Source organism: Pelmatolapia mariae, linkage group LG10_11 (genome assembly GCF_036321145.2).
Source record: "Pelmatolapia mariae isolate MD_Pm_ZW linkage group LG10_11, Pm_UMD_F_2, whole genome shotgun sequence".
Lineage (NCBI taxonomy): Eukaryota > Metazoa > Chordata > Actinopteri > Cichliformes > Cichlidae > Pelmatolapia > Pelmatolapia mariae.
In genome coordinates, this window is record NC_086236.1 from 72,519,771 (window position 1) to 72,659,517 (window position 139,747).

A 139,747-nucleotide genomic window follows, 5' to 3' on the forward strand; every position below is an offset into this window, starting at 1 on the left:
ATCATTTGTAGAGTGAAAGAATGTCTCATCCTAGGAGGTCTGTAACAACTCTGTGTAGCATGAAGAGGGGAGTGCGTCCACTCCTCTTTAGAGTGTTCTGGTATAGATCACACTCCTCCTAGGAGAGGGGTATCTTCTCTTGCTGATATATGGTATAGCAAACACACGTATATCTGTTTGAGTCTAAGAGCCTTTTGTTTAGATGGACAGCTAGACTCCTGGCACCAGCTTTGGGGAGTCACATTACACACACACACACACACACACACACACACACACACACACACACACAGGGTATTCTTTGTTCACATGTATACCTATATAAGATGTCATATGTTAATGACCCTATGTATATTCATGGAACCACAATAAAAGAGCAGTGTTACGGGGGAGCGGACGAGAGCAACTGGGGTCAAGCGAAGGAACGGCGCCTGTCCAGTTCTCTCCCGTGCACGTGAAACATAAAGAACTTGCCTACTCGTGTCTTGCTTGCTGTGTAATTACATTGCCTTCAACGTTCCAGCGAATGGGTTCAAGCTACGAACCTATCAGCTTCCTTGGTGTACATCTGGCTGAGGATCTTACGTGGTCAGTACACATAAACAAAACAGTGAAGAAGGCGCAGCAGCGCCTCTTCTTTCTCAGGAGACTGAAAAGATTCGGCATGAGCCCCCGCATCCTCAGGACCTTCTATCGCTGTGCCATTGAGAGCATCCTCACTGGATGCATCACCACCTGGTACGGCAACAGCACCGCTTACAACCGCAAAGCTCTCCAGAGAGTAGTGCGGTGTGCTGAACGGATAATTGGAGGTGAGCTTCCCTCCCCCCAAGACATCTACAGGAAGCGGTGCCTGAGGAAAGCGGGGAGGATCATCAAGGACTCCAGTCACCCCAGCCATAAACTGTTCAGACTACTTCCATCAGGAAGGAGGTTCTGCAGCATCCGGTCCCGTACCAGCAGACTGAGAGACAGCTTTTTCCATCAGGCCATCAGACTGCTGAACACGTCATAGACACCTCACCCTCACTACTGGAACTTCAACGTTATGCACTCCATACTGTACATTAATGCCACTGTTTTGCACATGTCAACTACCAACCTCTGTATATTTTATATATCTTATTTTATTGTTTATTCTATTTCATTTGTAAAATATGTATATACACACTCACACACACACACACGTAGAAAAACATATTTAGTATACACATCCAGTAATGCATATACTCTTATATATTGTACATATATTTATTACTTTCAGATTTAGCCATTCTTATATTTTGCTTGTTTTACGTTATTGTTTTTTTTTGCACAACTCTGTTGCTTGTGAAGCTCGCACACAAGAATTTCACTCACATGTACTGTACCAGTGTACCTGCACATGTGACGTGACAATAAAAGTGATTTGATTTGATTTTGAGATGCAATGAGCTTGAACTTGCAGGCGACCATCTTCACTGACCACACCATCTGTGACGGAGGACTCATCTCTCCTGGTGTCCTGCAAGCAAACAATCATATTTTTTGGAACATGAACTTAATTGCTTTCTTAAAACAATTTGTCTGCATTTGGTATAGAACAGACTCCAATTTAGACAATCTCAGGCTCCCTCCCCACCAGAGAGGTGACATTCAATGTCCCACTTGTCAGTCTAGATAGCCCTGACTACCACCCAACATACAATAATGTCATGAAAGCATCATTTTAAAAAGGGCTATGCAAACATGGCCAATAACTTTCATTCTAATGATGTGCAAAATGATTTTGAGCACAAAACAAATTTTGCTGTTAGAAAACTTGCAGACTTCACTATATACAGTGTAGATCCTCTAAACTAAGTTTGGGGGATGTGATCTTTCAAGAAATGCAGACCAAACTGTTGTTGTTTGTTGACTTACACAGCATGTCTTGTAGAATTAACTGGAGTCACAGCAACAGCATAGTGCAGTCATATCTCAAGTCTAATAACAGAAGATAGGAAAAGATCAGTGAAGAAACAACTTCCCCAAACCAAAGCACAAATAAAACAATAAGTAAAACAGGCTGATCTAAAGTATGATTAAAAGTTTAGCCTGATTAATATAAATGTCACTGAAAATTGCTAATATATTGGAAAACCAAAATACTTACCACTGAGTTGATGTCTTTCTGTCCAACAGCAGGAGTGCTGGTCCCGATCGGCCTCAAAGACAGTAAGAAGCAAGCAGAGGGAGAAAAAACAGAACATTTTTCAGAAACTGATTTGATCCTTAATGTCTGTGCAATCATTATAACTTACAACACAGAAGGTCAATGTAGACCCCATACAACCAAATTAGACTAACACATATAGTATTAAAAACACCACCTACTACTGTGTCTGAATGTGTAGTATTGGCACTGTCAGTTTAGGCCTAAAGAGATATGTGTTTAAAAATATATAAAGTTTCTAATAAGCAAAATGACCAGATCTAACATATGGCAGGGTTTATATGTAACATAATGTTTCTTATGATTCAACTGTGGAATTTAACTTAATTCTTTAGAAGGACAAGCCATATTACTTTATTCTCAGTTATAAAGCCAACCTAGACGTTAACCATTTAACAGGCCACTTATCTGGATTATAGCTTTCACAACAAAACTTGTTTTTAAACACATGTTTTAACAAAACAAATACTATTGTTAATATTATTATTTAAAATGTAATTAAACAGAAAAGTGGTTAAATATAAAAGCAGTTTGCTTATGTTGTTAAATAAAGGCTAGATTTGACATTAATAGATGCCACAGATGTTCAAAAGCTACCACAAAGCATTAAAAAAAATAGACTTCTCCGAAAAAGTCGGAGCATTTTTGCAAATATGTGATGTCTTGATAAATCGAGCAGATACTTGAACGTTACACAGCTACATTCTCGCCTGAAAATATCTTAAAAGTTTATTTTGTCATTTTTTGTGACCACGTTAACGGCGTCCAGTGGACGGTCTGTGTATTCAACCCTACCTCTGGCGCCGGTGCCCACCTCTCAATTTTAAATCCATGTAGACATTGAGGGTTCTCAGGAGGGGCCGTGCTAACACCTGCTGCTCTCTGGCAGCAGCACCATGCCCTCCCTTGTTTTAAATGCACTTTAGAACAACACGCAGCAACACTACACATGAGCGGGAGGAGGGAGGTATGGGGTCTTCACACACCCCCGTTCTCTACTAGCCATCGGGGCAGGGGGCTGGGAGGAGGTGTTGGCTGTCCGATTGGCCTCCCTGCTGCTGTGGAGCCTGGGGCGGTCTGCTTGCCTCCGCCCCGTGGGAAAGGGTCACATCTCTTGGGTCTGGGTGCCGTTTCCCCCTCTGGGGGCGAGGGTACCTGGACCTGGGGTATAGAGTATGTTTGGGGAGTGCGATTGTGTGTACATGTCCATGTATGTTTATCCCTACGTTAGGTGAGTGCTGAGTGTTTGTATATGTGTGCATGAGGGTGGGAAAGCATGTTTGTGTCTGTGTGTGCCTGTTTGTCTGTGTCTATATGTCAGTTCGGGTCTTAGACTCCACCTCCCTGGGAACACCCAGGCCCTCCAAAGTGTGGAGGCCTATCTCCCCTCACCACACTCCCTGCCGGTAACTGATGCCCTCAGGGGTTGGTGCATTGGTGGTTCTTGGTGTCCGGGGCTGGGCGCTCAGGTATGCACCAGCTCACTCCCGGTGGCTACTTGGCGGGGCCTGGTGCCTGTCGCTCGGTCAGGCCTCTTCCGGGGCAAAGGGGGCCCTCGGGCCTCCAGTCTCGGGGCCTGCAGCTCGGTTCACTCTGGCACAGCTGACTGCCGGTAGAGCCGGCGGGCACGCCAGTGCAGCCCCCTCTGGCTTCTGCTCCGTGGCTACTGGGTGACCCCTCGTCTGGGGATCTCCTCAGCCCTTCCCAGGAGGGTGGCACGGATGCCCCTCCGGTGGTACTCCTTGGGCTCTCGCACTCTGGGGCCTCTGGATGTCTGGAGCCTGGATCTCCTCCATGCCTGCTTCATGCCCTGGGGGACGGGGCTATGGCCCCCCACACCCTCTGGCAGACCGTTACATGGAGAAACCTTTTGTATACAAAAGTGCTGATCCACACGGGTGTGCACACGGGTGTTCACTGTTCGTAGACATAAACTACACCTTTCTTAGCTGCTACTTCAAAGCACATTGTGCGCTGTCTGTCCTGCGTGCTGCACAACAACATTCAATATTTAGTATTTACTGCTGTTTACACTTAGCTAGATTAACGTGATGGTGTTGTGTTTAGTATGTTGCTTTGGTTTTTTTTGCTTGTTTTCTCTTCTTTTTCTCTCAACAGGTGATCCAGGAGATTTTTTTCCTTTGTCTTTGTAAGTGCCCTTTCTCACTGTCCCTCTTCCCTTCTGTTTTTCTTTTCCTTCCTCTCTTTCTTTCTCCCTTTCCTATCCCCCAGTCATGTCTGTCCCATCTGTAACAACTGAAAATAAAATAAATAATAACAACAAAGCTTGATCAAATGGACCAATACGGCAATGCCATGATGATCCATTTGGCAAAATAAATCCATTTGGTATCCTTGTTGGTCTTCAGACAACAATTCTGACGGCTAAAGAACCAAATGGGACAGACAAAAAAAAAAAAAAGTTTATTTTGTGACCCAGAAAATGTAATATTTAATGGTTTTTTAGCTGTGCTTCTCCGCCATTGCCGCGCTTACAAGGGTGCACAGGCTCCGACAACTGCGGCTAGGGATGGGTACCGGTGTCCGGTGCCATGATGGCACCGGTTCTGACATAAACGGTAGTAACCAGACCGAAAAGCAGCGCACATTTCGGTGCTTTATTTCGGTGCTTTATTTCGGTGCTTTTTTTTTTCCTGAGCCAATTCTAGCCAATCATTTTACGTTTCCGAGGATAGTAGGTGGGCCCAGGTACGTACGTTCTTTTAGAGCAGAGCTACAGATTAAAAATGCCCAAGGCGAAGCGGTCAAAAGTCTGGCTGTACTTCACAGCAAAAGATGCAAACTCAGCAGCCTGCAGCAAGTGCTTTAAGCTGATACTGTCAAAGGAGGTAACACCTCGAATCCGATGAAACACCTGGCGACGCATAGCATTTTTTTAAAAGCCGAGAAATGTGCCGTGTTTGATAGCTTGCTACGAGACCTCACACCAGCACATCTACTGTGAGTGCGGTGCCTGTTATCGGACCCGGAGTTAGCAACATCCCCCAAAAACCCGAAGAGTAGAGTCCTGGTCCTAGCCCTGCCAGTGTAGCAGAAATGATGACGGATGATGATGACAGCAGCAGCTGTTCTTCTCTGCGTGAGTAGCTTAATGTTGTTCGTGTGTAATTTACGTTGAGTAGGCTAACCACGTTATTACATTAATGCATGTAAGATGAACTAGCAAACACCGTTGTAGTTACATGCGGCTGTCTTCTTGTTTGACGGCAGATACTCCCTTCGCCCTGGCCAAAAAGGCTAAAATGACCAAAGAAAAATTGGAAAACAGCTAAACATGAGAGGTTTTTGGACAAAGTTTGTGTTTTTTCCATTGTTTAAGCACTGCTTCCAGCCAAGAGTGATACCATATATGCCCTATAGCTGCAGAAAAGGCTAACATTGTTATCTTTTTACAAAAAAAACAGCTGAACATGAGAGGTTTTTGGACCAATTTTGTGTTCTCCATTCTTTAAGCACCGGTTTGAGCACCGTTTAAGCACCGGCACCGTTTCAAAAGTACCGGTTTGGCACCGGTATCGGATAAAACCTAAACGATACCCATCCCTAACTGCGGCCGACAAATGCGATCCTCCTTTTCCCCAGATTACCCTTTCTGGGTCACCAAATAAACTTTTAAGATATTTTCAGGCGAGAATGTAGCTGTGCAATGCTCAAATATCTACTTAATTTAACAAAATATCACATATTTGCAAAAGTGCTTCGACGTTTTCGGAGAGCTCTGTTATCCACCAGCGCGATAGCTGACCGGGAGGACAAGGCTCAATAGGGCGGGCGAGCACAGGTAACTCCTGGTGTGTCGTTTTCAACCCCCCTGTGGTCTTTTGCTACTTAGGTTAAACATGATATATATAGTTAGTTAGGGCTATGGATTGAAAATACCCCCCACACCCCACCCCTAACGGTTGTACCTCCCGAAAACTTTTGTCTGGGCTCTTATCTCATTTTTTTGTTTCAAACAATCAACAGAAAGTTTCACGGACATATTTTTATAAGGTTTTTAAGGCTGTGGTGTTAATTTTTAAGTAACATGAGCCCAGCGGCAGCAGCAACACTAGGCTAACACTAACTAGCTAGCAAGATCTGGTGCTAAACTAAGAGAAGCCACAAAATCAGTTTGAATAAGAGTAAACATTTACTCACCAAGTCAGTGTATCAGGTAAAGATCCTCAGCAATGACAACAATAATATCTTGAGCTGACGCTTCTCCAGGTTTGCTCAACATATTCCATAAAGAATGCACCGTGAACATGCGGACTGATCCGTGCGAGGGAGGAGGACGGTAGTGACGTGGCATTTCAAACTACATCGTTTCATCCTTCCGCACTGAGAAGCAACATTTCCAGCTTACTTAGCTTTTCTAAGTAAAGAAAACTCAAATAAATTGAGTTGATCAGCATTTTTGCATAAAAAGTACTGGTAAGTTACAGTTAAATTGAGTTCTAATAACAAATTGCTAAAAATTGAGTTCTGCCTACTTAATATTTTTAATTAAACACAATATTACATTTTACAGTGTATGGGAGTGAGTTTACTGTCATTACAGATAGTAATCCTCTTACATATATGTTGACAACTGCAAAATTAGACGTCACCAGTTGCAGATGGCTGGCAGCACCGTCTAACTATTCTTTTAACCCTTTAAGACCTACCATAGAACCAAGTCCGCCAGAGCTTCTATTTTTACATGCTGTAGTGCCATTTTTGGGAGCATTTCAAGTTGCTATACATCAATACAACCATTATAGCCCAAATTTTAATAATATCTATGCATTTAGTGCATAGTAATTGCATAAATTGCAAAAAATTTAGTAGAAATGATGACTGATGATGATGGCAGCAGCAGCAGCCGTTCTTCTCTGCGTGAGTAGCTTAATGTTGTTCGTGTGTAATTTACGTTGAGTAGGCTAACCACGTTATTAAATTAAGGTGAACTAGCAAACACCGTCGTAGTTACATGCGGCTGTCTTCTTGTTTGATAAAGTGATAACATATATGCCCTATAGCTGCAGAAAAGCCTAACATTGTTATATTTTTACAAAAAAAAAACTGCTAAACATGAGAGGTTTTAGGACAAAGTTTGTGTTTTCCATTGTTTAAGTACTGGTTCCAACCAAAGGAGGTATGTTGTATCAACAGAAAAGGCTAACTTGGTTATCATTTTGCAGAAAAAAAAGAGACTGCTAAAAATAAAAACATAACAGGTTTTTTGAATAAAGTTTTTGTTCTCCATTCTTTAAGCACTGGTTCAAGCACCTTTTAAGCACCAGCACCATTTCAAAAGTACCGGTTTGGCACTGGTATCGGATAAAACCTAAACGATACGCATCCCTACTTATATCTCATATCTGGCCTTGGGACTGTGTGTTTTTACTTGATCCGCAAATGGTCTCATATGAAAACTTGACTCCATCAGGACTAAAAACTAAATGTTCTCATTTCTCTGACTGAATTTTTGTGTTATGATTTTTCAAATTAAAAATCAAATTAAGGTGAGTGCATGAACTGCAGTAATAAATATTTAATGACTTTTGATGTTGAAGAATTTTAAAGACAAAGAAAAATCTAAAGATGTCATTTCCTGGTTTTATCTTCAGTAGTAGATCCTTCACTCTGTCATCAGTGGAAACATTATTGCTGCAGAGCTCCACAATAACACTGTGAGAAGCATCCAGTTTAAAGATGCTTTGTCTGTTTCATCATGTATAATGTTCAAGATGAGGATGATTTACAGCCTGAATCTACTGAATGAAAGCTGAGTTAAAGTCACACTCACTCTCTTCAACAGTGCAGCTCCATGTTCATCCACAGAGTGTTTCTCTGAGGAGGAAAGACATTTACAATCAACTCTGAGGATTCAAACATCATCACACATCCAAGTAGAATCAGCCTTCAGACGACACAGATGATTTAAAAGAGAAAATCATGTGAAACTAAATAAACAGAAATAAGAACCCAACAAAGAAACCCTCCATCCAGTCCAACCAAAGTAACTGGAGGTTCCCAGCTGTGATAATGAGAGAGAGGGTACACCTGTCTACCTCAGGTTTTAAACAGACAGACAACCTTTCACAGCCACATTTAATTTAGAACCAGCAATAAATTCAATGATCGTCTGATGATATCAGTAAGTCACATTATTTAAATTAGAGTACCGATCTGGTTTTCTTTAGATTTTACATTTTTGATGACACAGAGTTTACACTCATGCATGTTGGTCTTACCTCTGGATGCTGAGCTGCTCTCTGATAACTTCTGCACCAGATCAGTTCTGTTCATGTACATGAAAACTTCTCTGGTCACCTCCACAGACTGCTGACCAAGTTCATCCATCATCAGATTCACTACATCTGCTCTGGTTGATGGTTGATTGAAACTCCGTGAGGAATATGACAAGTTCTTTAAATGAAAAATGCACCGTAGGAATCTCTGAAATTTCTGAAGCTCCTTGTTGTTCAAATAATGTAAAGTTGGTAAAAGCAGATGTTTAACAGCTGCCATTGTTGCCACCTGGAACAATAAACACAATAAACATTTTTTACTGATCCACTTATCCAAATAGGAACTGCTCTATTGATTATAGTATGTTTATCAAAAAATGTGAAGAAACTATAAAAAGGTGATCATGGTTTATGGTTTTGAATAGTTTTTCTTTACAGGCTGCAGTTCTTCTCTCATACTGTGCAGATAAAAACTGAAAAATATCTATTAAGAATATTTCCCTGATTTCAGATTAACTTAGAATAAAGTTTCCTGTTTAATCTGAAAGTGTTTGATGTTTGCAGATTTCTCTGTCCCGTTGAAGAGTCAGGACAAATGTACATGCTGACATTTCCTCAGCTCATCCTCAGTGGTAAAGACATCCTGACATTAGTGTTGGAGAAAATTACTGCTGAAGAAGTCAAACTGAATGAAGCTTCAGTTTGTCACAAACATCCAGCAGAAATCATGAGAAAAATGACTCAACATGAGAACTGATGATACTTTAGTACTCTGACTTTCAGCCTGCTGTCTTGTACTGAATCAGAGAGATGTGACATGACTCACTTTGTGGATCAGTGCAGAGCGTTGTTCATCCACAGAGTGTTTCTCTGAGGAGAAAAGTGCTCAAAGTCACTCATGACAAACACATTTAACAACTAACTGACAATTATTCAGGAAATATGACTTTGGAAAAATGGACAATATGCAGAATGACACTGAAACCTCCTCAGCAATAATAAACAGTATGAAGGAGTCATTTTTACTCCTCCTCACAAAGTATTTTTATTTAATATGGTCTCATTTTTATGTATTTATTTATATTTTTCTTCCAGAACAGTCATAAAAATATTTTAAAGATGTTTTCTTTTGTCTTTATTACAAATAATATTATTTATAAAGTCAAAGAAAACTTTACTTAGAAGTTTATGAGACATAAAAAATCAGTTTTATGATTTTAATGAGTTTTGATTTTGTTGTCTTACTTCTAGGCAGTGAGCTGCAGTCTGACAGCCTCTGAGCCAGATCAGTCCTCTCCATCTCCTTTAAGACCTCCATGGTCTTCTCCACTGACTGTTGGCCGTAAGTCTGCACCATCAGAAACACTGTGTCCTGCAGGCCTGTCCTCATGTACCACATCCATGAGAAGACTGAGTAATATTTGTGATGAGTTTGTGGCAAGTTCTGCTTGAACTCCTCTAACTCCCGGTAATTCAGAGCATCCAGAGTTTCCAGCAGCAGCTCAATATCAGACTCCATCGTTTCTACCTGGAAAATTCAAAGAAAATGTTCATGAGATAAATGTGACATTTCTCACTTTCAGCTTTGTTTGTTTTCTCATCAACACTTTAGAAATGTAGATGTGTTTAGATGACATCATCCATCACATAAGGTGATGATGTCATTGGTCATATTTGTCACAATGATCACAAACAGCTGATTAACAATTATTCTGCTTCTGTTAACAAGTTCAGGACTTTTCTGACCTGCTGCAGACCTACCTCACTGCACACGCTCAACTTATCAAACTTTGACTTTTCCAATCAAAATCAAATCATTTTTTTCTATTGAAGATTTCTATCCTGTATTTATGAAATGAAAGCTGGATGATCTGAAGTCAGACAGATGTGACATGACTCACTTTGTGGATCAGTGCAGGCCAACGTTCATCCTCAGAGTGTTTCTCTGACAGAAAAGAAATATTAAAAGGTTCATTCATGACTAGGGATGGGTATCGAAAACCGGTTCTTGTTGAGAACCGGTTCCCACTGTTTCAATTCCTTGGAATCGTTTGCCATTTTTGCAAACGATTCCCTTATCCATTCCAGTCGCCCCGAATGACGTCACCACGTTGCGGAGCGTCATTTACCTGGCAGGAAACACGGCGGCTCAAACGCTCAAAAGTTTGGTCATACTTTACGAGAACGGATGACAACAGGGCAACTTGCAATACTTGCAAAGTAGATATTTCATTTAAGGGAGGAAACACTACGAATATGCAAAAGCATTTGCTCACAAAACACGCGATGACCTTAAATGAATGTCCTGTTTTTAATTCCGCTCCAGACTCGTGAATCTCAACCCAGCAGCAGCGGTAACGTTTGCACGTCCTCTCCCGTTAATGCGGCAGGTAAATAATCAACTAACAGTGCATATTATGTTAGCGCGATCTGCCTTATTACAAAACCTGCCATTACTGTGCATTTAGGTGACCATGATGAGAGAGACAGACAGAGTCTGGCTGGCTCAGATGCTGGCAGTTCTCGCTGCAGTCTACCGGTAGCGTCTCCTTTCAGGCCAGAATGTCACTGAGCAGTGACTAAGTTTGTGGTAAAAGGCTTGCACCCATTTGCCACAGCAGATGCCCCCGATTTTCGGTAAGTGAATGTGTTTAATTGTAGGCAGGGACATTACTATTCTGTAGCAATTACAATTCTTGTGTAATTGCTACAGAATAATCTATGTTATACTTTGTTATTGCTACAGAAGAATATTTATTTTATTATTTTACATTTACAATTTTTTTCCCCGGGGACCCTGTGACACCCCATTGAAGAGCCGTAGGCTGTGGATCTCTTAAGATCTCACTGTTGGGTTTGTAAGGCCATGTTACTCCTAAATTTCTATCTTGTTCAAAGAGAAGATATAAAACAAAGTTCTAAGCTAATCGACCTTAGTGTTCTCCTTTTTTAAAAAGAATCGAATCGTTAAACAGAATCGAAAATGGAATCGGAAATCGGAAAATCTTATCAATACCCATCCCTATTCATGACTGATTTAACATCAGTGTTAATAATCAGACACTTTGAAATAACTGATACTTTGATTTCATTCTGATGATCCTTGTAAGTTGGATTAATAACAACATTAAACTTGTTAACATGAAGTCATATTTGATGGAAAACTATCAAAGTGTGAGGAAATGATCCAGTTCTGTTTCATTCAGTAATTCTTCTTCTTCATCTTCTTCATCTTCATATCAATGAGTGTATTTATTGATTGATGTGTTTTCTGGACACTGACCTTTCTCTGTTTCCTCCACATCAAATCCTTCAGCTGATGATCCTGCAGCTGCAACACATTGAATACAAACTGTAACTACATCATACAGACACTGTGTGTGTCCTTTATGTGTGCTCATCCTGAGTATAACACTGAGTCCTGACAATAAAAAGCTTTAATATTTCACTTTCAGCTGTGCTGACTGAAGGCAGGAGGAGGCCATAGTTACACAATCACAGAGAAATCAATGAAAAGACTTTGAATCATTTACCTCATACAGCTCATCTGTCTCCATAGTGGAGTTTAAATCAAAGCTAACATAAAGATCGATTTACAATACAAGACTGATATTAATCAGCTCAAAATGCAAAAATTCAATGAAACAAAACAAAGAAAAATATTTTCAAAGGAAAGAAGTTCAAAGAGCTTTAAAACAACATTTACTAAAGAAAGTCACTGATTCAATAACCTGAATATTTTTACTTTAAAACATTGAAATATGAAAACAAATCTGTTTAATTGTGTTTGTACAACCTGAATGTGTTAATTTATCAACGTCTGTCCAAAAACATTCAAAGAAAACAAATTCTTTCATTTTAAGAGAATAAAGTTTATATTATGCAGTTCTTGTTGTGAGTTTCTCTGATTTAATTATTTTAATTTTGTTGTCAGTTTGAGCTGTAATATTATGTTTTTAATACTTTTACACTCAGTTAAAAATAATCCCACCATATTTATTGACATTATTACAGAAACTCTGACAGATTATTTCCTCTTACCTTTGAGTCCTGAGCTGCTCTCTGACAGCCTCTGCACCAGATCAGTTCTCTGCATGTCTGTTAAAACCTCCCTGATCACCTCCACAGACTGATGACCAAGTTCATCCACCATCAGATTCACTATTTCTCTTCTGTCATTACTCAGTTTGATTTGTGGAAGACTCTTCTGAAAACGAGTGAACTGCAGGAACCTCCTGAACTCCATGAGATCCTGATCACTCAAATCCTCCAGTGTTTCTAGAAGCAGATCTGTAACAGCTGCCATTGTTGCAACCTGGAAAATTCAAAGCAAACATTCATAAAGAAAAAATGTTTCCTCACTGAGAAAATTACAGATTTATGTTTTTGTAGCTGTTTTAAACTTTGAATGTTTTCAATGTTTTCTCTGAAACACTTTGTTTTCTTTTATTATTTTATTTATTAAGATTTATTTATGTAAACACACTTTTTAATAATGTTTGATTTTAAATCTAAAAACATTTCTGTGACAACTGTTTAATCTAAATGATGAAAGGATGATTTTCAAACTGCATCTTATTGAATCAAAGCTGAACTCTGCAGAGTCAGACAGATGAGACGTTACTCACTTTATGGATCAGTGCAGACAGATGTTCATCCAGGTGTTTGTCTGAAAAAAAGAGAAAATAACAGAAATAGAAATAAGTGTTTAATAAAAGTTAATCGAGCTTTAAAAAAAAATACACAGAGAACAAAAAAATTACATTTAAACCTGCTGAACATCATTTTTTGCCCCTCGTCAACAATGCTCTCTTTTCTCTGTAAATCTGACTGTTTCTAATATGAACTGAAGCAGAAACACTTTAAGAACCACTTTTATCATTTTAACATGTTTTGTCTTTATTATCTTACTTTGAGCTTCTGAGCTGCTGTCTGTCAGCCTCTGAGCCAGATCAGTCCTCTCCATCTCCTTTAAAACCTCCACGATCTTCTCCAATGACTGTTGGCCAAAAGTCCTCACCATCAAAAACACCACGTCCTGCACGTCTGTCTCTGTCTCCATAAACAGGAACATTAAGACAGGTTTCCTCCTGAAGACCTGCTCAAAGTTCTCAAGCTTGCTGCGACTCAGATCAGCCAGTGTTTCCAAAAGCAGCTCAATAAGAGACTCCATCGTTTCTACCTGGTAAAAACAGAGGTCACATGACAGCGATGCACAATTCAAAAAGTCTGTTTGACTTTTAATCAACAGAAACATTTTAGTGTGCTAAAAATAAATTCATGTTTGAATCCAATTCTTTCTAAAAACCTGAAAAGATGACCTTTGACCTTCAGACATAAAGCTGCGTCTTTTTTAAGGTCATGACCTTCGACCAGATTTAGAGCAGAAAATAACATCCATGAACATCTGGTGCTCGGTGGGTACCTGCTTGGATTAGTTTTTTAATTCTTGGCTCATTTTTTCCTCTTTTTGAAGGATTTAATTTTCATGAACAGGTTTGTGACTCTGTTTTACTGCCTGACTGTAACTCTGTCAAAGACTGAGCTACAAAAACTGCAGTGAGTCTCCTGATTTTACAAACAGAGGGGAGCTTTAACTGCTCACATCTTTACTGATAAACAGAAAGACTTGAATTTAATCTGCTTTAAAATGTAAATAAGGTTTAATATTTCTTTTGTAATTGAAGTCTTTGTTTTTAACATTTAACCAAACGAAAACAAAACCAAACCAAACCAAACAAACAAACAAAAAAAAAGGACAGCTTCCAATCCCATGGTTAATTCACCTTTGCATTTTGGGTCTATTTTCAATAGTTACTAACTATCATTACACCAAAAAAAGGGACAATAAAATCAAATTCTTAAGTTATTCCGTTACTGAGTGCCTAAACAAACATACAACACAGCAAGCATAAAATTTAACAGAAGATAATCTCCCTGCCAAAATAAAATCCATCAATCTCAGCCAAAAACATGTCCCCATGATTTGTCAAAACCCTTCATATAATCATTAATCTTAGCCAAGAATTTTTCGTACGACACCATTTTCAGCAGATTTTCTTCCCACCTATTATATTCTGGAGGAGATGGTTCCTCCCACACACTGAGAATAACTTGGGCCGCTGCGATCACCCCCACCTTTATAAGCACAAAATCATATTTTGAAACCCCAGGTAACACAGACCGATCCCCTAATAAGCACAGTCTTGGTGACAAGGGTATTATCAAACCAATCCACCTTCCTATTTTGTCCAATAATTTTTGCGATAAGATAAGATAAGATAAGATAAGATAAGATAAGATAAGATAAGATAAGATAAGATAAGATAAGATAAGATAAGATAAGATAAGATAAGATAAGATAAGATAACTTTATTAGTCCCACAAGGGGAAATTTCATGTTAAGGCTGCCGACCTATTGCACGCAATGGTGGCGCCATCTTACCCTCCGACCATATATACATTACACAAAAACATCACATGGGGAAGACAGGTCAGAGAGGTATAACAATGGAAAATGCACCACATGACGAAAGATAAGGAGAAAAAAAATAACTCCCCCCAGACTGAGCTCCAACAGGGAGATCAGTTTGAGAACATTAAAAAAACACCTCTGCACATAGCACATGAAAAAACTCTTAATACACCAAAGAAACACATGACAAGCAAGAGGGATGGGTAAAGGGTGAGAGACAGCCGACGTAGACAGTACATCCGGGCCTGCAGCCTATGCTATGGTCTCCTTGATCCACCGTCAGCATCGGAAGGGAATAAGCGTCGAAGGCATTTGGAGGGGGAGGGGGGATGAGTGTACATCTGCATGTGTATATATGTCTGTGTGTGTTTGTGTCCAGAGTTCAGCTGAGACAGTGTCCTTCGCCCTGCCAGGCTAAGTAAACAGTCTTCCAGCCAACCCAGGTGGCCTTGCATAGAATGGGAAGAACAGTCTAAACACAGTCGTTATCAGGGTGTTGTTGTTCAGCTCCAGCCTTGAGACCGCAGCTGGCGCCGAAGGGGTCTCCGCATGAAGTGATGGTGGTTTTTACTTTAGTGCGAACAACTGATGTGAATTTCAAAGCTGTTCTAACAGTCCGATACTGGTCTCTCAATCTCCCGTTGGAGAGCTGTGAGCTTCTCCATGATCAATACTTTTGGGAGGAGGAGTGGATGCTGGCGCGTTTGGCTACCGCGTTTGGCTGCCACTGCTCCCCTCTGTATACAGTCTATACTTACTGCTTAGTATAGTTACAAAAGTTTGTTTGTTTTTATTCTCTGAACCTACTGTCTGCCAGGTAAAGTGCTTCCCTGCCTGACCTATTTGGCCGGTGTGCTTTGGACACATATACTGTCAGCTGTTAGCATCAGCTGTTAACACCAGCTGTTAGCACCAGCTGTCAGCATCAGCTGCTAGCCGCTGCGCTGTCTTCGGATAGGCGGTATTGCATCATGACTACTGCTAAGGTGCTGCTCTTCCGGGCTCTTCTTGCTGGGTTTGTTCTGCAGTCCATACTCCGGCCCGTCTCCTCCACGCTGAGGTACTCGACATCAGAGCTACTCTTCTGCGCTTCCAGCACCTCTCGACCTTTCCGCCGGCTTCACTGCTACACCCTGGGATCGCCTGGCGCCCGCGTCGACAGTATGTCCACTGCGGATCCAGACGGAATTACAGGATCGACAGCAGGAATTCGATACCATCCCTGTGGTCATCTCACCGCCGCTCCGCTAGGAAGCCTGGTGGACGGACTGCTGACCCTAGTGTGCTTCCTAGTGTGGCGATTATCCCGTTTCCGTCGGATTGCTTAATGTCCGATCCCTCTCCAGCAAGGGACCTCTTGTTTATGATCTTCTTAATGATCATAACCTGGACTTTCTATGTCTGACGGAGACCTGGCAGCGTCCAAATGATTTCGCCGATCTCAACCTGACCACTCCGCCTGGATTTGTTTACACCTGCCAGCCCCGTGTGTCGGGACGTGGTGGTGGCCTTGCGATCCTGTACAACAGCAAGTATAAGGTATCCTCTCTTTCTGCTCCTGCCTACTCCTCGTTTGAATCCATGCTGATTCAAATTAATGGACCAACCCCCACAGTATTAGTTGCTGGTTACCGTCCACCTAAAATCAACTCTGACTTTTTAACTGATTTTTCTAACTTTCTCGCTGAAACCCTACTCTTATCTCCAAATATACTACTGCTGGGCGATTTTAACATCCACATGGACAACACACCAAATTCAGCCACAAGAGATTTTATATCCTGTCTGGACAATTTTGGCTTACATCAATATATGGACGTGCCCACACACTCTAAAGGACACATTTTGGATCTTGTTTGCTGTACTGGTGTCACCCCAAAGAACTGTGCTGTATTGGACATGCCTTTTTCAGACCATAAATTAGTTTTATTCAATACTAGTCTCCCACTATACAAAAATAAACAAAACCGCTCAATTACTTTTAGAAATATTAGGGGCATTGATCTGTCAGCTCTTTCCCATGGCATTAATAATTTACCTACCATTGATGCCTCTGCTTCCATAGACGACCTGGTATCTCACTATAACAATGAACTTATCAACCTCTTAGATACCTTGGCTCCCCAAAAAACTCGAACTGTTTCTTTCGCTCGCTCTGCGCCATGGTACTCATCTGAACTTCGCCTACTTAAAGCTACTGGACGCCGCCTGGAACGTCTCTCCAGGAAAACAGGACTTACTCTTCACAAGGACACGTATCTCAGTCATATACAACACTATAAAGAAGCTATTCGTCATGCTAAATCTGTTTACTACACCTCTGTTATTGAATCCGCTGAAGGAAACACTCGCACTTTGTTTTCTACATTGCATAATATTGTTAAACCCCCAGATACCTTTGCCATACATACACACTCTGCCACAGTTTGCAATGAATTTATGGACTTTTTTTACACCAAGATTGAGAATCTTCATCAACAATTGCCCTCGTCCTGTGAAATGGTCAATTGTTCTATCTGCATTTTTTGTCCTTCTCCGCTGTCATCCTCTCTATCCAATTTTCAACTTCCCACAATAACTCAGCTATCTTCCATAATTACTAACTTAAAGTCATCATCATGTAAACTTGATCCACTACCAACAAATCTTGTTAAACTCTGATTCCCATCTCTTGCCCCACTGATTGCTAATATCGTACACTCCTCTCTTATATCTGGTTCTGTTCCTTCTTCTCTTAAAACTGCAATAATAACTTCAATACTGAAAAAAATGGTTCAGATCCATCCAATCTAAATAATTTCAGGCCAATTTCAAATCTCCCTTTCCTAGCAGAAATTCTTGAAAAGATAGTGGCTGCACAGATTCATCATCAACTCATTGGAAATAACTTGTACGAACAGTTTCAGTCCGCCTTCCGTTCTTGTCACAGTACAGAAACATCCCTAGTAAAAATCACCAATGATCTTTTGCTTGCAGCTGATTCTGGACTTATATCCATCCTCATTCTCCTTGACCTTACAGCAGCTTTTGACACTATCTCCCACCGCATCCTCCTTCACAGATTAGCATCTATTGGCATCAGTAGTACAGCACTCGCCTGGTTTACTTCTTATCTCTCTGGCTGCTCACAGTTTGTTCAATTACTCCCTCACAGATCAGTATCTACTCCAGTTAATTCCGGTGTACCCCAAGGCTCTGTCCTGGGTCCTTTACTTTTTATCATCTATCTCCTACCCCTAGGTAATATTTTTAGGAAGCATAACATCCAGTTTCACTGCTACGCAGATGACACCCAGCTCTACCTATCCTCCAAACCCACAGCTACTCTCCCACCCACATCCATTTCTGACTGTTTAAGTGAAATCAAGGTCTGGTTTACTCACAACTTTCTTAAACTTAATGGCAATAAAACAGAATTCATTTTAATAGGCACCAGATCAAAACTGACTACAGTTCCAACCAGTCTTTTGTTATCCATTGATAACTCTGTTGTCACACCCTCCCCTCAGGTTAAGAGTCTTGGTGTCATCCTCAATAGCACTCTGTCCTTCACAGCACATATAAATAATATCACTCGGTCTTCCTACTTTCATCTCCTTGATATTAACCATCTTCGTCCCTCACTCACACCACACAGTACCGCCATACTTGTCAATGCTCTTGTCACATCTCGTCTGGATTACTGTAATTCTCTTCTCTATGGTTTACCTCATAAATCCCTCCATAAACTGCAGTTGGTACAAAATACAGCTGCTGCTTATTTCCAGAACTAGATCCACTGAACATATAACACCTGTTCTTAAACAGGTCCACTGTCACCTCCGTGTCAATTTCAAGATCCTGCCTCTCACTTTCAAAGCGCTTCATAACCTCACTCCTCCATATCTATCCGATCTTCTCCATATATACTCACCCCTTCGTACACTCCGCTCTTCTTCAGCTTCCCTTCTGTCAGTTCCACCTGCTCGCCTGACTACCATGGGACTCAGAGCCTTTAGTTGTTCTGCCCCGAGACTTTGGAATGCACTTCCACTTGCTCTACGGACCACACACTGTCTCACCACTTTTAAATCACTACTCAAAACTCATCTGTTTAGAATTGCATACACTTGATCTGTCTTAGGCCATTTTTACCTTGCTCAGTTTTTATACTTTTATGACTGTTTATGTCTAAATTATATCTTACCATGTTTGCTATATATACATTTTTCTTATGTTTTTATGGTATTCTTTACGTGACCTTGAGGGTCTGAAAGGCGCCTATAAATAAAATGTATTATTATTATTATTATTATTATTATTATTATTATTATTATTATGTTATCAAGCTCCGTGATGTTGTCATTCTTGTGCTCAAAGAGCTGATTCTGAGAACTCACGACCGCAGTGAGCTTCTCCAAGATGTGATCCAATTTGCGCTCAGAGGTGTTATTCCAAGCGAGCCCCTCCAAGATGTAATCCAGTTTGCACTCAGAGGTCTTATTCTGAGTATTCACGGCAGCCGTGAATAGGTTCCGAATAGGTAGATATCTTCAGCACTCAGGCTCACCCAAGCCCAGACTGCTCATTGAGAAAGGGGTGTCAATTGCATTCAGGGACCAGTTGATCAAATCCATAATTCTCTTTTAGGTTTTAGAGAACAGACTGTGAGAGAGTGTTCCAGGGAAAAGTAATACAAAAAACATGAGACTAGACAAGGACACAAGAGGCTGTGCAGGGAAGCTAAGGGAGAGGAGGAGAGGGGAAAAGTGCGACCGCCTTCGTCAAGAGCAAGAGCAGCAAAAGGGATAAACTTTCTCAGATTCCCAAATAGCATGCATAAATGTCCCTGGATCTGAGCTACATTTCCAGCATATATTATTGGGACAGATTCCCATTCTAGAAAGTTTAGAAGGAGTGAAGTACCAGCTGTGTATTAATTTGTACTGAGTAAATTTACCCCTGGCCTCTCTTATATATTTATCGGAGAATGACAAAATTCTACACCAATCTTCTTTAGAAATTACACAACTCAAATCTCTCTGCCATATAATGCTCAAGTTTTCACATATCTCTTTTTTTAGATTGTTAAACAGTTTGTAGAAAACAGCTGCTCTATGTGCTGTACCGGACAATTCTAAAAACTTCACCACCGTATTTGTGCTTTGAGTAAATTTTCCTTTGGTAATACAATCCCTTATTTGTAAATATTTCCAAAAATTATTTTCTCTTATCAAACCATATTTTAGGTTATTTCAGCGAATGACATAAATACTCCCCCTGAGTAAAGATCACTTATCCTGTGTATCCCTTTGACAAGCCATTCCTTCCAGAACACCGTTTTTTTCTCCCAATCTGTACAGCAGTGTTGTTCCATAGCGAGGTATAAGGTTGTCTTAAATGAGATGCTCCACACATCTTGTGCACCTCTACCCAGACAGCCTTAGAGTACCCGAGCACTGGGTTATCATGAAAGTCTTGTCCATTAATAGCTGAGCCCTGTGAGAGAACATCCAAGGGTGTAACAGGGCTCACTAGTTCCTGTTCGATCTTCATCCAGCTCAGCTCCATCCGATCCTGGCCAGTGCTTGACCAATCTTGACATTTCAAATGCTAAATTATAGAATAGAATAGAATAGAATAGAATAGAATAGAATAGAATAGAATAATCCTTTAATTGTCCCACAAGGGGAAATTTGGTTGTAACAGCAGCCAAAAAGACACATATACAAACAAACAGTACACAGGACACAGAACAGAAACATACACAATTTTTCTTACATATTTACATTAAGGACAAAATTACTATAAACAGAGTACTGTACAGTTATTAAATTAAATAAAAATAACTACAGATAAGAGGCAAACCAGGTTGTAGTGCGAATCGGTTGATTAACTTATTGCAGTTACAGTGCTGATGTAAACATCTATGTTTGTTGGGAGCAGTTCTGATTGTACAGTCTGACAGCTGCAGGGAGGAAGGACCTGCGGAAATGCTCCTTCATGCATCTAGGATGCAGCAGTCTGTCACTGAAGGAGCTCTGCAGTTCAGCAACATTTACATGCATGGGGTGGGAGACTCTGTCCATCAGAGATGTTATTTTGGCCAGAGTCCTTCTGTCTCCCACCACCTGCACTGGGTCCAGGGTGCATCCCAGAACAGAGCTGGCCTTCCTGATGAGTTTATCCAATCTCTTCCTCTCAGCTGCCGATAAACCGCTGCTCAAACATACAACAGTGTAAAAAATGACAGATGCCACCACAGAGTCATAGAAGGTCTTTAAAAGCGCTCCCTGTACTCCAAATGACCTCAGCCGCCTCAGCAGGTAGAGTCTGCTCTGACCCTTCCTGTAAAGAGCATCAGTGTTGTGGCTCCAGTCCAGTTTATTATTCAGGTGAACACCCAGGTACCTATAAGAGTCCACTATCTCAATGTCCACTCCCTGGATGTTCACCGGTGTCAGTGTGGTGGGTCTGCGTCTCCGGAAGTCCACCACCAACTCCTTGGTTTTCCCGGCGTTGATCAGCAGGTGTTTCTGCTGACACCAGTCCACAAAGTCCAGAGTCCACTGTCTGTACTCTGAGTTGTCCTCACCTGTGATGAGGCCGACTATGGCAGAGTCATCAGAGAACTTCTGTAGGTGGCAGCGTGGAAAGTTGATGGAGAAGTCTGCAGTGTAGAGGGTGAAGAGGAACGGTGCCAGCACAGTTCCCTGTGGGGACCCCGTACTGCAGACCAGCGTGTCAGAGACACAGCCCTGCGTCCTCACATACTGTGGACGTTCTGTGAGGTAGTCCAGTATCCACTGGGACATGTGGTGGTCCACTCCCGATAGCTCCAGCTTGTCTCTCAGAAGTCGTGGCTGGATGGTGTTGAAAGCACTGGAGAAATCAAAGAACATGATCCTCACAGTGCTTCCAGGCTTCTCCAGGTGAGTCAGAGCTCGGTGCAGGAGGTAGATGATGGCGTCCTCCACCCCGATGCCAGGCTGGTAGGCAAACTGCAGTGGATCCAATGAAGACCTTACCAGGGGGCGCAGATGGTTTAGAACCAACCTCTCGAGGGTCTTCATCAGATGCGATGTCAGGGCTACCGGCCTGTAGCTGCTGAGGTCCTTGGGATGGGAGGTCTTTGGTACCGGTACCACACAGGAGGTCTTCCACAGCTGTGGTACTTTCCCCAGTGACAGGCTCAGGTTGAACAGATGACCTAGGATGCCACACAGTTCATGTGCACAGCATCTCAGGAGCCTGGAGCTGATGCCATCTGGACCTGCAGCCTTCCGCACCTTGATCTTGCGAAGCTCATTCATACAACTTCACATTTGGAAGGGCCTTTCCCTGAATGTCTTTAGAGGCCCACATTTTCTTTATATTCACTCTTGGCTTCTTGTTATTCCACAACAAATCTTTAATTAGCTTCTCAAATTGACTAAATATGTGTAAAGGAATTCTTACAGGTAACATCATGGAAACATAATTGAACTGCGGGGCCACCACCATTTTAATCACATTAAACTTACCCCATAGCGTAAGAGTCAATTTACCCCATTTATCCAGATTTGTTTTTATCTTTAGGAGGAGAGGTTCAATATTTGAAAGCATAATATCCTCCAATTTTGGGTTTAATAATATTCATAAATACTTCATACCTGAAGGTAAATACAGTGGGATGCAAAAGTTTAGGCAACCTTGTTAATAGTCATTATTTTCCTGTATAAATCGTTGGTTGTTACAATAAAAAATGTCAGGTAAATATATCATATAGGAGACACACACAGTGATATTTGAGAAGTGAAATGAAGTTGATTGGATTTACAGAAAGTGTGCAATAATTGTTTAAACAACAGGTGCATAGATTTGGGTACCACAAAAAAAGAAATGAAATCAATATTTAGTAGATCCACCTTTTGCAGAAATTACAGTCTCTAAACGCTTCCTGTAGGTTCCAATGAAAGTCTGGATTGTGGTTGAAGGTATTTTGGACCATTCCTATTTACAAAACATCTCTAGTTCATTCAGGTTTGATGGCTTCCGAGCATGGACAGCTCTCTTTAACTCACACGACAGATTCTCAATAATATTCAGGTCTGGGACTGAGATGGCCGTTCCAGGACGTTGTACTTGTTCCTCTGCATGAATGCCTTAGTGGATTTTGAGCAGTGTTTCGGGTCGTTGTCTTGTTGAAAGATCCAGCCCCGGCGCAGCTTCAGCTTTGTCACTGATTCCTGGACATTGGTCTCCAGAATCTGCTGATACTGAGTGGAATCCATGTGTCCTTCAACTTTGACAAGATTCCCAGTCCCTGCATTGGCCACACAGCCCCACAGCATGATGGAACCACCACCATATTTTACTGTAGGTAGCAGGTGTTTTTCTTGGAATGCTGTGTTCTTTTTCCTCTCTGCATAACGCCCCTTGTTATGCCCAAATAACTCAATGTTAGTTTCATCAGTCCACAGCACTTTATTCCAGAGTGAAGCTGGCTTGTCCAAATGTGCTTTAGCAAACCTCAAGCGACTCTGTTTGTGCTGTGGGCGGAGAAAAGGCTTCCTCTGCATCACTCTCGCATACAGCATCTCCTTGTGTAAAGTGTGCCGAATGGTTGAACGATGCACAGTGACTCCATCTGCTGCAACATGATGTTGTAGGTCTTTGGTGCTGGTCTGTGGGTTGACTCTGACTGTTCTCACCATTCGTCGCTTTTGTCTATCAGAGGTTTTTCTTGGTCTGCCACTTCGAGCCTTAACTTGAACTGAGCCTGTGGTCTTCCATTTTCTCAATATGTTCCTAACTGTGGAAACAGACAACTTAAATCTCTGAGACAGCTTTCTGTATCCTTCCCCTAAACCATGATGGTGAACAATCTTTGTCTTCAGGTCATTTGAGAGTTGTTTTGAGACCCCCTGTTAAGTCTAATTGTTGAATGTTGTCATTGTGGTTCTTAAATTTGTAAGTCTTAGTTCAAACTATAGGATCAATACATTCCTTTGATCCTGACCACCTCTCCAGCCACTCTGTGCTGGGGGAGGTTTTATTGCAGATACATTCTATCTGAAAGATCTGTTTCTTGTGTTGTAAGCTTCCTGCTTTTATGGTCCTTTTGGTGAGCAGGAGGTCACACACACACACACACACACACACACACACACACACACACACACACACACACACACACACGTTCTTGCACATGTATACAGGTGTTTACGCATACACACACATAGTGTCTTGTCTTAGAACCATTTGGGGGTTTTACGGTGGGAGGTGCTTTTTTTGTGATGTGTATTGTGTGAACTGTTTTTCCCAATAAAAGGCAGCAAGCGGAGGCCGGAGTCGGGGTCATTTTGTGGTAGGATTCGAAGTGCGTTCCTGTGATACCGACGAGGCCTCCCTTGCACAAGTAAATCGATCGACCGCTGTTGCTTTGTTTTTCCTTCACGAGAATAAGTCTCTAAACTAGCGGGGCATGTGGAAACACAGACCCAACACCCCCGTGTTGCTACTCTTCAGAGAAAATTTAAAGAGGAGGGAAACTTACAATTGACCCCCTTAAATACTCTTTCTCATTATTGGATTCACCTGTGTATGTAGGTCAGGGGTCACTGAGCTTACCAAGCCAATTTGAGTTCCAATAATTAGTTCTAAAGGTTTTGGAATCAATAAAATAACAAAAGTGCCCAAATTTATGCACCTGCCTGATTTTGTTTAAACAATTATTGCACACTTTCTGTAAATCCAATAAACTTCATTTCACTTCTCAAATATCACTGTGTGTGTCTCCTATATGATATATTTAACTGACATTTTTTATTGTAACAACCAATGATTTATACAGGAAAATAATGACTATTAACAAGGTTGCCTAAACTTTTGCATCCCACTGTACATAAAACTGAATGGAGTAATGCATCTAGAATGACATGATGCTGATAGTTGCATTCCTTCCGATTTGTACCAATTTATCTCATAACCTGACAACCTTGAAAATGACTCAACGCATGGTAGAGACTGCATGGGATCCATTAATACTGCTAAGATGTCGTCAGCATATAGAAATAACTTATGCTTCATACCCCCTGCGTGAACACCTCTGATATCCCTGTTAGCTCAAATAGCTAAGGCCAGTGGTTCCAGAAATATTGTGAAGAGCAGCAGGGACAAAGAACACCCCTGCTGGGTCCCGCGAGTGAGATGGAAAAACTCTGACAACAATCCATTTGTCAAAACTGCTGCCTTGGACTTGAATATACAGTTTTGACCCAGTTACAAAATCCAGGCCCAAACCCAAACCTTGCAAGGGTTGTCATAAGGAAGCTCCAAGGTTTAATATTTCTATACCAATCATGTATAAGAGCTCATGTGTACATGACATAGCTGCAGCTTGAATTTCATGTGTATGATTTCTGTTTAAGACAAAGATCATTTTCAGTCTTCATCTTGTGAATCAAAGCTGAACTGTGTGAAGTCGACTGATGTAACGTTACTCACTCTCTGGCTCAGTGGAGGAAACTGTTTGTCTGAGGAGAAAACAAAGAGACAAAGTCAGATTAGAAACTGTTTTATCATCGGGCTTTATGAGGATTTAGAACATACAAGATTTCACATCAAAGTGACACTTAAACCTCGTTAAAATGACAATTATAATCTGTAGAGCTTATTGAAGACATTACAACCACAGTGAATGGTATTGGATGTCTTTGTTCTGATCTAATCAAGATACAGTAACTTGGATCATGTATCTTCCCATTTTCACATTAACATAATAAAGTAAATGCAGTATTTTCACAAATGTATTTCTTTGTTGTCATTCATTTGGTTCCTGAGGTGATACCTGATAATCTCTGCACCAGATCAGTCCTGTTCATCTTCATTAAAGCCTTTCTGGTCTCCTCCACACACTCTCCCCTGTACGCCTCGTCCATCAGCTCCACTACATCCTGTGTGTTTGCTGTTTTCAGTCGACTCTTTGAGATGAGTTGGAGATCTTTCTTCACATCAATGTGTGACTTGAACTCAGCAAAGTCCTCTGGACTCAACTGGTTCAGTGTTTCAATGAGCAGCTTCTTAGTCGTCATTGTTACCACCTGGGAAATGAAGAAATCATATTATGTCACCTTCTTGGACACAGAGAAGGTATAGTGGTTCTTTCTTTCCTATAAAAATGGTAACATGAGACCTCTGTGCTTTGTCCTGTGTTGCTTTCAGAGAGAATATGAGGTCAGTATAACAATGAACAATTCTCAACTACTGCTATTACTATTCCTGGGTTATTAAATTGAGAATGAGCTGGGATGTGATAGGTTGTCAGTGGAGTGTGTGTGGAGGACCCAGGTGCGGACACAGGCGAGACGGAATTAACTCTAACTAAAGTGAACCTTTATTTTGGGCTGATACACATGAAACAACTAATCAAGGCAAGAAAACAAACTTGAGCAACAAATAGACTGTAAAGGCTATGACTTAACAATGAAAACTATGACTAAGACACTGTGACTAGACTATGACGACTATGAGCTAACTATGATTACTATGACGACGTGGGGTGAGATACACAGACGACGTAATGAGGAATGAATGGAGACACAGACTAAATACACAGGAGGTGACGAGGGGAAGGGAAACACATGGGGACACAGCTGATACAGATTAGCGTGACGACACCACAGGAGAAAGTGATAATAACATAAAAATACTGAAGAAATCTAAAATAAGAATAATGAATAAGTCGAGCTTTGTTACACAAGACAGAACACAAGACCTCTTCAAAGTAAAACAGGAACAATAATAAGACGCAGACACAACATCAACTTGACAACAAGAAAACGCACGACAATCATGAAACATGACTGACAGTATTGCACTGTGTTTTCTATCTACCTATACTTTTAGTGCATTTTATCACTGTCAGTGCAACAGTAACAGTGCAAATGCAAATTCCTTGCTGACAGTTTAACCAAAAGGCATTTCCAGTGGAAACTGGCTGAAATATTCTCAGCATAACCATGTATAATAGCCACAAAACTTAAAGAGGTTATACACACACAATACGGTAATATTATGTTGAAGCACAGTACGTATCACTCCGCGAGGCTCCTGTCTACGATAGCCGTAATGCTCCGACAATCCATCAAGCGGTGCGGCTTCGTAGCTTAGCAAAGTCGTACTGAAACATTTGACAGATTTTCGAGCGCCGTGTACCACAAAAAATTGTTTCGAGGTCAGTAAACACAACCAGAATTCATACATAAGGCACACGGGATTATAAGGGGCGCTGTCGATTTTCAGAAAAATCAAAGGATTGATTTTAAGTGTGCCGTATTTTCCAAAAAACGCGGTAATAACGACGGCCCGCTAGCATGCGCTACCAAAAATAGTGCTTTGTTGTGTATCTGACGGACGAAAGCTAAACCAGTTCCACACCACTGAAGTTGCAGCATTTTTACAAACCAGTTCTGGTTCATCCGTTTCATTCAACGATCCACTTTCACCCTTCTCATTCTCTGTCGCCGCCATGCTTTTTCGCCATTTCCATATGAAAACAAAAGCGCTGCGCATGCGCGTTTCACCCATATTCTATTGCGATATTTCATTTTCTTATCATTGGCCAACATTATACTGGTATTACCGTGAACGGTATGATATGGCAAAGCCCTAATAATGACTGACTAACAGCAGACACTATAATACACTGTGTCGGGGGACGCGATCCTTGAGGTGGACCAATTGTTGGCGCAGCGTATTTTGGGGTTTAAAAGCCACAGAGACGCGGTGTTTAGAAAAAAATTGTCTCCACTGTTCTGATATTCTTGACACGTACAGGATGACTAAAGGTTTTCGCTTAGGCAGCATTTGTCCTTCTCTCCTGGATCGACTGGAGCTTTCTTTAGGCGCCTTCCCAGCTTTGACAAACATGCAGCTGGGATAACCACATTTACTCAGGGCCTTCTTGATGTGCTGTTCTTCTGCCTCCCTGGCCGCTGTGTCTGTGGGGATGGTGTTCGCTCTGTGTTGTAGCGTCCCGATGACACCCAGTTTATGCTCCAGTGGATGATGGGAGTCAAACCTTAAATACTGAACCGTACGCGTAGGTTTACAGGACACATCAGCTTTTAGATGTCCCCCATAACTGATGAAAATCAGTAATGGCTAACCAGCCACTTTTCATATCCTCCCTGGTGAATTTGATGTGTTGGTCCATCAAGTTAATGTGATTAGTGAAGCGTCCTGAGATTTGATTTTCACCCAGATAACTCACAGCCCATTGTTCCTTCACTGGACTAATTTCAGTCATTATGCAAATGTACCGTTTATAAGGTTGGGGAGACCTGCAGTCAGCTGAGACTGAAGAAGTCACCTGGGTGAGTGACAAAATGTTTCCCCCACTAAAAACGCTATGACAACAGAGAATCCTGTTAAAACGGAATATAAATTAAAAAAATATATACATTTTAAAAACAAAACAAAAACATAAGCATGTCAGCAGAGGGCATGCATAAAGAGAAAAGTTTTAACTGTTTTTTGAAAGGCTCCACAGTCAGCTAAATGGAGCTGGAGTGCTAAACTGTTCCACTGCCACAAACTCAAAGGCTTTGTCTCTGCTAGTCTTCTGTTACACCCCAGCCCAGGGGAAACCGGTGTGCAACACAAGGAAAATAAAAAAGAAAAGGGAGGATGCCCCCACACTCCCTGCTCTCAACGGACCAAAAACTGCCACAGATTTACAACAGCTAGTTAGTTTATTAAATCCCAAAAGGCAACGGGAGTCAGAGTGAGCATATCCAAAACAACAAACAAAACTCTCTAGAAATGAAAAGAAACTAGCTTACCTACACAGTGAAAACCCAAAAGGAAATACAGGTCTCTTACCTGCCTCCCTAACCAAAAACAGGAGAAAAGGTTCCAAAAGAAAATGGCTTGTCACCCCCACGTACCCATATTTAGAACAAAACTATTTACAACACAGCAAAAGCTTCTCATCACAGATTCACATGCAGAGTTCGTTGGAAACAGGAAGTAGGCGGGGGGGGGGGGGGGGGGGGGGTGTGTGGTTCAGAAGGTTCCTCATTTATAGCCGGCCTCTCCCAGTCCTCCCCCAATGGTCAGCCTCCACCTGGAACTCACATAACATGACTAATACAGGACAAACTACGCCACGCTCTGGTGTGGCACACAAAAACACAGTGCAAAACATCCATAACACTGAATCAAAGCACTTCAGTGTTTTTAAGGGCCTAGGTGCACAAGCCAACCTCAGTTCCGGTTTCCCATAACCCAGTTACCTGGTCAGCACATCTGCCATGCGTGGAGTAGGCGCACAATTCGCATGTTTCTGCATCCACTGGTCTCTCTCCATTTGAGGTGTCCCTAGGCTATCAGCCTCCCCATTTCCCCGAGGAAGAGGCTGATTTGGCTGTGCCTTCCGTCCAGCACCATCTCCAGCGCTGCCGCCACGTCTGGACTCAGACTCAAGGGGGCACTGCAGAAAGCTGCTGCCCGCCACCGCCACTATGCAGACCGTCTACAATCACCAGCTCCTCAGTACACTCCAGGGCAGAAGGTGTGGCTGTCGGCTAAAGACGTTCCCCTTAAGGTTTCCTCCCGCAAGCTGGCTCCTCAGTTTATTGGGCCGTATGTCATCCACTTGGTTATCTCGCCCTCTGCTGTGAAACTCAAGCTTCCTCCCAGTCTACGGATTCACCTGGTTTTTCATGTTTCCCAAGTCAGACCAGTGTGCTGTGCCCGCCTTCAGACCCCCCTCCACCCGCAGGGCTCATCAATGGTCATCCAGCCTATACAGTGCGGCACAGGAGGCGTCTCTTGAAAGGGGGGGGGATACTGTCATGGTCTGCGATGGGTGGCTGGAGTTTCCATAAGGCTCCTGAACCTACCTGGGATCCGCCCCTGGGCAGGGCCACCTCCTCCAGCTCCTGCACACCTGGAGCCAATTGCAGGCAATAAAGCCAGAGGGATTTAAGCCACATGTTGATGTTCATTCACCGCCAGTTTGTCATCAACCCATTTGCTGGATTCATCTTGACCAGGGGTGCCCAATCCCAGTCCTCGAGAGCTACCGTCCTGCAGCTTTTAGATGGATCCTTGTTCCGACACACCTGAATCAAATGAATGGCTTGTTATCAGGCATTTGCCAAACTTGATGGCATGCTGAAGAGGCAATCAAACCATTTGATTCAGCTGTGTTGGAGTAGGGATGCATCTAAAAGCTGCAGGACAGTAGCTCTCGAGGACTGGGATTGGGCACCCCTGATCTTGACTCACGCTCTACCTCCGGACTCAGGATACCAAGCAATTATCTTGAAAATCACTCTGTGCCTCACCTGCCTGCCCTCCTGCCATCACACTGAAGACCCCGGATCTTAGGTCAGCCTTGCCACGCCACTCAGCTCCCCTAGATTCTCATCACTCCCCTCTCAACACTCCTTGCTACGTTTCTAGTGCTTAAGCCTAATAAAATATTGTTAAACCATCTGCTGTCTCTGCTCTGGGTTTCTGCGCCTGAGTTCAGTTCAGTACAGACCACTCGGTCCCGTGACAGCAGCGAGTGTTGAGATTAGTAGTCTGGAGCTTGTCCATTTAGCACCAATGAGCTCAAGTCTCAGAGTGTGTCAGGAGTCAGACTGCAGCATTTTGTAATGCTTGGAGGCGCTGAAGAGATGATTAGTCTAAGCCGGTAAAAAGTGCATTACAACAATTAAGTGCAATGATACAAAAAACACGAAGAATTGTCTCTATTATAGAGGAGAAGACTTTAGCACGCAATTAACAAATGTTCCTTAAATGAAAGATACGTGAATATGAGGGAGATTTTATATGTGAATTAAAGCCCAGACAGGAATCACATACTCCACCAAGATTATGAACACTGGTCTCTGCAGATGAGCAAAAAGAAGCAATCACCTGACTGATTCTTAAATGTATTTCAGGAGGAGCTATAATCATCACCTCACTCTTGTTTGAAACAAGGCAACTTTTGAAGAACTAGTGATTAATCGAGGATAAACAAACAGTGTAAGAGGAAAACTTGCATTCAGTCTTACACGCCTCTCTGCAGCTTCTCTCCTCCTTTTATCCCCCAAAAACCATCTCCACAGAGACTGTGTCAGCTCCCAAACAGTCAAAAAACTAAAAACCAGCAAAGGACTTCAAGATAAATAATAATAATAATTAAAAAAAACAAAACAAAGAAAGAACAATACAGTATCCTCAATAGCACCATAGAGTAAAACAGTGAACTTTGGATTATTAAACATTAGATTTCTCTGTTATAATTCCCTGTTAGTCTAAGTTACTCAGCCTTACAGAAATCTGGTCACAGCAGGACGATTATGTGTAAACATAACGATTACGATTATGTAGATGCTTATGCTTCTAGAAGCTTTTAAGATGAGAGGTGAAACGTCTTTTTAAAAAAAAATTAAAGAAGTCAAATTTCTCTCTTTCCAAGCTCCTTGGATTACCATAACCATATTAACTGAGAACCTACACTGACATAAGTGTATACTGTGGATACTGTAGCTCCTGTGAAAAAGGGAGCCTCAAATCAAAAGTACTTTCCTTCTAACTCTCAAACAGTAGTTTGCTGCTAGAACATCTAAAATAAGAACAACCCTTGGTTTCCCTTCAGCACTGTAGCCAGGCAGAGCTCTGTTGAGCCAAGCATTCCTTGAATGTTAAATAGTAATGACTAAAATTGTAACCATTAGAGGATTGATCCATTTGATCCTTATACAACTGTTGCAAGAGCTTGGTCCGCATAGCCAGCAATAAGTCGGACTCGTTCCCGGTGGGTGATGGGTCCTGCCAGGGCTGCCCTTTGTCACCGATTGTGTTCATAATTTTTATGGACAGAATTTCTAGGTGTAGCCAAGTGGCAGAAGGCTTTCACTTGGGTGGTCTCAGAATCTCATCTCTGCTTTTAGCGGATGATGTGGTCCTGTTGGCTTCATCGGGTGATGGCCTCCAGCTCACACTGGAACGGTTCACAGCCGAATGAGAATCAGCACCTGCAAATCTGAGGCCATGGTCCTCAGCTGGAAAACGGTGGAGTGCCCACTCTGGTTCAGGGATGAGTTACTGCCCCAAGTGGAAGAGTTTAAGTATCGACAGACGGATTGGTGCACCGGCTGCAGCGATCTGGATGCTGTACCGGTGTGTTGTTGTGAAGAGAGAACTGAGTGTAAAAGCGAAGCTCTCAATTTACCGGTCGATCTACGTCCCTACCCTCACCTATGGCCACGAGCTGTGGGTAGTGACTGAAAGAACGAGATTGCAGATACGAGTGGTGAAAATGGGTTTACTCCGAAGGGTGGCTGGCCTCTCCCTGAGAGATAGGGTGAGAAGGTTTTCACCTTACAGTCTAAAGCACCTTGAGGCAACTGTTGTTGTGATTTGTTGCTATATGAATTAAATTTTATTAAAATGAAAAACCAGTCTAGTGCTCCACCAGAGATACCAGCCAAAACCTTGAGCCTATTAAATAAAATATCATGACCAACAGTATCCGAGGAAGCAGTGAGGTTTGTTCCAGCCTTTGTCAGCTCTGAAAGATAACTGCTCAAATGAAAAAAAAAAAGAAGACTGATATAGAATATAGAATCTTTTAACAACACACGATCTTCTGAGTATTCATGTCCTCAAGGCAGAGATGAAGCCATGTTTTGAGTTTGTTGACAGTAGAGTGATGAGTTTAAGGATTACAGACTGAATCATCATTATGAGATTAAACGCACAAAGAAAAACTTGACTGATGCAGAACAGGAACAAACATCTGAACTTTTTCTAGCAAAGCTGCAAAAGCAACAAGGACGTTTTACCAAGTAATTAAACTAAACGCAAATCAGCAACAGCACTTTGTATGAAGTTAAAAGGTTGGAAATTTTGCAGAAACAAATATTGATAAAATAACACAATCACAAATTGATCATGGCATTTTTTCGAGCAAACCCTAACCCTAAACTTACCATCAGCAGTTTGTGAAGGAATCAACTTAATATTGAGCAGAATAAAGTTCAGCTCATTTTATTATTATTATTATTATTATTATTATTATATTAACACATCGGCCCACCGGGAAAATGCCAGCAATGAGGATTACCAGTACTACTCTGCGCAAATATGAAAACTACTCCAACAAGGAAGCAGAACTTAATGCCGCGCTTACCTTCAATAATTCATGTAAAATCTGAACACCTGGAATCACCGCTGATGGAAAATCATTCTTCAGTGTTTGTGAAGCAGCTTAGTGTGAGGCACTGTTCTCCTGCTGCTTTCTCTCACTTTCTCTTAACGCTGAAGCTGAAAAACTTCCGCGTTTCTGCGTCTCTCTCCTCCCAGCTGTCAGCCCGCCTTCGCTTCGCAGGGCTGCACATCAATCTGGCACCAGGCACACGATTAAAGAATTCGGAATTTATTAACAAGAAAAAGCTGCAATCCGAAGTAAGGATTACATTCACATACCAGTAGTATTTAGCTACTTATTTCTGACAGGATACTCGGGTTTCTGCCTGTAATTTACCACAGACAATATAAATCTTTAATATTGTGAGTTTCAGTTATTCACTAAACGTGTGTCAGCAGAGAGGAAGACCTGCGGTTTCCTGGAGGGCCGACAGAAGGCGGAAATACAAGCAGAAGAACAGCCAGTTTGAGGAGAGGACTTTTGAGCTCAGAAATTTAAATTTGCCGGAATTAACTTTATTCTTGTGCCGGTTTTCATCATGTTTTTGACAGAAAACCAAAGAGTTAATAGTTTCAAAGACCAAAACTAACACTGAAATTCATAAAAAGTACAACAAAACGTTTACAAACACTAAACTCTAAACTGAAATGAGAACACGCTCTCTGGAAACTAACTGAACTAAACTGAATTTAAAGAAAATGTCAAAATAAAAATAGAAAAACTGTAAAAGTCTGATAACTCTGATCACCACAAACAGCTGCTTCTTCTACACACGTGGAAGTTTCTGTTGTACTTTAATGAAACTTTAGTGTCTAATTATCATTTGAAACAGATGTTATTAAAGGAGTGATCCTGTCGTAAACGCAGCAGCAGAATGTGTTTATGGGCAAAATCAGCTCACCGTAAGAAAACCAAACAAGATTATAGAAAGGCATTTTATTTCAATTCTGAACATTATACTGTCTATAAAACTTTTAGATGGACGAATATTATGATTTTTTTATTTGAATTTGTGAGGAAGATTTGAAAATATTAAATATGCAAAAGCCAAAGTGAGAAGTGGGATGAAAGCTCAGCTGCGACTCGTCTCCCAGTCTCATCATTTCTTTCCTGTTTTCAGGATTCATGTACAGCAACCAGCACCTGTAATTATTAACAACAGATTAAACATTCGTAGCCTGTATGATGTCACCAGGTCCAAATTATAACCAGTGTTATAAATCCGCCCACTGTCATATTTAAGCATAAAACAAAGAGTCAGATATTTCTTATGTTTATATCAGAAACCCACAGAGACATAATGTCAGCATTTCCCTTTTGTAAATACTTTAACTGTAGAACACAAAATGGATTTCAGCAAACGTTCTTTCAGCAGAGGTCGTTAACAAGGAGTCTCTCGTGTGTCTGAAGGATTTGGTAGAAGACATCTTTGGAGGCACTGCCAGCTTTCAGGGGACCGCTGTAGAGTTCCCTCATCTTTTCCTGAGAAGTCTGCAGAGCTCTGATTCTGTCATAACTTTCCTGCTGGATAACTTTTCCTTTCAGGAGCTCGTCCAGAATCGGCTCGATGTTGCTCACTCTCTGGATCAGCTCCACTCTGTGTTTATCCACAAAGTGGTTTTCTGAGGAAAGATTACAGAGATTCATCACATATGTTGATAATCAAAGACTAAATCCATCCATAGCTTACATCCTCTGTTACTTATTTCCAAACAGAACTTGAAGATGGACAGATTTATTAATTGGCAATTAGATTACACACACACCAGAAATGTAAGAAACTATCTCAGCAGGCTGTTTGTAAAGATGACTGGCAAACTCATAGACAGGGAGAAGTTAGAGGACAACACCACCATCATCACTCTGTTGGAGGAAATCTGCCGTGCACAGCTGTGCAGTTTGGTGCAAAGACAACAACTCACTGCTCAGTGTCAACACATGTTTGGAGCTAATGGTCAGACAGCAGGAGAGTTTACTTCACGGTGGGAATACATTATTTACATCCATCACCATGAACAGATATTTATTTTATATCTCAATTATTTCTTCATTCACATTTTTGTTACCAGCATAAAGAGATCACAGGAACATTTGCCATCTGTGTTGCATCATCATCCTCATCATCATAATATAATACTTTGTGGGGATAGGTTAACTGAAAAATCTAAATTGCCCATATGTGTGAATGGTTGTCTGTCTCTGTGTGTTGGCCCTGCGACAGGCTTTTGACCTGTCCGGGGTGTACCCCGCCTCTCGCCCTATGACAGCTGGGATAGGCTCCAGTGACCCCCGCAACCGTATAAAGGATAAGCGGAAGTGGATGGATGGATGGAATAATACATTTTATTTGAGGGTGCCTTTCTAAAACCCAATTTTACCTTACAAAGAGAAAAAGACATCAAAACAAAACAGTAGGTTAAAATAGAGTCTAATAAATTAAAATACAGGAACCAGCAAAATACAACCACAAACAACAAATTAAAAACAAAATAAACAAACAAAAAAACATGATTTGACAGCAAGTAAAATGTGTATTAAAGCGAGTAAGCCAGTTTAAACAAGTAGGTTTTGAGTTGTGATTTAAATAAGGGAACCTATATTTCTTAAGGCTGAAGGAAGTGAGTTCCAGAGCCGAGGAGCAGAGCGACTGAAAGCTCTGTGCCCCATAGTTGTAAGGCGAGCAGAAGGAACAACAAGATGAGTGGCAGATGAAGATCTGAGAGAGCGGGAAACTGTGGTGATATGAAGCAGATCACAGAGATAAGGAGGGGCAAGGTTATGAATACACTTAAACATGAGAACTAAGATTTTAAAGTTTATCCTGGCTTCCATGGGCAACCAGTGAGGCTGTTGAAGAATGGGGGTGATATGGTCTCTTATGGGAGTACGAGTTATGACCTGGGCTGCAAAATTCATGAAAAAGTTTAAGTTTATGGAGGGACTTATTGGGGAGACCAAATAAGAGGGAGTTGCAATAATTGATCCGGGAAGTAATAAGACTATGGACAAGGATGGCAGCAGCGTGGGGAGTAAGGAAGAGACGAAGTCGGTTAATGTTACGTAAGTGAAAGTATGCAGACCGGGTTATGTAATTAATGTGAGACTGAAATGAGAGAGTACTGTCAAGTATGACACCCAAGCTCTTTACCTGCGGGGAAGGAAGGATGGGGGAATTTTCAATATTAATGGAGAAACTGTGAGATTTGGTTAAGGTAGAGGCCGTGCCAACAAGTAAAACTTCTGTTTTATTACTGTAAAGTTTGAGAAAATTGGAGGAGAACCAAGATCTGACCTCCATAAGACAGTTCGAGAGGGAGGTAGGTGGAAGGGATGAATTAGGTTTGGAGGAAATGTAGAGCTGGGTGTCATCAGCATAACAGTGAAAATTGATATTACACTTTTGGAATATTTGGCCAAGAGGGAGCATGTAGACAACGAATAAATGAGGGCCTAAGACTGAACCCTGGGGCACACCAGCAGAAACAGGATAGAGACTTGAAGAGTGTGATTTAAGTTGGATAAACTGAGTGTGGTCTGAGAGATATGAGGTGAACCAGGCAAGGGGGGTGTGACTGATGCCAATGGATGCTAATCTGCTGAGGATATTATGAAAAATTGTGTCAAATGCCGCATTAAGATCCAGAAGGATGAGAATGGTTAAAGGATCAGAATCAGCTGCCATCAGAAGGTCATTAGTAATCTATAAAAGCAGTTTCTGTACCATGATTGGGGTGGAAACCAGAGTTACTTTCACTAGAACTGATTAAACCAGAATAGTTTGCAGATTTGGCTGAAGCAATGCAGTCCTTATACAACAAGATATGATCGTTATACATTTCTTTGTGTATGGTAAGTCTGGTTTTCTTGAACAGACATTCCAGTTGGCGTCCTTTAGCTTTGAGATAGCGCAAGTTAAGAGTAAACCATGGTGCTGAACAGGAAAATGAGACAGTTCAGTGTTTAAGTGGAGCAAATATGTTAAGAAGGTTGTGGAGGTTGACATTATAGTGAGAAACAAGTTAATCTGGGGATGAGGAGCTGTGGATAAATGGAAGGTCATAAATGGCAGATGAAAGATCAGCAGGGTTAATATTACTAATTTTCCTAAATGTGATGTCACGGGGAGTACAGGTTTTGGAGGCTGTTGTATTTACAGTAAAGGAAATAAAGTTATGATCAGATTGGGGAAACAAATGAGCTTCACAGTGAGTGGGGGTAACGCCAGAACAGCAGACCAAACCCAAGATGTGACCTTTAGAATGAGTAGAAAATTTTATGTATTGTAGGAGTCCAAAACTTTCCAGACAAGAAGTAAAATCTCTGGAAAGAAGGATTTTATCATTGTCCATATGGATATTGAAGTCACCAACAATTATCAAATTTGGGGAAAGTACCGAGAAATGAGTAAGAAGAGCAGCAAAGTCAATTAAAAAAATCCTTATTTGGCTTAGGTGGCAGGTACACAGTGCATATATTGGTGGGAGTAGGTCCGGGGAGCTGTATTGCGATGTATTCAAATGAGTGGAAGGGTGGGGCAGAGACAGGGAGAACTTTCCAGTGCTTGCGGTGAATTATCCCGAGTTGCAAGGTTGACAGATGTAAACAAACTCAGATGGAGTAGAGTCATTAAGTGAAACAAAATCATTGGGCTGTTGCCACGTTTCAGTCAAGCAAAGAAAATCCAACTTACAGTCCGAGAGGAGAGCCTGGACGAGATGCACCTTACCAGTAAGAGAGCGGATGTTTAATAGACCGAAGTTGGTAAATGGCCTGTATTTGTATAGCACTTTACTTAGTCCCTATGAACCCCAAAGTGCTTTACACTACATTCAGTCATTCACCGATTCACACACACATTCACACACTGGCAATGGCAAGCTACATTGTAGCCACAGCTGCCCTGGGGTGCACTGACAGAGGCGAGGCTGCCGGACACTGGTGCCACCGGGCCCTCTGACCACCACCAGTTGATGCTGGAATTACCATGTCTGACAGTAGGCTTAGCCGTCCGAGCAAGGTGGGCCAGCACATTGTGGTCAACAGCCCGGTCAGTTTTACAGGGAGAACGATGAGTTTTGGACCAGATGGACACTATTGAGTTAGTGTCATTAGTATTGAAGTTTCGTCAGAGCCAATGGTGGATGTACCTGCGGCGGGACTTGAAAGCGATGTCTGGATAGAGGTAAAGAGCCTCAGGTGCACAGACAGCCAGGCTAAAGCTGAGTCGCAGAAGTTCCGTAGCAGAGTACTGAAGTAAAGCTGTCGCCGGGTGACAAGCGATGGAAAAAACAGTCCAGGTGAGCACAGACCACACAGACACCCAGTGGATCCACATCTTGATCAGGCCCTCGTTGAATGTAGCTGGTTGGAAAGGCCCGATGAGGGTAAAAGACAGAGCAGGCAGCTAGAGTGCGAGCAATAAAAAAACGGAAATATTGGGAAAGCCAATCAAAACAGGATCACGCTTTAAATACTTGATTCAAGTTGTCATCAATAACTTTAGAACAAATAGAAACAAAAAAAACGAGAATAAATCAGTGACCAGCGGCAGCCAGACGCGCCAGCGTTCACTCAGCCGGTGTGTTCAGGATTCCCTGCAACTTGAAATAATGATTGCTAAAATAAATCTTATAAGTGAACGTGGTACAGTGATGATACCTTTTTGTAGACTTGACGTGATTTTCTTCAAAACCTTCTTGGTCACCTCCACAGACTTTTCTGTGTAGGTCTGCAACATCAGATCCACCAGGTTACAGGTGCTGGTCTTCTCCAGTCGGCTCTCTGGGATGGGTTGGAGCTCCACCAAAACATCACGGTCTCGCAGGAACCACTTGAACTTTTCAAGCTCGTCCTTTTTCAGATCTTTCAACATTCCCAAAAGCTTCTCTCTGTCTGATTGGACTGTTAATGCCTGATGAAATTTAAAACAGACAAAGTGAATTGATTTGGAAATGATTTTATTTGTGGATAACAGATTAATACAATTTAATCAGGACTGTTTTTAATTTACTGATATTTTAAACTTACTTTCTGCATCTGTGCAGAGAGATCTTCATCCACAGAGTGTTTCTCTGAGGAAGGAAGAAAGAAATTAAAAAGAAATATTCTCACTAACGAATGTTTTTCTTTGTCACACAATAACGAAGCAAATGAATGTGTAATCGACTGCTCTGTGATCAAACAGCCAGGACATAAAGTAAGAGAAACGTTGCTGACACTCAGAAGAGGGTTTGAAGTGAAGATGTGTCAAACATGATGCGACTCAACAGATACCCAATATTGAAAGACTGAGATCAGAATCAGAAAATCTTCATAAGGACTGATCTGTGTATTTAGTTTGCTGAGTTCACAGAGAGATGAGTGGGACAGGAGGAGTCCCATCAGTGTGAACACTTCGGTGCATCATCGTCTTCAGGCTCAGATCCAAACCCCGGCTGTTTGCTGTAGATGTTTCTATAGCTCATCATAACACTGCATGTGCTTATCAAAATACATAATATCTTGTTTGCACAAAAATCACCATTAAATCCCCTCTACTTTTCTTAACAAAAGACTAAACATAAAGAACACCAAGAAGAGAAAAGGCCAAATTTATAAAATATATTTTATTGTCCAAATACTGATCCAAAAGTTTCAAAAACATCATTTTTTGATCTTCCTTGCAACTTTAACACTTCCTAACGTTAAGCAGGTTTAATTTTTTGAGGTTAGTTCCTCGTGTGGCTTTCTGTTTGTAATTTCTTCCTTTGTTCCTGTTCACACCTGTGTTACTGTGTAGGTTTAAGTGCTGTAACTGTAAGATGATGCAGCAGTAACTGTTTAAATAAAACTCATCTACACAAAGCTTTAAACACATAACACACTGCTCCGTGATCGATTTGTCATAATCAGGAAAAATGTCCAGCTGTAAAATGTAACAGCTGTAAAAGTGACCTTTTACAAGGAGCTGCAGTCAATCTACTTGTAATCTGATTACATTTCCTGTTGAACTTGTTCACAGAATGAGATTCAGAGATTATTTGATGTCAAAAAACATTTTGTAGGATTCATTGTCATAAATTGTCTGTGAAGGTTCTCAGTCATCCAGGTCATCATAGTCAAAGGAGCTTGCAAAGAAAAGCGTCTGGACTTCTTTAAGTTGCTTGAAGATGTTTCACCTCTCATCCGAGAAGCTTCTTCAGTTCTAAGGTCAAATGGTGGGAAGTCCCAGATTTAAGTGGGAGTTTCCCCCCAAAGAGGGACAAAGGACCCCCTGATGATCCTCTAATCACCTGAGCCAAGGTGTGAAAGCGGGTGTGGGTCCCAATCAGCCAGGGTTTTGGGTGAGCTCATTGTGAAACCTGGCCCCACCTTGTCATGTGATTTCCTGAGGTCAGATGGCCCAGGATGTGAGTGGGCGTTAAGGCGTCTGGGGAGGGAACTCATAGGGAACTCATCTTAAGGATAAAGGTCACTCTTTCGAGGATGCCAATGTTCACATTTTGGACAGAGAGGACAGATGGTTTGAAAGAGGAGTGAAAGAGGCCATCTATGTCCACTGTGAGCGACCATCTTTGAACAGAGGCGGTGGTTTACGACACCAACTGTCTGCCATCTATAATCCAGTTTTGAGTTCCCTCCCCAGACGCCTTAATGCCCACTCACATTCTGGGCCATCTGACCTCAGGAAATCACATGACAAGGTGGGGCCAGGTTTCACAATGAGCTCACCCGAAACCCTGGCTGATTGGGACCCACACCCATTTTCACACCTTGGCTCAGGTGATTAGAGGATCATCAGGGGGTCCTTTTGTCCCTCTTTGGGGGGATACTCCCACTTAAATCTGGGACTCCCCACCATTTGACCTTAGAACTGAAGAAGCTTCTCGGATGAGAGGTGAAATGTCTTCAAGCAACTTAAAGAAGTCCAGACGCTTTTCTTTGCAAAATTGTCATAAATTCAGAGTTTCACTGAAAATCGCCTAAATCAGTCTCAGCAGGTTGACTCAGAACTCACAGACTCTATAAAGATACTTTGTCTCTGCACAAACTACAGAGGTTTAAATCAAATTACCCATCAAGACCTGACAATCCTCCAAGCTCTGTTTAATCCAGGACTACCTTAAGCACTTCATCTTAATGTATGTGGATGACATGCTGTCTAAACTCGAGCCAACCACACACATCATATCCATCAGGTATTACAAAGACTCTTAGAAAACTGTTTGTTAGCCAAGAGGGAGAAATGTGAATTTCACATTTATTCTGGTTCATTTGTCGGGTTCCTTTTGGTCACATAATAGTTGATCCAGCCAAGATAATGATTCATGCGATGGTGAACTTGCCAGTTCTCACCACCAGGAAAATACTCCAGAATTTTCTGGGCATTTCACTGATTTCATCAGGGACTATTGCAAAGCTCTTTCCCTGCTAACCTGCTGAACTTCTCCTAAGAAACTTTTACAGTGGAGCACCTCTGCACAGCATGCTTCTGACCATCTAAACATTGTTTGCTTTGGCTCCCATTCTGGCACAATCTAGTTTGACCCTTCGCGTCAGTTCATAATTGAAGTGGATGCCTCCAGCAGGTAATGCATGGTACATTTTTACGTGTAATTTTTTACCTTTGACATAACCAGACTCTGGATGGTCATCTTCTGTTAAAGGAAAATCAAAAAATGGATATTAAAGTTTAATTAGAAGGTAAGCACATAAACTGTTACAGGCACTTTTCAATTTGGTGTCATAAAATGGAATATAACTCATTTTCCTTTGTTTCATTTCACATCTTACTTCCATAGTTATTATTGTTTAATATCCACCGACCTTTTCGAATTTCACAGATCCACAGTGGGTCATCAGGTTCACCAACAAGTGGTTCAGTGTGCAGGAGTGCAAGTATGAGTTCACTGCCTGGATTCTTAATGTAGACCTCATAGAGGTTTTGGTTATTGTATCTGAGGGTTAACGCCTGTAAAAGAAAAAAAAATCAGACAGTTAGTATAATTAGGGGGTGTTGATTCATTTAAACTACCATACAAGAGATTTCCACTGTTCCTTGTTCAGGCTACATGACAGTGTCAGACCTTTATGCGCTAACTGTGGTTCTGCTCTCTCCGGTCCAGGATACTGTCCATCTGTGCAGCTGACCCCATGCAGCATGTAGGCTTCAGTATTCATACTCAGGCAGAGGAAATCCTCTGTGCCAGAGCTCCTCATGGTGTCAAAGACACGTGTGCCAATTATTTGCATGTCGTGTGGCCAAATGTTTCTCATGTTAGAGGTATTTAGCCTCTTTGTTGTGATTGTTGAGTCATTACTCAAAAAAATCAATTATTACACATATTATGCAGAACTTAAATCCTAAAACTAATTCAGCATGTTACTTAATTTTCCTGGGAGTAATTAAGTAACATGCTGAATTCATTATTGTACTCTAATTACTTTTTTATCACTCTGTAAAATAGCCTGAAGTGCACTGTCACACAATAACCAGCTAATAGTATAAAACTTAGTCTACAGTCCTGGTTTTGTCTCTATGTTTAGTTATATTTGTTTTCTTGTTTCTATAATGATGTGTCTCGTCTCCCTTTTCTGCTTACAGCCCTGACTGATTTGCTATTCAGCGTTCTTTGCTCCATGCTCTTGAAAGCATCCAGCAAGGTTCAGGGGCAGTGCCAGAGGGAGGCTGGCTGGCACAGCTGTCAGTTATTGGCTTGTCATGCTTCTCCTCTTCCTACACAGTAGCACGCTGGGACCAGAGTGTGGGGAGAAGGGACTGATCTGGCTAAAGGAGCAAAGACAGCACAGACAGAGCTGGGCAGTGCTAAAAAGTAACTGAGTGCAGAAACTGTTTGGAATTAAAAATTACACTGTGAACAAGAAACACTGTGTGCAAGGTGGGCGTGTGGGGGGTTACATAGTGGCTGAAGTGCTACATGTAGGCCCACCTGCGGTTGGATCTTTGCACTTGCGTTGTCGGCTCTGAGACTGAACAGACGCTCAGTTTGCAGGTACTTGTCTGGATGATGCTTTCTGATTCTTTTAAATCCCTCACAGGATTCTCTGTCGTCAAATCTCTGTTTAAGAAATACAGAAAAGAATAAAGCAAAAACAGCAATATTCTCGTCTCTGCTTAAACCAATTTAAGCAATAAGATTTTTGTGAGAGAGGGTCTAGTAAAATAATAAACCAGAGGAAAAAGTCACATTAACAAGAATAAAGCCTGAGATTAGAGAGTAAAGATGCAATAACACAAGAAAGAGTGTGTAAAACAAATTAACTGATAGAAGCTAGATTATGGGAGAAGACAGGGAGAGTAGCCACCATGTGAAAATGATAAATATTTTGCACCTTCATGGGTGCTTTGTGAACTCTCAGATTAATAACAAGTGTCTAATTTTTACTTATCAGAGTTTTGTTACATGAAGTCTGTTTGATGTAATATTACAAACTCTGGGTCCAAATAATCTTCAGATTACAGTGAAGACATTTATCGACTAAATTATTCCCACAAGTGCTGCTGTTGGTGACTTTCATCATACTCGTGGGCCACTTTAAAAGAAAAACCATGATTACAAAATATTCTGGGCTTTCTCTGTCTTCTGTACAAATGCTTTTGTTATGTAAACTTTTACATTTAGCGAGGCTATGTGCTCTGTTTCAATGGATTCAGAGACGCCCCCCACTGTTACACAATGGTACAGAGAAACATTCAAGTTGTTGCCAATGGAGCACCTTAGTGCCATTATAAAGGACAATTGTGATGCATTCTATAGGATATAGCGGCCTTTGCTTGATCACCCACCTCGTGACCTTGCTGTGCAAATACATAAAGGGGGATCACATTTTGTTTTAAAACATAATAATTAATGTCTGTAAACCCCCCCCCCCCCCCCCCCCCCCCCACACACACACACACACACACACACCTTTCTTTTTCTTTTCCTTCCTTGACTTTAAATGTGGAACACTGTACATATTTTGACCCAGACATCTAGATTTGTCACTCATGTACCTGTATTTGTTTTTTTCTTTCTCTTCCTGTTTGTATTTGGTTGTGATGATTTGTTTTTGTTTGGATTGTTTCCAAAAAAAATCTATGAATCATCGTTTTAAGAAAAAAAAAAGAATGTACCTAAAATCAGAGACATTTATTCTACCAGTAGACACATTTTCCCATTGGGTTCAATGTATTAAAAAAAATAACCAAAAACATTCTTCTTTCAGTGTCTCTTTTGTCTTTTGTCAGTCGGTCCTAATGTTTGGAATCTTGTCCTGTTTCACATTTACATCATTAAGATGTTCAGTTACCTGTTCCAGAGCAGGATCCTGTCGTATCAGGTAGACGTGGAGTTTGAGGAAAGATGTGTTGAGTTTATAGTACATCAACATGTAACAGCTGATTTTTGGAGGAAATATGAAACGTATCAGAGCCGCTATTATCGAGAAATTTGGTTCAGTTAACTTGACATGTGTTGGTGTGACCTCAGACACTTTTTCCACAACATCTCCACAGTCATCTATGTGAACGACTGCAAACTTGTCCAATATGTCAGGGATGTCATCTGCAGGAGAACACAACAACACAAACATGGTGAGAAGAACAGTTTATAACAGTTTGTGCGCTCACTGTCAGAAATGTCAAACATCTAAAATTCTTCCTTCATGTCCTCTTACCGATGCAGATCCAGTGTGGCAGGTGAACTTCATTTAACTTCCCAGCAGTGACTGTGACGTCCATCAGAGGACCTGCAGGCATGTATTGTCTGCTCTCCATCCTCTCCATGTGTCCCTCCCAAGATCTAAACTGGTACTGAAAGCTGGTCTTTCCCTTACAGACCCAGCGCAAGCCCGAGACTCTGCATTCAAAGTGTCCTGCTGCAGACTGAAGGCTGAAACAGGAATGAAATACACACTCATGAAGGAACAACAGAGTGAATGGAAACACAGAGAGTAGTCGTGTGAATTGGATGCAAAATGAAGAATTTCCTCTGGGAATAAATCCAAAGCTGAACTGTTTCCTGTAGTTCCAGTTTGCTGTGCTGCAGCATTCAGGAAGTTGATTTACCTGTAAGTTGGAGCCTCGTCTGCATCTGTACTGTTCACCTCAGGTTCAAGTTTAGTCCAATCACTGGTGTCCTGCTGCAGAGGACAGTCACTTTAGTCAATAAGTACACATGTTGATTTTTGTAATCTCACAGAAAGAAACAAACAGAAAGAAACTTTAGGAATAAATGGATGAATGGAAGGGATTACCGTCATGCTCTGACAACCTTCAAGCTCTGAACTTCTTTCAGTTTTTCGTCCTTGTTGAGACACAAAGAATTCAAATGAATGATGTTATGCTGACATATAAAATCATCCTCTAACTGTCCACATGTTTGCTGTTTGATCACTTTATGCTGTGCAGTGCTGCTTCAACATCAGAACAACATGTTCAGCAGGACGTGCAGCTGAGTGACGTCTAAGATGATCAAAAGTTGATGAATTCAAATATTCTCACCAGTGATGTCAGAACAAGACAGACAGAGAGAGAGAGAAAGGTTGGATTCAGTTCTGATGATTTATGCAAACTTATTTTTGGAGGTCTGTTGTGTTTCCTGTTTATTTTGATGTATGTCATTGTTGATTTAAAGTTACTTGAACACCGTGTTGGGGAGTAACAGAATACATGTACCGGCGTTACATATTTACAATACAAAATATGAGTAATTGTATTCCATAATAGTTACCGTTTAAAAAGGTGGTATTCAGAATACAGTTATTTTGTTGAAATGAATAGATTACACGGCAGCATTTTCCTGTTTCATATGTTAGGTTGTCCCCTCCCTATTTTTGATAATTCCACGCAGGTCGAAACCCAAACAAAACACGCATGAAGAGACTGTAATGCCTGGATCTCAATCTCCTGGCCCATGTCACCCCTGCTTGCAGCCTGCATGATGACGTGAAGAAATATTTTTAAAAATTAGTATACAAAAAATGATTTGATATGAAGGCAATAGGGAGAGTGTTACAGGCATAGCCCTAAAGAATGCAGCCTCATGGGCAGTGTAGTCCGTGCTGCAGGGAGAATGGACTGCCATACCCGTTATGTGTTTGTGAGCGAGGGAGGGAGAAAAAGGGGAGTCGAAAAGTACGAGCTGTCACGGAGCAGAAACGGGAGCTGGAAGCATGTAAATATAATAATAACCACTGCAGCCAAGAAGAGTGCCTGACGAGCCCAGTTGTAAGTAAGCTATTAAGACTCGACTGTACACTGTGTTCGTGTTTTCCTCCGAAACAATAAGTTCCGTTGGAGCAGCCTTTCAGCGCCTCTCTCTGTCTCTCGCTAGCAAACTTGACCCAGACAACAAAGTAAAGCTAGTTTTCGGCTACGAGCCCGACGTATTAGCCAGAGGTCCCTTTACAGTTTTATGCCTTTACGGTTCGGAGCCGCAGATCTGTTTTATATACGCGCGGAATAGTTTTCTATACGAGATCGCTGCAAAAAGTGCAGCCTTACCTAATTTTATATTGAGATTTAAAAACCTTCAGTAAAAGTAATAAATCACACAGCAATAGTACATTCATGTAATTATAAAAAGCATGATAATATATTAAGTATTCCATAGTATTCAGGATACGTTACTCTCATTGAGAAACGTAACGGAATACGTTACAAAATACATTTTGTGGCATGTATTTTGTAATCTGTAATGGAATACATTTTAAAAGTAACCTTCCCAACACTGCTTCTAGAAATTCACAATAAACTTATAAAAATGTCAATATTAAATATTTTTGAGTTACACAAACTTCTGTAACATGATTTCTTTTGGTCTTACCTGAGCTGCTCTCTGACAGCCTCAGCATCAGATCAGGTCTGTTCATGTCTGTTAAAACCTCCATGGTCACCTCCACAGACTGATGACCAAGTTTATCCACCATCAGATCCACAAGTCTCTCTGCCTTGTTTGTATACATCTCTATTTGTGGCAGGCCCATCTTAAAGCAGGTGAATGGCAGCAACAGGATACATTTACCGAGATCCTTTTGACTGAATTCATTCAGTGTTTCCAGGAGAATCTGTCTAACAGCTTCCAGTGCTTTTTCCTGAAAAACCCAAATAATTTATAAAGTTACTGTATAATATCTCTGTTGGATGATTTAAAAATTTCTTTCACTTAATTTCCTAAGTCTCTCTGTAGTAGACATATGAAGTATTAATGAAAACGCATATCTTCATTATAATATTTATATTTTTCAGAACGGCTGTGTCCAGGCAGGATGTAGGACTCTAACGCAAAACACTCGGACTGCAACCCGTTCTCACTAATAAACTTAAAAAGGCTGCTTTATTGCAGTGCAAAACTCCACAAAAAATAAACACGCAAAAAACAAACATAAACTACAAACTGGAAATTAATGCTAGACATGAGTAAACATGGAAACGAGAAACTAAACATGAGGATCACAGGGAGCACGTAGAGAAAAACACAGAGCATGAAGAGGGGACGACACTGACTGAGAGAGACACAGAGCTAAAATACACGGAGAAATAACAACGGAATGGGACACATTAAGAGAGCACACCAGGGAGTAAAATCAAACACAACAAGACCAGGGGAAACTAAACTAGACACACTAACATGAGACACATAGTTACAAAGTAAAACAGGAAACATAACAGAGAGACGCGGACTTGACAAGCGTATACAGCTGACAGGGGAAACAGAGCAACCATGGAACACAAAGACAAAACCAGAACACTAGTCATTGAAACGAAAAGACTAGAAATGATAAATTCTGACAAAATCAAAGTTCAATAATAAAGCAAAACTCAAAACACTGGGTCATTGACCCAGGACCATAACAGTAGTCTTCATTAAGGTGTCTGCAAAGCTTGGGTATCATAAGAAAATATTATTTTCTTTCCATCAGGACTAAAAACATGTTTTTTTCTCTAAGAGAAAGTTCATGTTAAGTTTTTCAGTTTTTACATTAAAAAGGTAGAATGAGTGTATAAACTACAATAACATAATATCTCATGACAATAAAATATTTGAATACTTTTGATTTCAAAGACAAAGAAAAGATGACATTTCCTGGTTTTATCTTCAGTAGTAGATCCTTCACTCTGTCATCAGTGGAAACATTATTGCTGCAGAGCTCCACATTAACACTGTGAGAAGCATCCAGTTTCAAAGATGCTTTGTCTGTTTCATCATGTATAATGTTCAAGATGAGGATGATTTACAGCCTGAATCTACTGAATGAAAGCTGAGTTAAAGTCACACTCACTCTCTTCAACAGTGCAGCTCCATGTTCATCCACAGAGTGTTTCTCTGAGGAGGAAAGACATTTACAATCAACTCTGAGGATTCAAACATCATCACATCCAAGTAGAATCAGCCTTCAGACGACACAGATGATTTAAAGGAAAAATAACAAAACATGCAGTAAAACGACAAATGAAACACACAACCCCCCAAAAATGCCATCCAGCCATCCCTTGTTCAGCTTAGGGCTGAAGTTGTCACAGAGAGAGACAGAGTACATTCACAGTGTTACTCATGGAATAATAAACAAAAACAGACAACCTAAAGCTAATTTAGAACCATCAATAAAGCCAACAAGCATGTGTTTGGACTGGAAACCAGAGCACTCTGAGGAAAAGCATGCAGGCACAGGGAGAACATGCAAACTCCACACAGAAAGGTTCCAGCCAACCAGGAGGCTCAAACACACAACCTTCATGCTGTGAGGAGACAGTGCTAACCACTGCACCACCATGACACCACCAACACAAACACCTGTTGATGACACAGAGTTTACACTCATGCATGTTGGTCTTACCTCTGGATGCTGAGCTGCTCTCTGGTAACTTCTGCACCAGATCAGTTCTGTTCATGTACATGAAAACTTCTCTGGTCACCTCCACAGACTGCTGACCAAGTTTATCCACCAACAGATTCACTATAACTGCTCTGTTTGATGATGGATTCAACTTCCATGAGATATATGACAGATTCTTCCAAGGAAAAATCAACTGCAGGATTTTCTTGAATTTCTCAAGCTCATTGCCGTTCAAATTACTCAAAGTTTCTAAAAGCAGATGTTTAACAGCTGCCATTGTTGCCACCTGGAACAAACAATTAATTTACGTGACACGGTTTTTTTTATCAGTTCTAGTATGCTTATGAAAGCAGAAGGCATGATCCTTTTTTAAAATATTCAATAGCTTTTGTTTTTATTTATTCAGGCTGCAGTTCTTCTCTCATAATGTGCAGCTAAAAACTAAAATTTATTGAGAATATTTCCATGATTTATTATTATTAATTTTTTGAGCCTTTTCTCGATAGAGACAGTGTAGAGAGACAGGAAAGCAGGGAGAGATAGAGAGAGGGGAAAACATGCAGCAAACTCGGACCAGGACTCTGGCCTACTGCTCTCCACCCATATGGTCGCCGGCTCATCCCACTGAGCTAAAGCTTTTATTTGCTATTAGTAAATCAGCAAATGACAAAGTTTACAGGTTAGAGTCAAATATCCATTATATATCCCCCTCTGTAATATTCTTGTCAATATTCTTGATATTTATTTATAATCACCTCTGTAAATTCTTCATATTTATAATTGAACGATTTGTATATTTTTTATTAGTGCTATTTCTTAAATTTGTAAAATCTGTAACATATTGTATTGTTTAAATTGTTTAGTCTATTGCAGTTACTGTGTTGGAGCAACCCAAATAATTATCTTTGGGATTAATAAAGTATTCTGATTCAGATTTTCCATATTTTTTATCAAATATTTGTAAGTAGAATAAAGTTTCATCTTTAAAGTGTTTGATGTTTTCAGATTTCTCTGTCCTGTTGAAGAGTCAGGACAAATGTACATGCTGACATTTCCTCAGCTCATCCTCAGTGGTAAAGACATCCTGACATTAGTGTTGGAGAAAATTACTGCTGAAGAAGTCAAACTGAATGAAGCTTCAGTTTGTCACAAACATCCAGCAGAAATCATGAGAAAAATGACTCAACATGAGAACTGATGATACTTTAGTACTCTGACTTTCAGCCTGCTGTCTTGTACTGAATCAGAGAGATGTGACATGACTCACTTTGTGGATCAGTGCAGAGCGTCGTTCATCCACAGAGTGTTTCTCTGAGGAGAAAAGTGCTCAAAGTCACTCATGACAAACACATTTAACAACTAACTGACAATTATTCAGGAAATATGACTTTGGAAAAATGGACAATATGCAGAATTACACTGAAACCTCCTCAGCAATAATAAACAGTATGAAGGAGTAATTTTTACTCCTTCTGACAAAGTACCTAAATATGTGTTTTCTTTTGTCTTTATTACAATATTATACATAATGTCAAAGAAGAAGACTTTACTTAGAAGACATGCCAGTTTTATGTTTGTAATGAGTTTTGATTTTGTTGTCTTACTTCTAGGCAGTGAGCTGCAGTCTGACAGCCTCTGAGCCAGATCAGTCCTCTTCATCTCCTTTAAGACCTTCATGGTCTTCTCCACTGACTGTTGGCCGTAAGTCAGCACCATCATAAACACTGTGTCCTGCAGGTCTGTCCTCATGTACCGTGTCAATGGAAAGTCAGATTTCTGATGATGAATTTGTTTCTTGAATTTGCTGAGCTCCTGGTCATTCAGAGCAGCCAGAGTTTCTTGAAGCAGTTCAATAACAGACTCCATCGTTTCTATCTGGAAAATTCAAAGAAAATGTTCATGAGATAAACGTGACATTTCTCAGTTGGATTCAGGTTTTTTTGTTTTCCTACTTATTTAATTTGTACATACTGTTCCTTCGATAAACTGTAAATCCACAAATGGTGAGCAGTCAGACTTCTGCACTGTGGAGTAGTGGAGTTTCTACTTGGCCGTTGAGTCAAACAGTTATCATACTGTGTCTTGCAAAGTACGGTAAAGATGTGGAAATAAATATTTGTCCGTTTTCCACTACAAGCGGACTTTGTGCATGATTTCAGCTGCACAAGGACATGTATATTGTCTAACTACCAGCTTGTTTTTCCGCTGTGAGATTTGTGTGAAAACTGACTTTACTGCAGCACATGGACACAAAACTAGGCGGGGATTCACCATTTTGGTAATCTCCTCAGCTTTTCAGCACAGCAAGTAAGTGCAGTTACTGGTGGATAAAGGAGGGGGCACTGGACACGGGACTTATTAGAATACATTTTTAAGCTACCTAGCAGCGAATGACCCGCTAATGACTGGTGAACTACACATGAACAGCTATCCTTTGTGTCTTTTCTTGTGGGTTATTGCTGCAATTTGCTATATTGAGCTCGCAACTGTCAATAAGGTGAAGAAGCTAAACAGAGATTCATGGAAGATGACAAAAATTCAAAAAGATTCATAAAGATTATTTGCCATCCAAATTCAACCAACTGTGCTACACTGTAATCATCATGGAGTGGCTAGGGGCATTATGGCAATGCTGATAGTGAGCAAAATAGGATGCCAACCATCCAGTCTTAATCAGCTAATACTCCCAGCTATCAGACAAGCCAAACACTAATCTTCAGGTAACAGTTCTTTCTCACTTTGTTTGCTGTAATGCAACAGCAAAACAATGTTATGGAGGTCCTGGCAAAGCAATAAAGATTTTCTATTTTTATTTTTTTTCGTTTACTTTTTGGAGCAATGCCCTTCTGGATAGCCCGGGGAGCTAATATGCCATTGTCTAAATATGAATCCAGAAAAAGGCGACGTGAAGCCAACCAATGCTGGATTTCTGTGGCATAGAGAGGTGTATTATCCTTGACATCAAGGAGAAAGAAGTATGACCACCTAAGTTTATGTACCTTGTCAAGTTAACACACAAGCTAAGTTAGTGCTACAGCCATTGTTTGGCTATATAAATGACAGCAATAAGGCATCAGCAAAGTTTCCACCAAATCTCAAATTAGAGAGGAAGATTGGCAAGACAATTTTTACAACAACAGACACACCTGTGAACCACTCAAGCAGTATTAATGCAAAGCCAAAAATGCAGAAAGCAAAAAGGGACTCGCTAGGTCTACCGCTGCTTTCATCAACCCCGCTCTCTTTTGCCATAGTAAGCATACCATGGCCCCCTCCGCAAATCGCTACCTTATTGCGGTGGAGGGGTTTGTGTGTCCCAGGGATCCCAAGGGCTATGTTGTCTGGAGGCTTTTGCCCCCTGGTAGGGTATTCCGTGGCAAATTGGTACTGGGTGAGGGACCAGACAAAGAGCCATTCAGAAAACCCCTATGAGAAGAGGGAGGGAACAGTTAACCCTGCCTGGGACAGGGTTACTGGGGAACACCCTGGAGACTGGCAATTGGACATGGAATGTCACCTTTCTGGAGGGATAGAAGACTGAGTTAATGCATGAGGTTGAGAGATACCGGCTAGAGATAGTCAGGCTCATCTAAATGCACGGCTTGGGCTCTGGAACCAGTCTCCTGGAGAGGGGCAGGACTGTGTCTCAGTCTGGAGTTACCCCTGGTGAGAGGCGGCGGGCTGGGGTGGGTATCCTGGTATCTCCTCCGCTTACTGCCTGTCTGTTGGGGTTTCTCCCAGTGGACAAGAGGGTTTGTTCCCTGGACCTCCGGGTCTGGAACGGGCCCTGACCATCGTCTGCGCTTATGCGCTGAGTGGCGGTTCAGAGTACCCAGCCTTCTTGGAGTCCATGGGTGGGGTACTGGAGGGTGCTCTGCCTGAGGACTCTGTTGTCCTACTGGAAGACTTCAATGCTCACGTGGGCAACAACAGTGAGACCTGGAGGGGCGCAATTGGGAGGAACCGCCTCCCGAATCTGAACCTGAGCGGTGTTTTGATATTGGACTTCTGTGCAAACCACAGTTTGGCCATAACAAAGACCATGTTCGAACATAAGAGTACTCTAGGCCAAAGGTCAATGATTGATTTTGTAATGGTATCACCAGACCTAAGGCCATATATTCTGGACACTCGGGTAAAGAGAGGGGCTGAGCTGTCAACTGATCACCACCTGGTGCTGAGTTGGATCAGGTGGCAGGGGAGGACGCTGGACAGACCTGGCGTGCCTAAACGTACAGTTAGGAACGCCTAGCAGAGGTCCTGGTCTGTGAGATCTTCAACGCACATTTCCAGCAGAACTTCAACAGCATTCTGAGGGAGACTGGGGACATTGAGGCCGAAAGGACCATGTTCAGCATCTCCATTGCCAAAGCCACTGCGCTGAGCTGCGGCCACAAGTCGTTGGTACCCGTCGTGGTGGTAACCCCCGAACCACATGGTGGACACCAGAGGTGAGGGGAGCCACCAAGCTGAAGAAGGAGTCGGGCTTGGTTAGCCTGTGGGACTTCGGAGGCAGCTGATAGGTACCGACAGGCCAAGCGGAACGTGGGGCAGGCAGTGGCTGAAGCAAAAACTCGGGTGTGGGAGGGGTTCAGAGAGCCCATGGAAAAAGACTTTCGGACTGCCTCGAAGAGATTCTGGCAAACCGTCAGGCAAGTCAGGAGGGGAAAACAGTGTTCTACCTGTATTGTGTATAGTGCGGGTGGAGCGTTGCTGACTTTGACTGAGAAAATTGTCGGGCGGTGGAAGGAATACTTCGAGGACCTCCTTAATCCCACTGGCACGCCTTCTGTGGAGGAAGCAGAGTCTGGGGACTAAAGGGATGACCCGCCGGGGGCGAGGTCACTGAGCCAGTTAAACAACTCCTTGGTGGCAGAGGTCCGCCCCAAGTTCCTGAAGGCTCTGGATGTTGTAGGGCTGTCTTGGTTGACACGCCTACAATGTTGCGTGGAGATCAGGGGCAGTATCCCTGGATTGGTAGACTGGGGTGGTGGTCCCCATCTTTAAGAAAGGGGACCAGAGGGTGTGTTCCAACTACAGGGGAATCACACTCCTCAGCCTCCCTGGGAAGGTCTATGCCAGGGTGCTAGAAAGGAGAGTCCGTCTGTTAGTCAAACCTCGGATACAGGAGGAACAATGCAGTTTTTGTCCTGGTTGTGGAACACTGGATCAGATCTTCATCCTCTTAAGGATACTTGTTTCACGGACCCAGCTCTGGAGGACTCAGGGTCCGTGAGCAGTGTGGACTGTTGTTGTTGTTATTATTATTATTATTATTTGGTGTATGTGTGTGCACTGTTCCGCGGTCTGGGGGTTTTGTTCCATGTATCTATGTATAGGGAGGTGTGTGTGGTTGGGGCTGTGGCCAGGAGGCCGGGCTACAGGCACCGTCAGGCCTCTGGATGACTATCCACGCCCAAGGAGGATGCCACACACCTGCAGCGGATCAGCGTCGGCGGAGGGAGCTACTTAATGGTGTGGTGAAGCCTTCACCGACGCGGGATCATTGCGTGAGACTCCAAGTAAGTCTTCCAGTTTAGGTCAAGTCAGTAAGTGCATGCCTGCTATTGTGGAGTGTCCTAACAGCTGCTTCTATTATTTCCCGCAGAAAGAGCATGGAAAGCCAGAGCAGCGAGCACAGAGAGTGGAGACACACGGGAGTGGAGAGCACAAGACACGGACTTATTGGGGAGGAAGACACGAAACGGGAGTCAGGGAAATGCACGGGGATTATTTGTGTTAATATTTACTGCAATGTAAATAAACGCACTGTAAACTGCACAGAGTCCAGCATTTGGGTCCTCATTCCCACATCCCCACGGTTTGTCCTGCCAAACCGTGACAACTTGAGGGTGCATGGGAGTTTGCCCAACCAGTCTACATGTGTTTTGTGGACCTAGAGAAGGCATTCAACCGTGTCCCTCGGGGAGTCCTGTGTATGGGGTCACTGGCCCATTGCTATGGGCCATTTAATCCTTATACAACCGTTGCAAGAGCTTGGTCCGCATAGCCGGCAATAAGTTGGACTCTTTCCTGGTGGGTGATGGGCTCCTCCAGGGCTGCCCTTTGTCACCGATTCTGTTCATAACTTTTATGGACAGAATTTATAAGCGTAGACAGGTGGCAGAAGGCTTTTACTTGGTTGGTCTCAGAATCTCATCTCTGCTTTTTGCAGATGATGTGGTTCTTTTGGCTTCATCAGGGGATGGCCTCCAGCTCACCTTGGAACGGTTCACAGCCGAGTGTGAAGTGGTAGGAATAAGAATCAGCACCTCCAAATCTGAGGCCATGGTACTTAGCCGGAAAAGGGTGGTATGCCGGCTCTGAGTCAGGGACAACCAGTGGAAGAGTTTAAGTATCTCGGGGTCTTGTTCACGAGTGACGAGAGAAGGGAGCGGGAGATCGACAGACAGATTGGTGCTGAAGCTGCAGTGATGCAGAGGCTGTGCCAGTCTGTTGTGGTGAAGAGAGAGCTCAGTGTAAAAGCGAAGCTCTCAATTTACCGGTCGATCTATGTTCCTACCCTCACCTATGGTCGTGAACTGTGGGTAGTGACCGAAAGAACGAGATCATGGATACAAGCGGTGGAAATGGGCTTCCTCCGAAGAGTGGCTGGCCTCTCCCTGAGAGATAGGGTGAGAAGTTCGGCCATCTGGAGGGGGCTCAGAGTAGAGCCGCTGCTCCTCGACATCGAAGGAGCCAGTTGAGGTGGTTCAGGCCTCTGACAAGAATGCATCCTGTGCGCCTTCTGGGCGAGATGTTCCGGGCATGTGCCACAGGGAGGAGGCCCCAGGGCAGACCCAGGACATGCTGGAGAGATTACATCTGTCACCAGGCCTTGGAACACCTTGGTATTGCCCCGGACAAGCTGGAGGAGGTGGGTGGAGAGAGGGAGGTCTGGGCTTCTCTGCTTGGCCTACCCACTGAGATGGGGTTGGCAGCTTTCGCAGGTGATGCCTAAATGGATTTTGGTAGGTGGAAAGCCTACAATCTGGTGGTGCAACGATTACGGTCTTGATTAATTGGTTTGGTTATCGCAACAGGTAGAACCTTTTGACAAACCATGGGTGTCTATTTATGGGAGGGGGTGTTACGGCCCTAGCAGGGCCTCCTCCTGAAATTGCCCTGGTGTGGATGTGGTCTTTTTTTCTCTCCTGCCTAGGTGCTGTCTGTTGGGTACAGTTGACTCCCATCAGCAGTTGGAGGTACTGTGTGTGTGCGTGCTGCTTGATTACTTCTGCTCTGTGGAGAGGAGTGCGTTTGGTGATTAACCTTTTGTTTTACTTATTTTTCAGGGCTTTGACCAACTACTGAGTTTTGTTGCGTTTTCTTTTTAAAAGGTGATAGCGGCTTGACCGTCTTTTTGAGTTAGTATTGTTGAAACGTTACTAAAACCTTTGAATTTAACCCTTTTGCCTCTTTCTCTCCTTTTTCAATCTACACACGTTTTGTTACTTCCCCTCATCCCCTGGACTGTTAGTGTGGAACGTAACGCTTATCATGGATGGATGGATGGATGGATGATACCATGGCTCAATGTAAGAAAGTGAGGAAATCTCTACACAAAGACAAACGACACTTTCTCCATGGGAAGGGACTTTGTTTCAGCTGCTTAAAACAGGGTCATATGAGTAAGTTTTGTGAGAAGTAATCAAACAGTGAATTCCATTCACTGGCTTATCCAAACGTATTACACACAGTGAGCAAGGACAAAGCTATACCAAAGGAAGAGCCACCACAACATGATGAGAAGCAGTCTGTGATCAGTGGGTTTGTGGAGACAGCTAATACACTATGCTGTGGTATTGGTGCCAGGAACAGAGATAGCATCCTTGCTATTGTTCCAATTCAGGTTAAGGCAAAAAAAATGATGACATGGTGACTGTCACTAAGACATAGGCAGCAATGCAACGTTTTGCACTGAAAAATTCATGAATTAGCTCAGTCTACATGGAAAGTGTCATGTTCGCTGTGCAGATGTGGAGAAGAGAGGACCCAAACGCAGGACTCACGGGTCTGCTGAGGCTGTGGACGGTGTTTATTGTGAAGTGTTAGGAATAGTAGCATTTATTTTAAGTTTTTACAGAATGGACAGACATGAATGGGGGATAGGAAAGGGATAAAGAAAGATAGGGAGGGAAGGAAAAACAGAGGGGAAGAGGAACACTGAGAGAAGACACACAAAATAAAATCAGCTTAATAACATGTTGGAACAAAGAAAAAGAAAAGAAAACAAGCAAAAAGAGAATAAAACAGTAGGGAGACCACAGCAACCTAGATAAGTACAGTAACAGTAAATAAAAAATATTGAATGCTACTGAGCAGCATGCAAGACCAACAGTGCACAGTATGCTTTGAGGCAGCAGCCAAGGAAATACAGTGTGTGTCTGTGAACACCCGTGTGTACACCTGTGTGCACATCTGTGTCCGTGAGCACGCTTGTATTCAAAAAGTTTCTCCATGTAACGATCTGCTAGAGGGTGTGGGCAGCCATAGCCCTGCCCCCAGGGCGTGAAGCAGGCATGGAGGAGATCCAGCCGCGCCAGAGCGGACCGTGCCCTGGGCTCAGGGGCTGAGGTCCAAGGGCCTCACACCCCCTGGAAGGGGCCTGACCTAGCTACAAGTGCCAGGCCCTGCCAAGCAGCCAGTACGTACCTAAGCGCCCAGCCCCGGACACTGAAAACCACCAATGCACTAACGGACGAGGGCATCAGCCACTGGCAGGGAGTGCGGTGAGGGGAAATAGACCCCCACACCTTAGAAATGTTCCCAGAAAGGTGGAGTCTAAGACCCGGCCTGACACATAGACATAGACAAACAGACACACACGGACACAAACATGCATTTCCACCCTCATGCACATGTGGCAGGATGAATGTTATCCCTCGGTCCAACCCACTTTCAGCCTGGCGCATTAGGGGGCGCTAGTATAAATAGTGGCCATTTGAGTGTCCCTAGATCGCTTGCCTGTGACCTTCTTTTTGGTCACCTGACTTCCTGTTGGTGTTGCTGAGATTAGTTGCGGGTTACTTTTCTGAAGCCTCCATCGCAGCTGGTAGGTGTTTACTCATTGTAGTGTATATATTACTTTGCTTGATGGTAAACAGCTATTGTTTGTAGGTCGTAGCTGTAGAAGCCTCCTCTGAGCCATTCTGCTTACGTTTTATGACACGGCTTACTTGGTACGTAATCAACTTCTGTTACGCTCCCTGCCTTCTGTGGTTCTTTTATAGTAATTATTTATTACGCTTTGCAGGAAGTGTGGGCCTGACTTTTGCGCCAAGCTACGTGAATTGAAGTGCTGCTGCTTTGCTGTGATGCTTTGCTTTGTTTTACTTTATTTTTACTGTCTGTTCCGGCTGCGAAGTTTGCTTCCTACTGCTGCCAGCCTTTAAAGTGGACGTCGGCGTTGACAACGGCCATATGCATGCCACGCGGGTCGGCTGGCGTGCATACTGATTGACTGACTGGATAATTAACTTATAGCCGTGCAGACGGCAAGTTGGAGCAATACGGCGATTCCGTTTGCTCCATATTTTAGAGTTTTACCCAGATTGTATGTTTTACTGTTTGATTTGTAGTTTGGATTTTTGTTACGCCACTGGTGGGAGGCCCTTTTTCTAGCTGCAGATCACCAGTGTGGTCCTGCAGTTGGGTTATCCCCCAGCACGGCATATTAGTTTTGTTGTAATATATTAAATTTTCTTTGTTTCTTTTATTCAGATGCGGAGTGCTGACGTGGAGGAGACCAGGGTGCCTTGGTGGTGGGATCCTCTGAGTGTACACACCTGCCTTGTTTAATTTATTAGTGTGAGTGTGTGATAGTGTGCTGCACTTGTGTCTTGGTGTATTTTCTTCTTTTTTTTTGAGTTTGTGTGTGGCATCCCTGCCCTCCACTGGTAAGCCTCAGCTCTGGATACCTTTTTTTGCATACTTTTACACTGATATTTATCACTGTGCTTTTAAATGTTGTTTTAATTAATAAATTGTCAATTTATTTTATCATTGAACCTCGTCTCTGTATTGAGTATAACAAACCTAACTGCCTTCGTAGTGATTAGTGTTGCCTCCAGTATTCTCTGGGTGAAATTCCCAGGGTGGCGTTGTCTTTTTAAAACTGTGAAGAGTAATTACTTTATTTCCACCTTGTGCTGCCACAAACTTGGCGTTGGTCGACAGGATATACTCTTTAAAAACAGAGACGTGTGTTCCTTTTTATTTTCTGGTGTAACGTAAACTGTTTTTTAAAATTTATTTTGTACAGGATAAAAGCAAAGCAGCAGCTACTTTGGTGTGGGATTCCACAGCTGTGTTACAGAGATGGAGGAAGAGTTACAGGAACTCAGGGACTTGATCGCGCAGCTGAAAGCAGACAATGAGAGGCTGCGTCAGGAGAGGTCTGTTGGGTCAGGTACTAGTGCTACACCTTCTACTTCAACTGCATCATCTGTTAACCCCCCAACTGCTAGTGTCTCTGTAGCAGAGAGACTAGTTTTTGTGCCCCGTGACAGAAAATGCCCTATGTTTAGAGGAAAATCAGGTATAGGGTTGAATGAATGGTTGGAGGAAATAGAAGGTTGTGCTAGAGCACGTCATTTGTCTTTGGCTGATAAAGCATTTTTCCTGTTTGACCACCTGGAAGGGGAAGCACGTGAGGAGATTAAATATCGCTCTAGTGCAGAGAGGACTGATCCCACTAAGATCATCACTATATTGCAAGAACTTTATGGCTGTTCAGACTCCTATGTAGCATTGCAGGAAGCTTTCTTCTCTAGAAAACAGCAGGAAGGTGAGACACTGCAAGAGTTTTCCCTCGCCCTCTTGGGTCTTATGGAAAAAGTTAAATCGAGTGCCCCTAATGGCATGCCCAATGCTGATGTTTTATTAAGAGATCAATTTGTTGAACAGGTCTTAGACAGCACGTTGTGGCGTGAGTTAAAGCAGCTAGTAAGGAGGCAGCCAACCCTGACCTTGCTGGAGATTAGAGGGGAAGCTATTAGGTGGGAACGCGAAGGGTTGCCTAGTGGTGTTAGACATAGAAGCAGTTCTGTTCCTTCTGTCTATGGCATTCAGTATGGGGTCCATAGCGGTCCTTCAGGAATAGCCCAGTCCACCCATCTGTCTGAGATGAGTGAGATGAAGGAATTGTTAAAGCGCCAGCAGGAGCAACTTAATCAGCTCACTCAGAGCATTGCTCGATTACAGGGCCCCCATCGAATGTCTCGCTCAGGACAGAGCGATTCCATTATATGCCGACGTTGTCAGCAACCTGGACATTTTGCTCGGGAGTGTGATGGGGAACGCGTTCCTCGTTCCCGGCCTCCTTCGCAGGCCCCTCTGCATAATCGCAGGCACTCTCCTTTAAATACTGCTTCGGAAAACTAGCACCCTCCGTATTGCCGAGCCACAGTTCGGGTGGGGTGTCTATTGGCTCAAGGGTTGTTTCTAATGGTCCAGAGGCAGTCTCCAAATTAATTTCATCCTGTCCGCATATAGATGTGGACATGGGCGGTATAAAGGTACCTTGTTTGGTTGATACAGGGTCCATGGTCTCCACCATTACTGAAAGCTTTTTCCGCCAGCATTTTGAGTCCTGGGGTCAAGAGCGTCTCCAAGCTTGTCATTGGTTGCAGCTTAAAGCGGCTAATGGCTTGTCCATTCCCTACCTTGGCTATATCGAGCTAAGTGTAGAACTCTGTGGTAAGTTTCTTCCACAGTGTGGCGTGCTGATCGTTAAAGATCCTCCAGGTGCAGGACCTTCCACGGTTCCGGGTGTATTGGGGATGAATGTAATTCGGAAGTGTTACCACGAGCTTTTTGGGCAACATGGTGAAGCATTGTTTAGTTTGGGCTCTGTCACAGAGGCCCCTAAACCCCTTGTGCATGCGCTGCAAAAGTGCCATGATGTTAGTATAAGAGCCCCACTGGATTTGTCTGGCCATGTGAGAGTGAGAGGTAAGCGAGCATGTTGCATTCCAGGTGGTGTAATGAAAATAGTGGCTGCCACCTGTTCTGAGCAATATTCAGGTGCCACCGTGTTATTTGAACCCAATGATGTTAACTTGCCTGCTGGACTTTTAGCGTCCCCTGCATTGGTTCGAGTGGTTAGAGGTACTGCATACATACCAGTTGTTAATGTAGGGACCACAGCGGTCTTGCTTCATCCCAGGACTGTTATAGGGACCCTGGAGGATGTTTACGTGGTCAGTTTGCCTGCTGGTGTGACAGAAATACCCCCGAACGTAGCAACAATGGCCTCTCACACCGCAACTCCTACTGTGCAGGATCAGATGGCAGGAATTGATTTGTCTAAACTGTCAGCAGAGGAACAGGGACAGGTGAGGTCTCTCCTTAAGAAATACAGCTCGGTCTTTTCGGCTCATGACACTGATTTGGGTTGCACTAACTTGATCTCCCATGACATTCCGCTCTTAGATGATATCCCCGTGCGGCAGCGTTATAGGCGCATCCCCCCTTCAGAGTATGAGGTTGTGAAAGAGCATATTAATCAGTTACTAGGGGCCAAGGTGATTAGAGAGAGTAGCAGCCCCTATGCTTCTCCCATCGTGCTCGTTAAGAAAAAGGATGGCAGCCCACGCATGTGTGTTGATTATCGGCAATTGAACAACAAGACAAGGAAAGATGCATTCCCCCTGCCGCGCATTGAAGAGTCCCTAGATGCGCTGACTGGTGCCCGTTGGTTTTCCACCATGGATTTAGCAAGTGGCTACAATCAGGTCCCAGTTACGGAAGAGGATAGGCCCAAGACTGCCTTCTGTACTCCTTTCGGCCTATTTGAGTGGAACCGAATGCCATTTGGGCTCTGTAATGCCCCTAGCACCTTCCAGAGACTAATGCAACGCCTTTTCGGTGATCAACAGTGCCAGTCTCTGCTTCTCTATTTTGATGACATTGTAATCTTCTCATCAACAGTACAGCAACATCTTGAGCGGCTGGATGTGGTGCTAGGTCGGCTTCAGCAGGAGGGTTTGAAAGCAAAGCTTGCCAAATGTGCTTTTTTCCAGCGGGAGGTTCGCTACTTGGGCCACGTCATCTCCGATCAGGGCGTCTCCACGGACCCTAGTAAGGTGGAAGTTGTGGCTAACTGGCAGCCTCCTAAAACTGTTTCGGAACTACGCTCCTTTCTTGGGTTTGCCAGCTATTATCGCCGTTTTGTAGAGGGTTTTGCCAAGTTGGCGGCACCCCTGCATAGACTGGTGGCAGAGTGGGGAGGCAGAAAATCAAAGAAGAGGTCAGAGCATGGTGTAGCGGAGAACTGGACTGCAGCGTGTGCTCAAAGTTTTGAGGCATTAAAGACTAAACTGACAACAGCACCAGTGCTTGCTTATGCAGATTTCTCTTTGCCTTTTATTTTAGAAGTGGATGCCAACCATGGCGGCCTAGGGGCAGTGCTCTCCCAGGAGCAGGGAGGTAAGGTGAGGCCAATAGCCTATGCCAGTCGGGGTTTGAGGCCTACTGAGCGCAATATGCTAAATTATAGCTCAATGAAGCTGGAGTTTTTGGCACTTAAGTGGGCCATGACTGAGAAGTTTAGAGAGTACTTGTTGGGCCACAAGTGTATTGTTTACACCGACAACAATCCTCTTAGTCACTTGTCTTCTGCTAAACTTGGGGCTACTGAACAGCGCTGGGCAGCTCAGCTCGCTTCGTTTGACTTCGACTTAAAGTACAGGTCAGGAAGAAGTAATAAGAATGCAGACGCTTTATCTCGCCAGCATCCATCCGATCTTCAGGAAATTAAAGCCATGGTTCCTGGTACAGCCTTGCCTGAACCTCTTCAACAAGCCTTGTGGCTGGGACCAGCTGAGGTATCCCAAGCTGCCATTACAGTTTTGCCCCATCTCACTACTCCTGATCTTCATACCCTCCAACAGGTCGACCCAGTGATAAAGGAGATCCTGGTGTTCTGGAGACGGAAGCAGCGACCCAGCTTTGAGGAGCGACAGCAGCTTTCCCCACCTGCTCTGGTGCTGCTACGACAATGGGATCGTCTGATTGAAAGGGATGGAGTTCTGTATCGTCAGGTTCATCGCCCTGATGGTGCCGAGGTGGTACTTCAGCTTTTGCTGCCTAGTGCGCTAATTGAGCAGGTGCTGACTCATGTTCATCAGGAGCACGGCCATCAAGGTGTGGAAAGGACTCTAGCGCTTCTCCGCTCGCGGTGCTACTGGCCAGGTATGTCTGCTGAGGTAGCTCGCTGGTGTCAGAGATGTGAATGTTGCCAAGTTGCAAAAGACACCCAACCAGCAGCTCAAAGTTTCATGGGACATTTGTTGGCCTCTCGACCAAATGAAATCTTGGCCATTGATTACACCCTGCTTGAACCCTCCCGGAATGGGCTGGAGAATGTCTTGGTAATGACTGATGTTTTCAGCAAGTATACATTGGCTGTCCCCACTTGTGACCAATGTGCTGCTACAGTGGCCCAGGTTCTTGTAACTGAGTGGTTTTCGAAGTTTGGTGTACCTGCCCGTATTCATTCCGATCAGGGTCGTAACTTTGAAAGCTCCCTGATCCAGCAGCTCTGCAAGTTTTATGGTATTGAGAAGTCCCATACTACTCCTTATCATCCGGCTGGAAATGGTCAGTGCGAACGTTTTAATAGGACTTTGCACAATTTGTTGCGGACCCTGCCAGTATCCAGAAAAAGAGACTGGAATGTATGTTTGCCCCAGTTACTCTACTGTTATAATACCACTCCCCGTCAGGCTACTGGGGAAACTCCATTCTTATTGATGTTTGGGCAAGAACCCAGGTTGCCAGTGGACTTTCTGTTGGGCAGAGTACCGGACCCCATCAGTGGAGATGTGCACGAGTGGATTCAGGAGCATCAAGCCCGGCTACAGGTTGTACATGAAGGAGCCAAGGAACGACTGCAATTGGCTGCCGACCGCAGAAAGAGGCACCATGATAAAAATGTGAAAGAGGCGCCATTGAACGACGGGCAGTTGGTGTTCCTGCGCGATTTGAGTGGAAGAGGGAGATGTAAAATCCAAGATCGATGGAAACCAGCGGTATATAGAATCCTGAAGGCACCTAAAGGAGGTGGGGCAGTATATACCATTGCACCTGCAGATGATCCTAGCAGTGTGAAGCATGTTCATCGTACCTTGCTGAAGGCTGTGGTAATGGCACCTACACCATCAGAAGGGCCTGCTCCGTGCGGTAGCCCACATGGACCAGAAATATCATCCGCAGAGCCAGAACATGACTCATCAAGTGACAGTGACCTGTTATTCCTGAGCATAGGAGCTCCTCAAGTAAATGTTTCACCATCTTACAGCCCAGTGGCAGTGATTCCAAGTAGCTCTGAGCTGTTGCTCCCGCCAGAAGACCGAACTTCCGATGTTCCAGCCACTTGTACAGTTACTCCGAGTGCAGCACCAGTTCCATCTAGCTCTCTTCCTGTTCCCACTACGAGCTCTGATACAAGAAATATTGTTGTGCGAAGAACCACACGGTCCACGGCCGGCCAGCATTCAAACATCCATCATCTCCCAAGACCAACAGGGGAGGTGGCACAAGGGGCTGCAAACTCTATTTCTGAGCTTAGAATACATGCTGTCTCTGTATTTTTTAGGCCTTGGGATTAACCTGGGTGTCTTTGTAATCCATCGTCGGGGCGACGATGCAAAAAGGAGGGGTAGATTGTGGCAGGATGAATGTTATCCCTCGGTCCAACCCACTTTCAGCCTGGCGCATTAGGGGGCGCTAGTATAAATAGTGGCCATTTGAGTGTCCCTAGATCGCTTGCCTGTGACCTTCTTTTTGGTCACCTGACTTCCTGTTGGTGTTGCTGAGATTAGTTGCGGGTTACTTTTCTGAAGCCTCCATCGCAGCTGGTAGGTGTTTACTCATTGTAGTGTATATATTACTTTGCTTGATGGTAAACAGCTATTGTTTGTAGGTCGTAGCTGTAGAAGCCTCCTCTGAGCCATTCTGCTTACGTTTTATGACACGGCTTACTTGGTACGTAATCAACTTCTGTTACGCTCCCTGCCTTCTGTGGTTCTTTTATAGTAATTATTTATTACGCTTTGCAGGAAGTGTGGGCCTGACTTTTGCGCCAAGCTACGTGAATTGAAGTGCTGCTGCTTTGCTGTGATGCTTTGCTTTGTTTTACTTTATTTTTACTGTCTGTTCCGGCTGCGAAGTTTGCTTCCTACTGCTGCCAGCCTTTAAAGTGGACGTCGGCGTTGACAACGGCCATATGCATGCCACGCGGGTCGGCTGGCGTGCATACTGATTGACTGACTGGATAATTAACTTATAGCCGTGCAGACGGCAAGTTGGAGCAATACGGCGATTCCGTTTGCTCCATATTTTAGAGTTTTACCCAGATTGTATGTTTTACTGTTTGATTTGTAGTTTGGATTTTTGTTACGCCACTGGTGGGAGGCCCTTTTTCTAGCTGCAGATCACCAGTGTGGTCCTGCAGTTGGGTTATCCCCCAGCACGGCATATTAGTTTTGTTGTAATATATTAAATTTTCTTTGTTTCTTTTATTCAGATGCGGAGTGCTGACGTGGAGGAGACCAGGGTGCCTTGGTGGTGGGATCCTCTGAGTGTACACACCTGCCTTGTTTAATTTATTAGTGTGAGTGTGTGATAGTGTGCTGCACTTGTGTCTTGGTGTATTTTCTTCTTTTTTTTTTGAGTTTGTGTGTGGCATCCCTGCCCTCCACTGGTAAGCCTCAGCTCTGGATACCTTTTTTTGCATACTTTTACACTGATATTTATCACTGTGCTTTTAAATGTTGTTTTAATTAATAAATTGTCAATTTATTTTATCATTGAACCTCGTCTCTGTATTGAGTATAACAAACCTAACTGCCTTCGTAGTGATTAGTGTTGCCTCCAGTATTCTCTGGGTGAAATTCCCAGGGTGGCGTTGTCTTTTTAAAACTGTGAAGAGTAATTACTTTATTTCCACCTTGTGCTGCCACACACACATATACAAATACTCCGCACTCGCCCAGCGCGGAGACAAACAGAAATGAACACTGAACACACACTCACACTCCCCAAACATACTCTATATCCCCAGTTCCAGGTACCATCGTCCCCAGAGGGGCAATCCGCCCCTAGACCCAGGAGATGTTGCCCTTTTCCAAGGGGTGAAGATGAGCAGACCGTCCCCGGTCCCGCAACAGCAGGGAGGCCCAGCATCCTAGACCCTGACCAGACTGCCAACTCCTCCTCTCAGCCCCCCGACCCCCACGGTAAACAGCTAATGGGGGCATGTGGATGTGGAGAAGAGAGGACCCAAATGCAGGACTCATGGATCTATTGAGGATGTCAACAGTGTTTAGTGTGAAGTGTTAGGTATAAAATTATTAATTAAAGCTTTTTTTATGTGATTTTTATATACACATTGCAATTGTGCTCATTTAGAGTTGGCACTCCATATAATAAAGGTCAAAACCATCAATTTGGTGCCATGATTGAATTGAATTATTGAGACTGACATGTTGAGTTGCAGAAGGATTTGCAAACATGCTTACACATCATAACTAGTTAAAGTCAGGGTGATATTTCTCTGGAGCAAGGGGGTCTGAACAGAATGTCCCAGACTTAGACAATAAGTAGAAACAACAGGCTGCAAATTGCAGCAAGGTTAGGGAGCAAGGTGCTTTTCCTTCTCTGTCTTTTTCCCAGGAAAAGGAGCAGGTGTGAGATGAGGTCAGATGTGGATGAAGTGTGGGAGAAGATCCAGTTGCGAGACGGCAGGACCGGCCGCATCATTTCCCAGAAGAAGATAGTCATAAAAATACTTGTTGTTGTTGTGATATAACTGTATTGCCCCGCTTACAGGGACATCCTTATGTGAAGCAGACTGTCGGTTCACATTGACATCCAGCATGCTGTAACATGTAATTTCAACTCTTGAAAAGAATTAAATCTTTTAAGAGTAAGTCAATCTCCTGTATTCCTTAACCTCTTAAGCCCAACGCCCCCTGAAACAGGGGCAAAAGCCAGGAGATCAGTTAGGCTTGGGGCTTAAGAGGTTAAAGAAAAGAAAAAAAAACACTAACAGCATCCTTGCTATTGTTCCAGTTCAGGTTAAGGCAAAGAAAGAGGACAAGGTAGCTATCATATATGTTTTCTTAGATATAGGCAGCAATGCAACATTTTGCACTGAAAAATTCATAGCTCAGTGTACATGGAAAGTGTAATGTGCACTGTGCAGATGTGGAAAAGAGAGGACCCAAACACTAACTAATGACACATGAGAAGTAGAACTGAACATAATGCACACAGACAGTGGGCTAACAGAATAAAACAATGGCAATCAATGGCATAGCTGCAAGGAACAAAGTAGTATACAAACTGAATATACTTGGCCAAACTGGATGAACTATGGAAACAGCAGCTCAGATACGACTTTCCTGAATGTAGCCAAGAAGAGCAACTGGAGATGATGATGCTGCACCTGTGCACCGAGGCATAAGGCCTGCTATGCCAAATTAAGAGGCATCACTTCTATGAGATTGGAAAATTCCTAATGCAGGTGTTTGGTGTCTTGAAACCAGCAAATGCTATTCTGCAGTCTCAGTCAGTTGATCTGTGCAGTGCTTCTGGGGTTGTTAGTGCAGAACTTGACTCCTTAAAAGACATCCGTGAGGATGACTGCTGAGTGTCAACTCCTGCTGAGGATAAGTTACATCCAACAAAGAGAAGGAGAACAATGAGCAAACACCTGGGTCAAAGTGTTGTGCTCTCAGGTTTGGGCCATACAGACGCTGTTGACCCTACCATTTCCTCCCATTAGTCTCTGAAAAGATCCCTGCTCAACATCCTTGACAGTGTTATTTCAGAAATGGAAACTAGATTGTCACACAAGAATACTGACCTGATGAGAGTAAAGTGTGTAAAGGAAGCCTTTCCTCAGTTGCATAAATTGTATGTAACAGTCCTGGTAAATGTTGTGTCTTCAGCATTCATGTGAGAGTTCCTTCTCCACTTTGTCATGGGTCCTAACCCCGTATCGTCACACCATGTTACATAAAAGAAAGAGGAATTTGGTGATCTTAGCCCATGAGAAGTCCATAACTAATAACTTGGATATAGATTAATTTGTAAAAGTTTGTTGAAAGGGAAACAGGAGACTGTTGTTGTAGAGTGGATTGAGGAGAAAGAGTGGAGCTGTTCATTTGCAAATAGAGAGTTCAGTTCCTTGCAAAACAAACAAGCTTAAAACGAGACAAAAAAAAGTTTAAATGTTCTGTTCTAAATGTGTTGTACAAATTAGTTTAAGAATTGTAGGAAAAGACATGGTGAATTGTTTTTTTAATTACTGTGCCAACCCTTTTTAGTTTTGTAAATCAGTATGAGTATTTGGTCTTATTTTATTCTCTTTTTTTTTTTTTTGCCTGTCCCATTTGGCTCTTTTGCCATCAGAATTATTGTCTAAAGGCGAAGAAAGATGCCCAACGGATTTACTTTACCAAATGGACCATCCCAGCCTTGCCGTAATGGTCGATTTGATTCACGTTTTATTGTTTATTTTATTTTATTTTCACTTGTTAAATATGGGACAGACTTGACTGGGGAAAAGAAAGGGGAGAAAGAAAGAGGGAAAGAAAAACAGCGGGGAAGAGGGATGGGGATAAAGGGCAAAAAACAAAAACCAACAAAATAAGCAGACAAAAATATTATTTTTATTATTTTTATTTTATTCTCTCTTTATTTTGCAAATTTTTTTTGAGAATTAGGCAATCCAATTAAGATAAATTTTATGTTGCTGGAGGGACATAAAACCCTAACCCCTAACCCAATGGATTCAGTAAAAGGACTAGATGTTACTATCCCTGGTAATACATTGCTTTAAATTGAGAAAAATTTTGATGGCTGTTATGAGGACAGGCAGCCCATAAACTTTACCAGCGGGACTCATCGTTGTGTGCCTAAACTTCACAGGGTGTTTCGGTCTTTTATCCAAGCTAATCTGCCATTTTTTTTCCTTTCTTGGTTAGGTTTAGGGATTAGAGATCTGATTTAAATCATCATATTTAAATTTGGGACACATATGGGATATTTTATTTTATTCTTAATTTTATTTTATTTTTTTATTCTATTTTTCTGTTTTATTTTTCAAGACTTGGTGAATTTACTTTTTTTAATAACTTGGCCTATCCTTTTTAGTTTTGTTAATATTGGTAATAGTGAGACTTGTTATTGTTGGGTTCGAATATATTTGATATAAGCCATTCAGTTAAGGTAAATGTCATGTTTTTAGCTGTGATAATCTGATAAGGAATATTTTGTTTTATATTTTGTTGGCTTATTTTTCAGTTTTTCCCCCTGAGGGATTGCCACCTTAACGTGGTCAGGGGGTTTGTGCTCCTCAGTGACTCTAACTAGACCAGCAGAAGCTTAGCTTTCAGGTGGACTATCCAAGTTGGACAGGTCTTAGGGTAGATGCCTGACAAAGTGGAATCTAATTACATAACAAAAATAGTTATCCAGAGCACCCATTCCTGCCTCCATTGCCACCATGTGCCACCTTGACACTTCTGTCAACCCCCTCATATATGCCTGTCTAGAACCCGCACAGCCTCAGCACATTAGATCCAGAGATTTAAAAAAAAAAATCCATCGCCTGGATCTCCTCCATGCCTGCTTCATGCCCTGGGGGACGGGGCTATGGCTCCCTACACCCTCTAGCAGACCGTTACATGGGGAAACCTTTTGAATACAAGCGCGCTGATTCACACAGGTGTGCACACGGGTGTTCACTGTTCGTAGACATAAACTACACCTTTCTTGGCTGCTACTTCAAAGCACATTGTGCGCTGTCGGTCCTGCGTGCTGCACCACAACATTCAATATTTAGTATTTACTGCTGTTTACACTTAGCTAGATTAATGCGATGGTGTTGTGTTTATTATGTTGCTCTCTTTATTTGCTTGTTTTCTCTTCTTTTTCTCTCAACAGGTGATCCAGGAGTTTTTTTTTCTTTTTTCTCTCTTCTTTCTCTTTTTAAGTGCCCTTTCTCACTGTCCCACTTCCCCTCTGTTTTTCTTTTCCTTCATCTTTCTTTCTCCCTTTCCTATCCCTCAGTCATGTCTGTCCCGTCTGTAACAACTGAAAATAAAATAAAATAAAATAAATAATAACAACAAAGGTCGATCAAATGGATCAACACGGCAAGGCCGTGATGATCCATTTGGTAAAGTAAATCCACTGGGTATTCTTGTTGGCCTTCAGACAACAATTCTGATGGCTAAAGAACCAAATGGGACAGACAAAAAAATAAATAAATAAATAAATCCATCAATCAGCGCCTTTGCATTAGATGAAAAGATGGATGTAATGCAGCAACTGATTAAGCACTACTCCACACGCATACACCTTAAGAAAACTCACACCTTACCGGTCTGAACCAAAAGATGACAAGGACAGAGTAATGACAGTGTGCCACATGGCTTCAGCAAGGCATAGAGACATCAAAGTTGAATCCTGGCAAACAATAGGTCAAGCCACCATAAAGAAACCCCCAAGGTGGATCCCTAAAAGTAGCTGAACTTTATAGGCAAATACTTTAAGAATAAATCAGTGCATTGCAGAAGGGTGAGCCTGTTAAAAGGAGTAGCCACATATATAAGCTCAATCCATTTCGCTCAGATTTAGAGTTGGAAGAAAGCTCGGTTGCACAGCTTTGCCAGTAGAGTTCAAACACCCTATCATTTTGGACAAGAGCTTTAGGGTATCTGAGCTCATTCTAAAAGAAATACACAAGGAAATAGGTCATGGCAGATGTCACCATGTTCAGTCGAAGCTACATCAAAAATTCTGGATTCATGGAGCTAGCGGCACTATCAGGAAAGTTCTATCCAAATGCACTGTGTCGACAATTACATGGCGTCATTGATCAACAAGGGATGGTCAGCCTGTCACAGAACAGTCACACCTGACAAGCCGTCATTCACAAGGACAGGACTAGACTATTTTGGGCCCTTTGAGGTCAAGCATGGAAGAAGCACTATGAAGACATGGTGTAATCTTCATCTGTTTGGCTAGTTGAGCTGTACACTTAGAGGTAGCAGCATCTTTGGATACCGACTCCTCCATCAACGCTCTTTGCAAGTTTTAGAGCTGCTCTCAGATAATGGGGCCGATTTTGTTGGTGCAGAGCAAGAACTTAGGAAGGCTTTGACTCAGAAGGGCATTAGGTGTGTCTTTAACATTCCAGCTCCTTTCCATCATTGAGTACTATTGGAATGATTGATTAGATCCATCAGAAAAATCCCCAGTGCCACTCTTAAAGCTCAGATTCTGCATGAGGAAAGCCTTTAGACATTTCTTTGTGAAGCTGAAGTGGTCTTCAAATTTGGCCCATTATTACACTTTCCAACAACCCTAATGAATTGGAGGCACTCTAATCATCTCCTGCTCCAAGGCGATTTCTGTCCCCAGTACTTTTCCAGAAAGAGAACATCTATGCACGCCGAAGATGGAGGCAAGTATGGCAGATCTTTTCTGGAAACGTTTGGTGAGAGAATATTTGCCTCAGCTCCAGACATGGCAGAAGTGGTTACATGTGTCAACAAACTTTGTCTGGAGACATTGTTTTGCTTGTGAATCCAACGGCATCGTGAACTCTAGGCTCGTTTGTAGGGTAACAAAAGTCATGCGATAAGAACATGGACTTGTTCGCATGGTTCACTTGAAGACCAAGACCATTAGGGTGGATAGACTAATCACTAAGGTCTGTCTGCTTCTAGAAGCAGTATAAGTCAGCAGTATGAGTCAGTAGAGACTTTACTCCCAGGGTATTTCATGTACTGGTGACCTCTGACATCAGAAGAAAGAAGAAACCGTGTTCTATCGACTGAATACTTAAGCTCTTAACATTGATTATTGTACTAAGTTGTTGGACACGTTCATAGACTGACTACCAGCTTGTTTTTTCTGCAATAACACCATGATGATGTAAATAGTAATATTTTTCACAATGATCACACAGTTATTCTGGTTTTGTTAAAAAGTTCATGAGATGTTTTGATCTGCTGATAACCTACCTCACTGCACAGGCTGATTTTTTTTCAATGAAAATAAATCATTTAAAATTTTGTAGTTCAAAGATTGATAAGGTGCATTTGTTGAATGAAAGCTGGATGATCTGAAGTCAGACAGATGTGACATGACTCACTTTGTGGATCAGTGCAGGCCAACGTTCATCCTCAGAGTGTTTCTCTGACAGAAAAGAAATATTAAAAGGTTCATTCATGACTGATTTAACATCAGTGTTAATAATCAGACACTTTGAAATAACTGATACTTTGATTTCATTCTGATGATCCTTGTAAGTTGGATTAATAACAACATTAAACGTGTTAACATGAAGTCATATTTGATGGAAATAGGGCTGGGTATCGTCACTGATTTCTAGAATTGATTCGATTCCGATTCACAAGGTCCCGAATCGATTCGATCCACGATTTGATTCAATTAGATTGAATTGAAGATTTTTAGATGGGAAACTGTTCTTGAAGTACAGAGAGAGAGAGAGAGAGCTGTGCATGAAGTGTGATTTTATCGTGGTGGAAGCAAAACAGCAAAAGTAAGAGGTAATTCATGACGATGTTTATGTGAAGGGTAGTTTGGATCTTTTTTTGCGCTAAACACAAAGCACGGACCTGCCGAAACATCAGAATCAGCGAGCTGTTGGCTTTCAGCCCCGACCGTGTCCGTGCCGTCGGGTGAGAAAGACGACATCTCACTGTTTCTGATCCGTCGGCGGGTCCGCGCTTTGTGTTTACGTCTTTGTGCAGAATCCGTGTTCCTGCTTTCATTTACTGTTTTAGCTGTTTGGTGGTTGTTGAAATTTTGTGAGGTTTCACCTGAGATTCTGGCATTTCGGACAAAATAAATTTATGTTAAAAAAATCGGTTCAGGATTTTAATGAATCGATATCACGTTGTTCAAGCCAGAATCGATTTTAATCGATAAATCGATTATCAAAACCCACCCCTATATGGAAAACTATCAAACTGTGAGGAAATGATCCAATTCTGTTTGATTCAGTAATTCTTCTTCATCTTTTTCATCTTCATATCAATGAGTGTATTTATTTATTAATTTCACTAGCTGGGGCCACATCCTGATTTTAGGTTTGTCAGCGTTTTAGTAGGTAAAGGTGAATGCTTTGACATGAATTGAGCTGCGGTTTGGGGAAGGCCTCGAAGGGGACTGGCGATGGCTCCCGGGCCTGGCAGATCCCCATGTACTAAATAGAAGTGAAGAAGCTGAAGAATGGAGAACAAGGAGGGAGGGAGGGTGAGGCACGTAAACGAGAATGATCAGCTTGCAGAACTGGGGGAACCTATATAGATGACAGCCACAAGGAGCGTGTTTGGAGGTGTGGTCCTGCTCCTGAAATTCCGATACATAATCTCCAATTGTTTTCTGGACACTGACCTTTCTCTGTTTCCTCCACATCAAATCCTTCAGCTGATGATCCTGCAGCTGCAACACATTGAATACAAACTGTAACTACATAATACAGACACTGTGTGTGTCCTTTATGTGTGCTCATCCTGAGTATAACACTGAGTCCTGACAATAAAAAGCTTTAATATTTCACTTTCAGCTGTGCTGACTGAAGGCAGGAGGAGGCCATAGTTACACAATCACAGAGAAATCAATGAAAAGACTTTGAATCATTTACCTCATACTGTCTCCATAGTGGAGTTTAAATCAAAGCTAACATAAAGATCGATTTACAATACAAGACTGATATTAATGAGCTAAGAACTAAAAAGAAAAATGTTTCAAAGGAAAAAAGTTCAAAGACCTTCAGAACACAATATTTAAAAAAGGAATGTCATTGAATCAATAACCTGAGTATATTTTCATTAAAACACTACAATCTAAAAAAAATAAAAATCTCCCTAATTTAATTGTTTGTACAACCTGAATGTGTTAATGTATCATGGTTCTGGTCTTTGACCCAGCATTTTAAGTTTATTGTTTTTTTGTGTGATTATTTTGTGTATTATAATGATGATTTAAGTTTTACAAGTTTAGTCTTGAGTTTATTCTTTCTGTGTTTCTAAATTTTCTTGTATTCCCACTCTATGGTTTCTTGTCTATTAGTTTCCACTTGTCTTCTTCTATTTCCTTTTGTTTCGTCCCTGCCTTGCTTGTAAGAGTCTGTCATGTCATCCATGTTTAAGCCTCGCTCCCTTGCCCTCTGTGTCCCTTGTCTCTGTTTACTAACCTTTGTGTGCTAGGGTTATTTGGATATTTTCCCAGTTTAGTAGAGTTGTTGCTTTTTGGTTTTTCTTATTTTTGCACCCATGTATTCAATAAACGGCTTGCTTTTCATTATCAAGTGCATGTTTCCCTGTGCTTGGCTCCTCACCTTGGCACACAACGGTGACATAATGTATCAACTTTTATGAAAAAACATTCAGAAAAAACACATTCCTTCATTTAAAATGTATTATACATTTTATATTACGCAGTTCTTGTGAGCTTCCCTGACAGGTATTGATTTAATTCTTTGGATTTATTTTTCACTGTATTATGTTTTAAACTACACACAATTAAAAAAATGCACCATATTAATTTACATTATTACAGACACTCTGACAAAATATTTTCTCTTACCTCCGAGTCCTGAGCTGCTCTCTGACAGCCTCTGCACCAGATCAGTTCTCTTCATGTCTGTTAAAACCTCCCTGGTCACCTCCACAGACTGATGACCAAGTTCCTCCACCATCTGATGCACTAGTTCATCTCTCATGTTTGTATATGTCTTTATTTGTGGCAGGCCTGTCTTGAAGCACGTGAACTGCAGCAACAGCTCAAATTTCTCGCGATCCTTTTGATCCAAATGTCTCAGTATTTTTACAAGAATGTTTTTAACAACTGTCAGTGCTTCTTCCTGAAAAATACAAAAGATTCATTAAGTAACTTAATTTTTCTGTAGGGAGATTTAGAAGGTTTCTTTGTTTGAATTTCCTGAAAGTCTCTATAGTATACATACAGAATATTAGGGCTGTATGATTATCAAATCAAATCAAATCAAAATTTATTTATATAGCACATTTAAAAACAACAGTGTCGATCAAAGTGCTTCACAAATTAGGAAATAAATAAAATAAGACAAATTTACTAACAGCAACACAAGACAAGACAAACTTAGCCAACCAAATGATAGTCAAACTAACTTAAGTCAGAGCCAGAGTAAAAAGATGAGTCTTTAAGCGAGATTTAAAAGACTGAATAGACTCAGAAGAGCGAATGGCAATAGGGAGATTGTTCCACAGTCTAGGTGCTGCAATAGCAAAGGCACGATCACCTCTGGTTTTCAGCCTAGACCTAGGTTGCATTAAGAGCATCTGGTTTGAAGATCTTAGTGCTTTTTTAGGATTATACAAATGAAGAAGTTCTGTTTAGTAGCTAGGCGCGATATTGTTTAAGATTTTATAAGTGAGCAAAAGAATTTTAAAATCAATGCGAAATTTCACAGGAAGCCAGTGTAAGTTAGCTAAAACCAGAGTAATATGATCATGCATTCTGGCACCTGATAAAAGGTGTGCAGCAGTGTTCTGTACGAATTGCAAACGGTAGAGAGAGGAGTGAGGGAGGCCTAAATAAAGGGAGTTTCAATAGTCCAGTGTTATGATTCAGTGTTATGGATATTTTTTTTTGTACCTAGAGGTAATGAATGCATGAATAAGCTTTTCAAGGTCCTTGGGGGAAAGAAAAGGGTTCGCTTTAGAAATCTGACGTAGCCAATAGAAGCTGGATTTAACCACAGTAGATACTTGTTTCTCTAATTTGAAGGAGCTATCCAAGACCCCAAGGTCTCTTCCAATGTGGGAGAGGTAGCTAGCAAGGGGGCCAAGGGTGTCGGTTAGTTGGTTCAGAGGGATATGGCTGTCAAAGACAATAACTTCAGTTTTACTATCATTCAAAGTAAGAGAGTTTTGAGATAGCCAGGTTCTAACATCATGAAGACAGTTAAACAATGTATGCAATGGATCTGCGACATTTAAACTCAAAGGAAAATAAATCTGAATGTCATCGGCATAGCAATGGAAAGAAATATTATATTTTTGGAAAATAGATCCCAAGGGCAACATGTACAGAGAATAACATAGGGCCCAAAACAGACCCCTGGGGCACACCACAGAGAAAGGGAGCAGAGGAGGAGTATTGCCCCATAGTGACAGAGAATGACCTCTCTGAAGATAAGATTTAAACCAAGATAAGGCTGTGCCCTTAAGACCAACTACTTGATCTAACCTTGATAATAGAATGTTATGATCTACTGTGTCAAACGCAGAAGTCAGATCCAGTAAGACTAAAACCACAGGGCAACCTGAATCAGTGGTTAAAAGGAGATCATTAAAAACTCTTAACCAAGCTGACTCGGTACTGTGTCGAGGCTTGAAGCCAGACTGGAACTTTTCAGTAATACTATTGGTATCTAAGAAGGTCTGAAGTTGTTTACAGACCACTTTTTCCAGGATCTTTGACAAAAAGGGAAGTTTAGAAATCGGCCTGTAATTTGAAAGAACACTGGAGTCAAGATTAGTCTTCTTAATAACGTGTTGAACAACAGAATGCTTGAAGGCAGACGGTACACAGCCTGAGGACAGTGATGCATTCAATATAAATAAAATACAAGGCCCAATAGTATTCAGCGCTTCCTTAAAAATACGGGCCAGAAAAATATCATGCGAGGAGTTGGAGATTGTCAAGTGATCAATTATTTCCTTTACATCCAAAAGAGACACAGGCTCAAACTGCTGAAAGACAGTAGAGCATTTAGAAACTGGAACTCGATGTGAGACTACCGATAAAAACGGGGCCCTTAAAGTAGTGATTTTTTTCAATAAAATACCTTAAAAAACTGAAACGGGTTAGGGGTTAGGGTGGTTTCATTCAGCCACAGTTGGTGTAAAGACTTAGTACGCTTAGTCTTTGGAGGAGCCACAGTGTCCAGAAAAGAGGAGCATGTGGAATTAAAAAGGTTCGTAAGCTCATCAACCGATAAATCCACAAGACAGATGGAGTCAGAGAGGGCAGAGTTGGTAAAAAGAGTAGGTAAATTAGCAATGGTTTCAGAATTAATTGAGCGCATCTGGCGCAAGGGACCCTCGCCGTTAAGCTCCATATGTCGTAGCGTAACATTAAACATAACCGCAGAATGATCAGAAATTCCAGAGTCCTTGATATCCATTATACGAATATCCAGACCACAAGACAAAACTAGATTAAGCGAATAACCTTTTAAATGGTTTTGGTTCAAATCCTTTGTTAGTGTGCTTGCCTCACAACAGACATGTATATTAAAATCACCAACGATTAAAACACGGTCGTAGCGTAAAAACAGGCTCCCTAGCAGGTCAGCAAATTGAAAAATAAAATCCTTAACAGTTATCGGGGGTCGATTATGGTTGAAATGATGATGGTAATTATTATATTATATGTAATAATAACCAAATAAAAATATTATTTAAACTTTTTATTATTTTATTTATTTTTTATGATTATCAGTTGATTTTAATGACACAAATGTTCTTCTTCCACTGTCATGTAAACAGAACACTTTCACATCTTCACAGCTATACAAATGTTTGCATCAACATAAAATTGTTCCTCTTCACTCAACTAAATTCAGTGCATCTCTAGAATAAAATATATTTAAAAAATGAATAGTTTCCAAACCTGACACAGAATTAAACCATCAGCACATTTTTCACCATCCCGTTGTGCTGCATTCCTGTTAATTGATCTTTATAACCTGCAGACAAATACTTTCAAGTCTCTCATTCACACACCTACCAGATGGATGTGAATAAAACTTTTAGAAAAGTACTCAACAGCTGTGAGATCCCTCCACATATCCCCAGCAATATTTCTGCATAGAACGCATAAAAATAATTGCATAGATGAACAGAATTTCTTCTCTTCTATATGTAAGGCAGTGACTGGAATAAGTCACAAGGTGTCACTGTTGAGCTGCATATACATTGTAGATTTTAGCAATTTTGACCATTTGTCCTCTGCAGGACACCGTAGTTCAGATTTCTTGTTCGCACGGGCGCCATCTTGGTTCAGTGTTTACTGTGATTTGCAAAGGTAAGCACTGTCCGTGGTGTACTGCAATGGTTTTGTTTAAAAATAAGTGTTCCACTGTGTCAAATGGCGATTTGCTAAGTATATATTGTGTTTATTGAGATGTTCATGTACTGTCTGATGAGAGTACGAGGAGTTTGTGTGCATGTTTCATTCTGTAATATCTGCCGCGATTTCGGGTTACATTCCCGCTAGCTAGCAGAGCACTCATTCGGGCAAAGTAATGCAAGATGAAGCATTAGCTTTTCAGCTACAGTTTGCTGGTAATCCTGCTATGTTAGTTTTGTGTCATACTCATTCCTGAGACCGAGGAATTTTGTAAAGACATGATTATTTTTGTTTAATGTGTTTTATTTTACATATTTATTGTTGGCTTTCACTATGTGTTGATAATCACGTTCAGTGTTTGCTGTGATTTGCAAAGTGTTTACTGTGATTTGCAAAGGGCCAGCAGCAGAGTTGGAGTGGTGTTTGCCCCAGCATCTGAATAAACGGCGCGGTCCGAGCCACAAATTGAACGCCTGTGTCCGACTGGTCTCTCTACTGTGCACCCCAATCCAACACAAAATTACACAACGCAGAGTCCGGGGTGTAGGGAGGCCCCTGCACTGGTTGGGTTACATATACATTTACCTTTTTCGTGAAGCCCTTGTTTCTCACTCTGCTTATTGGACAGTTACATGTGCCCAAATGGAATATGATTGGATGGTGATCTCAAAGCATCTTTTTGAGGTGGATGGATATGCTACCGCTGATGAGCCGTGCAGGCTCACTTTTAAAGGCGTCTGAGCTGATGTTGAACGATTCATGTTAGCAATCATTGCTGTGCTTTTCTTCACTTCATACATTCATTATACTGCAGTTTGTGGTGTGTTTGCAGCTGGAAAGTTAGTTGTGTTGCTTTGTGGTGCAGACACTCAGGATTATTTCATATGATTTATTTTTGTTAAACATCAACTTCCATTAATTTCAGTTCAGTATTTCCAAACAGTGGATGGTGATTCACGTTGGGGGAGAAGCTCTCGAGATTCTGCTGTGCCAGAAATTTTAATTCTGTTGTCTATCAGTCTTTTAAAGCAGTGTAACTCGTCCAGGCTAATTCAGGAAACTTCACGCTGCATAGTGTAGCGAACAGCTGTAATTGGCACATTGTTGAGCAGTGATTTAGGAAGTATTGATTGACTTTGCACTTAGTAGAAGAACAATAGCTCTGCTCTGATTTACTGTTGACTATCACTCAATTGTGTTTATTTAATTATCAGAAGCTATCAGTTGTGCAACGCTAAGTAGATCCTTCACTTTCAACCATTGGAAACATTATTGCTGCAGAGCTCCACATTAACACTGTGAGAAGCATCCAGTTTCAAAGATGCTTTGTCTGTTTCATCATGTATAATGTTCAAGATGAGGATGATTTACAGCCTGAATCTACTGAATGAAATCTGAGTTAAAGTCACACTCACTCTCTTCAACAGTGCAGCTCCATGTTCATCCACAGAGTGTTTCTCTGAGGAGGAAAGACATTTACAATCAACTCTGAGGATTCAAACATCATCACATCCAAGTAGAATCAGCCTTCAGAAGATACAGATGATTTAAAAGAGAAACTCATATCAAATAAAATAAAATGACACAAGACACCAAAAAGAAACCCTCCATCCTGTCCAACCAAAGTAACTGGGGGTTCCCAGCTATGATAATGAGAGAGAGGGTACACCTATCCACCTCAGGATTTAAAAAGACAGACAACCTTTCACACCCACATTTAATTTAGAACCAGCAATAAAGCCAACAAGCATGTGTTTGGACTGGAAACCAGAGCACTCTGAGGAAAAGCATGCAGGCACAGGGAGAACATGCAAACTCCACACAGAAAGGTTCCAGCCAACCAGGAGGCTCAAACACACAACCTTCATGCTGTGAGGAGACAGTGCTAACCACTGCACCACCATGACACCACCAACACAAAAACCTGTTGATGACACAGAGTTTACACTCATGCATGTTGGTCTTACCTCTGGATGCTGAGCTGCTCTCTGATAACTTCTGCACCAGATCAATTCTGTTCATGTACATGAAAACTTCTCTGGTCACCTCCACAGACTGCTGACCAAATTCATCCACCATCAGATTCACTACATCTGCTCTGTTTGATGATGGATTCAACTTCCATGAGGAATGCGCCAGATTCTTCCAAGGAGTAATCAACTGCAGGAAACTCTTAAATTTTTTGAGCTCCTTATTGTTCAAATCATTTAAATTTTCTAGAAGCAGATGTTTAACAGCTGCAATTTTTGCCACCTGGAACAGTCAACACACTCATGTGACATCAGTTTATTCATCGATTTACGCAAACAAGAACTATTATACTGATTGCGGTATGTTTAGCAGAAATTGTGAAGACTATTAAACGGTGATCCACTTATCATTTTACTTAACTTTTTCTATTATTATTTACAGGCTGCAGTTCTTACATACTGTGGAACAGAACTATATCTATCGATAATATTTCCATGATTTCAGATTATCTTTAATTCTTTATTAATATTTGTAAGTAGAATAAAGTTTCATCTTTAAAGTGTTTGATGTTTTCAGATTTCTCTGTCCCGTTGAAGAGTCAGGACAAATGTACATGCTGACATTTCCTCAGCTCATCCTCAGTGGTAAAGACATCCTGACATTAGTGTTGGAGAAAATTACTGCTGAAGAAGTCAAACTGAATGAAGCTTCAGTTTGTCACAAACATCCAGCAGAAATCATGAGAAAAATGACTCAACATGAGAACTGATGATACTTTAGTACTCTGACTTTCAGCCTGCTGTCTTGTACTGAATCAGAGAGATGTGACATGACTCACTTTGTGGATCAGTGCAGAGCGTCGTTCATCCACAGAGTGTTTCTCTGAGGAGAAAAGTGCTCAAAGTCACTCATGACAAACACATTTAACAACTAACTGACAATTATTCAGGAAATATGACTTTGGAAAAATGGACAAATGCAGAATTACACTGAAACCTCCTCAGCAATAATAAACAGTATGAAGGAGTCATTTTTACTTCTCCTCACAAAGTATTTTTTTATATGGTCTCATATTTAAGTTTTCATGTATTTTGTTCCAGAACAGTCATGAAAAGGTGAGTATGTGCTTTCTTTTTTCTTTATTACAAATAATATTATAAATAAAATAAAACAAGACTTTACTTAGAAGTTTATGAGACATAAAAATCTGTTTTATGACTTTAATGAGTTTTGATTTTGTTGTCTTACTTCTAGGCAGTGAGCTGCAGACTGACAGCCTCTGAGCCAGATCAGTCCTCTTCATCTCCTTTAAGACCTTCATGGTCTTCTCCACTGACTGTTGGCTGTAAGTCTGCACCATCAGAAACACTGTGTCCTGCAGGTCTGACATCATCAATGAGAAGTCTGAGAAAAGTTTCTGATCACTTTGTCGCAGAGTCCAGATGAACCTGCTGATCTCATGATCATTGAGAGCAGCCAGAGTTTCCAGCAGCAGCTCAATAACAGACTCCATCGTTTGTACCTAGAAAATTCAAAGAAAATGTTCATGAGATAAATGTGACATTTCTCAGTTTTAGGTTTGTTTGTTTTCTCATCAACACTTTAGAAATGTAGATGTGTTTAGATGACATCATCCATCACATAAGGTGATGATGTCATTGGTCATATTTGTCACAATGATCACAAACAGCTGACTAACAATTATTCTGCTTCTGTTAACAAGTTCAGGACTTTTCTGACCTGCTGCAGACCTACCTCACTGCACACGCTGAACTCATCAAACTTCCAGTTTTCCAGTGAAAATCAAATCATTTTAATTTTTTTCTATTGAAGATTTCTACCCTGTATTTATTAAATGAAAATTGGATGATCTGAAGTCAGACAGATGTGACATGACTCACTTTGTGGATCAGTGCAGGCCAACGTTCATCCTCAGAGTGTTTCTCTGACAGAAAAGAAATATTAAAAGGTTCATTCATGACTGATTTAACATCAGTGTTAATAATCAGACACTTTGAAATAACTGATACTTTATTTTTTTTATTCTGATTATCTTCGTAAGAAGAATTAATAATAAGATTACACTTATTAAATTATATAACTCTGAAGAAATTATTCAGTTCCCTTCCATCTAAAAAAAATCAATGGAAATACTTAATACCCCTCCGCTAATCGCCACCTTATCGTGGTGGAGGGGTTTATGTGTCCCAGGGATCCCAGGGGCTGTGTTTTCTGGCAGCATTTGCCCCCTGGTTGGGTCTCCCATGGTAAAATGGTCCTGGGTGAGGGACAAGCCTTATGAGAAGACCATGGAGGGAACAGTTCACCCTGCCTGACATAGGGTTACCGGGGCCCTGTCCTGAAGCCAGGCCCGGGGAGAGTAACTGAGGGCGAGCGTCTGGTGGCCGGGCACAGCCTGAAAAAGGGACATGGGCCCCCTCTTCCTGCAGGCCCACGACCCACAGGAGGCACCGTAGGGATCAGGTGCATTATGAGCCGGGAAGGTGGCCAGGAGCGGAGGTCCTGGTGGACTGATCCCGGGCTACCAAGACTGGCAACTGGGACATGGAATGTCACCTCTCTGGTGGGGAAGGAGCCTGAGCTAGTGTGTGAGGTTGAGAGATACCGGCTAGATTTAATCAAGCTCACCTCAACACATGGCTTGGGCTCTGGAACCAGCCTCCTGGAGAGGGGCCGGAATGTGTCTCAGTCTAGAGTTGCCCCTGGTGAGAGGCGGTGGGCTGGATTGGGTATCTTGGTATCCCCTCGGCTTGCTGCCGGTATGTTGGGGTTTCTCCCAGTGGACGAAAGGATTTGTTCCCTTCACCTCTGGGTCAGGGAATCGGTCCTGACCGCCGTCTGCGGTCCTACTGGGAGACTTCAATGCTCATGTGGGCAATGACAGCGAGACCTGGAGGGCGTCACTGAGAGGAATGGCCTCCCTCATCTGAACCCGAGTGGTGCTTTGTTATTGGACTTCTGTGCAAACCACAGTTTGGCCATAACGAACACCATGTTCGAGCATAAGAGTGTACATAAGTGCATGTGGCACCAGGACACTCTAGGCCACAGGTTGATGATTGATTTTGTAATGGTATCACCAAACCTAAGGCCATATGTTTTGGACACTCGGGAAAAGAGAGGGGCTTAGCTGTCAACTGATCACCATGGCGGTGAGTTGGATCAGGTGGCGGGGGAGGACGCTGGACAGACCTGGCGCGCCTAAACGTACAGTGAGGGTGTGCTGGGATTGCCTAGCAGAGGCCCCGGTCTGCGAGATCTTCAAATTATGCCTCAGAGCTTCAACAGCATCCTGTGGGAGACTGGAGACATTGAGTCCGAAAGGACCATCTCCAGCAACTCCATTGCTGAAGCCGCTGCACTGAGCTGCGGCCGCAAGGTAGTTGGTGCCCGTCATGGTGGTAATCCCCGAACTAAATGCGGGACACCAGAGGTGAGGGGAGCCACCAAGCTGAAGAAGGAGTCCTATTGGGCTTGGTTAGCCTGTGGGACTCCGGAGGCAGCTGATAGGTACCGACAGGCCAAGCGGAACCCGGCGCGGGTGGTGGCTGAAGCAAAAATTCAGTATGCGAGGAGTTCAGAGAGGCCATGGAAAAAGACTTTCGGACTGCCTTGAAGAGATTCTTGCAAACCATCAGGTGACTCAGGAGGGGAAAGCGGTAATCTCCCTGCACTGTGTAGTGCGAGTGGAGAGCTGCTGACTGCGACTGAGAAAATTGTCGGGCGGCGGAAGGAATACTTCGAGGACCTCCTTAATCCCACTGGCACGTCTTCTGTGGAGGAAGCAGAGTCTGCGGAGGAAGGGGATGACCTGCCAATCTTCAGGGGCAAAGTAACTGAGGCAATTAAACAACTCCTTGATGGCAGAGCCCTTGGGGTAGATGAGGTCCGCCCCGAATTCCTGAAGGCTCTGGATGTTGTAGGACTGTCCTGGTTGACACGTATCTACAATGTTGAGTGGAGATCAGGGGCAGTACCCCTGGATACTTACAGGTACTGCGCTGCAGTGGTTTGTATCATACCTATCTAATAGACTCCAATTTGTTCATGTAAATGGACAGTCTTATTCATACACTGAGGTTAATAATGGAGTTCCACAGGGTTCAGTACAAGGACCAATTCTGTTTACATTATACATTCAATTCAATTCAATTCAATTCAATTTTATTTATATAGCGCCAAATCACAACAAAAGTCGCCTCAAGGCGCTTTATATTGTACAGTAGATAGCACAATAATAAATACAGAGAAAAACCCAACAATCATATCATATGACCCCCTATGAGCAAGCACTTTGGCGACAGTGGGAAGGAAAAACTCCCTTTTAACAGGAAGAAACCTCCGGCAGAACCAGGCTCAGGGAGGGGCGGCCATCTGCTGCGACCGGTTGGGGTGAAAGAAGGAAAACAGGATGAAAGACATGCTGTGGAAGAGAGACAGAGATTAATAACAGATATGATTCGATGCAGAGAGGTCTATTAACACATAGTGAGTGAGAAGGTGACTGGAAAGGAAAAACTCAATGCATCATGGGAATCCCCGGCAGCCTACGTCTATTGCAGCATAACTAAGGGAGGATTCAGGGTCACCTGGTCCAGCCCTAACTATATGCTTTAGCAAAAAGGAAAGTTTTAAGCCTAACCTTGAAAGTAGAGATAGTGTCTGTCTCCTGAATCCAAACTGGAAGCTGGTTCCACAGAAGAGGGGCCTGAAAACTGAAGGCTCTCCCTCCCATTCTACTTTTAAATACTCTAGGAACAACAAGTAAGCCTGCAGAGCGAGAGCGAAGTGCTCTAATAGGGTGATATGGTACTACAAGGTCATTAAGATAAGATGGGGCCTGATTATTTAAGACCTTGTATGTGAGGAGCAGGATTTTGAATTCAATTCTGGATTTAACAGGAAGCCAATGAAGGGAAGCCAAAACAGGAGAAATATGCTCTCTCTTTCTAGTCCCTGTCAGTACTCTTGCTGCAGCATTTTGGATTAACTGAAGACTTTTCAGGGAGTTTTTAGGACATCCTGATAATAATGAGTTACAGTAGTCCAGCCTGGAAGTAATGAAGGCATGAACTAGTTTTTCAGCATCACTCTGAGACAGGATATTTCTAATTTTAGAGATGTTGCGCAAATGGAAGAAAGCAGTCTTACATATTTGTTTAATATGTGCCTTGAAGGACATGTCCTGGTCAAAAATGACTCCAAGGTTCCTCACAGCATTACTGGAGGCCAAGGTAATGCCATCCAGAGTAAGGATCTGCTTAGATACCATATTTCTAAGATTTTCAGGGCCGAGTACAATAACCTCAGTTTTATCTGAATTAAGAAGCAGGAAGTTAGCGGCCATCCAGGTCTTTATGTCTTTAAGACATTCCTGCAGTTTAACTAATTGGTGTGTGTTACCTGGCTTCATGGATAGATAGAGCTGCGTATCATCTGCATAGCAGTGAAAATTTATGCTATGTCTTCTAATGATGCTACCTAGGGGAAGCATGTATAATGTAAATAGAATTGGTCCTAGCACTGAACCCTGTGGAACTCCATAATTAACCTCAGCATGTGAAGAAGACTCTCCATTTACTTGAACAAATTGGAGTCTATTAGATAGATATGATACAAACCACTGCAGTGCAGTACCTGTAATACCTACAGCATGTTCTAATCGCTCTAATAGGATATTATGGTCGACAGTATCAAACGCTGCACTGAGGTCTAGCAGGACAAGCACAGAGATGAGTCCACTGTCAGAGGCCATAAGAAGATCATTTGTAACCTTCACTAAAGCTGTTTCTGTGCTGTGATGAGCTCTGAAACCTGACTGAAACTCTTCAAATAAGCCATTCCTCTGCAGATGATCTGTTAGCTGTTTGACAACTACTCTTTCAAGGATTTTTGATATGAAAGGAAGGTTGGAGATTGGCCTATAATTAGCTAAGACAGCTGGGTATAGAGATTGCTTTTTAAGTAAGGGTTTAACTACAGCCACCTTGAAGGCCTGTGGTACATAGCCAATTATGCTTCCCTTAGGCAGTATCATCAGAAGTCATAGCATACATTTTCACTGCTATGCTGATGACACGCAGCTCTATCTATCCATGAACCCAGATAACAGACACCAATTAGTTAAACTGCAGGATTGTCTTAAAGACATAAAGACCTGGATGGCCGCTAACTTTCTGCTTATTAATTCAGATAAAACTGAGGTTATTATAGTCGGCCCTGAAAATCTTAGAAACATGGTATCTAACCAGATTCTTAATCTGGATGGCATTACCTTGACCTCCAGTAACACTGTGAGGAAGCTTGGAGTGATTTTTGACCAAAATATGTCCTTCAACGCACATATTAAACAAATATGTAAGACTGCTTTCTTCCATTTGCGCAACATCTCTAAAATTAAAAAATATCCTGTCTCAGAGTGACGCTGAAAAACTAGTTCATGCATTTATTACTTCCAAGCTGGACTACTGTAATTCATTATTATCAGGAAGTTCTAAAAACTCCCTGAAAAGCCTTCAATTAATCCAAAATGCTGCAGCAAGAGTCCTGACAGGGACTAGAAAGAAAGAGCAGATTTCTCCTGTATTGGCTTCCCTTCATTGGCTCCCTGTTAAATCCAGAATTGAATTCAAAATCCTGCTCCTTACATACAAGGTCTTAAATAATTAGGCCCCATCTTATCTTAATGACCTTATAGTATCATATCACCCCATTACAGCACTTCGCTCTGCAGGCTTACTTGTTGTTCCTAGAGTATTTAAAAGTAGAATGGGAGGGAGAGCCTTCAGTTTTCAGGCCCCTCTTCTATAGAACCAGCTTCCAGTTTGGATTCGGGAGACAGACACTATCTCTACTTTTAAGATTAGGTTTAAAACATTCCTTTTTGCTAAAGCATATAGTCAGGGCTGGACGAGGGGACCCTGAATCCCCCCTTATTTATGCTGCAATAAACATAGGCTGCAGGGGGACTCCCATGTGGCATTGAGTTTTTCCTTTTCAGTCAAATTTTTCACTCAGTATGTGTTAATAGACCTCTCTGCATTGAATCGTACTTGTTATTAATCTCTGTCTCTCTTCCACAACATGTCTTATCCTGTCTTCCTTCAGTCACACCAATTGGTCACAGCAGATGGCCCCGCCCCTCTCTTAGCCTGGTTTTGCCAGAGGTTTCTTCCTGTTAAAAGGGAGTTTTTCCTTCCCACTGTCGCTAAAGTGCTTGCTCATATGGGGTCATTTGATTGTTGGGTTTTTCTTTGTATGTATTATTGTAGGGTCTACCTTACAATATAAAGCACCTTGAGGTGAGTATTGTTGTGATTTGGCGCTATATAAATGAAATTGAATTGAACTGATTGATCGAGAGGGTGTCTTCCAACTACAGGGGAATCACACTCCTCAGCCTTCCTGGGGCGGTATATGCCAGGGTGCTGGAGAAGAGAGTCCGTCCATAGTTGAACCTCGGATACAATGCGGTTTTCGTCCTGGTCGTGGAACACTGGATCAGCTCTTCATCCTCTCAAGGATACTTGAGTTTGCCTAACCAGTCTACATTCAGTGTTTTGTGGACTTGGAGAAGGCATTCGACCGTGTCCCTCGGGGGGTGTCTGGCCCATTGTTACGGGCCATTCAGTCCTTATACAACCATTGCAAGCACTTGGTCCACATTGCCAGCAATAAGTTGGACTCGTTCCCGGTGGGTCATGGGCTCCAGTAGGGCTGCCCTTTGTCACCGATTTTGTACATAATTTTTATGGACAGAATTTATAAGCGTAGCCAGGTGGCAGAAGGCTTTCACGTGGGTGGTCTCAGGATCTCATCTCTGCTTTTTGTGGATGATGTGGTTCTGTTGGCTTCATCGGGTGATGGCCTCCAGCTCGCCTTGGAATGGTTCGCAGCCGAGTGTGAAACAGTGGGAATGAGAATCAGCACTTCCAAATCTGAGGCCATGGTCCTCAGCTGGAAAAGGGTGGAGTGCCCACTCTGGGTCAGGGATGAGTTCCTGTCCCAAGTGGAGGAGTTTAAGTATCTCGGGGTCTTGTTCAGAAGTGAGAGTAGAAGGGAGCGGGAGATCAAAAGACGAATTGGTGTGGCGGCCGCAGTGATGGGGACGTTGTACCAGTCTGTTGTGGTGAAGAGAGAGCTGAGTGTAAAAGCGAAGTTCTCAATTTACCGGTCGTTCTACTTCCCTACCTTCACCTATAGTCACGAGCTGTTGATAGTGACCGAAAGAACGAGATCGTGGATACAAGCAGCAGAAATGGGCTTCCTCCGAAGGGTGGCTGGCTTCTCCGTTAGAGATAGGTCGAGAAGTTCGGCTTCGGGATGGGCTTAGAAATGCTTCTCCTTCATATTGAAAGGAGCCAGGTGCCTTGGTGGTTCGGGCATCTGACAAGGATGCCTCCTGGGTGCCTACTGGGTGAGGTGTCCGAGGCATGTCCCACAGGGAGGAGGCCCCGGGGCAGACCCAGGACACACTGGAGAGATTATATCTCTCGGTAGGCCTGGGAATGCCTTGGTGTTACCCCGGACAAGCTGGAGAGAGGGAGGTCTGGGCTTCTCTGCTTGGGCTGCTGCCCCTGCGATCCGGCCCCGGATAAGCGGAAGAAAACAGATGCATGGAAATACTTAATAACATAATAATCATTTACGTTATATATATCTATGAGTATCCATAGTGGAGTTTAACTCAAATCAAAGCTAACATAAAGATCCATTGACAGTACAAGACCGACGTTAATGAGCTCAAAATGCAAAAATTCAGTGAAACCAACTAAAAGAAAAGATAAGATAAGATAAGATAAGATAAGATAAGATAAGAACAACTTTATTTATCCCGAGGGAAATTCTTTTGTCATGTACATGCTCAAAGCAGCAGGAGAGACAGAGGAACAGATGAAATATATATAAGATATATAAGATATACAATATATACAATAAGATTAGTGTACAGTAATATACAGAAGGATAGTGCAAGACGAATAATCGGATAACTCTAACAAAGTAATATACATAACTATATCCTGGTGAATAAATAACTAAACTATCAGTGCAGGCGGTTCTAGAAAGTGACAAAGTATTGTGCAATAGAATGAAGGGAGTAGCAGCGTATGATGGGGGGATGAAAACAAATATTCAATAAGTACTCTTGGGTAATATTGCACGGTCTGGAGGGAACAGAATAACATAGGTAATAGTCTTGGGAGAATCACCTACAGAGTGAGGAAGAGTTAAACAGTCTTATTGCCACCGGTACAAAGGATTTCCTGTGGCGGTCAGTTCTGCAATTCGGGGCAATGAGTCTTTTTTGCACCTCCAGAAAAGTTACTGATTCAATAATCTAAATATTTTAAAACAATGAAATATGAAAGAAAGAAATCTGTCTAATTTTCCTTGGGTTTGTACAACCTAAATATCTTAATTTATTGACATCTGTCCAAAAAAAATTCAAAGAAAATTCTTTCATTTTAAGATGATAATGAAGTTTATATTGTGTAGTTCTTGTTGTGTGTTTCTCTGAGGGGTACTGATTTATTTTTTTTAAATAAAAAAAACTCTGCGCTATGATGTTTTACATATCGCTACACATTCAACAATAATCCCACCATATTTATAGACATTATTACAGACACTCTGACAGATTATTTTCTCTTACCTTTGAGTCCTGAGCTGCTCTCTGACAGCCTCTGCACCAGATCAGTTCTCTTCATGTCTGTTAAAACCTCCCTGATCACCTCCACAGACTGATGACCAAGTTTGTCAACCATCACATTCACTATTTTTTTTCTTTCATCTCTCAGTTTGATTTGTGGAAGACTCTTCTGAAAACGAGTGAACTGCAGGAACCACTTGAACTCCTTGAGATCCTGATCACTCAAATCCTCCAGTGTTTCTAGAAGCAGATCTTTAACAGCTGCCATTGTTGCAACCTGGAAAATTCAAAGCAAATATTCATAAAGAAAAAATGGTTCCTCTGTGAGAAAATTAAAGATTTATGATTTTGTAGCTCTTTTAAACTTTGAATGAAGATCTCTGAAAACCCCCTGAGCCATTTTGTTATATTTTATTATCTGGTCAGTCTTTATTTTACAGATTAAATATTTATATGAACACACTTTTCATTTTGCGAATGTTGTTTAACCCTTTAAGACCTACCATAGAACCAAGTCCGCCAGAGCTTACCTTTAAATTTTACATGCTGTAGTGCCATTTTTGGGAGCATTTCAAGTTGCTATACATTAATACAACCATTATAGCCCACATTTTAATAATATGTATGCATTAAGTGCATAGTAATTATATAAATTGCAAAAAAGTGCAAGAAACTACAAAAAAATAGAAAATCATTTTTGTTTTTTTAAAATATATTTCTAGTTAGAGAAATTTAAGAGGTTTATCCCTCAAAACTGTAAATACAAAAAAGTTGCACAAAATAGTTTCCCACCACAGGAAATTTAATTTGAGTGTCTTCATAGTTTTATTTTTGAAATACACCAATTTTTATATACTGCAGGAAAAACGAAAATAAATATTATAATGCAAATTTGCAACAAAAAAAAAACAGCATGTGCATCAAAATAAACTATTTCCAGCAGTGTAATTTGAGTTCTAAGCATCCCAGAAATGATACAGAGAGTCATAGGTCTAACATAAGTTTCAAAAATACCAGTAAATACTTATAAGGCCCTGAAGGTAAAAAAAAAACTACATTTCCACGAAAATGACGTCAATTCCGGTTTCGGGCAGGTGATGGCGGACATGCCATAGTTTACACTGGTGTCTATTCCAAAGTAGAAAGTGTTACGAACAGCTGATCAGATCAGCAAAGCGTGTTTCTGGAATATCATGTTTTTGTTGCTGCAAGGGGTTTTTATGCAATTTTTGCAAAGCTATACATGAAAGGAAACCGTGACCTAGGACAAGCTGATGGCATAAGATGTAAGTACAACTCCTCCGGTTTCATATGCAAAAAAAAGTTATTGCGCTAGCTTACGTGGTTGCAGTTCTACTGGAATTTAAAAATAGTTACGCAAAACGGAGCGTGCCCGCTCCGGCCGGTTTTAAAGGGTTAATTCAACATCTAAAATACATTATGTGAGAAATTAAATCTAAATGATGAAATTATATATATATATATATATATATATATATATATATATATGTATATCTATCTATCTATATATATATATATATATATATATATACATATATATCAAACAATTTTATTATTTTATATATCAAACAATTTTATTGAATAAAGGCTGAACTCTGAGTCAGACTGATGAGACATTACTCACTTTGTAAATTAGTGCAGAAAGATGTTCATTTTTAGCTGAAAAAAATAAAATGAATAGAAATTAATGTTTAGCAACATATTATTAAGCTTTATAAGAAAAAAACAAACAAATTACATTTAAACCTGCTGATCATAATTTTTTGCCCCTCGTCAACAATGCTCTCTTTTCTCTGTAAATCTGACTGTTTCTAATATGAACTGAAGCAGAAACACTTTAAGAACCACTTTTATCATTTTAACATGTTTTGTCTTTATTATCTTACTTTGAGCTTCTGAGCTGCTGTCTGTCAGCCTCTGAGCCAGATCAGTCCTCTTCATCTCCTTTAAAACCTCCACGATCTTCTTCACTGACTGTTGGCCAAAAGTCCTCACCATCAAAAACACCACGTCCTGCAGGTCTGTCTCTGTCTCCATAAGCAGGAGGATTAAGTCAGATTTCCTCCCGAGGACCTGCTCAAAGTTCTTGAGCTCACTAACTCTCAGATCAGCCAATTTTTCCAAGAGCAGCTCAATAAGAGACTCCATCGTTTCTACCTGATAAGAACAGAGGTCATATGACAGCGATGCACGATTCAAATATCTGTTTGATTTTTAATACAAAGAATTTTTTCAGTTTAGTAAAAATAAATTCATGGTTGAATCCAATTCTTTGTAAAAACCTGAAAAGATGACCTTTGACCTTCACACATAAAGCTGCGTCTTTTTTAAGGTCATGATCGGTTGACCAGATTCAGAGCAGAAAATAACCTCCATGAACATCTGGTGCTCGGTGGGTACCTGCTTGGATTAGTTTTTTATTTCTTGGCTCATTTTCTCCTCTTTTTGAAGGATTTAATTTTCATGAACAGGTTTGTGACTCTGTTTTACTGCCTGACTGTAACTCTGTCAAAGACTGAGCTACAAAAACTGCAGTGAGTCTCCTGATTTTACAAACAGAGGGGAGCTTTAACTGCTCACATCTTTACTGATAAACACAAAGACTTGAATTTAATCTGCCTTTAAAATGTAAACAAGGTTTAATATTTCTATACCAATCATGTATAAGAGCTCATGTGTACATGACACAGCTGCAGCTTGAATTTCATGTGTATGATTTCTGTTTAAGATGAAGATCATTTTCAGTCTTCATCACTGAATCAAAGCTGAACTGTGTGAAGTCGACTGATGTGACGTTACTCACTCTCTGGCTCAGTGGAGGAAACTGTTTGTCTGAGGAGAAAAGAAAGAGAAAAAGTCAGATTAGAAACTGTTTTATCATCAGGCTTTATGAGGATTTAGAACACAAAAGATTTCACATCAAAGTGACACTTAAACCTCGTTAACTCTCATCATACCCACATGTTTAACATACATGAACTACTGACTGCAGTCTCTGAGAACTTCAAGAACACTTTACTATGAGAAGCAAACATAACAGTAAAACTTATTTCTTATCAAAGCAGGATATCACATATGTAGTTATTGTCTCCTTTTCCTCTTTAATCAAACTTGCAGCTTTTATCCAAACTACAATCCACATTATATCTTAAGAGCTCATTTACCATCCTTTGACTCTGGTATAATTTATTCTTCAATAATTCCAACTAATTATTATTAGTATTATAATTTATGATGAAACAGAGTCAGGCTCACTTTGACCCCAATATAAAATAACTGAGATAAACTGTTGTGTAACGTGGAGTAAAGAGAGATTGAAGTTTCCCTGGCCACCTCGCGTCATCACAGTTGAAGGGATAAAAGGACTTAACACCCAGTTAGAGATGTGTGCTGAGTGCTAAGTAGGGTAAGTAGATCTTTATTTTTTTCCAACCTTTTTCTTTCGGGGGTGGGGGGTGGGGGTCTTTCTTTATTAGATAGGTGCAGCAAAGAGTGACAGGGAAGCAGAAGGAGACAGAGAGGAAGACATGCAGCTATACGGCACATGGTCGCTTGCTCATCCCAGTGAGCTAAACCGACACCCAGATATTTTTTATTCTTAATCATTGATAAAAAAAAAACATATATCTCTGATCAATATGTTAGCTGTGAGATGTAGTCGTAAGTACTGAAAATGTCCGTTCAAATGTATAGATTTTGTGTGCAGACAGATCTATCATCAACCTTTTTATTCATGTCTGAGTTCTAAAAGAAATGAACTTTTTCACCAACTGATCTTTATACTTTTAAACAACAAAAATATGTAAAATGTTGTAAAACACTGAATTATGATTCATGTGTGAATTTAATGGATGATTAATATTAGTACTGATAAGAAAATAATCAACATTATATTAGAGTTGGTTAATTAAGTTAATAAGTATAATTAATAAATTAATTAATAATTAGATTTCTTTTTTTTCTTTTGTTTTTGCTTTGCTCCTGCCAAGCTGCTTTAATAAAATCTGCTGTAATTAAATTCTAAACTGTGGACCCTGTGTGAAATAAAAAACATACAAATCTGATTCTGATAACTTCTAGTCTGGAAAGTTCCCCATCCAGACGATAAAGCCAGTGATGGCATCTGAGTCTTTCTTCTTTATAAACACTGACAGATACTAGATACTGTGTGTTACTTTAATTGAGGACCAGGACTGTGAGGTATGACAAAAATATACCACAGACTTCAGTCAGTATGATGAGGGTTAATAGTGACATAATTATAATCTGTAGAGCTGCTTGAAGACTTTCCAACCATGTTGAATGATGTTGGATGTTTTTGTTCTGATCTGATCAAAATACTGTAACTGAGCTTGTGTAACAGTGTTTATGTTGTATGTGATTCCATAATAACCACAATGGATTTGTGATGTTTATTGGCTCAATGGCGCCCTCTCTCAGAGGCAGTGGGTCACAGCACTGTGTGGGATCATTAGGTATCAGCATGTGTGCGACCACTATACAGAGCATGTGACCTCTGTAACTGTCTAACTGTTAATAAGAAGAGTTTCAGTGGTTTGTTGTAATTGTGAAGTCCTGAAACAGTCACATAATATCACTGCACACCGGCTATAAGCTGCTATTATTTTGTAGTGTGCTGTGTTTGATCCTGTAATGAGCCAACCTGCCTGACCAGCACATATTCTGCTCTAATCCACATTATAAAAAGCAGCACTAAAATATAAACGTCTTTGTTCATCATTCACTACACAACACAGAGTCAAGTGATTTTTCTATCAGTCAGCTGAGCCTGGTTTCATATTAATGTGATAAACTATATGCAGTATTCTCACATATTTCATTCTTTGTTCTCTGTGGTTCCTGAGGTGATACCTGATAATCTCTGCACCAGATCAGTCCTGTTCATCTTCATTAAAGCCTTTCTGGTCTCCTCCACACACTCTCCCCTGTACGTCTCCTCCATCAGCTCCACTACATCCTGTGTGTTTGCTGTTTTCAGTCGGCTCTGTGACATCAGTTGGAGATCTTTCTCTACTTCAGTGAGTGACTTGAACTCAGCAAAGTCCTCTGGACTCAACTGGTTCAGTGTTTCAATGAGCAGCTTCTTAGTCGTCATAGTTGCCACCTGGAAAATGAAGAAATCATATTATACATTAAGGACAGCACGTCTGCTGTTTGTTCATTTGATGGATGGAAACTGACTGCTTTGTATTTCACTAATGACAACATTACTGACATGGACGTTTGTTACTTTTCTATCACCCAAATGAAAAACTGGGATTGGACGTGAACGTCAAACATCAGCTTGAAACTCGAATAAAATTGAGAGGATTAGTTTTTGTCCCTAAAAGGACGTCGAGTTGTTTCTAAATAGCTGCTGAAAAAGTTACACTGTGAAGTCATAAATGAAACAGTACAACTCACAACAGTCTCATTTTCTCCTGTGCCCCTTGGGAAAATTAATTATCCATCCCTGGTTTATACAAACTTTTCAAATTAAAAATCTCGATTCGAACTGGTCAGAAACACTTTATTGTTTGTTTATTGTAAAAAAAACAACAACATTTAAATAAAATTTGTAAATAATATGTGTGTCATCTGTGACTCTGACATTCACTATCCAGATAGCAGAGCTGTGTGAGGAGAAGATCTGGTGTCTGATGAAGATGATGGAGATGAAGCTGCGCACAGATAACTTTAAGATCACGTGACCATCGTGGCCTTTTCAAACGGCTACAACCAGAACTCCACCGTGACCGTGACTTCCGGTTCTTTCCCACAGAGCTCTGCACCTCTGCTTCAAACCAGCAACAGTCACATGATCTAATATAACTTATTATTATATCTCATTCCCCGTTACACACATATGAAAACAACTCCAACAAGGAAGCAGAACTACGAATGTGAACTTCCAGGAGGAAGCAGAACTTAACGCCGCGCTTACCTTCAATACTTCATGTAAAATGTGAACACCTGGAATCACTGCTGATGGAAAATCATTCTTCAGTGTTTGTGAAGCAGCTTAGAGTGAGGCACTGTTCTCCCGCTGCTTTCTCTCACTTTCTGTAAACGCTGAGGCTGAAAAACTTCCGCGTTTATGCCTCTCTCTCCTCCCAGCTGTCAGCCCGCCCGAATAAAGGGCGGACAGATGTTACCGGGTGATGTGCAAAGTGAACATCTGCTAAGAAGTGATTTCCGGTGTCCCTGTGTGCTTTTTCTGTGTAATATCTTCCATGTTGATAGATATTCTGCAGGCAACAGGATTTAAGAACGGGTTGTATAAAAAATAAAGGAAATACCTGTTTTGTAAGCATCCTCATGACCCCGCGTTATTGCACAGTGTGTGTTGCACATTATAATCAATCCGGTCCTTTTTGGCCACATAAAATATCGCGATTCAGCCAGATGGGTTACTTCATTTGCCTCGCTTCTGTTTACCTGCATTATTTGTTGTTTGTTAGCCTGTTTAGTGACTTGCTCCTGTCACCACAGAGAGCCCCGAACGGGCATTCCTTTACGGAGTGATTGAGCTAAGATTAACCGTTATAACGACCATGCGACAGTTTAAAAGTCGAGTGTGTATCACTGTTTGGGTTCTTTCTTTCTTTCTTTTTTTTAAAACAGTGTAGGTGACGTTTTTACATTACCTTCCTGGAGCACGTATGAATGTGAGCAACGACCCTGGACTCCAATTTATCTCTCTCTCTCTTATAACGTTATTGTTGTTTTTATTAGTGGTGTGCAATACCACTGACTTCCTCCAGTACAAAGTAAAATTCAGGGTGGTATGACGATACAATACTGATACTTTGTACAAAAACTTGTGAAAAAACGTGTCATGTAGTTAAAATTTTAGCTTTATAATGATTACAGGACATCAGACTACTTGTATTTATTATGAAAAATTATCATATAGAAACACAAAACCTGAAGCTGTGTGTTAATTGACGCTATTTGAACACTATATCTTGTCATTTAACATGTATATACTTGCCTGGACATTTCAACAAAACATTCACAGTAGTGCTGTGCCACACTACTAAATTTTGGTATCGATCCAATACCAAGTAAACTTAGGGCCAGTATTGCCGATATCAGTACCAATAATTTGAAGTTATTCAGGCAGCTAATTGGGGGAGAGTAGTGTGCCATGACTTATAAGATGAATTTTCAATTTGCAAATTCTGAACACATTTTGATCACCACTGTATCACTGTGATTGTTACTTTCCACAATAATTAAAATAATTAAATAGAATGAAAATAATTTTAAGTAAATAATAATTAAAAATAAGTCTGGGTGTCATACTCTATCTTTTAACTCACACATCAACAACATCACTTGGTCTGCATATTTCCAACTCCGTAACATTAATCATCTCCTTCCTTTACTCTCCCCACATGCCACTGCCACGCTTGTTCATAGCTTGGTCACTTCCCGGATCAATTATTGCAACTCTCTTCTTTTTGGTCTTAGTCAAATATCTGTCTATAAGCTTCAACATGTCCAGAACTCTGCTGCTCGTATTATTACCAGGACCCCTTCTATGCACCACATCACCCCTGCCCTGCAGCAGCTTCATTGGCTTCCGGTTAAATACCGCATCAATTTCAAGATACTTTTGTACACATTCAAGGCTATCCATCATCTCTCGCCTTCATACCTCTCTGACCTGGTTCAAATCACCATTCCTTCTCAGTTTCTCAGATCCTCCTCCTCTCTTTCTCTTACCATCCCTTCCCCCCAGCTAGCCACCGTAGGGCGCAGGGCTTTCTGTTGCTCTGCCAGATCTTTGGAACGCCCTTCCTCCTGAGATAAGAAACATCACGTCCCTCCCTTTTTTTAAGTCCAGACTCAAAACTCACCTGTTCATATTAGCATATTCCACATAACTTTTTCCATCCTGCTACTTTATTTTATTTATTTGCTCAATGTTTTATCCTTGTTATTTTGTAAATTGTTATGTTCGTTGTTGTTATTGCTTGTGTACAGTGTCCTTGAGTGTTCTGAAAGGCGCTTTCTGAAATAAAATGCATTATTATTATTATTATTATTATTATTATTAGTTAGTTAGTTATTTAGTTAGTTAACACAACAAAACACACCTTTCAGCTTTGAAACTGGGTTTTTGGAGACCTGGAATGTAAATTTTTCTGTCTCTAAAGCACAAAAAGTTTGGACATTTTTCATAGTTTATGTTTGAGGTTTACTTTTTACAAAGAAATAATTAACAGTTCAGCGGGCTACATACTGAACTTGAAGGATAAAAGCAAAGTATCAATCCAATCGTGCTAGTATTGATCTGATACCAATACTAGTGTTGGTATTGATGCTATCGATATTTGGATTGATCCGTCCACCTCTAGTTTTTATTTTAGTGACTTCAAACAAAGTCTTGCCATTGCGAGGAGTCTGAGAGCCACGACCACTCCTCCGTGCCTTGAAGACTTCTAGGGAATCCTGGGGGTCGCTGCCTTCCACCATTCAGTACAGAGTAACTACTAGGGCAGTGGAGGGGCTGGAGAGAAACCAGACTAAGACATCTAACACTGCAGTCTTTCAGCGTGTTGCTGCTGCTGTTTCTGCTCCCTGACTCTCCACCCCTCTCTGAGTCCCGGCGTGCTACTCTAACAGGGGAGGCATGATTAAACAGCTTTCAACCAGCTTCCCCTGGCACCCCCCATTTTGACTTCAGGCATGAAGCAATTGACAAAAACTTCAAGCAGCTGTCCCCGATAACATCTTCAACCAACATAACCAGTTGCTGCTTCTGCTCACCTGGAAGTAAGGAAAGCATTTTAACATGTTCATCTGTACCTCACTAAGAATGCAAAAGAGAGACCACAGTGTACCCATCTTCTGATGGGTCCAGCAAGATGACAAGATGTTTTATTTATAGGCGCCTGTGGCAGGGCGTGGTCTGCAATGTGGCTGCAGGTGAGATGGACGCACCTGCCCAGCATCTGCTATCACGCCTTAACTTAAAACTTAACTTAAAAGGCTTTGCTCATGTCACGGGGTGGAATGGACAAGTTTAACTGAGTGTTTTTATTTTGAATGGGTTGCTGTGTTTTATTATTTTTTAATCTTTTAATAATGTACAGTGTTTTATTCTTATGGATTTATTGCATGTTTTTATTCTATACAGTGGTCCCTCATTTATCGCGGGAGTTACTTTCTAAAAATAACCCGTGATAAGTGAAATCCGCAAAGTATTCAACTTTATTTTTTACAATTATGATAGATGTTTTAAGGCTGTAAAACCCCTCACTAGACACTTTATAAACTTTTCTCAGACAGGCATGAACATTTTCACACTTCTCTCTTTTGTTTAAACACTTGTTTTAAAGAAAGGTTCAGAGGTGGTTGGAAATAGTTACCATCATGGGCTCATCCGGTAAGGATGAGAATGAACGGTCAGCAATCACTTGCAGGTTTCTCGTTTTATTGAATAATGAGTAAAAGGAAAGACACACATGGACTGCTAACTCTCAGCTGCCGCCCCATGTGGGAGTGAAGTAAGAGTGAGCTGTAGGTGAGTGCAGTCCTTATATAATGGGTGACAGATGTATGCAATAAAGTGCAAGCACCACATCCAATCAAAGGTGAGGAAAAGAAACAAGGTGCATCTGGTGAAGTGAGTGTGCTGAAAGGTGAGTCTTTACAACATCCGCCCCCATATTTCTAGTGAAAAATAAGTGGTTAGAGTTGATCTTTGTCAGAAGCGGGGGCAGGGTATCAGACAGGCGACAGGTTGGATATAGGTTTTATTCTGCAAGAGGACTTCTGGAGTTCTGATGCGGTCATCTGGGCTCTTTAGGAGGCGTGTCACTTTCCTATGGGCCGGAGCAGGTCCGGAGGCCGACCTCAAGTGATGCAGCCGCAGGCACAATACTGCAGACCGTCGGGCAGTTTTGCAGGCGCTGGGCACAATGTACGGGGCTTGGCAGAGGCAGGACCAGGTAAGGCATGACCAAGCGGTGCCCTGACCTCTGGCAGAATGGCAGCCACAGGCAGTGGAACTGGTGATGGCGGCACTGCAGGCGACGACATAGAAACTGCTGATGGTAGAGTAGGAGGTCGCTGAACGGACTCAGAGCCATCAGCGGACACAAGGATGTGCTGAGTGGTTCTCCTGAACCGGAAATGAAAGATGTGAACAAACACTGGGCATGAATGGAACTGCTCTGGGATTGGACGTCTGTGATCGGACCTTGGAGTGTCCATCCTAAGTGGATTTTGACCGCTGTAGGAGATCCTAATGGTCCATGTTTAACTGGTGCAATAGGCATAATAAGGTGGGTATGATCAGAGCCTATGAGCAGCAGTGGAGCTGCTTTGTTAACAGCTGATAATGGGCCTTGAAAATGTTTGTATTTCCTTTGGAGAGAGAATATGGGGTAGGTGTGTTCTGAAAGTGCTGACTTGTAGCGAAGGCATTATTGATTGTGTAAGTTTTCTCTGGGTGTGCAATGGGAGAGATCTTGAAACTTACAGAAGAACCTTGAATGGTTCTCATCAGGAAAGTGACAGACCTAGGAATCAGTTCCCTCATGTGCAAATGGTTACTGGACTTTCTGACCAACCGGCCCCAACATGTCCGGCTGAATAACCACTGCTCATCTACAATCACAATGAACACTGGTGTACCACAAGGCTGTATGATGAGCCCTTTCCTCTACTCCCTCTTCATCCACGACTGTAGGCCTGCCAATGGTTCCAACACCATCATTAAGTTTGCAGACGACACCGTGGTGATTGGCCACATCAATGACAACGATGAGGCCACCTACAGGGAGGAGGTGGATCATCTGGCTGAGTGGTGCGACACAAACAACCTGCTGCTCAACACCGAGAAGACCAAGGAGCCAATCTTGGACTACAGGAGGAATGTGGACCCACATCCACCCATCTACATTAAAGGGACGGCTGTGGAGCGTGCTAGCAGCTTCAAATTCCTGGGAGTCCACATCTCCGAGGATCTCACCTGGACGACCAACTGCTCCAAGCTGGTCAAGAAAGCTCACCAGTGCCTCTTCTTCCTCTGAGGAAGAACCACCTGTCCTCATACATCCTGGTGAACTTCTATTGCTGCACCATCGAGAGCATCCTGACCAACTGTATAACAGTCTGGTATGGGAGCTGCTCTGCTTCGGACAGGAAGGCGTTGCAGAGGGTCGTGAAAACTGCCCAGCGCATCGCCGGAGCACCACTTCCTGCCATAAATGACATCTACAGGAAGCAGTGTCTGAAAAGGGCTGGGAAAATCATCAAAGACCCCAGTCACCCATCACATGGACTCTTCACCCTCCTGCCCTCTGGGAGGCGCTACAGGAGCCTCCAGACTAAGACCACCAGGTACCAGAACCGCTTTTTCCCCACAGCTGTCAGACTCCTGAACTCTGCCTCCTGACATCTGACCCACGTTAAAATAATGGACTGAACATACACACACCCACAACCACCCACACACACACAATGGACAAAAACAAATAAATGGACAACTGTACCCGCAATACACGCAATAATAACATGGACTGAACCACCACTCACAACCACTAACACTTTATATAGCCTCTGTAGAAATTATCCACATATTTCATTTATCTTAACTGCACTACTGTAAATGCTGTATAAACAATCATTATGTACAATACGATAATTATAATTCTACAACTGTTTACAACTGTTTATATCTTGCATAGTTCATATTTCTGTATAGCTTTTTAGCTCATATTTCTGTATAGTTTTCATATTTATATCCTGTTCATAGACTGTACATAGCTTGTACTCACTACAGCCTGTACATACTTATAGCATATTCATAACATTTCTTCATACCATGTACATTGTAAAATACCCATAATAGACACATATTTTGTGTCCTCATACCTATAGCAGATCCATTTCTGTAATATATTTATATTATTGCTAATATATAGTTTGTAATATATCTATATTATGGCTAAAGCACTTCTGGATGGATGCAAACTGCATTTCGTTGCCTTGTACTTGTGACATGTGCAATGACAATAAAGTTGAATTCTAATTCTAATTCTCTTACCGATGCAGATCCAGTGTGGCAGGTGAACTTCATTTAACTTCCCAGCAGTGACTGTGACGTCCATCAGAGGACCTGCAGGCATGTGTTGTCTGCTCTCCATCCTCTCCATGTGTCCCTCCCAAGATCTAATTAGACAGAATGTTTAAAAAAAAGCAGAAGAGGAAGCCCAAGAACTTACTAGGCTAAATTTGACTAATTTTACTTCACTCTTAATTAGGCTGCAGATAGTCTGAATGTTTTCTGACAGCACTTCATGTTGAAATTAGTTTCACATGTTTAGATATAGTCATTAAATGATTTTGAGCAACTTTGAATGAAATAGTAAATGGCCTGTATTTCTAAAGCGCTTTACTAGTCCCTAAGGACCCCAAAGCGCTTTACACATCCAGTCATCCACCCATTCACACACAGATTCACACAGATATCCAACATCACACATCACAGCTTACATTTTCATATCTTCAGTTATTGCCGCAGGTGTGTGGTGTCTTGACAGCTGCTTCTATTGTTTCCCCAGGAGGAGTGTGGAACGCCAGACAGCAGCAAGCACAGGGAGTGCTGAGACACGGGAGCGGAGAGCACAGAACACGGACATTTTGGGTGAACACACGACACGGGAGTCAGGGGAACGAACGGGGATTTATTCTGTGGATTATTGCCTGCACTGTAATAAATTACACTGTTTCATCATAAGAGTCCTGAGTTTTGGCTCCTCATACCCCACGGTCTGCCACTTTTTACTTTTTGTAAAAAAAAGTTTACTTTTTGTTTAATAAATATATAAATTACAGTGTATGAATGACATCATCACTGGGAGCTCAGGCCCCTGAGGTCTTGTGTGGCTCTTAAATAACCCCCGGCTCTCCTCAAAGCAACAAATGACAGGAAAACCAAATTTAATAAATTATTCAATTGAGTTAACAAAAAATGAATAAACTGAGCTGAAATAAGCATCAGTCACAGATTAACTGAGCCTAAACCTGTTAGGTCTTACAAAACTCTGTTCCTTTAGGCATGTGATTTACCACAGACAGTAGAACTTTCATAGTTGGGAATGGCTAAATGTAATCTCCCATCATGCCTCTGAAAAATGATGTTTCATGTTGAGTTTAAGGGAATTGTTCCTGTTATGGTTATGTAGCTCTTTTAGTTTGTTCCTGTCAGCGGTGAAGTGTTGTTTAACTTCCTCTGGCTGTGGTGGAAATGAGATGTTACACCACGAGGGAAGTTATGTTCAGGTTTACTGACCGTTTTGGAAGCACCATGATAGTTTTCACATGAATGCCAAATAAAAATATAAAAGTTATCCTTTCGTTAAATTAGATCAAAGCTATATCACAAACTTCAGTAATTTATTATGTTTCTTCAGCTCTCTACAATTCAGTCTCCGGTGCAAACTCGGCAGGTTACCTGTGATTTTCTGAACAGACGACAGGAGGTGGAAATGCAACACGAAACATAAGAGGACTCCCGAAGCCAGTAACCAAATTTTACAGGGTTAGATCCTGATGCAGCTTTGTTGTCATGCTATAAATTTACTAAAGTAAAAAGTGAAAAACTTGTTGTTGCACTCCAGATTAGCAGATCAAGATTTTAAAAAACAAACAGCATGATGCCATATTATAGATGTGTGCAAACGCAAAAACATAGGACCGTGTGCTTGGAAGCAGAATAAAGCTAAAAATAGATAAAGTGCCTTTGAAGCGTTGGGGTCGAGCCGTGCATCCGTGCTTGTATATCTCCTGGTGGGAAGGAAACTCACTCTGTAGGGCATCACGCTTCTCTACAGTGCAGCTTCTATTCCATCATCCACAGTCATGCCCATCATAGTTATGTCACCACATATTTAACGATGGCACTGAATAAGGAATAATTCCATTTAAAAATCTAATGTGAAATTCCTCCAGTCCCTTCTTTTTCACTGGTCTCATCTTTTTTTAAAACATATTTTTTAATTATTTCTATAACAGTTTATCGTTGTTATGTTTTTTTCTTTTGCTTCATATGTTGTTTTTAGGCTACTTTATTCTATCAAAAGCTTCAAACATCAAACAAAAATCAGGGTTATTTATCATTAAAAAGGAACAGATGTATTTGTACAGCACTTCTCACTGCTCTGAGTAAGACATGTACAGGAGGTTTAGGAAAAAATACAGTAAAAAGAAGAAAAACTAAATATTTAGATGAAATAAAAGATAAAACCATGATCAAATGTAATAAAACAGCCTTTTGAAAAATACATAACTGTTCATTCAGGTCATCATAACTTCTAAACTTCACCCTGTGGGGTTGGAAGCTTTCCTCCTCCAGGCTTTCTCCAAACCAAACTGAGCAACGACCACAACAAGAGAAAAAATACACGAACTGTTCCTTGATGACCATTTTCATGTTATTGTAAAATGAATCTGGAAGATTTTACTTGAAAACATTTAATAATAAGATATGATGTTAATGAAATGCATACATAAGAACAGTTTATGGTTCCCTTTACTACCTTAAATGATCCAATATTTCAATATATTTAGTTTTTATTGAAATGCACACATAATGCTCATTTTCACAGGGATCATTTGACTCTATTAAAGTAGCTTTGGTTGCCTTGGCTTGGTTTTCAGACCCTAAATTCATCACCCCTGACAGTCTGTCTTAGCTCCTCTTTAAGCCAGCTTTGTTCCTATTAGCTGTCCTCCACAAACAGAAGGTTTGAACAAAATGTGGGTGGAGCTTCTGTGGATTATTAAACATCAGGTCTCTCTGTTACAAAGTCTCAATTAGGGTTAGGTTTACTAACTAACTTAGGCCCCAGGCTACTAACTTAGGTTTACTAAGGGTTAGGTCACATTTCTCTGCCTTACAGAAACCTGGTTGCAGCAGGATGATTATGTTAGTTTAAATGAATCAACACCCCCGAGTCATTCTAACTATCAGAAACCTCGAAGCACAGGCCGAGGGCGCGGTGTGGCAGCAATTTTCCACACCAGCCTATTAATCAATGAAAGACCCAGACAGACTTTTAATTCATTCGAAGGCCTGATGCTTAACCTTGTCCACCCTAACTGGAAAACTCAAGAGTATTTAAAAGTAGAATGGGAGGCAGAGCCTTCAGTTTTCAGGCCCCTCTTCTGTGGAACCAGCTTCCAGTTTGGATTCAGGAGACAGACACTATCTCTACTTTTAACATTAGACTTCAAACTTTCCTTTTTGCTAAAGCATATAGTTAGGGCTGGACCAGGTGACCCTGAATCCTCCCTTAGTTATGCTGCAATAGGTGTAGGCTGCCGGGGGATTCCCATGATGCACTGGGTGTTAATAGACCTCTCTGCATTAAATCGTACTTGTTATTAATCTCTGTCTCTCTTCCACAGCACGTCTTTATCCTGTCTTCCTCCTCTCACCCCAACCAATCACAGCAGATGGCCCCGCCCCTCCCTGAGCCTGGTTCTGCTGGAGGTTTCTTCCTGTTAAAAGGGAGTTTTTCTTCCCACTGTCACCAACATGCTTGCTCATAGGGGGTCATATGATTGTTGGGTGTTTCTCTGTATGTGTTGTAGGGTCTACCTTACAATATAAAGCTCCTTGAGGCAACTGTTGTTGTGATTGGAGCTGTATAACTAAAATTGAATTGAATTACTGTACACCAGTAACACCGAGACATTACGTATGACATTTAACAGGTACAGTCAGTGATCATTCAGCGATTTCCTGTCATTTAACATCAAAGTGCTGTTTGTGCTACAATCATGTACTGTATTTAAAATGAATTCATAAGGTACATGTTTGACAATCAAAATGAAATTTTGATTAAGAACACAACATACATACAAACATTTTCAAAGTAAAAACTTAAAATATAAATATAGATAACTATACATTAAAAAATGCCATTTATTTTCTTACCTTTGGATCACGAGCTCGTGTTTGACAACTTCTTCACCAGATCATTCCTGTTAATTTTCCTAAAAACCTTCTTGGTCTCCTCCACAGTATGTTGGGTGTAGGCCCGAACATCAGATCCACCAGGTTACAGGTGCTGGTCTTCTCCAGTTTGCTCTCTGGGATGGGTTGGAAGTCGACCAAAGCATCACGGTCCCGCAGGAACCACTTGAACTTTTCAAGCTCCTCCTGTTTCAGATCTTCCAACATTCCAAAAAGTCTCTCTCTGTCTGATTGGACTGTTAATGCCTGAAAATAAGAGGCAAAAGAAATACAGGTTGATATTAATCAGTTATCCACAAATAAAGCCCAAATTACTTGTGAGGAGTTTCATAATCAGTTTAAATTATTGAATTATCAGCCTACATCTTAGTAAATGAAAGCTTTGCTGTGCAGACAGACCTTTGGCATTCTTGCCTCAGCTTCACGGACCCTCGGGAGCTCCTTGAACTTTTTAGGATCTTTCACTTCCAGATCTTTCGACATTCCAAAGTGCCTCTTTCTGTCTGACTTGAACGATGCCTGATAAAGGGATACAATTAAATATTAACGATCAGTGGATAACTGATTATTGAGTGTGAAACCATTCAACTTAATCAATTTATTTTAACATTTACAGTTTAAAATATTGCATTTTAAAGTGCAGGGTGATTAAACGAAGCCTTTTTGTGTAAAGTCAGAATAAATTGATGTTACTTACTTTCCCTCCCTGTGCAGACAGATGTTCATCTACAAAGTGTTTCTCTGAACAGGAAGGAACTATAAAAAGACCCAGAACCAGACTTTGCATGAAAACGTAAGACACTTTGCCACCAATCAGCAATCAAGTTATTGATCAAATTAAGACTTTTTTTTTCCAGAAAACACACCATCCAGATAAACAGACTCAACTTTCTGGGATTTCCTTACCTTTATGATTGAACAAGCATCAAGACAAACATGAAGCTGCAGTCATAGTTTTAGATTAACTTCTAAACTGAACATAAATACATTAAAACTGTATCATATGAACTGTTCTGGACTCAGTTCTTTCCTTTTTCTGTGCTGTCTTATTTTGATTTGTTTTTAGTACCTCTTGAGTCCAGGTTGTGGGACTGGCAGGCTCCCTCCTCCCTTGACACTTGACAGCCAGCCCAACCTTTCATTTATTAGCTGCAATCAACTACCGGTACTTAAAAACCAGTTGGAGTCTCCAGTCTTTGCCAGATAGCTTGCTTTTGTTAAGTGGCTCCAACATGTTGTTTTGTCATGTTTTTTTCTGGTTCTTTGAACTTGCATCCTTATCTCAAAATCGCAGAAAGTTGTTCATCTGGACGTAACGTTTGCAGTGGAAGAAACATTTCTTCACTCATCCAGGTGGCTTCTTCAGTCTCAGCTCCAGGTTTCACAGTACATTTGCATAATGACTGAAACTATTGCCACTGGGGAACAATGGACTGTGAGGTCAGTTACATGATCATTAATGACCACTGATCAGTGATGGTCATGATCAATGGTGGATAACCTGGGACATTAACCATTTTGACTTTTGTTTTTTTATTGAATAATCTAGTTGTGAGAAATAAAGACTCTGAAACTTGTAACGCCGTCTCTATCATGTTTGCATTTGAGTCGTTAACTTTGCTTTGGCCGAAGCAGCCTGTGATGAGTCTGGACTCAGTAATGACAGGAATATTTCAGCAGTTCTACCAAAGTGCAAAAATACTACATACATCTCAAATACTATTCTACTCTCCTTTTTATTCTACTTATTCTACTCTAAAAGCTATGTGTAATTTTCTTACCTTCAGTGTGACCTGACAATGGATGGTCATCTAGAATCAAAAGAAAGTCAGAATATGATTATTATCATTATCATGCTGTATTCACCACAAACGGCTTAATAACAGCTTAGCTGAATAAAATCAAGGCAGCACATGAAGTGGTCTGTTGATCTGCATTCCAATGACCACAATGTCATTATCTTTAATAGCAACTAAACTCATAAATAAGTACATTGTTGTCCATTGTTAGTTTGTGGCACATGCAAAGTGACAACTCACTTTCATTTTTTGCTTCACTGTAGGCTGTAGCTCAGGTGGCAGAGCAGGTCAGCCACTAATCAGAAGGTTGGTGGTTCGATCCCAGGCTGCCTCCCAGCTGCATGCCAAATATCCTTGGGCAAGATACTAACCCCATGTTTGTCTACTGGTGGTGGTCAGAGGGCCCGGTGGCGCCAGTGTCCGGCAGCCTCGTCAGTGTGCCCCAGGGCAGCTGTGGCTACAATGTAGCTTGCCATTGCCAGTGTGTGAATGTAGTGTAAAGTGCTTTGGGGTCCTTAGGGACTGAGTAAAGTGCTATACAAATGCAGGCCATTTACCATTCACTTTATGAAATAAAACACAGTGCCTATCGAGACAGTGTAGATTGTGTTGTTTAATGAACACTGACCTTTTTGAATTTTGCATATCCAAACTGGATCACCATGATTCGAATGTAGGAGTGTAAGGTGAAACTGTCTGCCTGGATTCTCAATAAACACTTCATAGAAGTTCAGACTGTTATATCTGAAGGTTAACTCCTGTGTTTAAACACACACACACACATGCCTTTACATCTGACAGTAAGGTTACTATGTAATATCATTTATAAGCTGATTTTCCACATGCTGCTGCTTTGTATTCCTTCCAGCCATGAAATATCAGTAATATCATGGCACCACCTACATGCAATATACACATCTTTGTTTCTGGGAGTGATTGTATAATAAATGAGTGAATTGGAACTGCATCAAAATAACAGAGTTTTATTTAATGATCTAATCCTGAACAAGTGTTTGTGTCTGTAATAAATACATATGTTATCTGCTTTTCTTTTTCATCCCTCCAAGTCTTTCAGGATTCTGTTCTGATATTGTTCTGAAAATCTTGTTAAAAGATCTGAAAGTGTCACAGCATGTGGATCTTTCACTGCAGAGGAATCTCTGGCTAAAAATCGTGAGCTGGGTCAGAAGTCGTGTTTTCTCAGCAGGTTTCCATCCAGCACAAATTTTACAAACTGCACCTTTGGTTGAATCTCTGCTGTTTCCATGTCAGCTCTGAGGCTGAAAGCACGCTCAGTTTGCAGGTACTTGTCTGGGTGTGGCTTTGGGATTTTTTTTAAATCCATGTGAGGATTCTTTCTTGTCCATTATCTGTTTAAAAAAAAGGTTTTATATGGACGTTTAAAGCAACATTGTCATCTGTGTTTTAAAGTACATTAATGATCAAGCAACAGTTTTGCCAGATGGTTTGTATCAGGATCAAACAGAAAAACAAATCTGCAGAAAAATCCTGTTAATCACAGAATGAAAAGGAAACACTGAGAAATCCTGATAATAACAGAAGAGTAAAGAGTAAACAGGAAGAGCAGCCAACAAGTACAAATAAATGTTGAATTGAAAGTCACTAACATAACTCCACGAGCGATTTAGGAACTTTCAGGATAATAACAAGTGTAATTTTTATCTTCTCTATTTATCATGTTTCACTCATCAAAGTCATTATGATGCAAACTATTGATCAGTGTCATGTCTCAATCTTAATCTTAAGTTGTTTTATTTGTTTATTTTCAGTATGAACACAATGAACTTGATGTGTTTTCCCTTTGCCCGTCCTGTACCTAATCCTTTGAATCTTGTCCTGTTTCACATTTACATCATTAAGATGTTCAGTTACCTGTTCCAGAGCAGGATCCTGTCGTATCAGGTAGACGTGGAGTTTGAGGAATGATGTGTTGAGTTTATAGTACATCAACATGTAACAGCTGATTTTTGGAGGAAATATGAAACGTATCAGAGCCGCTATTATAGAGAAATGTGGTTCAGTTAACTTGACATGTGATGGTGTGACCTCAGACACTTTTTCCACAACATCTCCACAGTCATCTATGTGAACGACTGCAAACATGTCCAATATGTCAGGGACGTCATCTGCAGGAGAACACAACAACACAAACATGGTGAGAAGAACAGTTTATAACAGTTTGTGCGCTCACTGTCAGAAATGTCAAACATCTGAAATTCTTCCTTCATGTCCTCTTACCGATGCAGATCCAGTGTGGCAGGTGAACTTCATTTAACTTCCCAGCAGTGACTGTGACGTCCATCAGAGGACCTGCAGGCATGTATTGTCTGCTCTCCATCCTCTCCATGTGTCCCTCCCAAGATCTAAACTGGTACTGAAAGCTGGTCTTTCCCTTACAGACCCAGCGCAAGCCCGAGACTCTGCATTCAAAGTGTCCTTCTGCAGACTGAAGGCTGAAACAGGAATTAAAGGGTTGACTAATAGACTGGCTTGGAGCAGCCGTCTGTGCTGAGTTAAATAGTCCTCCCGGTAATTGCCTGGAATGCAATGCAGATTCGATGATGACGGCCCAACCCGAGGGTGTGGCCCCCAGGGCAACCCAAACACTCCCCGGACACAGAGCCATGGACATGACAATAAATAATTAATTTAAGGCTTTACCATCATTCTGCCACAACCCACAAGCTCTAAACTGCTTTTTGTGTCTTCTCCTTGTTGACATACAGATTACTACTTGAAGATCACATTAAATGGTTTTGGATGTATTTGTTCTGATCTGACTAAAATATTAAAATACTCAGCTGATGTATGTTTCAAATAAACATGATCGACTCAAAGTATTTATTTTACATATTTATTTGTTTTTGACTTGTATTTGGTTCCTGAGGTGATACCTGATAATCTCTGCACCAGATTCTGCTCATCTTCATTAAAGTCTTTCTGGTCACCTCCACACACTCTCAGCTGTACTTCTCCATCATCACATTCACTACATCCTGAGTGTTTGCTGCTTTCAGTTTGCTACTTGAGATGAGGAGTGAATCTTTCTGCTATTCAATCAGTGACTTGAATTCATCCAAGTGAGCAGCTTCTCAGTCGTCATAGTTACCACCTGGAAAATGAAAAAATCATTTTGTACCTGCAGGACTGAAGCAGCCTGTCACTTCTTATGCAGGAGGTGCCACCTGCATTTTGTTCCTGTGAAGTTACAGCTGAATAATTCATTTTTGTCTTTTAAAGGTAAACTATAAAACTTGATAAGGTTACAGGTTTATTATCTATTAAGGACAAAACAGGGGTCAGTGGTTAACACTGTCTCAAAGCAAGAAGGTCCTGGGTTCGACTCCACCCCCAGACCTTTCTGTGTGGAGTTTGCATGTTCTCTCTGTGTTTGTTGGGTTCTCTCCGAGTACTCCAGCTTCCTCCCACAGTCCAAAGACATGCAGTTAGTCTGGTTTAGTTAACTGGTGATTCTAACCTGCCCATAGGTGTGAATGATTGTCTGTCTCTCTGTAATAAACTGCCGTCCAGGGTGTACCCCGCCTCTCGCCCTATGGTAGCTGGGATAGGCTAATAAGGATAATGGATGGGTGAAAATGTAAGCTGGGTTAAATGATTAAGATAAACATCACACACCTCACTGACACTCGTTCTTCGTGCTGCTGGATTAAAATGGAGTTGATGAGTCGACGCTGATCAGCCTTTGTAGAACTGAACGCTCCAGAAAGGCTGGAGTTTAAAAGGACAAGTGAACCAGAAAACAAGGGTACAAATGAGTCTCTAATAACAATTAAACCATATAAAAATTTGTATGTACAAGTAAAAATATAAGGACACATTTAGGAACAGTTTGAGTTTCTTCCTTAGACGAATAAAGTCCTCAGAGTCAGGAAACATCCAGTTCTGTGTAAACAAAGCCGTCCGATCCCGGTCTGACATTTCTGATGTTTGTAACGTTTCTTATTGACTGGTTCCATTATTTTAATGTACTTTTAGTCATTTATTTAACTATTCCTCATTCCTACTGTTATTTATGTGTTGATCTTTCTCATTTTTTGATATTTCAGTTTTACTGACTGATGCTGCAAATCAAAATGATCCTGTAGGAAAATAAAGACTGACCTGAACATCTCATCTCTTAAAATACAAAAGCACAGTAATCATCTTACTGAGTGATCTTCATTGTACATTGTTTCATTGTTTTTAGGCCGCTTCATTCCAGCAAAAGTTTCAACGTGCGTATAAACATGAAAGACGTGTTTTTACAGATTTTAAAATTTAAAAAATGAGTTTTTGACAGTAAATAGTTAATAGACACCAATGTTGTTCCCTGATGTATCCAAAGGAATATTTGATTGATAAGCAATTGTATTTATATGGCCCTATTTAGTAGAAAAATAAAAATTAAAAAAGTATAAAATTCTCCAGTTTATCTTCAAAGCAGTCGTCAAAACTTCTTAAAATGTGAGAAACATGGCAGTAATAGATCAGGTCATGATGTTCCTCAGTAACTTCTAACCTTGGAAACTTTTCTCATTTGGGTTTCACTCCAAACCAGACTGAGCAACGACCACAAGAACAAAAGACAGAAAATAACAGAGTTCATATGGTGTTAATGTAAAATTATTCAGAAAGACTTTTCTTCACGCGGCACATTTATACTGTGATATGGATTTATCGTCTTCAACAAAATGAGAATCATAAAGCTGTTCATGATATTTTTGTATGTAATTGTACATATAATGCTCATTTTCAGGTTAATATTTTTGTTTTTGGACAGTACTCGAGTAGCTTTGTCTGAGTCACAGTTCAAAATCCTTCTCATTTGTTTTATACTTGGTTTGATTGTAGCTCCTCTTCCTCTCTGAAACAAGCTTCTGTTTTTACTCCTCTCCCTTTAAGGCAACTTTGTTCTTATTGGCTGTTCCCCACAAACAGAAGGTTTGAGGGACAAGTGGGTGGAGCTTCTGTGATAAGGGCCAGAATTGGAGATCACCAATATTAGGATATCCCCCCTCAATGACATCACACATTACAGTTAAAAAAACCAACATAAACCTGAGTGTTTGTCCCACAGTGAATCTCTGTAAACATGATGATCTCATTATCGTAAATTTGAAAGTGTATAAATGAAAGCAAAGAAAAGCACAACAAATGTAGTCTTTTTACAAACTGTGCTGCGAGAAACAAACAGAATGTGTTTCTATAAAAGAAGGGAAAGGAAATCACTGTCAGATCATTTCTACATGTTTAAAGCTGAAATATTTCTGCAGAAAATTAAAAGATGAAATATTAAAATGAAAAAATAGCTTAAAATATCTTGATCTCGTTGTCATGTCTGAGTCAACCTGAGAAACACATGAAGAGACAGAATAAGGACAAGATACAAACACACACACACACAAAACCTCAAATCTGCTCCTACCTTATAAACCCTCCCTCATGTCAGAGTCAGTTGGACTCTCTGCTACTTTCCATACTACAATCATGTACTGCAAATCTAACTATCAAAAAGTATTTTTGATTAAAATATTTATGAAATCAATGATGCCATTTTGATTGTTACCTTTGGATCATGAGCTGCTGTCTGATAACTTCTGCACCAGATCATTCCTGTTAATTTTCTTCAAAACCTTCTTGGTCACCTCCACAGACTTTTCTGTGTAGGTCTGCAACATAAGATCCACCAGGTCACAGGTGCTGGCCTTCTCCAGTTGGCTCTCTGGGATGGGTTGGAGCTCTACCAAAACATCACGGTCCCGCAGGAAAAACTTGAACTTTTCAAGCTCCTCCTTTTTCAGATCTTCCAACATTCCCAAAAGCTTCTCTCTGTCTGATTGGTCTGTTAATGCCTGAGAACAAATGAGGATATAATTTGATATCAATCAGTTATTCAAAAATAAAATTATGCATAAGAACCATCCAATTTAATCATGAGGTTGTTTTATTCAGTTTTACATTCTGAATTATGTTTAACCTGCATTTTAATGACTTAAAGCTGTAAAGTCAGGTGTTACTCACCTTTGGCATCTGTGCTGCAGCATCACTGTCCCACTGTAACTTTAGCTTTTTATGCTCTTCTTCTTCTTCTGGATCTTCATCGTACCTCTTTCTGTCTGATTTGAACAATGCCTGATAAAGTTAAAGCAAAGAAGGGAATATGATTAGATGATGATGTTATCAGTGATTAGTTAGTTAAGTGTAAGAACCATCACATTTAAACGTTTTAACCCAGCATTTAAAATATTGCTTTTTAAAATTTAAATCTTATGAATGAAGCTGTGTTGTTTAAAGTCAGAATAAGTTAATCTTACTCACTTTCTTTCCCCGTGCAGGAGGATGTTTATCCACCGAGTGTTGCTCTGACAAAGAAGAAATATGAAACATAAATATTGATTGATTTGATTCATGAAGAGTTTTCCGAGTGGAGTGGAGTGTGTTTAATGTGTCAAGTTGATTCTAAATATTCTATGAAAACATCAGAATCAGACTAGCAGCAGATATCTCACATTAATGGACTCAGATAAAGTGACCAGGCCCCGCCCACTTTGGAGTCATTAGAACAGCCAAATAAGGACCTACAGTAGTCCAGCCTAGAAGGAATAAAATACATTAACTGGTTTTTCAGTATCACTCTGAGACAAGAAGTTTCTAATTTTATTCATAATCATCTGAATTTTTAATCTGGGCATTAAAGGATGAATCGTGGTCAGCAGGTTCCTCTGTCTTTGGCTGCATCCACACATACAAGGGTCATTTTTGTAAACTTTGCATAACGTTTCCGGCAATGCTCTTTTAAAATGCATTTGATGCACATTTGTGGAGGGAGATATTTTTTTCTTAATTAACTCAGAAAAATCCCTGTTTTGAAAAACAAAGGGTAAATGGACGGTTCTTATTAAGTACTTTTCTACCAGATGTCTCATTCATCCATTCATACAAACACTGTTTTTTTGGGATGAGCTGAAAAATGAGCCGGGTTCAATGTCCTGCCAAAGGAAACTGAATCCAGACTACAGCTGCCAAGAATTGAACCACCAACCTTCTTGATAGCCATGTGCACATCCTTTGTCCCATTTTCAGTTAACTTCCTGTTTTATTTTCAAAGCTGGGTTGTTCCTTTTCCTGCCTGCATTCATGTCTATGATTAAGTTACAAGTGCTTTAGTATCCTTCTCCACGGTGTGCATTTAGTCTGTGCATTTTCACTCTCCCTGGTCATTTTCTCATTGGCTTTAATTCCTGTTGTCTTCCTGTATCAGCTTTTCCTTCTTGTTTTGGATTCTGTGGTCAATTTTTTGCTTCTTTCGCAGTGCTTTTCATTCCAGTTTCACTCTATTTTTAGTTTTGAGTAAAGTCTAAGTGTGTGCAGTTCATCTTCAGTAAGGAAACAACTATGACAGTTTTTTTTCTTGAATACTAAAAGTAATTTACTGAAAAGATTGAACAGTTAATATCCGTGAACCTACCAGCTGCCAACGTGCCGACACCAGCTGCTCCCCTTGAGGATCCTGCAGCTGTGAAACATTGAGGAAAATTTACTTTAAGAAGTTAATTGGTCTGATTATCTGCCATCATAACAGGAAACTAATAAAAATGTCTAATAGAAACAAAGATTGTAGTTCCTCTGCTTTCCTACATTTTTACTTTTTAATGACTGCACTAGTGATAATTAGATTTGTTGGGCTAGTCAGTTAGTTATATTGCTAGAGACAGCAGGGCAGGCACTCAGACAAAGGCAGTTACAGGGAGGCGAGACTCCCCACCAGCAGCTTAAACTGATTTCTGGTGATTACTACTAGGGTAATACTCTACAGTAAAAGAGAACCCAAAGCTTTAAACCAGTCCAGCATCTCCTTGTAAGGGGTCATCTCAGCTCTAACACAACATAAATACTTATTATATATATGTAATATATGTAATTCTCTAACCTGCAACGTGACCAGAAACTGGATGACCACGTTTAATGTAAGAAAAAAATGGAATATGGACAATTGATGTCATTGTTTGATGTATCAGAGTTTAATAATGAGCTGTGTCATCTGATTAAACAGGTGTAGCCGTCATGTCTGAGATTTGGTTTCAGACCATTTCAATGCAATTTCAGAATAATGTTGAAAAATATGTTTTGAAATCTGGAATAAGCTACGTTCAACTGCGCCCTGCCACACAGGGTCGCTGCAGATGTTTGATTTGGCAGTTTTACACTCGATACCCTTCCTGACATAACACAAAGGGGGATTTGTGCCTCTGACTGGAATCAAACCAGCATCCTTTCCTCTCCAAGTAAATAGGTATACCTCTGTTCTATGGAGCCTTTTTCTTTTGTGCCTAGTTATCATGTTTTTAGTTTCTACCCTGTTTAGTTCCTTGATTATTTAATAGTTTCTCCTTGTGTCGTTGCCCTCTCTGTGTCTGTTTATGTGTTTGTATGACTTCTCCTGCCTTGATTTCCCTCCTTGTGTTTTTTATGGATTGTCAAACTTCACAACAATATGCTAACTAAGCATATAACCTGGACCTTCACTGTCAACTTTGATCTTGGGCGCTAACAATGAAGGTCAAGGTCAAACCATAATCACGTAAAATAACAACATATCCAGTAATACGTCATGTGAGAGGGCATGGAAAGAGATGTACAACACACTTTTTATTTTTTCAGTACATCATCACAATGATGCCATAAAGTTTTGACAGCTTATAGAAGCCAAAGTTTTCAGCCAATTCTGTTCCAAGCACATGGGTGAAGATAATTAAATACATCATCTTAGTATGTAATACTTCAAGGTCAAAGGTCAGGGTCCCACGATATAGGAAAAAGCTTTAGTTTCTATTTAATCATCTCAAAAATTTAAAGCAACATATTAGTCATTGGTGAACATCAGCACTTTCTTCATTTGAGCTCTTTAACACATTATGTTTTCATGACTTCACAAAGACACAAACAGATTAATAAACTAGACTAGATTTCCATATTAACAATGCTGACATAAGCGTGTTGTAATAACAGCCAGCTGAAGTAGATATGTTTAATAAAAACTTGCTCTTAGGGATAGTTGTGCTCTCTGAGTGCGCCTGCTTACTGTGCAGTGTCTACACTCGGGTCCTCAGTAACTTGTAAACAACTGCAACAAAATCCTTTAATAAGAAGACAGCAGAGTTGATATATGTTACCATTACCTGAAGTACTGACACCAGTTGCTCCCTTTGAAGATCCTGAAGCTGTAAAGACATTTTTTTAATTGTGCATTAAATGCACCAATTTAATTAATTTTCACTACAAACAAAGAAACTGATAAAATTGTCTAATATAGACACATTTGTCCTTAACTCACTCTTCTTGGTTTTAAATGACTCACTGCTGATCTGTTTAATTCACTCAGTGTCTGAAAAGTGTGTTTATCATTACAGATGAGCTTCTAAACTGAACAGTCACTGATGCCAGGAATTAGCAGCACCAACACAGTACAATTTATTATGTTAAATAATATTCTACTTAACTCTACTAGTTAAAGGTGCAGCAACACATTTTATGTTATGAGTGAAATCAAAGAATTAGCTTAAATACTCTTCAAGTGTATTTTCTTACCTCCAACATAACCAGACATGGGAAAGTCACCTGGAATTAAAGGAAAATCAAAATATGAATGTTTGTTATTGGGGTTTGATGTGCTGCATTCAGTGACCAAAAATGATGAAATAGCAGAGAAACAACACGTTCACATTGCTGTTGCTCTTCAATTTGCAGTCGAGAAAATAAAAGGATGAAAGTTTTCCATTACACTTTGTGTACATTGTATTATTTAACAGAATAACTAACCTTGATGAACATTACATGTCCAGACTGGTTCATCATCATTTGAGTGCAGGAGTGTAAGCCTGAGTTTTCTGTCTGGATTCTCAATGAACACTTCATAGAAGTTTATCCTGTTATATCTGAAGGTTAACTCCTGTGTTTAAACACACACACACACACGCACACACACACACACACACACACACACACACACACACACGTTTGCACTGAATACGAGATGCTCTGTATCTCATTGTACATCTATATAGTGAAAATATAGGCTTTCTATTCTATTCTATTCTAACAATATACTGCACTTCTTCAGTCCCCAGCAATAGCTACGTCAACTTTAAAGCAGCTTGGACGAATGATTGTTGAGATGAGTATTTGTGAGTGTACCACAGATGCACACATAGTTGAAGTATAGAAGTCAGGATGCACCAGTCTGTGTTATGCTGTGTTATGTTAGGGAATAGTAGTAACTTGTAATTGGCAAGATAGGCCTCCTCTAAAGCACATCTGCCTTTCACTCGAACTTAAGAAATTAGCTTAACATTAGTTTTATATATATATTTATATACATATTCTATGAGTCAAATGCAGTATGACTCTATGGGTTCAATCATCAAACAAGCAGTTAAGTGGGCAAAAGTCTTCTATCCTCATGAACACAAATGTTTACCAAACTGCTTGCCCACTGTGGGTAAGCGCACTCTAAACACCATCTCTGGTTTGTTCTTCCTCTTGCTGAACAGCCTCCCATGGCTACCTTGTCTGTGGCTCCAGGTTTAGATGCTACTGCTAAAAATCTAAGAAACATCATTCCTCCTCCAGCTGAGCAAAAACCTCAGTTCACTGCCACAACCTGATATTTTATGAATGAAATTATTAGATAGTTGACAATGGTGTTAGCGCCCTCTAAACTTAAGGACTGGGACCTTTCTGAACATGTTGCACAGGAGAAGAAAAAGCACACAAATCTCCAGTCTTCATCTGCAGTCAACAGTGATCCGCCTTCTTGGATCCATCCCACCTGTTCGTGGACTCAAACTGTTCAGTTCAGTTGTATCAGGTCGTGGTGGGTTTTGCTTTACTAACATGCACCTTGGGTATAGGTAAATGGGCTCCTTGGCTATAATTTCTGACCAAGTATTACAGTAAAATGACCTGGGAAGAAAAATTGGACAGAAGAGTGGTAATAAGACTTTTAATTAATTTGAAACATGTAAACACATTTTTTAAAATGACTATTATGGTTATTGGTATTAATCTTATTTTGTAGCTCTTTCCCAGTGGGGTTGATTGTTAATTGAGTCAATTAACTGATACTGACAGCAGCATAATGCACTGTTTGTGTTGTTTTCATGCTCAGGTCACATTTCAAATCTGCCTATTTTTGTATTGGGTGTCTGTTATTTTTCTGCAGTAAATGCAGCAAAGTTAATCCTTGATAATAAAAATTAAAAACTAACAAACTATTATAAATTTAAAGTAACTTGATGTATGAAAAATAATCTGTATGGGCTGTATCGCACCACAAGAGCACAGAATGGTGAGATCTGGTTGGCAGGGCCGGAGCCCAATTTGAGATCAAAAAATCGCTTTAAATATGAAATAGTACGTATTTGTCCTGCCAATTTATGGAGAATGTTAATGCAAGGATTACCACAGTCAATTCACAGTAACAAAGTTCCTGAGTGTATTGTCCTGATTTGCTGGGGCCTCCAGGTATTCACCCACAGTCCAAATACACACAAAAAAATCCAAGAAATGTCACTTTTGGGGACAGTGGAATTTTTTGCAATTTCACACACTTCCACTAGGGGCAACATAGAGTTATACACAGATTGCGAAAAATTTTGGGGGCAATGTCATACACATACACAAAAAAATCAAAAAAATGTCACTTTTGGGGACAGGTGAGATTTTTGGATTAAAATATGTTTTAGCGCATGCTGAACGCTGTTAGAGGTAAATCTAATTGGGGACGGTGGTTTTGGTCCCCAAAGGGAGAGGTGTCCCCAATTGACTGGTGTGTGAGCTGATAGAAGTCCCCAATTGTGACACAAGCAAACTCACACACACACACACACACACAAGTAAGGAGTAATATCAAACATTATGTTCAAAGGTTTGCAATATTTCAAACAGCTCAACAAACACGTCCATATTGTTTCTGTGCAGAGTGAATTACAATCTGTCTGCTCGTCCTTTTTAGATTTGTATTAATCACTGACTCTGTACATGATGTGTTGCTGAAGCTATTCAGTTATTTCATATTCTAGAAAGCTCATCACTGTTCATCACACTGCTGCCCTTCTGACCCGGCCAAAGATAAGTGGAAGAAAAAGCATGGATAGATAGATGTATGTAAAATACATAAATATTTTGTGCAGCTTTTAACCCACTAAACCATTTTCTATGGTTTAGTGGGTTAAAAATACATGCTTTGGTTATAAAAGTGTTTGAGGATTGTGATAATAATGTAAGAACAGCAGAAAATGTTCTTAAAAACAAGCTTCAGACATGACTGAAATGTTTCAGAGTAGAGGTTTATCTACACATACAATGAGGGGCTAGATCTCCTCAGCAGAGCTTTTTACAAACTGTACCTGTGGTTGAATTTCTGCTGTTTCCATGTCGGCTCTGAGGCTGAAAGTACGCTCAGTTTGCAGGTACTTGTCTGGGTGTGGCTTTTTGATTCTTTTGTATCCATCTGAGGATTCTTCCTTGTCTATTCCCTGTTATCAGATGATATCAGTCATCAGCAGCTGAAGATTTTAAAATTGAGTTTGGATTTAAAATCACAAAATAAATTCACGATTAACTCTCAGGATAATGATCATTTTAGCTTATTACACTTTTATCATTGAGTTTGCAGTCAGTATGATGTCATATTTAAAAAATAATGGTCAGTGTGCCCAGATAATATTTTTCACCTTGTGTCTTTTATAAAATATAAAAGCAATCGTACTGTGACTTTCTTTGCCTGTACTGATCCTAATACACTGAAGCTATTCAGTTACCTGTTCCAGAGCAGGATCCTGTCGGATTGGATAGACATGGAGTTTAAGAAATGATGTGTTGGTTTTATAGTACATCAACGTGTAACAGCTGATTTTCACAGGAAAGAATAAACGTATCAGAGCCCCTATTAGAGAGAAATGTGGTTCAGTTAACTTGACATGTGATGGTGTGACCTCAGACACTTTTTCCACAACATCTCCACAGTCATCTATGTGAACGACTGCAAACATGTCCAATATGTCAGGGATGTCATCTGCAGGAGAACACAACAACACAAACATGGTGAGAAGAACAGTTTATAACAGTTTGTGCGCTCACTGTCAGAAATGTCAAACATCTGAAATTCTTCCTTCATGTCCTCTTACCGATGCAGATCCAGTGTGGCAGGTGAACTTCATTTAACTTCCCAGCAGTGACTGTGACGTCCATCAGAGGACCTGCAGGCATGTATTGTCTGCCCTCCATCCTCTCCATGTGTCCCTCCCAAGATCTAAACTGGTACTGAAAGCTGGTCTTTCCCTTACAGACCCAGCGCAAGCCCGAGACTCTGCATTCAAAGTGTCCTGCTGCAGACTGAAGGCTGAAACAGGAATTAAATACACACTCATGAAGGAACAACAGAGTGAATGGAAACACAGAGAGTAGTCGTGTGAATTGGATGCAAAATGAAGAATTTCCTCTGGGAATAAATCCAAAGCTGAACTGTTTCCTGTAGTTCCAGTTTGCTGTGCTGCAGCATTCAGGAAGTTGATTTACCTGTAAGTTGGAGCCTCGTCTGCATCTGTACTGTTCACCTCAGGTTCAAGTTTAGTCCAGTCACTGGTGTCCTGCTGCAGAGGACAGTCACTTTAGTCAATAAGTACACATGTTGATTTTTGTAATCTCACAGAAAGAAACTTTAGGAATAAATGGATGAATGGAAGGGATTACCGTCATGCTCTGACAACCTTCAAGCTCTGAACTTCTTTCAGTTTTTCGTCCTTGTTGAGACACAAAGAATTCAAATGAATGATGTTATGCTGACATATAAAATCATCCTCTAACTGTCCACATGTTTGCTGTTTGATCACTTTATGCTGTGCAGTGCTGCTTCAACATCAGAACAACGTGTTCAGCAGGACATGCAGCTGAGTGACGTCTAAGATGATCAAAAGTTGATGAATTCAAATATTCTCACCAGTGATGTCAGAACAAGACAGAGAGAGAGAGAGAAAGGTTGGATTCAGTTCTGATGATTTATGCAAAGTTATTTTTGTACGTCTGTTGTGTTTCCTGTTTGTTTTGATGTTTGTTAATTAAAAGTTGTTTAAATAAGTTTATTGTAAATTATGAAAATCTATTTTTAAAACCTTTGTTTGGTCTTACCTGAGCTGCTCTCTGACAGCCTCAGCATCAGATCAGGTCTGTTCATGTCTGTTAAAACCTCCATGGTCACCTCCACAGACTGATGACCAAGTTCATCCACCATCAGATCCACAAGGTCTTCTGTCCTGTTTTTATACATCTCTATTTGTGGCAGGCCCATCTTAAAGCACGTGAACGGCAGCAACAGAATAAATTTCCCGAGATCCTTTTGACTGAATTCATTCAGTGTTTCCAAGAGAATCTGTCTAACAGCTTCCAGTGCTTTTCCCTGAAAAAATCCAAATAATTTACTAAGTTACTGTATAATATCTCTGTTGGACGATTGAAAGATTTGTTTCATTTAATTTCCTTTGTAACTGTCCTAGAAATCTCAAATATTAAGAAAAAATATGCCTTCATTAATATTTATACGTTTTGCAATGATCACTGAAGAGATAGCTGGGGGTTTTGATATTTACCTTCTTATCTTTATGAACTGCAAAACTTTACTTTCATAGAAAACATTATTTAATTTCTATCAATACTGAAAACTATTTTTCTTTCTATTTTTTGTAAAAACTGAGTTAAAGTCACACTCACTCTCTTCAACAGTGCAGCTCCATGTTCATCCACAGAGTGTTTCTCTGAGGAGGAAAGACATTTACAATCAACTCTGAGGATTCAAACATCATCACACATTCAGATGATTTAAAAAGAGAAAATCATGTGAAACTAAATAAAATGACATAAGAACCCAACAAAGAAACCCTCCATCCAGTCCAACCAAAGTAACTGGGGGTTCCCAGCTGTGATAATGACAGAGAGGGTACACCTGTCCACCTCAGGTTTTAAAAAGACAGACAACCTTTCACACCCACATTTAATTTAGAATCACCAACCACCATCTGATTGGGGTCTGGGATGCAGAGCCTCCCTGCTGCTGCAGGGTCGGGGGCGGTCTGCTTGTGTCCACCCTGGAGGAAAGGGTAACATCTCCTGGGTCTAGGTGCGTTTTCCCCCATCTGGGGGCGAGGGTACCTGGACCTAGGGTATAGAGTAGGTTTGGGGAATATGATTGTGTGTACAGTGTCCATTTGTGTCTGTTTTTATGTTAGGTGAGTGCTGAGTATTTGAATATGTGTGCATGAGGGAGGGAATGCACGTTTGTGTCTGTGTGTGCCCGTTTGTCTGTGTCTATATGTCAGGTTGGGTCTTAGACTCCACCTCTCTGGGAACATCTCAGGCCCTCCAAAGTATGGAGGCCTATCCCCTCCCACCACACTCCCTGCTGGTGGCTGATGCCCTCAGACATCGGTGCATTGGTGGTTCTTGGTGTCTGGGGCTGGGCGCTCAGGTATGTACCGGCTCACTCCTGGTGGCTGCTTGGCAAGGCCGGGCCCCTTCCGGGGGATGGGGGGCCCTCAGGCCTCCAGCGTCTGGCCCTATGGCTCGGTTCACTCTGGCGCAGCTGGCTGCCGGCAGAGCCCGCGGGCACGCCACTGCAGCTCCCTCTGGCTTCTGCTCCGTGGCTGCTGGGTGATCCCTTGTCTGGGGCTCTCCTCAGCTCTTCCCAGGAGGGTGGCACTGATGCCCCTCCGATGGTCCTCCTTGGGCTCTCGCACTCTGGGGCCTCTGGATGTCTGGGGCCTGGATCTCCTCCATGCCTGCTTCATGCCCTGGGGGACGGGGCTATGGCTCCCCACACCCTCTAGCAGACCGTTACATGAAGGAACCTTTTGAATACAAGCACGTTCATGCTCATAGGTGTTCACTGCTCATAGACACAAACTACACCTTTTCTTGGCTGCTACCTCAAAGCACATTGTGCGCTGTCCGTCTTGCGTGTTGCATAATAACGTTCAATTTTTAGTGTCTACTGTTATTTACACTTAGCTAGATTATTGCGATGGTGTTGTGTTTATTATGTTGCTCTTTTTTTGCTTTTTTCTCTTTTTTTTTCTCTCAACAGGTGATCCAGCAGATTTTTTCTTTTTAAGTGTCCTTTCTCACTGTCCCTCTTCCCCTCTGTTTTTCTTTTCCTTCCTCTCTTTCTTTCTCCCTTTCCTATCCTCCAGCCATGTCTGTCCCATCTGTAACAACTGAAAATAAAATAAAATAAAATAACATAAAATAAATATTAATAACAAAGGTCGCTCAAATAGACCAATACGGCAAGGCTGTGATGGTCCACTTGGTAAAGTAAATCCATTGGGTATCATCAATCAATCAATCAATCAATCAATATACTTTATTAATCCCAAGGGAAATTAGGGTTACAGCAGGCAGCACGCTAATGGCGCATGCGCACTTACAAAGGAACCTTCTGACCAAACTTACACAAACATCACATTGGGGAGACATGTCAGAAAGGTAGGCTGATAGGAAAAAAACAACGAAAATATGTAACATGAGGAGAGAGGAGGAGAAAAAAACTCCACTCAGACTGAGCTCCTAGTGGGAGAACAGTTTGATAACAGAAAAAAAAACACCTCAGCACAAAAAGCACATGACTATCAATACACCATAGAAACACAAGACAAGCAACAGGGGCGGGTAAAGGGTAAGAGAGAGCCGATGTAGACAGCGCTTCCGGTCCTGCAGCATGTCTGCGCTGGTCCAGTCGACTGCCATCTTCCCCGGTAGGGCACAAGCATCGAAGGCGTTTGGAAAGGGAGGGGGGATCGGTGTGTGCATATCAGTGTATGTGTATGTGTGTGTGTGTATGTCCAGAGTCAAGCTGAGACAGTGTCCTTCGCCCTGCCAGGCTAAGTAAACAGTCTTCCAGCCAACTCAGGTGGCCTTGTATGGAATGGGAAAGAACAGACTCAACACAGTTGTTATCAGGGAGTTTTTGTTCGGCTCCAGCCTTGAGCCCACAGCTGGCGCTGAAGTGGTAGCCGCATGAAATGATGATGGTTTTTACTTTAGTGCGAACAACTCATAAGAATTTCAAAGCTGTTCTAGCAGTCCAACACTGGTCTCTCAATCTCCCGTTGGAGAGCCGTGAGCTTCCTATGATGTTATCCAAACTTACGTTCCGTGGTGTTGTCCTTCTTGTGGTCAAAGGGCAGGTTCTGAGAACTCACAACTGCGGTGCGCTTCCCAAGATGTGATCAATTTGCGCCCAGAGGTGTTATTCCGAGCGAGCCCCTCCAGATGTAATCAGTTTGCACTCAGAGGTCTTATTCTGAGTATTCACGGCAGCCGTGCGGTTCTCCAAGATCTCATCCGTGTTGCACTCAATGACCCATTTCGAGAAACTCATGCCTCATCCCATCGTTTTAATCCCAGCGGGCAGCTTTGTGGGGGTTTGAACAGCCGGTTCCGCTTCCTTAATTCTTCGATAAGCCAGGGCCAAGCCAGCTCTGATCAGCAAGAACCCTGTTATCATGGTTCCGAATAGGTAGATATCTTCAGCAGTCAGGCTCACCCAAGTCCAGACTTCTCGTTGAAGGGGTGTCAATTGCATTCAGAGACCAGTTGATCAAATCCATAATTCCTCTTTTAGGTTTTAGAGAACAAACTGTGAGAGAGTGCTCCAGGGAAAAGTAATAAAAGCACGAGACAAGACAAGGACATAAGAAGCTAAGCAGGGAAGATAAGGGAGAGGAGAGGAGAAAAGTGCGACCGCCTTCGCTGAGAGCTGAGAATTCTTATCATTGTTATAATAATAATAATAATAATAATAATAATGGATTGCATTTATATAGCGCTTTTCGAGACCCTCAAAGCGCTTTACAATTCCACTGTTCATTCACTCTCACATTGGTGGAGGCAAGCTACAGTTGTAGCCACAGCTGCCCTGGGGCAGACTGACAGAAGCGAGGCTGCCATATCGCGCCATTGGACCAACACCAGTAGGGTGAAGTGTCTTGCCCAAGGACACAACGACCAGGACAAATCGAGCTGGGGATCAAACCGGCAACCTTCCGGTTACAAGATGAGCTTCCCACCCCCTGAACCACGGTCCGCCTCACGGTCGCCTTTGTTGGCCTTCAGACAACAATTCTGACGGCTAAAAAACCAAATGGGACAGGCAAAAAAAAAGAACCACCAATAAACTCAACAAGCATGTGTTTGGACTGGAAACCAGAGCACTCTGAGGAAAAGCATGCAGGCACAGGGAGAACATGCAAACTCCACACAGAAAGGTTCCAGCCAACCAGGAGGCTCAAACACACAACCTTTATGCTGTGAGGAGACAGTGCTAACCACTGCACCACCATGACACCACCAACACAAACACCTGTTGATGACACAGAGTTTACACTCATGCATGTTGGTCTTACCTCTGGATGCTGAGCTGCTCTCTGATAACTTCTGCACCAGATCAGTTCTATTCATGCGCATGAAAACTTCTCTGGTCACCTCCACAGACTGCTGACCAAGTTTACCCATCATCAGATTTACAAAAACTGTTTTGCTTGGTGATGGACTCAAGAATGAGGATCCATCCATCCAAGGATCCATCCAAGGATGAATCATCAGTAGGAGCTTCTTGAACGTCCTGTACTCATCGTTGTTCAAATCATTCAAATGTTCTAAAAGCAGATGTTTAACAGCTGTGAATGTCGCCATCTGGAACATTCAACACAATTAAGGGACATCAATTTATTTATCCAAACAAGACCTGTTATATAGATTACAGCATGTTTATGAAATATGTGATCCTTTTTTATGATTTTGAATAGTTTTTATTTACAGGCTGCAGTTCTTCTCTCACACTGTGCAGATAAAAACTGAAATACATCAAGAATATTTCCCTGATTTCACATTATTTTTCATTCTTTATTAAATATTTGTAAGTAGATTAAAGTTTCATCTTTAATCTTTAAAGTTTTTGATGTTTTCAGGTTTCTCTGTCCTGTTGAAGAGTCAGGACAAATGTACATGCTGACATTTCCTCAGCTCATCCTCAGTGGTAAAGACATCCTGACATTAGTGTTGGAGAAAATTACTGCTGAAGAAGTCAAACTGAATGAAGCTTCAGTTTGTCACAAACATCCAGCAGAAATCATGAGAAAAATGACTCAACATGAGAACTGATGATACTTTAGTACTCTGACTTTCAGCCTGCTGTCTTGTACTGAATCAGAGAGATGTGACATGACTCACTTTGTGGATCAGTGCAGAGCGTCGTTCATCCACAGAGTGTTTCTCTGAGGAGAAAAGTGCTCAAAGTCACTCATGACAAACACATTTAACAACTAACTGACAATTATTCAGGAAATATGACTTTGGAAAAATGGACAATATGCAGAATGACACTGAAACCTCCTCAGCAATAATAAACAGTATGAAGGAGTCATTTTTACTCCTCCTCACAAAGTATTTTGATTTAATATGGTCTCATTTTTATGTATTTATTTAAATATAATTTTCTAGAACAGTCATAAAATATGTTTTAAAGATGTGTTTTCTTTTGTCTTTATTACAAATAATATTATTTATAAAGTTAAAGAAAACTTTACTTAGAAGTTTATGAGACATAAAAATCAGTTTTACGATTTTAATGAGTTTTGATTTTGTTGTCTTACTTCTAGGCAGTGAGCTGCAGTCTGACAGCCTCTGAGCCAGATCAGTCCTCCTTATCTCCTCTAAGACCTCCATGGTCTTCTCCACTGACTGTTGGCCGTAAGTCAGCACCATCAGAAACACTGTGTTCAGCAGGCCTGACATCAGGTACAGTAGCAATGACAAGTTCATGCCATCACAATCATCATGATCAAGAATTTGTTCCAGGGTCCAGTTGAACTTTCTGAGCTCCACCTCATTCAGACCATCCAGAGTTTCCAGCAGCAGCTCAATAACAGACTCCATCGTTTCTACCTGGAAAATTCAAAGAAAATGTTCATGAGATAAATGTGGCATTTCTCACTTTCAGCTTTGTTTGTTTTCTCATCAACACTTTAGAAATGTAGATGTGTTTAGATGACATCATCCATCACATAAGGTGATGATGTCATTGGTCATATTTGTCACAATGATCACAAACAGCTGATTAACAATTATTCTGCTTCTGTTAACAAGTTCAGGACTTTTCTGACCTGCTGCAGACCTACCTCACTGCACACGCTCAACTTATCAAACTTTGACTTTTACAATCAAAATCAAATATTTTTTTTCTATTAAAGATTTCTATCCTGTATTTATGAAATGAAAGCTGGATGATCTGAAGTCAGACAGATGTGACATGACTCACTTTGTGGATCAGTGCAGGCCAACGTTCATCCTCAGAGTGTTTCTCTGACAGAAAAGAAATATTAAAAGGTTCATTCATGACTGATTTAACATCAGTGTTAATAATCAGACACTTTGAAATAACTGATACTTTGATTTCATTCTGATGATCCTTGTAAGTTGGATTAATAACAACATTAAACTTGTTAACATGAAGTCATATTTGATGGAAAACTATCAAAGTGTGAGGAAATGATCCAGTTCTGTTTCATTCAGTAATTCTTCTTCTTCATCTTCATATCAATGAGTGTATTTATTGATTGATGTGTTTTCTGGACACTGACCTTTCTCTGTTTCCTCCACATCAAATCCTTCAGCTGATGATCCTGCAGCTGCAACACATTGAATACAAACTGTAACTACATCATACAGACACTGTGTGTGTCCTTTATGTGTGCTCATCCTGAGTATAACACTGAGTCCTGACAATAAAAAGCTTTAATATTTCACTTTCAGCTGTGCTGACTGAAGGCAGGAGGAGGCCATAGTTACACAATCACAGAGAAATCAATGAAAAGACTTTGAATCATTTACCTCATACAGGTCGTCTGTCTCCATAGTGGAGTTTAAATCAAAGCTAACATAAAGATCTATTTACAATACAAGACTGATATTAATCAGCTCAAAATGCAAAAAACAAAGAAAAATATTTTCAAAGGAAAGAAGTTCAAAGAGCTTTAAAACAACATTTACTAAAGAAAGTCACTGATTCAATAACCTGAATATTTTTACTTTAAACATTGAAATATGAAAACAAATCTGTTTAATTTTATTGTGTTTGTACAACCTGAATGTGTTAATTTATCAACGTCTGTCAAAAAACATTCAAAGAAAACAAATTCTTTCATTTTAAGATAAATTCACTCGCTGGGCCCACGTCCTCATTTGAGGTTTGACAGCATTTTAATAGATAAAGTTGAATGGTTTGGACATAAATTGAGCTGAGGTTCGGGGAAGGCCTCGAAGAGGATTGGGGGCGGCTCCCAGGCCTGGGAGATCCTCATTTACTAAATAGAAGTGAAGAAGTTAAATAACTGAAAAGGGGAGGGAGAGTGGGGAACGTAAATGAGAACGAACAGCTGTCGAACTGAGGGAAAAAATTTATATGGGAACTGGACGGAGTGTGTTGGGAGGTGTGGTCCCGCTCTCAAAATTCAGAAACTTTATCTCCAAAAAGTTTATATTATGCAGTTCTTGTTGTGAGTTTGACTGGCATTTTTGCTATTTTTTTTTCAGTTTGAGCTGTAATATTATCTTTTAATACTTTTACACTCAGTTAAAAATAATCCCACCATATTTATTGACATTATTACAGAAACTCTGACAGATTATTTTCTCTTACCTTTGAGTCCTGAGCTGCTCTCTGACAGCCTCTGCACCAGATCAGTTCTCTGCATGTCTGTTAGAAACTCCCTGGTCACCTCAACAGACTGATGACCCCATTTATCAATCATCACAACCACTGTTCTTCCTCTGTCATTACTCATTTCGATTTCTGGAAGACTCTTCTGAAAACGAGTGAACTGCAGGAACCATAAGAACTCGTTGAATTCTTGTTCACTCAAATCCTCCAGTGTTTCTGGAAGCAGATCTGTAACAGCTGCCATTGTTGCAACCTGGAAAATTCAAAGCAAACATTCATAAAGAAAAAATGTTTCCTCACTGAGAAAATTACAGATTTATGTTTTTGTAGCTGTTTTAAACTCTGAATGTTTTCAATGTTTTCTCTGAAACACTTTGTTTTCTTTTATTATCTTATTTATTAAGATGTATTTATGTAAACACACTTTTTTAATAATGTTTGATTTTTAATCTAAATCCATTTCTGTGACAACTGTTTAATGTAAATGTTGAAATTATGATTTTCAAACTGCATCTTATTGAATCAAAGCTGAACTCTGCAGAGTCAGACAGATGAGACGTTACTCACTTTATGGATCAGTGCAGACAGATGTTCATCCAGATGTTTGTCTGAAACAAGAGAAAATAACAGAAATAGAAATAAGTGTTTAATAAAAGCTAATCGAGCTTTAAAAAAAACACAGAGATCAACAAAAAAATTACATTTAAACCTGCTGAACATCATTTTTTGCCCCTCGTCAACAATGCTCTCTTTTCTCTGTAAATCTGACTGTTTCTAATATGAACTGAAGCAGAAACACTTTAAGAACCACTTTTATCATTTTAACATGTTTTGTCTTTATTATCTTACTTTGAGCTTCTGAGCTGCTGTCTGTCAGCCTCTGAGCCAGATCAGTCCTCTTCATCTCCTTTAAAACCTCCACGATCTCCTCCACTGACTGTTGGCCAAAAGTCCTCACCATCAAAAACACCACGTCCTGCAGGTCTGTCTCTGTCTCCATAAACAGGGAGGATAAGACATGTTTCCTCCTGAGGACCTGCTGGAAGTTCTCGAGCTCGCTGTCACTCAGATCAGCCAGTGTCTCCAAAAGCAGCTCAATAAGAGACTCCATCGTTTCTACCTGGTAAAAACAGAGGTCACATGACTGTGATGCACAATTCAAATGTCTGTTTGATGAGGTTGAATTCAAGTGTCTGTAAAAACCCGAAAAGATGACCTTTGACCTTCAGACATAAAGCGGCATCTTTTTTAAGGTCATGACCTTCGACCAGATTTAGAGCAGAAAATAACATCCATGAACATCTGGTGCTCGGTGGGTACCTGCTTGGATTAGTTTTTTATTTCTTGGCTCATTTTTTCCTCTTTTTGAAGGATTTAATTTTCATGAACAGGTTTGTGACTCTGTTTTACTGCCTGACTGTAACTCTGTCAAAGACTGAGCTACAAAAACTGCAGTGAGTCTCCTGATTTTACAAACAGAGGGGAGCTTTAACTGCTCACATCTTTACTGATAAACACAAAGACTTGAATTTAATCTGCCTTTAAAATGTAAACAAGGTTTAATATTTCTATACCAATCATGTATAAGAGCTCATGTGTACATGACACAGCTGCAGCTTGAATTTCATCTGTATGATTTCTGTTTAAGATGAAGATGATTTTCAGTCTTCATCACTGAATCAAAGCTGAACTGTGTGAAGTCGACTGATGTGACGTTACTCACTCTCTGGCTCAGTGGAGGAAACTGTTTGTCTGAGGAGAAAAGAAAGAGACAAAGTCAGATTAGAAACTGTTTTATCATCAGGCTTTATGAGGATTTAGAACACAAAAGATTTCACATCAAAGTGACACTTAAACCTCGTTAACTCTCATCATACCCACAAGTTTAACATACATGAACTACTGACTGCAGTCTCTGAGAACTCCAAGAACACTTTACTATGAGAAGCAAACATAACAGTAACATTTATTTCTCATCAAAGAGGGATATCACATATGTAGTTATTGTCTCCTAAAGAAAAAACAGACAATTTGTATAATTAGTTTTGCAAAGTTACAATTAATTTGAATGTTTATTTTAAATAAAAATCAATTTTGTCGTTGAGCCTGGTTTCATATTAATGTGATAAACTTTATGCAGTATTCTCACATATTTAATTCTTTGTTCTCTTATTTGTGGTTCCTGAGGTGATACCTGATAATCTCTGCACCAGATCAGTCCTGTTCATCTTCATTAAAGCCTTTCTGGTCTCCTCCACACACTCTCCCCTGTAAGTCTCCATCATCAGCTTCACTACATCCTGTGTGTTTGCTGTTTTCAGTCGCCTCCTTTGCTTGGATGATAGATGTTTCTTCCCTTCAGTGAGTGACTTGAACTCAGCAAAGTCCTCTGGACTCAACTGGTTCAGTGTTTCAATGAGCAGCTTCTTAGTCGTCATAGTTACCACCTGGAAAATGAAGAAATCATATTATACATGAAGGACAGCACGTCTGCTGTTTGTTCATTTGATGGATGGAAACTGACTGCTTTGTATTTCACTAATGACAACATTACTGACATGGACGTTTGTTACTTTTCTATCACCCAAATGAAAAACTGTGACTGGACGTGAACGTCAAACATCAGCTTGAAACTCGAATAAAAATGTGTAATAAAAACATGCAACCCACAGCAGCGTGAGTGTGTGTGTTTGAGTACAGCTTATTGGTTTTCTCACATGGCCCCTTGGGAAAATGAATCGCTCACCCCTGGTTTATACAAACTTTTCATATTAAAACCGCTCTAGATTCTCATTGGTTAGAAATACCTTATTTCTAAACAAGGCTCTTATTGTGAAAGAATGTGGGAACACGTATACGGAAAAACTACAGATCATTTCCCATTATTCCATTCGCTTCCGCTTATCCTTTTCAGGGTTGCGGGGCCGCTGGAGCCTATGCCAGCTGTCTTAGGGCGAGAGGCAGTGTTGCCAACTTAGTGACTTTGTCGCTATATTTAGCGAGTTTTCAGACCCCCTTAGCAACTTTTTTTCTAAAAAGCGACTAGCGACAAATCTGGCGACTTTTTCTGGTGTTATTGGAGACTTATATATGACGACTTTTTGACATGAAAACGCGTATCGCTCTTATTCTCGACAAGCAGCGGTGCTGCCGTGGGCACCTCACCCGTGCCAAAGCGCTCACAGGCGGAGGATAGTCCTCCTCCGGCTGCTATCAGGGCAGGAGATGTTCACACCTATGCGTCCAAACTGCAAATGAATCGCGCATGAGCGAAGCCTCTGCTCCTGCACTGACTGTAACGCAGTCAGTTCTTCTTTTACTGTTATGCTGTTTTGTGGATCACAAGGTTTAAACACACACACACAAAGTAACTCCACCAGAGTGCCTATTTCGGGTCACTTTTGCCGGTCCAAGCCCGGATAAAGGAGCAGGGTTGGAATTGTGACATTAAAAAACAATAATTGCTAAAAGAAATTTAATTTGTAGTTCTAAATAAATTCTAAATGTATTTAGGACGTTTTTTACTCACTTTATGTCTCTTCCACGATGCCATTTCTTTCTCCAACAACGTCGGTTACAATTATATTAGCATGACCAATTATGCAAATTAGGCTATGACGTCATTTAACGACTTCTAGCGACTTTTAGGACAACCAATAGCGATTTTCTTTACTGAGGAGTTGGCAACACTGGCGAGAGGCAGGGAACACCCTGGACAGGTCGTCAGTCTGACGCATAGACAGAGACAACCATTCGTACTCACATTCACTGGTATGGGCAATCTGGTGTTTCCAGTTAACCTAGCCCAGCTAACTGCATGTCTTTGGACAGTGGGAGGAATCCCGAGTACCCAGAGAGAACCCAACAAACACGGGGAGAACATGCAAAGTTCACTCAGAAAGACCCCGGCCTGATGATGAAATTACACTCAGGACCTTCTTGCTGTGAGGCATCAGTGCTAACCACGGTGCTGCTCATTTTCTTTAAATAAAAATGGTGATGATGATGCAGATCACGTGACTATCGTGGCCTTTCAAACCGCTACAACCGAGAACTCTACCGTGACCGTGACCGTTCTTTCCCACAGAGCTCTGCACCTCTGCTTCAAACCAGCAACAGTCACATGATCTAATATAACTTATTATTATATCTCATTCCCCGTTACACACATATGAAAACAACTCCAACAAGGAAGCAGAACTACGAATGTGAACTTTCAGAAGGAAGCAGAACTTAACGCCGCGCTTACCTTCAATACTTCATGTAAAATGTGAACACCTGGAATCACCGCTGATGGAAAATCATTCTTCAGTGTTTGTGAAGCAGCTTAGTGTGAGGCACTGTTCTCCCGCTGCTTTCTCTCACTTTCTCTTAACGATGGAGCTGAAAAACTTCCGCGTTTCTGCCTCTCTCTCCTCCCAGCTGTCAGCCCGCCTGAATAGCGCGTTAATGCAAATGTTCTGATTTTGCGCTATAGAAATAAACCGAGTTGAATTAGATGTTACCGACTTTACATGAACGTTACCTTTGGCTCAGGTTTGAGTCGAGAGAGTGACTTCATGTCTCTGTAATCAGCCTCTGCATCTCCAAAGCAACAACGACGGAGTTTAACACTAGAATTACTGAGCCTTTTTTCCCTGGTGCAAGTCCCTACTACTAGATTTACTAGCCTGCGCAAATCTGCGTAAATTCCCCCCGACCTTAACACCTCTTGGCACCCCGCTGAGATTTTCACAGGTCTTCAGCTCCATTGTTCTCCTGCTTTTGTTGTGCAAACACACCCTTCCCCAACCCCTAACCATGAGAGATTCAGTTCTTTCCTTCCCTGCAAGGCTACTTCCCTTCCTTACCTGCAGCGTACTATACACCATGGTAGTTTCTATGTGCAATATTTCTCATATGTAATATTAGTTCTTGTCAATCCTTGTCACTATATTGGATGCCTGTCCATAAACATATATACACAGAGTTGTACATATATTTATATATTTATATAGCTACGCCTTATATAATATGCATAAAGTCTAGTTATACACACAGACACATCTATATATATGTGTATATATATATATATATATATATATATATATATATATATATATACAGATAGATCTGTGTGTGTGTATGTATGTATGTATGTATATATATATATCTATATATATATACACACACAGATAGATAGATAGATAGATAGATGTGTGTGTATACATACACCAATATTTTTGAATACTCGTGTCCATATATATGTTTCCAGATTGTTTGTATAGTGCACTTTCTATACTGTGCTCTGTCCACTTTTTTGCAGTGACAATGCAGATTTTCCACTTGTGGGACAAATAAATGCAGATTTGCTGTGTGTGTGTGTGTGTGTGTGTGTGTGTGTGTGTGTGTGTGTGTGTGTGTGTGTGTGTGTGTGTGTGTGTGTGTGCAACATTGGCATTTGTTTACTCAGATCCAAGGCAGGCCAAACCTCTGTGTTACAACCTACATACAAAAGACACACATTCACAATATATGGGTACACAAGTCTGTTTTTTTCAAAGTGTTTCAAACTTTACAGCGTTTGCAGACCCAGTGTCCATCATCCCTGCATTTGGCACAGGTGAATTTCTGACATGTTGCACAGGTAAACCTGCTGCGATTCCTGTTGCAGCTCTCTTGCACCTGGCACTGCGTCGTCTTTACAGTCCCCGGCACAGCAGCTGCAGAAGCCAGCCTCTGTGATAATATTTCCTTGTGCTGCATGAATCGGCAACGAAGTTGCTGAGCTAGAAGACTCATAAACAATCTTCTTTTGCCTGTCCACCCTGTACATGCCTTGTACAAAATGTAGGCATTCACTGCCGCCAGGTCCAGCATATTGTAGAAAACCGCTACTGGCCACCTGCGTGTTGCTGATTTTACGGAATACATCTATGCCATTTGGTCCAACACGTCTACACCACACTGTAAAAGCAGAGAGAGAGAGTCATGAGTATATGTTTTTTTCTATAGGCCTGTATAGCACACATCAGAAAACATTGTGGCACTGGTGTAAAATTGTACACACATTCACATACCTTCATGTGGTTATAGTGTGTTATCGTGTTGGGTTTCCTCTTTCTGCCGTCACCGATCGTCACGTCTTGGTGCATGGAACTTAGAACACACACAGTCTTGTTTTTTTTTAGGTGCATAAATTGTCAAGGAGACACTGCCACTTCTAAGCACTGAAGTGGAGAATACCTCTCGCTTTGCAGTATCTTTTGCAAGTTGAGGAAGTTCACGCCGGACTTTATTCACCGTGCCCAGTAACGTTGTTTTGCGCTGCAGCAGTCTGTGTGACAGTGAAGTAAAGAAATTGTCCGTTGTGACATTTCTCCCATCATCCAAAAACGGCTCCATCTGTTTCATGACCACGTTCTCTGCCAGCCTCTCTCCCTTCTGACGACTGGGGTCCTTTCCCAAGAAAGGAGATGCACTACAGACATATTTGGTGTCCAAATCCGTGGCCATCCAGAACTTGATCCCAAATTTGTCTGGCTTGGTTGCAATATACTGTGTATATATTTGCTTGGTAGGGAACAGCTGTTCCCTACCAAGCATTTCTTGCAGCTGGCAACAACGGTCGTGCATTCAGTATAGCTGAATGCACGACTCATGAGATTTTGACCGCAAGAAATGTGGTCAAAATCTCATGAGTAAGTTGAAGCATTTCTACCAGGCATTTCTGAAAGTTGTAACACAGAGGTTTGGCCTGCCTTGGATCTGAGAAACTCTGAGTGAGAAAATGCAAATGTGCCAGGCCTCAAGGATAATGGGTGGTTTGCACAACAAAAGCTGTAGGAGAAACAAGCTGACGACCTGTGAAAATCTCAGCAGGGGTGCTTAACACCTCGGGACTTGCACCAGAAAATAAAAAAGCCAGTAATTCTAGGGGGTTTTGGGTTTAGGGAAGTTACGCAAATTTGCGCAGGATAGTAAACCTAGTGTTAATAAATACTGAATTCTTTTAAAATGATTTTTTTAAACTCCATAATTACAAGGAGGCAGGGGCGGATCTAGAAGGGTGGCATGGGGTGGCAAGTGCCACCCTAAAATGATCCCTTGCCACCCCAAGTGCCACCCCAGTTTTGCATATGACAGTGTTGTTTATTAAAATAAGATAGCATTAACAATTTGAGTGTAGTTACAGTCAACAGTGAATATAAATGCTAAAACTGAATATATTGCATACACAGCAAAAATGCCAGTGTTGATTTTTCAGTGTTAGTTGAATTCAACAGAGTTCGGAGTCTGATCAACACTTAATCGAGTTAAAATACCACATCGGGAGTGGATTCCTGAAAAGTGTTAGTGTGGATTTTAGTTGTTACTGCATTTTAACACTATGAGTTTTAAATTAGACCACACCCTCATTTCCTGTGGAGCAGCGCATTTCAGAATCTTCTTCGGTCGCCATCTTTTCTTGCTGCTGCGGTAAGTTTTATTCGGTTAAATATTAAGTTTTAGATTGATATTAGTACAAGTAACACGATAACTAGTAAGAAAATAGCATTTCTATCAAAATGCATGATCTTTAAGTGTCATATTTGAATTTTAACTGTTTTTTTTATTAAGCTGGTCTACTGCTAGCTAGAACTCCACCAAAGTACCACTTACTTTCCTAATATTCATTTAGCATATTCTGGCTGTTGGGAGAATATAACAACTACAACTTGTTTATATATATCTCAGTGTTTATTAAACGCCCTTTATTTAATTTCGAATCAAACTTGCCAAAGCCTTAGGTCAGGCGGGGCCACTTGCAATCCACGTCACTCCTACATGCAGCCTGTATATTTAGGTGAAGAAACAAAATGCGATTTAGCCCTTGAAGTGATTTTTTTCATTATTCATAAATGATTTAATGTGAAGGCAATATGTGCAGAGTGCTACAGGCCCTTGTAGGCAGTGTAGTCGGTGCTGCAGGGAGAACGTGTGGGACTCCCCCTCCCGTTCTGTGTGGGAGGGAGAAACTTAGGAGTTGCTACCCTCGAGAAACGCTAAATGAAAGCATGTAAATATAATAATAACCACTGCAGCCAAAAAGAGTGGTTGATGAGCCCAGCGGTAAGTAAGCTGTTAAGACTCGACTGTACACTGTGTTTGCTGACAGTAAAGCTAGTTACTGGCTACGAACCCAACGCGGAACCCGTTTATTGCTTTGGGAGCTAATTAACATAACGCTACATTAATCTGCCTTCTCCTGTGCACTCACCAAAGAATTTAACCATTCCTTTGAAGATGTATATTTTAATAGGCTTGGTTGAGTTATCTGATATGACTTTTTATTATTTTTGCAATATTTACATACATTTTACACACGTCAAGCCCTAACACCTATCTTTCCTCTTTTTGGATTTCTTCTAAGATGTCATCATCAATGTTCCCTCTAATTTTTCACGTGTCTGAGCGAACACACAAACTCCCTGAGCGATCCCTGGGACCACTGTGAGCGACATCAGACGTGTGCAATGTGGTCACGCCAGCACTGAATCCATCCAAGTTACATGGTTTATTAAGATAATCAAATTACAGCATTTACATTTATGTTAGACTACTTTTAATTAACTGCTTTAGCCCACTTACAATAAAAATTAAAACAAATCTTGTTCATGACCTGTGTAGTATGTTAACACTATTGGAAGTAAAAATAACTTGAACTCCAATTTTGAAAACACAACTTTCTTTCTTTTTAAAAAAAAGCTCTGACTTGCATTATGAGTCTGTGGTCTGGGAGAGAGTCTGTAACTCTCTGTCTGCAAAATACAGTAAATAATGACCAATGCTGGGCAATTAATTATATAGTTACTTCTTTAAAAAAGTAACTCAGTTTGGCAAACAACAAAGTTTTTTTGCAGCTATTTTTTTTTAAATGCAGCCAAGGCATTTTTAAATAAAAATTTCAAACTATTTACAGAACAATCAGCTGTTCTGCATCAAATCTGATGCCACACAAATTATTTGTGCCACTCCAAAAAATAATTTCTGTCCACTATGAGATAAAGGAGAACAACAGCCTGATACCTGCAGGCCTGACAACAGGAGATGCATCACTCCTGTAACACCTGTAACATTCAGCAGTCGCCTCATTGTTCTGACACACACAACAAAACTATTGACTACACTACACACTAACTACACAAGATTTGCGCTAAACGTCTCAAATCTCTCACATCTCAAAGCACCGCCGTCACTCCTAAAACTTCCCCCAGTTTCGTAACAACTAGATGTCATGTTGCCATATCATTTTTTTGATTGGTCGACATGGTACTTTTTTGGACGAATAGGAAAGGTGGGAGGAGTTTGTTTTTGCTCACAGGCTTTCGAGCCTTTTTCCTTATAAAACGCCGTTTTACCGTTTCTTCCGGCAATAAATATAAACAACGATAGTATTCAGGAAGAAAACCAAACATTGCATATATTTTTAATCATAACTCTGGTTTTACGTGGCCTATCAAAACAATTTAAAAACTGGTATAAAGTCCACATTTTTCCCGTCAGTTGTTCCGTCTGTCCTGCTCACCTCTCCAATGGTTGTACACGTTGTCATTAACGTGGCTTCACTCCACATCAGCCACGCCGCTTTGCTAGCTAAAACACCGGTGTCGGCACATAAGGACGCTGTCATAGCCTGTCAACGACGTTGATTAGCTGCGTATATACGAATGTAAATCGCATCATTGGCTGGACTATGGGATAAGGTGGAATCGTTCTAATCCCATACAGGAGCAGCCAGTCACTTACTGACTAACACTGCAGAACAGAATTGTTAAAGTATTAATTTTAATTTCAAATCAGGTTAGATTTTTTTTGTGCGCAACACAGATTTTCTGTGCGCAGAGACCATGCCAGCAGTGCGCAATTGCGCACGTGCGCAGCTTAGAGGGAACATTGGTCATCATGTTGCTGAAAGTCAAGTACCAAAGTTCCAAGAAGTACATACGGTTACAGCCAGGTTTCACATACTTGGAGTTCATCAGTGAAGGTGGGTGGCAATCTTGTAAATCTTTATAACAAGCAGGACAAGAAAAAATATTTTTGATATTTTGGCATGAAGCAGACCTTGGAGATAGCCGAAAAATGCACAGTGTGAACTGGCCAGATTGACTGCTTGTGGGACTAACAGTGTTGAGTTAGCACACATAAATTACTCAAATTGGTTTTGCAAACACACAAGTTAGTGACTGAAATGTCACATTGCTAAACTGCTTTTAAATAAAAGCAATGTGGAATTTCACATTAGCTTTGGAGATACAGCCTTTGTTCCATTCGAATTCAATTCTGTTTCAGATATGTTTACGTCACATGTTATCATCTTCCTTTAGTGAAAAACAAGTTTGGACTTCCTGATGTTACTGAACTGCACATTTTTGATGAGACTGACACAGCGGTGGAGGAAGA

General features: G+C 41.2%; 3 protein-coding genes and 1 long non-coding RNA gene across 4 annotated transcripts; all 4 read right to left on the minus strand.

The window, feature by feature from the left end:
• Positions 1-1,421: 1,421 nt before the first annotated feature.
• On the minus strand, positions 1,422-6,465 carry LOC134635634 (uncharacterized). The gene is made up of 4 exons (XR_010094965.1): positions 6,356-6,465; positions 2,135-2,186; positions 1,903-1,965; positions 1,422-1,504 (listed from the first exon to the last, which is right to left on the minus strand). It is a non-coding gene; the product is annotated as an uncharacterized LOC134635634 (long non-coding RNA).
• A 2,234-nt stretch (positions 6,466-8,699) lies between these two features.
• LOC134635565 (uncharacterized) lies at positions 8,700-25,962 on the minus strand. The gene is made up of 9 exons (XM_063484939.1): positions 25,719-25,962; positions 25,376-25,404; positions 13,345-13,615; positions 13,062-13,102; positions 12,475-12,748; positions 11,717-11,764; positions 10,335-10,378; positions 9,679-9,961; positions 8,700-8,722 (listed from the first exon to the last, which is right to left on the minus strand). Exons 1-9 carry the CDS (start codon positions 25,960-25,962, stop codon positions 8,700-8,702), a joined length of 1,257 nt encoding a protein of 418 aa, XP_063341009.1.
• Positions 25,963-34,068: 8,106 nt separating this feature from the next.
• On the minus strand, positions 34,069-95,787 carry LOC134635566 (uncharacterized). Its single transcript, XM_063484940.1, has 29 exons — positions 95,678-95,787; positions 94,606-94,858; positions 92,537-92,565; positions 91,620-91,890; positions 91,358-91,392; positions 89,716-89,989; positions 81,944-81,987; positions 81,291-81,564; positions 80,881-80,924; positions 80,039-80,324; positions 79,487-79,530; positions 74,541-74,817; positions 73,347-73,394; positions 72,079-72,122; positions 50,507-50,777; positions 50,170-50,213; positions 48,903-49,188; positions 48,348-48,391; positions 46,892-47,159; positions 45,321-45,370; positions 45,133-45,206; positions 44,742-44,956; positions 44,376-44,629; positions 43,013-43,141; positions 41,889-42,033; positions 41,687-41,719; positions 39,111-39,154; positions 38,742-38,994; positions 34,069-34,705 (listed from the first exon to the last, which is right to left on the minus strand). Exons 2-29 carry the CDS (start codon positions 94,847-94,849, stop codon positions 34,452-34,454), a joined length of 4,278 nt encoding a protein of 1,425 aa, XP_063341010.1. The 5' UTR covers positions 94,850-94,858; positions 95,678-95,787; the 3' UTR covers positions 34,069-34,451.
• A 16,248-nt stretch (positions 95,788-112,035) lies between these two features.
• LOC134635628 (uncharacterized) lies at positions 112,036-132,870 on the minus strand. Its single transcript, XM_063485030.1, has 26 exons — positions 132,852-132,870; positions 131,517-131,769; positions 131,046-131,074; positions 130,172-130,442; positions 129,890-129,930; positions 129,302-129,575; positions 128,244-128,291; positions 127,922-127,965; positions 127,257-127,548; positions 126,835-126,878; positions 126,009-126,297; positions 122,320-122,363; positions 121,741-122,008; positions 121,306-121,355; positions 121,132-121,205; positions 120,741-120,955; positions 120,375-120,628; positions 119,961-120,089; positions 117,373-117,502; positions 117,142-117,171; positions 116,733-116,774; positions 115,022-115,069; positions 113,872-113,915; positions 113,575-113,685; positions 113,120-113,405; positions 112,036-112,901 (listed from the first exon to the last, which is right to left on the minus strand). The coding sequence occupies exons 2-25, from the start codon at positions 131,758-131,760 to the stop codon at positions 113,127-113,129; spliced, it is 3,294 nt and encodes a 1,097-aa protein (XP_063341100.1). The 5' UTR covers positions 131,761-131,769; positions 132,852-132,870; the 3' UTR covers positions 112,036-112,901; positions 113,120-113,126.
• Positions 132,871-139,747: the final 6,877 nt, after the last annotated feature.

What these genes read in the sequence shown, in the direction of transcription:
- LOC134635565 (XM_063484939.1), bottom strand. Translation starts at nt 25,962, where the DNA reads ATGACGACTAAGAAGCTGCTCATTGAAACACTGAACCAGTTGAGTCCA. An exon ending in GAGCAGCTCAGGACTCAAAG is followed by an intron (nt 11,765 to 12,474) that starts GTAAGAGGAAAT and finishes AATGTGTTGCAG; the next exon opens with CTGCAGGATCATCAGCTGAA. An exon ending in TGTGGAGGAAACAGAGAAAG is followed by an intron (nt 10,379 to 11,716) that starts GTCAGTGTCCAG and finishes CTTTTCTGTCAG; the next exon opens with AGAAACACTCTGAGGATGAA.
- LOC134635566 (XM_063484940.1), bottom strand. Translation starts at nt 94,849, where the DNA reads ATGACGACTAAGAAGCTGCTCATTGAAACACTGAACCAGTTGAGTCCA. An exon ending in GAGCAGCTCAGGACTCAAAG is followed by an intron (nt 81,988 to 89,715) that starts GTAAGAGAAAAT and finishes CTTTTCTGTCAG; the next exon opens with AGAAACACTCTGAGGATGAA. An exon ending in GATCTGTGAAATTCGAAAAG is followed by an intron (nt 41,720 to 41,888) that starts GTCGGTGGATAT and finishes TTCCTTTAACAG; the next exon opens with AAGATGACCATCCAGAGTCT.
- LOC134635628 (XM_063485030.1), bottom strand. Translation starts at nt 131,760, where the DNA reads ATGACGACTAAGAAGCTGCTCATTGAAACACTGAACCAGTTGAGTCCA. An exon ending in GAGCAGCTCAGCATCCAGAG is followed by an intron (nt 122,364 to 126,008) that starts GTAAGACCAACA and finishes TTTCCTCCTCAG; the next exon opens with AGAAACACTCTGTGGATGAA. An exon ending in AGGATCCTGCTCTGGAACAG is followed by an intron (nt 120,090 to 120,374) that starts GTAACTGAATAG and finishes ATCTGATAACAG; the next exon opens with GGAATAGACAAGGAAGAATC.